The sequence below is a fragment of the Rhinoderma darwinii genome, chromosome 1 (genome assembly GCF_050947455.1).
Source record: "Rhinoderma darwinii isolate aRhiDar2 chromosome 1, aRhiDar2.hap1, whole genome shotgun sequence".
NCBI classification, from domain to species: Eukaryota; Metazoa; Chordata; class Amphibia; order Anura; family Rhinodermatidae; genus Rhinoderma; species Rhinoderma darwinii.
Window position 1 is genome coordinate 422,022,783 of NC_134687.1, and position 143,870 is coordinate 422,166,652.

Sequence of the window (143,870 nt, forward strand, 5' to 3'; positions counted from 1 at the left end):
AAGCAACCTGGGCTTCCATAACACCTCAGCAGTGCCACGGGCTAATCGCGTCCATGCCACGCCGCACTGATAATACCTCAGCAGTGCCACAGGCTGATCGCCTCCATGCCACGCCGCACTGATGCTGTAACTCATGCAAAAGGAGCCCCGACCAATTATTGAGTGCATATACTGGACATACTTTTCAGTAGGCCTACATTTTAGTATTAAAAATCATTAATTTTTTTCAATTGGTCTTATATAATATTCACATTTTTCGAGACACTAAATTTTGGGTTTCATTAACTGTTACCATAATCATCAACAGTAAAAGCAAAAAATGCTGGAAATAGATCCCTCTGTGTGTATTGAATCGATATAATATATGAGGTTCACTTTTTGATGATACTCTAATTCATTGAGAAGGACTAGTGTATATATATATATACACACACACACACACACACACACACACACACACACACACATATATATATATATATATATATATACACACACACACATACATACAGTACTGTGCAAAAGTTTTAGGCAGTTGTAGAGAAATGCTGCAAAGTATGAATGCTTTCAAAAATAGAAGTATTAATACTTTTTTTTTTTTTATTAATTAACAAAATGCAAAGTGAATAAACAGATTCTTCTAGGTACACTTGCACCCAGTTTTTGATGGAACTCGGCAGGGAGGTTGTTCCAAACATCTTGGAGAATAACCACAGATCTTCTGTGGATGTAGGCTTCCTCAAATTCTTCTGTCTCTTCATGTAATAACAGACAGACTCAATGATGTTGAGATCAGGGCCCTGTGGGGGCCTATCATCACTTCCAGGGCTCCCTGTTCTTCTTTACGATGAAGATAGTTCTTAATGAGATTGGCTGTATGTTTGGGGTCATTGTCCAGCTGCAGAATAAATTTGGAGCCAGACGCCTCTATGATGTTATTACATGATGGATAAGTCTCTGCCTGTATTTCTCGGCATTGAGAACACCATTAATCGTGACCAAATCCCAGACTCCATTTGCAGAAATGCATCACCAAACTTGCAAGGAGCCTCCACCATGCTTCACTTTGCCTGCAGACACTCATTATTGTACCGCTCCCCAGCCCTTAAAGAGGCTCTGTCACCACATTATAAGTGCCCTATCTCCTACATAAGGAGATGGGCACTGCAATGTAGGTGACAGTAATGCTTTTTATTTTAAAAAATGATCTATTTTTACCACTTTATTAGCGATTTTGGTTTATGCTAATGAGTTTATTAAAGTGGACGTGTTTTTACTTTCGACCAAGTGGGCGTTGTACAGAGGAGTGTATGACGCTGACCAATCAGCATCATGCACTCCTCTCCATTCATTTACACAGCAGCATCACGTTCTTACTAGAATGCTATTTGCAGCCACATACGCAGACATTAACGTTCATCAAGTGTCCTGATAATGAATATACATTACCTCCAGCCTGGACGTCATGTGTATTCAGAATCCTGACACTTCTGAATCTTTTCTGTGAGATTCCAGCAAGCCACGCGTAATCTCGCGAGATCACGAGGTAAACGAGATTTCGCTGATAACTGGAAAACACTGGGAGACCATTTGCAAGACAAACTTTAGGTATGCAACAACACTCAGGCAAAGATCGAGAGGGCAGAGCCCATTTTATAGTCCAGCAGCATTCCTGACTGATTGCAGATTAGCTGCAATTGTGTGCCCACTGGCCCTTTAAGTTGCTGCCTGACAACCCCACTGATTAGTCTATTATTGCTGGACAGTGTAACCATAGTTACCACATTGTCAGACATAACTCAACAGTTCATCTCAAAGCTGGATTGCCATGCTATCACTTGGGACAGCGGAAAAAGCAGTTTGGCAGCATTACATGAATAATTTACGGAAATATGTAAGGAAGTTTTTTTAAATCCTATTTAATGCAATCAATTATTTATGTAGATGATTGCAAAGATTCTAAAAGTTAAATTTTTAGGTGAAAAGTGTAGCTTGTTTTTAATCAGATGTACATCTCCATGGCACTCAAGAAATACAATTAGAATCTCATATAGTAAACGCTACAATTAGGCTAAAATAATAAATATTTTTTGGGCTGTTTCTTGGTTAAAGTAAGCAGTTCAGAATAGCTCCAAAAGCACTCAGATGCGGCGCTCGCTATTGAGCGCCAAATCTGAAGGGTTAAACGAGCGAGATCGATAAGTATATCAATCTTGCCCATTAGAACAGGGATGCTCCGAGCCCTCAACTACCGAAGGTAGATGAGAGCATGGATATTTAACGGCTCCCTGCTCTGTTTATTTATTCTGATGCAGCGCCGTAAAAAGGCTACTGCATCGGAATAAAGCCCGTTAGTGGCCGCCGTAAAAACACTATGGGGCGGTCACTAACAGGTTAATACATCTCACCTTTGTGTTTCAATTCCTCACAATTTTCAAGATATTCTGTTGGCTGCCAGTGAATGAGAACACTCTAGTTTAGATTCAGGGGCTGCAAACCAGTAGATTTCTTTTAGCTGAGAATTGCAATACTCTCTGCAGATGCTGCTGATGTATTTATCTCATTCTCTGATAGGTCCTCTTAAAACTCTAGGAGCAAACTATCGCTTGAAACATCATTAGTCCCTTAAAAAATAAAAACATTTTTAAATACATGTCATTAGCAAAAATGTAACAAAAACACATTGTAGAAGTCCGAACTTGCTGGTTAGGTGAATCCCCATAGCAGCATCTGGGGTCAGAACGCAGATCTCGCTGCTTATCACGAGTCGACTGCGCTATTTATTCAGTCAAAAAACCGGATACCTGACGGAATGGTGACAAACGGAAACCATTAGCAGTGTTTCCGCCACCATTGATATTGATGGTGATGCAAACGGAAGCTAAGGTTTCTGCTTGCCTTTCCGTTGAGGAGTTCTCCCGACCGAAACCTCCAAAGGAACCCCTCAACAGAAAGACAACGCTGATGGGAACAGGCCCTAAACAAGCACTCTCTGCAGCATTAACACAGCAGGTACCGATCAGTAACTGCTGTGTCACATTCTGACTCCATATGCTGCAGTGCGGGGTTGTAGAAAAGCAGCTGCGCATACCGGGAATTATCTAACCAGGGAGTCGGGTTATTTGCAGGACATATACAAAGGTGTTTTTTTTTTTACATTTTTGTTAATGAAAAGTACAGTATTTAGAAAAATATAAATTTTTAGGGGACTAAAGCTAGCCATGCACTTTAGATAGCTGTTGTCCAAAAGATCGTTCGGCTGACAGCTATTCCTCCTGACTCCTCTATAAACATGCACACTCAGCTTGAACGAGCGTGCACGTGTTTTCAATGGGCAGCGGCTTATCTACTAACAAACAAAAAAATGGCACATGTTGGATACAACATGCACGTCCCTTCTCTCCCCCGACATCTGCCGTCAGGTGAGAGTCGGGACGCCACTATACACATTAGATGTTCGGCTGGTTATTTAAGGTGTTTGGCCAGATTAATTATTTTTTATGTAAAACACACATATGCTGTTCCTGGTGATAGGTCCAAACTCGATTTGGGCAATGGAGTAATCAGAAGCTTAATATGTTCTTAACCCCTTCAGGACTGAGCCTGTTTTAGCCATGAGGACACAGCCGATTTTTTCAAATCTGACGTTTTAATTTACGTGGTAATAACTTTGTAATGCTTTTACCTATCCAAGTGATTCTGAGACTGTTTTCTCATGACATATTGTACTTTATGTTAGTGGAAAAATTTGGCGGATAAATTCAGTATGTATTTGTGAAAAAACACCAACATTTTGAGAAAATTAGCAAAAAATTAGCATTTTTTCTAAATTTAAATGTATCTGCTCGAAAGACAGATAGTAATACCACACAAAATAGTTACTAGTTAACATTTCCCATATGTCTACTTTATGTTGGCATCGTTTACTGAACACCTCTTTACGTTACAAGATTTAGAATTTAAAGAGGCTCTGTCACCAGATTATAAGTGCCCTATCTCCTACATAATCTGATCGGCGCTTTAATGTAGATAACAGCAGTGGTTTTTATTTTGAAAAACAATAATTTTTGAGCAAGTTATGAGCAATTTTAGATTTATGCTAATTAGTTCTTAATGTTTTTAAGAACTAAGTGTTTTTACTTTTTACCAACTGGGTGTTGTGAAGAGAAGTGTATGACGCTAACCAATCAGTGACCAATCAGCCTCATACACTTCTCATTGTTCCAGCCCATTGTTACAGTGTGATTGTGCAGTGAAAGAAGCTGGGCTGGAACAATGAGAAGTGTATGACTGTGATTGGTCGCTGATTGGTCAGCCTCATACACTCCTCTGTACAACGCCCAGTTGGTACATAGTAAAAACACGCCCAGTTGGTCATTAAGAAACTAATTAGCATAAATCTAAAATGGCTCATAACTTGCTCAAAAATGACAGTTTTTCAAAATAAAAACCACAGCTGTTATCTACATTACAGCGCCAATCAGATTATGTAGGAGATAGGGCACTTATAGTCTGGTGACAGAGCCTCTTTAACCCCTTAAGGACGCAGCCTTGTTTTGGCCTTAAAGAGGCTCTGTCACCAGATTTTGCAACCCCTATCTGCTATTGCAGCAGATCGGCGCTGCAATGTAGATTACAGTAACGTTTTTATTTTTTAAAAACGAGCATTTTTGGCCAAGTTATGACCATTTTTGTATTTATGCAAATGAGGCTTGAAAAAGTCCAAGTGGGCGTGTTTAAAGTAAAAGTACAAGTGGGCGTGTATTATGTGCATACATCGGGGCGTTTTTACTACTTTTACTAGCTGGGCGTTCTGACGAGAAGTATCATCCACTTCTCTTCAGAACGCCCAGCTTCTGGCAGTGCAGACACAGCGTGTTCTCGAGAGATCACGCTGTGACGTCACTCACAGGTCCTGCATCGTGTCGGACGAGCGAGGACACATCGGCACCAGAGGCTACAGTTGATTCTGCAGCAGCATCAGCGTTTGCAGGTAAGTAGCTACATCGACTTACCTGCAAACGCTGATGCTGGTGCAGAATCAACTGTAGCCTCTGGTGCCGATGTGGCCGACACGATGCAGGACCTGGGGCAGGAAGTGAGTGACGTCACAGCGTGATCTCTCGAGAACACGCTGTGTGTCTGTGCACTGCCAGAAGCTGGGCGTTCTGAAGAGAAGTGGATGATACTTCTCGTCAGAACGCCCAGCTAGTAAAAGTAGTAAAAACGCCCCGATGTACGCACATAATACACGCCCACTTGGACTTTTGCAAGCCTCATTTGCATAAATACAAAAATGGTCATAACTTGGCCAAAAATGCTCGTTTTTTAAAAATAAAAACGTTACTGTAATCTACATTGCAGCGCCGATCTGCTGCAATAGCAGATAGGGGTTGCAAAATCTGGTGACAGAGCATCTTTAAGGCTCAGAGCCCATTATTCAAATCTGACATATTTCACTTTATGTGGTAATAACGTCGGAATGCTTAAACCTACCCAAGCGATTCTGAGATTGTTTTCTCGTGACACATTGGGCTTCATGTTCGTGGTAAAATTTGGTCGATATATTCAGTGTTTATTGGTGAAAAATTGCAAAATGTAGAGAACATTTTGAAAAAATATCATTTTTCAGAATTTAAATGCATCTGCTTGTAAAACAGACGGTTATACCACCCAAAATAGTTACTACTTCACATTTCCCATATGTCTACTTTAGATTGGCATCATTTTTTGAACATTCTTTTATTTTTCTTGGACGTTACAAGGCTTAGAACATAAACAGCAATTTCTCATATTTTTAAGAAAATTTCAAAAGCCTTTTTTTTAAGGTACCTCTTGAGTTCTGAAGTGGCTTTGAGGGGCCTATGTATTAGAAACCCTGATAAAACACCCCATTTCAAAAACTAGACCCCTCAAAGTATTCAAAACAGCATTTAGAAAGTTTTTTACCCTTCAGGCATTTCACAGGAATTACAGCAAAGTGGAGGTGAAATTTGCAAATTTCATTTTTCTTGCTGAATTTCAATTTTATTCATTTTTTTTCTGTAACACAGAAGGTTTTACCAGAGAAACACTACAAAATATGTATTGTCCAGATTCTGCAGTTTTTAGAAATGTCCAACATGTGGCTCTAGTGCGCTCGTGGACTGAAACAGAAGCCCTAGAAGCAAAGAAGCACCTAGTGCATTTTGAGTCCTCTGTTTTATTAGAATATATTTTAGGCAGCATGCCAGGTTTGAAGAGGTGTTGAGGTGCCAAAACAGTAGGAATCCCCCAATAGTGACCCTATTTTGGAAACTACACCCCTCAAGGAATTCATTTATGGTTGTTGTTACCATTTTGACCATACAGTTTTTTCACAGCACGTATTTGAAATGGGCTGTGAAATGAAAAAAATTTAATTTTTTCCAATAAAATGTCATTTGTGATCAAAATTTCTTATTTTCACAGGGAACAAAATACCCCATTTTGTTGCCCAATTTGTCCTTAGTGTGGCAATATCCCATTTGTGGTGATAAACTGCCGTTTGGGCCCATGGGAGGCCTCAGAAGGAAAGGAGCGCTATATGTTTGTTGGAGTCCAGATTTTGCTGGATTGGTTTTCGGGTGCCATGTCGCATTTGCAGAGCCTCAGAGGTATCAAAGCAATGGAAACCCACCAGAAGTGACCCCATTTTGGAAACTACACCCCTCAAGGAATTCATTTATGGTTGTTGTTAGCATTTTGACCGCACTGTTTTTTCACAGCACCTATTTCAATTGGGCTGTGACATTAAAAAAATTTCATTTTTTCCAATAAGATGTAATTTTTTATCAAAATTTCTTATTTTCACAGGGAACAAAATACTCCATTTTGTTGCCCAATTTGTCCTGAGTGCGGCAATACCCCATTTGTGGTGATAAACCGCTGTTTGGGCCCATGGGAGGGCTCAGAAGGAAAGGAGCGCTGTGTGTTCTTTGGAGTCCAGATTTTGCTGGATTGGTTTTCAGGTGCCATGTCGCATTTGCAGAGCCCCAGAGGTATCAAAGCAATAGAAACCAACCACAAATGACCCCATTTTGGAAACTACACCCCTCAAGGAATTCATTTATGGGAGTTGTGACCATTTTTACCCCATAGTTTATTCACAGAACTTATTTGAATTGGGCTGGGAATGGAAACAAAATTTTTTTTTTCCAATAATATGTAGTTTTGGCTGAAAATTTCTTATTTTCTCAAGAAACAAAATACCCCATTCTGTTGCGCAATTTGTTCGGAGTGCCGCAATACCCCATTTGTGGTGATAAACTGCCGTTTGGGCCCATGGGAGTGCTCAGAAGGAAAGGACCACCATTTGGCCTACTGGGGATTTTCTAGTGCGAAGTCATGTATGCAGAAGCCCCTGAGGTACCAGTACAGCTGAAACCCGCAAGAAGTGACCCCGTTTTAAAAACGACACCCTTAAGGCATTCATCTAGAGGTGTAGTGAGCATTTTGACCGGAGACATACAACCCATAAACTGTAATGTGGGTTCTCCCGGGTATGGCAATACCCTACATGTGGCTGTTATCAGCTGCCTGGGCACACAGCAGGGCCCAGAGGGGAAAGACGAGGGGGGATAAGCTGTGCGGAGTGCATCAGGGTAAGTAAAATTGGGGTAAATTATAAACCAAGGGATGTATGATAAATTTTAAAACACTCTTTCATACAGAGCCCTGGTTATTTGGGACACGTGTCACATTGATATATTGTGTCCTCCCTTATCGCCCTCTTATAGCAGACTTTGCACCTCTTTTGACTTTTTCCCTTCTTGGCAGTTTGGGGAACTTCTCCTGGAAAGTGTTGCCGCCCTGGTACGATGCGTGTGGCCTCGCTTCAAGAAGTACTGGGTGCCCCCCCTTCTTGGTCCCTAAAGATTAGGTTCTTGATAATCACCTCTTGAAATTCCAGGAAAGTTCCCGTCTGGCCTGCACATCGACATAGCACGTACGCATTGTACAAAGGCATCTGTATGATGTGCCCGGCCAGCTTCTTATACCACACCGCATGGCGCTGTAGGGCTTCAGGATTTGATCTGACAAGTCCATCCCTCCCATGTACCTATTGTAGTCCAGGATGCAGTCTGGTTTGGGGGTGGCCTTTCCGTCATAAAAAGATACAAATTTGCAATTAAGCAAAATGAGAAAAAGATGCCTTTATTTCCAGTCAAGCTATAGTAATATGTAATGTATATGTAAATAAAATATAACTTTTAATGGTTAGGATTAAATACAATTAGAACAGAGACAAAAAATCTAAAATTTAGCCAGAGTTCACTGACAGGTAGATTTGTATCGATCAGATACAGTCAGTATGTGGTGTAAACTGTCTGCCTTTGTGTCTCCTGCGGCATCTGCAGAACACCGGGCGACACAATCGAGTGGCGTATATGTCTCAGTCAGTGAAGACTCTGAAATTAAAAGTAGTGTGGAAGCCCCCCCGACATGTTTCGCTGCATACGCAGCGTCTTCAGGGGTTCAAATGGGCCTTTCCGTCATATATCCTAAACCTGTAGGTATACCCTGATGCACTCTCACAGCTTATACATCTTCACGCCATACCTTGCCCTCTTACCCGGCAGGTACTCGCAGAATTGAACCCTCCCTTTAAAATGTACCAGGGACTCATCAATAGAAATACACTTCTCGGAGGTGTATGCTTGGGAAAACTGGGCACTGAAACGGTCTAATAGGGGTTTCCGTTTATACAAACGGTCAAAACTGGGGTCATCTCGGGGTGGGCACGGCTCATTATCAGTATAATGTAAGAAGCGAAGTATTGCCTCATTTATTTATTTTTTTAGGTTCCAGTTCAGTTCTGAAGTTGCTTTGAGGGGCCCATATATTAGAAACCCCTATCAAACACCCCATTTTAGAAACTAGACCCCTCAAAGTATTCACAACAGCATTTAGAAAGTTTATGAACCCTTTAGGTGTTTCACAGGAATTTAGAGCAAAGTAGAGGTGACATTTACATGTTTTTTTTTCTGAAAATCCTCTTTATACCATTTTTTTTATAACACAAAAGGATTTATCAGAGAAACGCAACTTAATATTTATTGCCCAGATTCTGCAGAGAAATATCCCACATGTGGCCCTAGTGTGGTAATGGACTGAAGCACCGGCCTCCGAAGCAAAGGAGCACCTAGTGGATTTTGAGGCCTCTTTTTTATTAGGCACCATGTCCGGTTTGAAGAGATCTAGTGGTGCCAAAACATTGGAAACCCCCCAAAAGTGACCCCAATTTGGAAACTAGACCCCTTGAGGAATTCATTGTAGTTTTCTTGGGGTGCATGCGGCTTTTTGATCAGTTTTTATTCTATTTTTAGGTGGCGTGGTGACTAAAAAACAGCAATTCAACTATTATTTTTCAATTCTATTTTTTTTACAGCGTTCACCGTGCGCTATAAATGACATATTCACTTTATTCTGCGGGGCGATACGATTACGGCGATACCAGATGTTTATAGTTTTTTTTATGTCTTATGGCGTTTGCACAATAAAATACGTTTTGTAAACAATCATTCACTTTTTGTGTTACCTTATTCTAAGAGCCATAAAGTTTTTATTTTTCAATCAATAAAGCCGTGCGAGGACTTATTTTTTGCGTAACGAACTGTAGTTTTGATCAGTACCATTTTTTGGTACATGCGACTTTTTGATCTCTTTTTATTCAATTTTTTGGGAGGTGAAGTGACCAAAGAATTGTGATTGTGGTACGGTTTATTATTATTTTCTTTTACGGCGTTCACCGTGCGGGATAAATAACAAAATAATTTTGTAGTTCAGGCCGTTACGGACGCGGCGATACCAATTATGTATAGTTTATTTGTTTGTTTATATATTTTTATTAATAATAAATGACTGATAAGGTAAAAAGGGGGACTTTTACTTTTAATACTTTTAAAACTTTTATTTTCTTATTTTTACACATCTTTTTTTAACTTTTTTTTTACTGTATTACTTTGTCCCACTAGGGGACTTGAGGGCAGGAGGCCCTGATCGCTATTCTAATACACTGCACTACATGCGTAGTGCAGTGTATTAGAACTGTCAGCTACTCACTGACAGCAAGCATAGTGGGTCCGGACGTTGTCAGGACCCACTAGGCTTCAGTCTATGGCATAGCCGGACGCCATTGTTTGGTGTCCGGTTGCCATAGTCACCATCGCCGGCCGCTATCGTGTAGCAGGCCGGCGATGGCAGCTTAACCCCTAAAAAGCCGCGATCTCTATAGAACGCGGCTTTTAAGGGGTTAATCAGCGGGGACACAGCGATCGGTCCCCGCTGTAGGAGCTGTGACAGCTGCTGAACAAGACAGCAGCTGTCACAGCTCCTGTATGTGTCGGGAGGACGGCCGAAACGGCCGTTACTCCCGAGACGTACTATTAGGTCATGGAACGATGACGATATACGATATAGTTACCATGACCTAATAGTACGTCCAGGAGCGGGAAGGGGTTAAGCAGAAATGTCTCACATTTTCAAGAAAATTTCAGAAGGGACCAGTTCAGTTCTGAAGTTGCTTTCAGGGCCTTATATATTAGAAAGTTCCCATAAATCACCCCATCTTAAAAACTGCACCCCTCAAAGTATTCAAAACAGGATTAAGAAATATTCTCAACCCTTTAGGCGTTTCACAGGAGTTAAAGCAAAGTAGAGGTGAAATTTACAAATTTAATTTGTTTTGCCGATATTAATTTGTAATACATTTTTTCCTTAGTACCACAGAACGTTTTACCCGAGAAATGCAGCTCAATATTTATTGCCCAAATTCTGCAGTTTTTAGAAATATCCGACATGTGGCCCTAGTGTGCTAATGGACTGAAGCACCGGCCTCCGAAGCAAAGGAGCACCTGGTAGATTTTGGGGCCTCCTTTTTTTTTGAATATATGTTCGGCACCATGCCTTGAAAAGAGACACCTAAGGGGGGACATGATTAACTTATATAAATAAATGAATGGCCCATACAAGAAATTTAATGAAATCCTGTTCCATGTAAAACCCCCTCAAAAAACAAGGGGGCACTCCCTGCGTCTGGAGAAAAAAAGATTCAACCTGCAGAGGCGACAAGCCTTCCTTACTGTAAGAACTGTGAATCTATGGAATAGTCTACCGCAGGAGCTGGTCACAGCAGGAACAGTAGATGGCTTTAAAAAAAGGTTTCGATAATTTCCTAGAACGAAAAAACATCAACTCCTTTGTAAATGTGTGGAATTTTTGTTTCATCCCTTCCCTTTTCCCGTCCCTTGGTTGAACTTGATGGACATGTGTCTTTTTTCAACCGTACTAACTATGAAACTGTCAGGTTTGAAGAGGTCTTGTGCCAAAACAGTGGAAACCCCCAAAAAGTTACCCCATTCTGGAAACTACACCCCTCAAGGAATTTATCTAAGGGTATAGTTAGCATTTTGACCCCACAATTTTTTTGATACATTTATTAGAATTAGTCTGTGAAAATGAAAATCAATTTTTTTTTCCTGAAAAAATGTAGAAATGTTAACATTTTACAAGTAATAATAGTCTTCCTGATCTACTTCTGCTCACAGCTGAGAAGAGTGCACTTGTATCTAGTCTAGACAATGCTCCATGAGCTAAAAAACAGCTTAATAACTTTATAGTGGGGGTCGTTACGGACACGGCGATACCAAATACGTGTAACTTTTTTTTAAAATAATAATAAAGCAATTTGTAGGTTTTTAATTTTTTTTTCACTTTTTTATTTATAAATTTTATTAACCTTTTTTTTTTTACTTTTTTTTACCAGTCCCACTAGCGGACTTCACAATGCGATCGTCCGATCGCTATTATAATACACTGCAATACTTCTGTCTAGACTATATACAAGTGTGCCCTCTTCTCAGCTGTGAGCAGAAGTAGATCAGGAAGACTTTTTAGCCTCTGAATGTACACAATAATCTTCTGATTTACTGACAGCAAGCAGGGATCTTAAAAATTATGTTGAATTAGAACACAAAGTATATTATAAAAGTTATACATTTTAATTTTTACAGTTATTACACTTTATCAAAATAAAACCAGAAAACCCATTTAAAGCACAAATGCACATAATACACTTGTGTAAATGATGCAATAAATGATATAGACAATAGGGGACGGATATCTCTTGAACATGTAAAGCTGGTCACACATGGTATAAAGGCTGACATCAATGGTTGACAAGACACCTCTCATACATAGACCCTTTCTATGGTGGTAAATTCTTCTTGTTTGAGATGCCTACTTGCTGCTAGATTTGTCCCATCCCTGCATGTGAATATTAAGGCATAGCTGTCTCTTTACAGACGCAAACTTGGAACAGTACCACATGGGCACCATTCTTCAGTAGAGTGGGAACACTACCACACAGCTCCGCATCAGAACATGAAAATGGCACTACAACAATTTCCATATATTTTCCCCCTCCACACAAGCAAGATAGAGTGTGTTCCAGCATGTAGCAATGATGTGCCTCAGCCGTCACATTAGTACTGGAAGATTGTAATTCAAACATACATGTGATTCCGGTTTATATAAAACTAACTCAAAACATCCAATAAACCCACTTGATACAATAAAACTCTTTCTTTATCTCTTTGTGTACATTTTCGAAGTCATTTTGGCGCTCATCATTAATGTTTAACAGCAGCCACCGACGTCAGAGTATGGTTATTTCAGCTTGGTTATAGTCACATGGACCCTTTTGGGGGATTGTATTTTTTTATTTATTTGCGATCTGAACTAGGGGTTCGGTTTCTCCCTTTCACTTGTTTGACACGTGCGTAAGCCGCTATGGGCGAGTTCTCGGGTGGGAAAGTAACAAGGTTTAGAGAATGGTGTGATCCTTTTCTTTCTGGTTGACTGATAGTTGGAGATTTCATTGTGTCTTTTGGGAGTGCCACTGCATTTAATTTAGGACTAGGAGGCCTACGGACAGAAAAACAAACAAAAAACAAACAAACAAGAAACAGTTGCAAAAGTGAAAACATTAAGGCTGGGTTCACACGAGCACGTTACGTCTGTAATGGACGGACGTATTTCGGCCGGAAGTCCCGGACCGAACTCAGTGCAGGGAGCCGGGCTCCTAGCATCATACTTATGTACGATGCTAGGAGTCCCTGCGTCTCCGTGGAACTACTGTCCCATACTGAAAACATGATTACAGTACGGGACAGTTGTCCTGCAGCGAGGCAGGGACTCCTAGCGTCGTACATAACTATGATTATAGGAGCCCGGCTCCCTGCAGTGTGTTTGGTCCGGGACTTGCGGCCGAAATATGTTCCGTCCATTACGGACGTAACATGGTCGTGTGAACCCAGCCTAAAACATACAACAAAATGACAATTCTGTAAAAATGTCACCTAACTCAGAACAGCCCAAACAGGTCTACCTAGGTCAAGCCTGAAACTATGTAAGATATTCTAAAAAGCACGGACATTACATCATTTTGGGTTTCTGTTTTTTGCGACACCCTAGGCAAACACTGAAACAATCGACATAGTAAACCATAGCAAAGAGATGGACAGGGCTTAGCATGCTGTGAGATCACAAAAAATGCTATGTATAGAAGTAGGTAAAAAGTGAAAGGTTAACATCTGATATGGCCAGCCCTTTTACACTGGGCGATTATCGGGCAGACATGTGTTCATAGAACGCTCGTTCCCGATAATGGCGCTGTGTAAACACGGCAGTGATCAGCAGATGAATGAGCAAACGAGCTCGATCATCTGCTGGTCGTATCGTTTTAAAAAAAGTAAAATATGATATCGTTGTCGGCAGCACATCTCCCTGTGTAAATGGAGAGACGCGCTGCCGACATGATGATAACGTATGGGGACAAGCGATCCGAGTAACGACCGGTCGTCCCCATCCATAGCTCCGTGTGACAGGAGCAAGCGAGCGCCAATCAACGATGTCTCATTGATCGGCGCTTGCTGCAGTGGCCAAATATCGTCAGGTGTATACTAAACATGATATTTATTCTATGAAAGAGATCAAGAATTGACTAATGTGCTGTTTAACCCCTTAATGACAAAGCAATTTTTTAAGTTTATCCATCTTCACATTCAAAGAGCTATAACTTTTTTGTTTTCCGTCGACATAGCTGTATAAGGACTTGTTTTTTTGTAGGACAAGTTGTATTTTTTAATAGCACCATTTTGGGGTGCTTAACTTTGATTAACTTTTATTAACTTTTTTGGTGGGGTAATAGGGAAATTTTTTTAAATTTGACCACTTTTATGTGTGTTAAATTTACGCCGTTTACCTTGTGGTATAAATAACATAATAACTGTATTCAGCGGGTGGTTACGATTGCGGTGATACCAAATTTTTATCGGTTTTTTTCATGTTTTACTACTTTTACACAGTAAAAACACTTTTTTCTAAATTATTTGTTTTTGTGTCGCCATATTTAAAGAGCCATAACTTTTTTATTTTTCTGCTGGCAGTTGTATGAGGACTTGTTTTTTGCGGGACGAGTTTTATTTTTTATTGGTACCATTTTGGAGTACATGCGACTTTTTGATCACTTTTTATCAAATTTTTTGGAGGGCAGGATGAACAGAAAACAGCAATTCTGGCATTGTTTTTATTTTTTACGGCGTTCATCGTGCGGGTTGGGGTCGTTACGGACGCAGCGATACGAAATAATTTTTTTTTACTTGGGATTTTAATTTATTACAAACTTTATTAAACTTTATTTTAAATTTTTTTAGTCTCTCTAGGGGACTTTACTGTGCGATCTTTTTATCGCTTTTATAATACACTGCAATACTTCTGCATTGCAGTATATTACTGCCTGTCAGTGTAAAACTGACAGGCATCTGTTAGGCCATTCTTCTGGCATGGCCTAACAGGCATTTACTAAAGGCAGACCTGGGGGCCTTTATTAGGCCCCCAGGCTGCCATAGAAACAATCCGCAGCCCGCGATTTCATGGCGGGATGCCCCCGGAGCACCCTCCCTCTAAAACCACTCAGATGCGGCGCTCGCGATTGAGCGTCGCATCTGAGGGGTTAAGGGCATGTTCACACGTGACAGAGTTTTTCCGCTGCAAATGTTGGTGCAGATTTGGGGCAATCAGGCAACGAATCTGCACCAACATTTGCATATTTTGACAGGTAATTCAAACGTTGCAGAAAAGACAGCGGACTTGCCATAGATTTCAGTTTTTGCATTGCAAAGGCTGAAATCCGCAGTGAAATTCCGCTTCTTCTCCGCAACAGACAGTGCATGCTGCGGAGGGAAAATTCTGCACCGCAGCCTATGGTCCGCAGCGGAGTTTTCCGCAATGTCTGAACTAACTTGCCTAAAAATGTATTGAAAACGGCCGCTGGAGAATTCCACTGCAGACTGTCCGCAGCAGAATTCCACAGCAATTCCGCCACGTGTGAACATGCCCTAAACATGATCAGAGACCACGGCTAGTGGTCTCCGATCGATTCCCTGAAGCCCGAGGCTGTTAGCAACAGCCCGGGCTTCAGGAGCAGCCCGCCCGATGTGGGAAAACTTCTTCTGAAGTGCCGAAGTGAAAAGGTGGCGCTTCAGAACTCCCCCGAACGGCCCACAGAAAAATACTATACGCTGGCCGTTAAGGGGTTAAAGCCTTACACGTAGTAATTATCTTTAAGATATAAACTATTCTGCTATTTCGGAATGATAATCGCCAAGTGTAATTGCAGAAAATAATCAATATGAATGATAAAATTATTGTTAATCATTGGTAAAAATGTATTCTCCATCCATGAAAACTATTGTCATCATTTATTAAATTGTAACATTTAAATAGTCATCCTCCAACTTGTCCTACCGTATGGTATTAATGGTAATACTAGTTTGATCAACATGCAAAAAAAAACAATCCTAGTACAATTTTGGGCGTTGGGAAAAAAAATCACAACATGTAAACGGGCACTATGCTCTCCCTCTCTTCCCTTACAAACTGCGGCATTGTAATAATATCAGATCAGCTCCCTTAGGGTATGTTCACACGGCCTATTTACGGACATATATCGGGCGTTTTTGCCCCGAATTACGCCCGAAAATAGCGCCTCAATAGCGCTGACAAACATCTGCCCATTGAAAGCAATGGGCAGACGTTTGTCTGTTCACACGAGGCGTATATTTACGCGCCGCTGTCAAATGACGGCGCGTAAATAGACGCCCGCATCAAAGAAGTGACCTGTCACTTCTTTGGCCGTAATTGGAGCCGTTATTCATTCCCTCCAATGAATAGCAGCGCCAATTACGGCCGTAATTGACGCGGCGTTCAAGCGCCTGCACATGCCGTTACGGCTGAAATTGCGGGGATGTTTTCAGGCTGAAACATCCCCGTAATTTCAGCCGTAACGGACGCCCTCGTGTGAACATACCCTCAGGTAGTGTGTATTCTGACGCCCATTGTAGAAATATTTATAATCACATGGACAAAGCTGAGTGACTGACTACACCCTCTCTTCACGCTTGAGTCAGGTATAGTATGACTAATCCTGCAAAAACATGAAAGTGAGTGTTTATGCTGTCAAAACATTCTTACGTGTTACCTTTTCTTTTCGTTTTTTTTTTTTGACAGGGCTAAATATATAGTTTTTTTCCCTCATAAAATAGCTCTATATTTTTTTACACATATATCTATCTATCTATCTATCTATCTATCTGTCTGTCTATCTATCTATCTATCTATCTATCTATCTATCCGCTTCGATTATATTACATGTATACCTTGCCTTAGGACCTTTTCAGTTAGAATCCTCAAAGGGCTTGAAAAACGAGATGACTAAATGAATCAGCAGTGTAATGTTGCAGGATGAAAGACACTACATGACATAATACTCACTTTGATGTGCTACTGCTGCCGCTGCTTTGTGATTGGGGTTCTGGAAACAAAGGCTCTACTGTGGTAGGAAGAGTCCAGAGCTGAGTTTGAGGAATTACCTATGATAAAACAACGGGTTGATAACATTTGTTTCATAATATGTTCGAAGCACTTATATCGTGATTAGAGCTAAGGGTGGCTAACAAATGTCAACTTGTATGATACAACTGTAAATGACTGTTATAGTGCGCCTGTACGGTACGACGGATTAGAACAGAGTGAAAAATATGAACTCATGCTTTAAAACACAGGTTGGTTTGTTTAGCAGTTACATGAATGAGTGATCATTAGTGAGTCACAAACAAGAAATGTGTATATACCGTACGAAATTTCTAAGGCTAAGTTCACACGTGCGTTGTTTAATCCATCACTCTGATCCGTTTTTTGGTTTAAAATAAGGATAAAAATGGATCCAGTAATAATCCTATTGAAATCAGTAGGATTTTTAATTGCATTCGTTAGCATTTGTTATGTTAGGCTTCATTCACATCTGCGTCAGGGCTCCGTTCCGACATTCCGTCTGAGCTTTCCGTCGACTACGCTATTGATTCCGTAAAACGACAGAACCCCTGCACAACTGAGACAAACGGAAACCATTGGCACCGGATCCGTCACCATTGAAATCAACCTCTGGTTTCCCTTTGTGTCAGTCAGGGCTCCATTCCGACGGAAAGCTCAGACGGAACATCGGAACGGAGCCCTGACGCAGATGTGAACGAAGGATTAGTCATCCGTTAAACATCCCGAAAAACGGCTGAAAAATCGGAAGCATTTTTTTTACCCCTCATTTTCAAAAAACGGCACGTAAAAAGACGCCCGCGAAAAAGAAGTGCCTGTTTTGGAGCCGTTTTTCACTGACTCTATAGAACAACAGCTCCAAAAACAGCCATAAAAAAAGCCGCAAAAAACGTGATTTTGATTAAAAAACGGCTGAAAATCAGGAGCTGTTTTCTCTTTAAAACAGCTCCGTATTTTCAGACATTTTTAGTAAGCGTGTGTGAACATACCCTTAGCCATTTGGTGTGTCCCAGAGCTTCTACCAGCTGCGATTTGTACAATCACTCCCAAAATGAGAGCCAGATACTGCTTAGCAATTTGAAGACACCTTTTCCTGGCTTGTAGCCAAAAATAGGGAGGGGGTGAGATTCCCTCCAACATTTACAGCAGCTGTGAGTAAGGTTGCTTTCCCTTATTCACCTTGCTGTAATTCTGGGAAGTGCTCCCTCTGGTGGCCAACATAGGAGAACGTCAAATTATTATTAAATTTTTAATACATCCCACCATGTGGAAAAAAAAAAAAATACAGCAAAACACGTAAAAAACATAATAAAAATAAGTAACTTACTTAAAAAAATAATAATTTTTATTCGCGACACATTCCCTTTAAAGGTAATGTGCAGTACATTTCATCCACATTTGTCAACACTGGCACACAACATTTTCATAAATAAAGTTGACCAGTTTTGAATAGACAAATGAATAAAAGTAGTAGTTAGTTGAACCGTAATGAGATTCACTATGCATATTGTTAAAGAGCCTCTGTCACCACAATATAAGTGTCCTATCTCCTACATAAGGAGATCGGCGCTATAATGTAGGTGACAGCAGTGCTTTTTATTTAAAAAAACAATCTATTTTTACCACTTTCTGAGCGATTTTTAGCTTTATGCTAATGAGTTTCTTAATGCCCAAGTGGGCGTGTTTTTACTTTAGACCAAGTGGGCGTTGTACAGAGGAGTGTATGATGTTGGGGCGGAATGGGAAAAAAAAAGTGATTCCTTCATTGTTTTTTGGGTTTCGTTTTTACGGCGATAAACATGCGGTAAAAAAACAAAATATTCACTTTATAATGTGGGTCAATACAATTACGGCGATACCAAATTGATATATTTCTATACGTTTATATTTTATTACTTTTACAAAGAAAAAACGAATTGTTAAAAATTTTTGGGGGGTGAGCTATAACTTGTTTATTTTTCCATTGATTAGGCAGTGTGAGGGCTTGTTTTTTGTGGGGTGAGCTATCGTTTTTATTAGTACCATTTTGGGATACATAAGAGTTTTTGATAACTTTTTCTTCCATTTTAGGCTGGATTCACACGAACGTGGCGTTTTTGCGGACGCAAAAACGCGGCGTTTTGCGCGCGCAAAAACCACTTGACAGCTCCGTGTGTCATCAGTGTATGATGCGCGGCTGCGTGATTTTCGCGCAGCCGCCATCATAGAGATGAGGCTAGTCGACGTCAGTCACTGTCCAGGGTGCTGAAAGAGTTAACTGATCGGCAGTAACTCTTTCAGCACACTCGACAGTGAATTCCAATCACAATATCGAGCAACCTGTTAAAAAAAAAAAAAAAAGACGATCGTACTTACCGAGAACTTCCCTCCCGGCCGTTGCCTTGGGGACGCGTCCTTGGTGGTGCGCCTCTCTTGACATCTGGCCCCACCTCCCTGGATGATGCGGCAGTCCATGTGACCGCTGCAGCCTGTGCTTGGCCTGTGATTGGCTGGAGCTGTCACTTGGACTGAATTGTCATCCCGGGAGGTCAGACTGGAGGAAGAAGCAGGCAGTTATATACGTTCATGTATATTGTGATCGTAAGTCACTGTCCATGGTGCTGAAACAGTTTAACTCTTTCAGCACCCTGGACAGTGACTATCTCCTTGCCGGGTTCGGTCAAAACGAGTTCGGCCGAACGTGGTGAAGTTCGGATCGGTTGTCCGGGGTCGCTCATCTCAAAGACACTCCGTTTGGATGTTTGTAAACAGAAAAGCACGTGGTGCTTTTCTGTTTTCATTCCTTTTGACAGCTCTTGCGCGAATCACGCAGTTCGCACGGAAGTGCTTCCGTGCAGCATGCGTGGTTTTCACGCACCCATTGACTTCAATGGGTGTGCGTGATGCGCGAAAAACGCCGAAAGAACGGACATGTCATGACATTTTTCAGCGGACTCACGCTGAGTAAAAATCACGCACATGTCCGCACGGCCCCATAGACTAATATAGGTCCGTGCAACGCGCGTGCAAATCACGCGCGTTGCACGGACGTTTTTCCCGTTCGTCTGAATAAAGCCTTATTGTGACGAAAAAACAGCAATTCTGGCAATTTTTGTTTTCTTACAGTGTTTACCGTGAGGGTTAAATAATCATTTTTTTATATTTCTGACTTTTATGGACGCGGCGCTACCAATTTTGTTTACTTATTTACTTTTACATTGCTTTTGGAAGAAAATGGTAATGAGTTTTTTTTTTCAACATTTAATATTTTTTTTGTATATTATTTAAAAAAAAAAAAAAAACTTTATGAAACATTTTTTTAACTTTTTTTATTAGGACTTTTTTTGCAGTCCCCTAGGAGACTTGAACTAGCGATCGTTGGATCACTTGCATAATGTATTGCAATACTGATGTATTGCATTATATTGTGATTTTTACATGCTCATATAAAGCCCTGCCTCTGCCAGGGCGTAATAGGAGCAGAAAGATGGCATACCTGTGGGCCTTCATTAGGCCCACAGGCTGCCTTGACAGTTGTTATCGTCACCCTACGATCGCCGTGCATGTGGGCCGGTGAGCAGTCGGAGGGGGCCGTCCCCATCCCTCTAATGGTTTAGATGCTGCGGTCGCTATTGATTGTGGCATCTAAGGGGTCAAACGAATGGGATCGGAGCTATCTCCGATTCCACCCGTTGCTTTGAAGCTTAGATTGTTTCATACAGCCAAAACCCACTTAGTGTGGAGCGGACTTAGCCCGTGAACCCGATGCATTACTTCTCCTTGCCAGCTAAGACGTAACTCTACGTGTCAGCAAGGGGTTAAGAAGTAGTGTGCTATTCACTATAAACAATCCAGTCTATGGTTAGGTAAAGCGTAGCTAATTTTTTAGATGACTTTTTAGAATAAACTGTCATGAGTGTGTACATGAGGAATAACACTATTTCTGGCCATTATATGACTTGTATTCTGCATTATTCAGCAGTTTTCTCCTCTGCAGACTATCTCTATATCTCAGTTTTCTCTGAGCTAGTGGGCGGAGCCTAACTGCTATCATGTCTTCTATACACAGCAACATCCTGCTCTCCTATCTCTATCAAATAGAACAGTAAGTAAATTACGAAGTTGATCTATATCAGATATACTATTAGATTAGCATACATTGTCTGAAATGATAGTGTCCATTTAAAGGATATGTATATTTTTGTAACTATTTTTTATTGCTCCAATACATCTAAAATAATAAATGAAGCATCCGGTCAGAAAAAACATAATAAACATACAGTTTCATGTATACTGTAAAGGATCTGCCAGGCACAGCTTCTGTATCCACGCCCATAGGTAATCAGTCTGCACCTGCTTCTATGTCTGTGAGACTGACTCCATCTTCCACCACTCAGGATGGCAGGCTTAGGAGTGGGAGAGCCTATCACAGCCTGGCCAGACGGAGCTAGCTCCCGCCCTCTGTCTATTTATACCTGCCTTTCCTGTTCCTCCTTGCTTGTGATTCTTCTCGTTTTGTTTCCTGGCCCTGCTGCAGCTTCTTGAACCATTTGACCCTGCTTCATATTGACCCTGGCTTACTGACTACTCTCCTGCTCTGCGTTTGGTACCTCGTACACTCCTGGTTTGACTCGGCTTGTTCACTTCTCTTCTGCTCTGCGTTTGGTACCTCGTACACTCCTGGTTTGACTCGGCTCGTTCACCACTCTTGTTGCTCACGGTGTTGCCGTGGGCAACTGCCCCTTTTCCCTTGCTTCTGTGTACCCTTGTCTGTTTGTCTGTCGTGCACTTATTGAGCGCAGGGACCGTCGCCCAGTTGTACCCCGCCGCCTAGGGCGGGTCGTTGCAAGTAGGCAGGGACTGAGTGGCGGGTAGATTAGGGCTCACTTGTCTGTTTTCTTATCCCCTCCATTACATATACAGCTCCTGTGCAGAATACTGTTACCCCATGGTTACAGACTACAAACCCAGTGTGCAGTGTTACACCACTCCCTCTGCCCCCACATTTACCTTCAGTGGCCCTTGTTTGCTTCTCTCTCCCAGTTTATGCAGGCTTACTCGTAGTTTTGAATTCTCCTCCTGGAGAATATTTATACGGATACTGTTAGCTTGTAGCTGTTGTTCCATATCTTCTGTAATATCCCCAGAGCCTATGATGTGGGACAACAGAGTTTGTATTTATTGTATAATGGAAGCTGAAAATAGCCATCAAATAATGCTTGTGTTTCCCTCATTTTCCAAATATATGGTGAACTATTACCTCGGGAAAAACCGTACTGTGGGCAGATTTATTTATGTGTCGCAAATGAAAAACTGGCGTAAGAGGGTCCTGCAAAATAACTGTGACATGCACCATACTGCGTCAAAACCGGTCCCTACGACAAGATTAATTCATCATCTCCACTGGAAATCAAAACACGGGTCGGATACAGCCTAGAACCCACAGCCCATCACGTCCGGAAAACTGCACCATTGTGGTGGAGTTCTTCGGGTGGAATTGTCCGCTACGGAAAGCAGTGCTAGAAAAAAAAAAAAAGTGTGCAACTTTATTAGGATTGGTGTACACACACCCTATAATAAAATAAACATCTGACTGGTTGGGCAATGTACCATATCATAGTATCACAACCCCAATTATCTTTTCACTTCTTTAACCCCTTACCGCACCTTGCCGTTAAAGCACGTCGAGATGAGCAGTAACTTCGCACACCTCGACGTGCAGTTACGTCAGTGCTTTGACAGTTAACCGCCGCGCGGCGCTACACCGCAGCGGCGGTTAACTGTGCAGTGTGTCTGCCCTGCATTCCCTGCTGCCGATCAGCGGCCCATTGCCGCTGATTCCGGCAGTTAACCCCTTGGATGCGGAGGTCGATTCCGATTGCCACATTTAAGGAGTTTAGCAGAGATCGGCAACCCCCACATGAAATCACGGGGGCTGGCGATGGTGCCCATGGCAACCGGATGCCAGACAAGGGCTTCCGGGCTGCCATGTACCGAAGCCTATGAGGACCAGCCGGAGGTTGGTCGTCGTAGGCTTCCTGTCAGTGTGACTGTCACGTCACACTGACAGTTGGAATACATTACACTACTTTTTGACTGAAAAATAAAAAAGTTATGGCTCTCAGAATATGGGGACACAAAAAATAGTTTATTTTATAAATAAGTTCTTTTATTGCGCAAACGCTGCAAAATGTAAAAATAACGATATGCATATGGTATCGCCGTAATCGACCCGCAGAATAAAATATAATGGTCATTTATAGCCCAGGATGAACGCCGTAAAAAATAAATAAAAAACATTGTCAGAATTGATGGTTTTTGATCACCTCGCTTGCCGAAAAATGGAATAAAAAGTGATCAAAAAAAAAAAAATCGCATGTACCCCAAAATGGTACCAATGAAAACTACAGATTTTACCGCAAAGAATAAGCCCTCACACGGCTCCGGTGGTGAGAAAATAAAAAAGTTCCGGCTCCGAGAATATGGCGATGCAAAATGTGCAGAGTGTTCCAAAAGCGGATAAGATCAGGCGCCATTTATCAGTGCGACACTGGCCACATATCTGCAGATTATTTATTTACTCCATTATTATACCCTCTTATTATGCCCCTGATGTACTCTGCCCAGCCTACATGTACCCCCACATTATAAACTGAAATACCAGCAAAACGCCAGAGCTACTACCAAGCTTAATCTGTGCTCCAAAAGCCAAATGGTGCTCCCTCCCTTCTGAGCCCTACAGCGTGCCCAAACAGCAGTTTACGTCCACCGATATGGCATCGCCATACCCGGGAGAACCCAGTTAATATTTAATTTGTGGTATTTGTGGCACAAACTGGGCACAACATATAGTGCACTAAAATGGCACATCAGTCGAAAATTTACATTTTCACTCTGCACCATCCGCTGCGCATGAAACCTTTTGCGCACCATGACTTAATAGCATGTCGTGGAGTGGGGGAGAATGTACGGCGCGTCTCAAGCACTGAGCCCGCGCCATGCGCTGCGGGTGTCAGCGGTGTATTGCAGCTGATACCCGGGACTAACCGATAGAAACAGCAATCGCGCTGTTACAGGAGCATGTAAAAATGACAATATACTGCAATACATTAGTATAACGATCGCTGGTTCAAGTCTCATATGGGGACTAATAAAATGTGTAAAAACAAAAGTAAATAGTTATTATTAGTGGAAAAAATGAAATAAATATTTAAAGTCCAATAACAAAACCCTTTCACATTTTTTCTCTAAAGTAATGTAAAAAAATAAAAAAACACACAAAATTGGTATCGCTGCGTCCGTAAAAGTCCAAACTATTACAATATACCATTATTTAACTCGCACGGTGAACGCCGTGAAAAATAAAGAGTTTAAAACTGCAAAATCGCTGTTTTTTGGTCACCTTGTCTCTACCAAAAAATGTAATAAAAAGTGCTAAAAAAGTTGTATGTACCAAACCATGGTACCAATAAAAACTATAGCTCGTCCCGCAAAAAATAAGCCCTCACACCGCTCTATTGACGGAAAAATAAAAAAGTTATGGCTCTCGGAAAGCGGGGAGGAAAAATTAAAAAGAAAAAGCAAAACATAGATCTGTAAAGGATCTGCTAGACACAGCTTCTGTGTCGACGCCCGTGGTCTGTCAGTCTGCACCTGCTCCTAAGTCTGATAGAGTGACTCCTTCTTCTACCACTCAGGCTGGGAGGCTGAGGAGTGGGAGAGCCTATCACAGCCTGGCCAGACGGAGCTAGCTCCCGCCCTCTGTCTATTTATACCTTCATTTCCTGCTCCTCCTTTGCCTGTGATTCTGCCTGTTTCCTGGCTCTGCTGCTGCTGCTTGTACTATTTGTCCTCTGCTTCATATTGACCCTGGCTTTACTGTCTACTCTCTTGCTCTGCGTTTGGTACCTCGTACACTCCTGGTTTGACTCGGCTCATTCACTACTCTTGTAGCTCACAGTGTTGCCGTGGGCATCTGCCCCTTTTCCCTTTGCTTCTTTGTTCCCTTGTCTGTCTGTCTGTCGTGCAAATAGTGAGAGTAGGGACAGTCGCCCAGTTGTACGCCGTCACCTAGGACGGGCCGTTGCAAGTAGGCAGGGACTGAGTGTCGGGTAGATTAGGGCCCACCTGTCTGTCTCCCCACCCCGGCATTACATAATCACAAGCCCATATACCTTTTCTACCCTGGTCCCTGACACACTATGGACCCCCTTGAGACCCTGGCTCAGCAAATGCAGGGCCTCTCCCTACAGGTCCAAGCCCTGACTCAGAGGGGCAACCTGCATGATGCTACCCTGGTAGTGCCCCCCACCTCACCTCTTGAACCCCACCTCAAGTTGCCTGACCGGTTCTCAGGGGACCGGAAGACTTTTTTCTCCTTTCGGAGAGTTGTAGGCTCTATTTCCGTCTAAAGCCCCACTCCTCAGGTTCTGAGAGCCAGCGAGTGGGTATAATTATGTCCCGGCTCCAGGACGGGCCCCAAGAATGGGCCTTCTCCTTGGCTCCCGACGCCCCTGAGCTTTCCTCTGTTGACCTTTTTTTTTCTGCTCTCGGGCTCATATATGACGAGACTGACAAGACTGCCTTTGCCGAGAGTCAGCTGGTGACCTTACGTCAGGGTAAGAGACCCGTTGAGGAGTACTGTTCGGACTTTAGGAAGTGGTGTGTAGCTTCTCGGTGGAATGACCCTGCCTTGAGGTGCCAGTTTAGATTGGGTCTGTCGAACGCCCTTAAGGACCTGCTAGTTAGCTATCCCTCTTCTGACTCTCTAGATCAGGTAATGGCTTTAGCGGTACGTCTTGACCGACGTCTCAGGGAACGACGACTTGAACGATTTTGTGCCTTCGCCTCTGGCTCCCCCATGATGGCTTCCGAGGTGCCGTTGCTTCATTCTTCCATGGAAAACTCGGATTAACCTATGCAACTCGGGGCCTCCGTGTCTCCCCAACAACGTAGAGAGTTCCGCAGGAAGAATGGTCTCTGCTTCTACTGTGGGGATGACAAGCATCAAGTGAACAACTGTCCTAGTCGTAAGAATAAGCAGCCGGAAAACTTCCGCGCCTAAGTGACCATCGGGGAGGTCGCTTGGGCGCACAGGTATTTCCCGTATACATGAAATCTAATAAGATCTTGCTTCCCTTTCAGGTCTCTTTTGGTGGTAGGTCTGCTACCAGCAATGGCTTCGTGGATTCAGGGTCTTCTGCTAATATTATGTCTGTGGAATTTGCTATGTCTTTAGCTATGCCATTGATTGAATTGCCTAAACCTGTCCCGGTAGTGGGTATCGACTCCACTCCTCTTGCTAATGGTTATTTTACGCAGCATACCCCTGTTTTTAAACTCCTTGTTGGCTCCATGCATTTGGAGCAGGGCTCTGTACTGGTGATGCAGGGATTATCGTCCGATTTGGTTTTAGGCCTACCCTGGTTGCAGATGCATAATCCCACGTTTAACTGGAACACTGGGGATCTTACCAAATGGGGTAATGAATGCATGACGTCATGTTTTTCTGTTAATTTTATTTCTCTCCCTGAGGAGGTGAACACTCTACCTGAGTTTATTCAGGACTTCGCTGATGTTTTTTCTAAAAAGGCCTCCGAAGTGTTACCTCCTCATAGAGAATACGATTACGCAATCGATTTGGTACCAGGGTCTAAGCTCCCTAAGGGTAGGATATTTAATCTCTCTTGTCCCGAACGTGAAGCCATGAGAGAGTATATCCAGGAATGCCTGGCCAAGGCTTACATTCGCCCCTCTACTTCTCCAGTAGGTGCTGGCTTCTTCTTCGTAGGGAAGAAGGATGGTGGTCTTAGGCCGTGCATTGATTACCGAAACTTGAATAAGGTCACTGTAAGGAACCAGTATCCCCTTCCGTTGATTCCTGATCTCTTCAATCAGGTTCAGGGGGCCCAATGGTTCTCTAAGTTTGATCTACGGGGGGCTTATAACCTTATCCGCATCAAAGAGGGGGATGAGTGGAAGACTGCATTTAACACGCCCGAAGGTCATTTCGAATACCTCGTCATGCCCTTTGGGTTGTGTAATGCTCCCGCGGTCTTCCAGAATTTCATAAATGAGATTTTAAGAGACTACCTGGGGGTATTTCTTGTAGTGTACCTTGATGACATACTGGTGTTTTCCAAGGACTGGTCCTCCTACATTGAGCATGTCAGGAAGGTGCTCCAGGCCCTTCGGGAAAACAAACTGTTTGCTAAAACCGAAAAATGTGTGTTTGGGGTGCAAGAGATACCATTTTTGGGTCAAATCCTCACTCCTCATGAATTCCGCATGGACCCTGCCAAGGTTCAGGCTGTGGCTGAATGGGTCCAACCTGCCTCCCTGAAGGCGTTACAGTGCTTCCTGAGGTTTGCTAATTATTACAGGAGATTTATTGCTAACTTCTCGGTCATCGCTAAGCCTCTTACGGATCTCACTCGCAAAGGTGCTGATCTCCTCCACTGGCCTCCTGAGGCGGTCCAGGCTTTTGAGGTCCTTAAGAAGTGCTTTATCTCGGCCCCAGTGCTGATTCAGCCTAACCAAATGGAGCCGTTCATCGTGGAGGTTGACGCCTCCGAGGTGGGAGTGGGTGCTGTCTTGTCCCAGGGTACCAGGTCCCTCACCCATCTCCGTCCCTACTTCTCCAGGAAGTTCTCACCCACTGAGAGTAACTATGACATTGGCAACCGCGAACTCTTAGCCATTAAATGGGCATTTGAAGAGTGGCGCCACTTCCTGGAGGGGGCTAGGCACCAGGTAACGGTCCTTACCGACCACAAGAATCTGGTTTTCCTAGAATCTGCCCGGAGGCTAAACCCGAGACAAGCTCGATAGGCGTTTTATTTTTTACTAGATTCAACTTTTTGGTCACCTATAGGGGCTGGGTCTAAAAATATTAAAGCTGATGCACTGTCGCGTAGCTTCATGGCCAGCCCACCTTCGGAGAAAGATCCTGCTTGTGTTTTGCCCCCAGGTATAATCATTTCCTCTGTTGATTCTGACCTAGTCTCCGAAAATGCGGCTGATCAAGGTTCAGCTCCCGGGAACAAGCTGTTTGTTCCCCTGCAATTCCGGCTAAGGGTACTCAGGTAGAATCATGAATCTGTACTACCTGGCCATCCAGGCATCCTGGGTACCAAGCACCTCATTGCCAGAAACTATTGGTGGCCTGGGTTGCTTAAAGATGTTAAGGCCTACGTCGCCACTTGTGAAATTTGTGCTAGGTCCAAGACTCCCAGGTCCCGACCAGCGAGCTTACTATGTTCTTTGCCCATTCCCCAGAGACCTTGGACCCATATCTCCATGGATTTTATCACCGATCTGCCTCCATCTCAAGGCAAGTCAGTGGTGTGGGTTGTAGTAGACCGCTTCAGTAAAATGTGCCACTTTGTGCCCCTCAAGAAACTACACAATGCTAAGACGTTAGCTACCTTGTTTGTCAAAACACATCCTGCGTCTCCATGGGGTTCCTGTCAATATTGTTTCTGACAGAGGGGTACAATTTGTTTCATTGTTTTGGAGAGCCTTCTGTAAGAAGTTGGAGATTGATCTGTCCTTCTCCTCGGCCTTCCATCCTGAAACTAATGGCCAGACTGAGAGGACTAATCAGTCTCTAGAACAATATTTAAGGTGTTTCATCTCTGACTGTCAATATGATTGGGTCTCCTTCATTTCCCTCGCTGAACTTTCCCTTAATAACCGGGTCAGTAACTCGTCAGGGGTCTCCCCCTTTTTCTGTAATTTTGGGTTTAATCTACGATTCTCTTCCGTTTCACCTGGTGGTTCCAACAATCCCAAGGTAGATGTCGTTCATTGGGAACTGTGCAGTCTGGGCCCAGGTTCAGAAGAACCTAGAGGCGTCCCAGAGCATACAAAAGACTCAGGCAGATAGAAGACGTTCTGCTAACCCCTTGTTTGTGGTCGGGGATCTGGTGTGGCTGTCTCCTAAAAATTTGCGCCTTAAAGTCCCGTCCAAAAAATTTGCTCCCCGGTATATAGGGCCGTACAAGGTCATTGAAGTCCTTAACCCTGTCTCCTTTCGACTGGAGTTACCCCCGTCTTTTCGAATACACGACGTGTTTCATGCCTCCCTCCTGAAACGCTGCTCCCCGTCCTTGGCTCCCTCGACGAAACCTCCTGTCCCTGTTCTCACCCCTGTAGGGGTAGAATTCGAGGTGGCCAAGATTGTGGACAGCAGGATGGTCCAAGGCTCCCTCCAGTACCTGGTCCATTGGAGAGGATACGGGCCTGAGGAGAAGACTTGGGTACCCGCCCGGGATGTTCACGCTGGGGTATTGCTCAGGAGGTTCCATCTTTGTTTCCCCAACAAGCCAGGTCCACCTAGAAAGGGTCCAGTGGCCCCTCATAAAAGGGGGGGTACTGTAAAGGATCTGCCAGACACAGCTTCTGTGTCGACGCCCGTGGTTAGTCAGTCTGCACCTGCTCCTAAGTCTGATATAGTGACTCCTTCTTCTACCACTCAGGCTGGGAGGCTGAGGAGTGGGAGAGCCTATCACAGCCTGGCCAGACGGAGCTAGCACCCGCCCTCTGTCTATTTATACCTTCATTTCCTGCTTCTCCTTTGCCTGTGATTCTGCTTGTTTCCTGGCTCTGCTGCTGCTTGTACTATTTGTCCTCTGCTTCATATTGACCCTGGCTTTACTGACTACTCTCTTGCTCTGCGTTTGGTCCCTCGTACACTCCTGGTTTGACTCGGCTCGTTCACTACTCTTGTAGCTCACGGTGTTGCCGTGGGCATCTGCCCCTTTTCCCTTTGCTTCTTTGTTCCCTTGTCTGTCTGTCTGTCGTGCACATAGCGAGAGTAGGGACCGTCGCCCAGTTGTACGCCGTCGCCTAGGACAGGCCGTTGCAAGTAGGCAGGGACTGAGTGGCGGGTAGATTAGGGCTCACCTGTCTGTCTCCCCACCCCGGCATTACAGGATCAGTCCGGAAAGGGTTAATTACTTTCTAATGAAAAGAAAAGAGCAAAAAACACGGCGCCACCTTGTGCGGGTCAATAGGTTAGGCAGGTGAGGAGGAATACATTGCCATGCTCACCTAATCCAAATGAATAAATCGCAAAAAAATGAGTCCACAAGTGCTGCTGCCAGATTCGAACCGGTTCCCAAAGAGAACCGCTTAGCAAAATGAAGGGAAGAAGGAAAGGAAATGGATCATCTAAAGGCGCTGCTGCGTGGTGAAATCAACGGAATATTAGAGAGGTGTAGTCCAGGTATAAAATATATTTTATTAGAACAAGACGTGGCTACGCGTTTCGACGCTGAACAAGTGTCTTCCTCAGGCCATGTACATTTTATACCTGGACTACACCTCTCTACTATTCCGTTGATTTCACCACGCAGCAGCGCCTTTAGATGATCCATTTATTTTCCTTCTTCCCTTCATTTTTCTAATGAAAAAGAATTTATGACCACATGTGGGGTATTGCCGTACTCGAGAGAAGTTGCTTTACAAATGTTGGGGTGCTTTTTCGCCTTTATGAAATTGAAAAAAAATTCAACATTTTAGTGGAAATAATGTTGATATTAATTTTCACGGCCTAATTCTAATAAATCCTGCAAAAGACTTGTGGGGTCTAAATGCCCACAATACCCCTAGATAGATTCCTTAAGTGGTGCAGTTTTCCAAATGGGGTTACTTTCGGGGGCTTCCACTGTTTTGGTCCCTCGCGGGCATTGCAAATGCGACATGACACCCAAAAACTATTCCAGCTAAATTTGAGCTCCAAAAGCCAAATAGCGCTCCTTCCCTTCTAAGCCCCGCTGTGGGTCCAAACAGCACTTTATTACCACATGTGGCGTATTTACGTAAGCGGGAGAAATTGTTTTACAAATGTTGGGGTGCTTTTTCTCCTTTATTCCTTGTAAAAATTAAAAATGTCTACGTTTTTTCAGCAAAAAAGTAGATTTTTACCTTTACAGACTAATTCCAATAAATTCAGCATAACAACTGTGGGGTCAAAATGCTAACTTTACCCCTAACAAAATTCCTTAACGGGTGTAGTTTCCAAAATGGGATCACTTTTGGAGGGTTTCCACTGTTTTCATCCCTCCAGTGCATTGCAAACGCGACACGGCACTGAAAACTATTCCAGCAAAATCAGAAATCCAAAATCCAAATGGTGCTCCTTCTCTTCTGAGCCCTGCTTTGGGTCCAAACAGCAGTTTATTACCACATCTGGGGTATTGCTATAATCGGAAGAAATTGCTTTGCATATGTTGGGGTGTTTTTTCTACTTTATTCCTTGTAAAAATTAAACATTTCTATGTTTTTTCAGAAAAAAAGTAGATTTTCATCTTCACATACTAATTCAAATAAATTTAGCAAAAAAAACTGTGGGTTCAAAATGCTGACTATACCCCTAGATAAATTCCTTGAGGTGTGTTGTAATGACGGGGTAGGGAGACAGACAGGTGAGCCCTAATCTACCCGCCAATTAGTCCCTGCCTACTTGCAACGACCCGTCCTAGGCGACGGGGTACAACTGGGCGACGGTCCCTACGCTCAGTAAGTGCACGACAGACAAACAGACAAGGGTACACAGAAGCTAGGGAAACGGGGCAGCTGCCCACGGAGACACAGTGAGCAACGAGAGTAGTGAACGAGCCGAGTCAAACCAGGAGTGCACGAGGTACAAAATGCTGAGCAGGAGAGTAGTGAACGAGCCGAGTCAAACCAGGAGAGTACGAGGTACCAAACGCAGAGCAGGAGAGTGGTCAGTAAGCCAAGGTCAATAACAAGCAGAGGATCAGTAGTTCAAGCAGCAGCAGCAGCAGAGCCAGGAAACAAGCAGAACAGAATCACAGGCAAAGGAGGAACAGGAAAGGCAGGTATAAATAGACAGACAGTGGGCGGGAGCAGCTCCGTCTGGCCAGGCTATGATAGGCTCTCCCACTCCTAAGCCTGCCATCCTGAGTGGTGGAAGATGGAGTCAGTCTCACAGACATAGGATCAGGTGCAGACTGATTACCCACGGGCGTCGACACAGAAGCTGTGTCTGGCAGATCCTTTACATGTGTCGTTTCCAAAATGGGGTCATTTTTGGGGGGTCTTTACTATTTTGGCACCACAAGACCTATTCAAACCTGACATGGTGCCTAAAATATATTCTAAAAAAATTGAGGCCCCAAAATCCACTAGGTGCTCCTTTGCTTCTGAGGCCTGTGTTTCAGTCCATTAGCACGCTAGGGCCACATGTGGGATATTTCTATAAACTTCAGAATCTGGGCAATAAGTATTGAGTTGCGTTTCTTGGGTAAAACCTTCTGTGGTACAGAATTTTTTTTATTACATTTGAATTTTGGCCAAAAAAAATGAAATTTGTACATTTCAACTGTACATTGCTTTAATTCCTGTGAAACGCCTAAAGGGTTAAAACACTTTCTGAATGCTGTTTTGAATACTTTGAGGGGTGCAGTTTTCAAAATGGGGTGATTGAAGGGGACTTTCTAATATATAAGGCCCTCAAAGCCACTTCAGAACTGAACTGGTCCCTGAAAAAATAGTCTTTAGAAATTTTCTTGAAAATATGAGAGATTGCTGCTAAAGTTCTAAGCCTTGTAACGTCCTAGAAAAATAAAAGGATGTTCATAAAAATGTTGCAAACATAAAGTAGACATATGGGAAATGTAAACTAGTAACTATTTTGTGTGGTATTACTATCTGTTTTACAAGTAGATACATTTAAATTTAGAAAAATGCTAATTTTTACAAATTTTCTCTAAATCTTGGTGTTTTTTTACAAATAAATCTTGAATTTATCGATCAAATTTTTTCACTAACATAAAAGTACAATATTTCACAAGAAAACAATCTCAGGATCACTTGGATAGGTAAAAGCATTCCAGAGTTATTACCACATAAAGTGACATGTCAGATATGAAAAATCGGCTTCGTCCTGAAGGCCAAAACAGGTTCAGTCCTGAATGGGTTAAAGTACTGTATATTGTATTCAAGATATCTTGTACTTGCTTGGGCAACACACTAAAATGCACACCCCCAGACGAAGGCTCTAGGGCCGAAACGCGTGTCGGGGTTGATGCCAGACAGTGCTGACTTTGACATGGGTAAGGTGCTCTATTTTAGAGCCATTTATATGTAGGCTCCATTTGCCTCTTCTGCTGTCATTTCTATGTACACACCTAATGGTGTATATCTGTGCGTGTAATTGGTTGCTGTGTTTAAACTCCTGCATCTAGTCTTGATTAATATGTGCCACTTATTTGTGGTCTTTACCTGTTGATTTGGATGCAGGACATTATATATCACGGCTCCACCTTACACTTATAATCTTTATTTATACAGTGTCATCCTGTTTCTCATTCTACTACAACTTAAATATTGCATGTATCATTGTCTGGTATCCTTTTCATACTGTGGTAATCATCTTTAACTTTTAATGTTTTTTTTTGTTATTTGTCTCAATAAAATTTTCAACTTTTAATTAATTTTCGGTGTGTCGGACTCCGTTCTTTAGGTTTATAAGATATCTTGTACTTGCTTGGGCAACACACTAAAATGCACAACGATTATTCTCAATTAAATGGACTCATTACTTGATAGCCTAGTTGTATAGTATACCACACTCTTATAGAAGTCAGAGGACAAAATACATTAGGTTGTCTGACACTATACAGATTATAAGCGGATAATGAATGAGCACGTATGAAATAGTACTAATATATGCATTCATCTAATATGTATGTTCTAATTGATGAAGATGAATTAGATGGATCTGTACTTAGTGTGTATTAACAGAGTAGCTTGCCCAATCTCTCACTCATATCTGTAGAGACTAATGCAATGTCACTATAGCAGTTATACTGGGCAGACACGTTACACTGGTTTAACCCTTTAATGACCAGCCTATTTTAGACCTTAATGACCAAGCTATTTTTTACGTTTTTCCATCGTCTCATTCCAAGAGCTATAACTTTTTTATTTTTGCGTCGACATAAGTGTATAAGGTCTTGTTTTTTGCGGGACAAGTTGTAATTTTTAATAGCACTATTTTGGGGTACATAGAATTTATTGATTTACTTTTATTAACTTTTTTTGGGGGGGAATAGAAAAATAACTGCAATTTTGGCACATGATTTTTGCGTGCTAAATTTGCGCCGTTTACCGTGTGGTATAAATAACACAATAACTTTATTCAGCGGGTTGTTGCGATTGCAACAATACCAAATTTATATAGATTTTGTATGGTGTACTACTTTTACACAGTAAAAAACACTTTTTTTCAAATGTATTTGTTTTTGTGTGTCCATATTTGAAGAGCCATAACTTTTTTATTTTTGTGTCGATGTAATTGTAGGAGGGCTTTTTTTTAAACTTATATCGATCTCACCCGTTTGAGCAGGGATGCCCCCAGCCCTCAGCTACCTCTGGTAGCTGAGAGCAGGGACATTTAACGGCTCCCTGCTCTGTTTATTTATTCCAATGCAGCGCCGTAAAAAGGCCTATGCATTGGAATAAAGCCTGTTAGTGTCCGCCGTAAAAACATTATGGGGCAGTCACTAACGGGTTAAGGTGGTGTTATTCGTTTATATGAACTTAGAATAGTGGAAAATTTAGTACAGAATTGATAAACATGAAAGGGGCTCTCTCATCATAGGCAACCTAATAGGGCATATGTACAGGGGTTGTCTTGATTTTGCAATAAGTGTGTGAATGTTAGAATTTCTAAAATACTTATTTTACAAAGTCAGCAGTTGATGACTAGGATCTTCCATAATGTTATGTAGACTTGCTATAAATTTACAGTCTACAGTATTAACAATAATGTATTGGCAATTATGGGTCTTTTGTATTAAAGGAGTTGTCTGATTTAGAAAACCATTTACTAAATACCCAATGTGGGAATTTTGAATTAATAGAGGCGAGTGCCTCCTTCACAACCTCCATCAATTAACCAGAGCAGAGAGTGTCTACAAAAAGCGTCTCTCACTCCCACAGGAGGACTAGACCATGTAATGCTTAATTTCCCCTGAGGGGGCGCTGCAAAAATAATTGAACAGTTGCTGCTGGTTTACAGGTTGCAGGTTACTTTTGATCCCTGGGGTCTTAGCAGCAGGAGAACCTATGATTAGACTTTTTTTGGTGGCACTCTTCTTATTAAAAAGAATTGTAAAAGCAGAAAAACTTCTATCCCCTTCCAATCCCCAATCTTCCTCTTTTTCAAGGTTTTTTTGTTAAATATTGAAAAATAATGACTACATTTTCTAGCCACATCCATTGCAAACAACTACATAAAATCAAGCACATAGTAATGCAGTATCCATAGACAAACATTAGTAGTGGTAGGAGTCTTACTAAAGAGCTCAGGAAGGTTAAAGGGGTTGTTCCCGACCAGACAACTGATGACCTATCCACATGATAGGTCATCAATATATGATCGTGGGGGTCCGACCCCCAGACCGATCAGCTGCTCCGGCTGCCTCATGGCACCGGACGTCTATGCCGGAAGCAGATGGCTCTGCTCACGGAATAGCGGCCATGCTGAGTTACTGCAGCTATGCTTCTATTCAAGCGAATAGAAGGAGAGCTGCAGTTCTGCAGAACGGCCGCTATGCAGTGGTCGGAGCCATCTGCTTCCAGCTCCAACTACTGCATACCCTTCAAAACATCCGGCACCCGGAGGCAGCAAAAGCAGCTGTTCGGTGTGGGGTCCGGGTGTCGGACCCCCACCGATGATATACTGATGACATAATCTGTGGATAGGTCATCAGTTGTCCAGTCGTGTACAACCCCTTTAAACATGGCACTTACCACCTTTGCTAAAAGTAAATTTATGCCCGGGTCAACTGTAAGCGCTATTATTATTAATAACACTGCTATTGGGTTTACATTGTTGAGCAGCTGCACATAAGCCTAAGATCAGCATGCACAATGCCAAGTGTCGGCTGTAATGATCTAAAGCACGCCGCCACTGGACACTGGAGCAGTGATAACGTGTTCTTTAAAGTGATGAATGATGTTTCACTATCTGGCAGTCTGATGGAATAATCTGGGATTGGCGAATGACAGAAGGATGCTACCTACCAGAATATATATGTTCTGGGGCTGTTTCACAGATATTGGGCTAGGTCCCTTATTTCCAGTGTAAGGTAATGTTAATGCTACAGTATACAAAGACATTTTAGACAATTGTATGCTTCCAACATTGTGGCAACAGTTTAAGGAAGTCCCTTTCCTTTTCCAACATGAGGCGAGGTTCATAAAGACATGGTTTGAGGAGTTCGGTGTGGAGGAACTTGAGTGACCTGCACAGAGCCCTGACCTCAACCTCATGGAATACCTTTTGGATATACTCTTTTGACAGAATGTGCACAAATTCCCACAGACACACTCCAATATCTGTGGAAAGCTTTCCCAGAAAAAGTACCCAACTCCATATTAACGCACATGGTTTTTGAATGAGATGTCCAACAAGCTCATATAGATGTGAAGGTCAGGCGTCCACATACCTTTGGCATATAGTGTAGATCGGTTTCAGGAAAAGCCAATATTTATTCTCTGTACTTACTCTCAAATTCTGGGATTGGGTGTAAGTCCGGGTAACACACCAGTAATTTCTCTCTTTCCTGCTGATCCTGGAGGCATCCTTGTAGTTCTGTAAACTGGTTGGTCACATCTGCAACAGACTTCTCCAGTCTTACCTTCTCCTGCTGAAGTGTCTTTATAGTGTTCTACATGTGGTAAAGTGGAAGAACAGAGAATAAGGGTATGTTCACAGGGCTTATTTACGGACGTAATTCGGGCGTTTTACGCCTCGAATTACGTCTGAAAATGCGCCTTGATAGCGTCGGAAACATCTGCCCATTGAAAGCAATGGGCTGACGTTTGTCTGTTCACACGAGGCGTATATTTACGCGTCGCTGTCAAAAGACGGCGCGTAAATAGACGCCCGCGCCAAAGAAGTGTCATGTCACTTTTTCAGACGTAAATGGAGCCGTTTTCCATGGACTCCATGGAAAACCAGCTCCAGTTACGTCCGTAAGGGACGCGGCGTTCAAGCGCCTGAACATGCCGTTACGGCTGAAATGACGGGGCTGTTTTCTCCTGGAAACAGCCCCGTAATTTCGGCCATTACGGACGCTGCCGTGTGAACATACCCTAAGAGCAAAAGATCATGCAGTTTTGGCCTTTTACTAAGATTTAATCAGTAAAATTGTAATGCACCAAGTGAAGCGGGGATTATTTTCCCATTCGGACCTCTGTATAGTGGTTTATTTTTGGTAACAGTCATATTAAAATGTAGCAGTACCTGTTGTTCCTTCATTTGGCTCCTTAGACTTTCTTCCTCTCTTTTCGTTTGCTGTATCTGCTGTTCTAATTTGGCTCTTTCTTCATCTGCATCCCCCAGAACACCACGCAAGTTCTCATACTCTTGTGATAATCTGTCTAACTGCTGTAATAGGGATTTCTGCTTTGCCTGTAGGGACTGGGTTCAGCAGGAGAAATTAGTTGATTATAGTTATATACAAATTCTGCCAATGAATGGAATATCAACATAAAAAAACCCACACAATAAAACAGAGGTAATTGTGTCAAGAGGTAATCTGCACTTAACAGAGTTCTTCTCTAGGGAATTATACTTTGCTTGTGGCAGTAGGCATATTGACTGCATAATTTAAATAAACTATCCATGCCTTTATAATAACATGACTGCAGTTAAGGAACCTTATCAATGGTGAACTTTGTGAACAGAAATTAAGATTATAATTGTTTAGGCACAATGTAAGAGGAACAGTCCTAGTAAAATTGATGCACTGTGGTATACATAGTGCAGGTCCTGAGGGGGCGGTGCATGACACAAGGATTTAACTCGTTAACACATCATGACGTAACTATATGTCATCATAGACGAGGAGAAAGTTGAGCCAGCTCACGGCCTGAGTCCGCTCCGTATGCTGTCGGTGTCAGTTATATTCAACAGCTGACACCCTGCTCAAAGGGCCAGGATCGGAGAGAACTCCAATCTTGGCCATTTAACCACTTAGATGCCAATAGCAACTGTGGGATCTAAGCTGTAAGTAAGGGGGGGGACACCCTCTGTTATTCCTTCACCCCCCCCCCCAATGACCACAAGGTGGCAAAGGGTTGTCATGGCAGCCAGGAGACTAGTGAAGGCCCCCAGGTCTGCTAGGTTTCTCCTCCTATTAATCCCTGTCCTACACCTGTAAAGGTCTGAACCATCTGACCTATAAAAATATATAACGTTATTAAAATATAAAATAGACGCCTCACCTCCCCCAAAAAATGGAATAAAAAGTGATAAAAAAAAGTCGTCGCATGTACCCCAAAATGGTATCAATAAAAATTGCAGCTTGTGTTCAGGGGCGTAGCCAAGATGGACGGACGCTTCTGAGCTGAGCCCCCCGGGGACCGTACATCATCCTGCCTTAATCCTGACACTGCCTGGTATTGCACCTATACCTCCTTGACCAGACGGCTTCTGTTCCTCCCTGCTTCCCCTGACCGGGATCTGCCGTATGCCGCGACCGGGAAGGTCTCAACTCCGCTTGATGCGCGGACCGGGTGGCAGGCTGCGGCCTAGTGTGGTGTTGCTGTGCAGCTCCGGTGTGCTTCCTTTGTGGGTGTCGGGGTGAGCTGCTCCTGAATCATCTCCACTTGCCTTCGGCAATTTCTGGTTTTCTTCACCTGTGCTCCGAGGTTTGGGAGATAGGCTGCTGGTCTGACACTCTGAATGGCTTTTTATAGGTATTTGAGCCCACGGTGGTTACATCCTTGTAACCTGTAGCGCCCCAGACTATTACTCACCTTGCAGTGCTGAGGTCCTGTCTGCATAAACCCACATATATACCACCACTGTGCCTCGGATTGGAATAATATGCCTGAATATTGTGCCTGACATACTTCAACATATACTGCTTAACTGGGCCTATGGGGCTGACCACACTTCATTATAGTTGATCTGCTTATATCCTTATTTGGAATACAGAGATTTTCTATATTTTACCTTATACCATGCATAGATCTAAACCACAGTCGGCAGTAGTCAAACTAAGAGATTTTGTTTGTATTGACCAGGAGGAGAACAATTCATCTCCACGCAAAACGAGATCCACTCACTCCAAACATAGGGAGGGAGACTCTCACTTATAAAGTGGAATGGATTCCGAGCTAGAACCCACGCTGCATCAAGTCTCTATGCAGCTTCTGTCGGCCATTGACGCATGTAAAACCTCTTTGACAAGTAAGATTGACAAGATAAAAATGATGTTAGTCTGCTTCGTCAAGACATGGAGAATATGAGGGGTCGAGGAGGAGAGCTGGAAGATAGACTCTCTCTTGCGGAGGACAGAATTGGTCCACTTGCCACTACCTTCGCTACTACCACGCGAAAAGCAGACGCTTGTCAGTCAAAAACTGATGACCTGGAAACTCGGCTGTGCCGTAATAATTTACGTATAATTGGCCTGCCGGAAAAGGCTCAGGGACAAACCCCTGAAACATTTATTGAACACTGGCTCAAGACTAACTTGGGGGAGGCGTCCTTCTCCGCTTGCTTTGTGGTTGAGAGAGCACACCGGGTTTCCGGCTAAGCCGCCGTTGCCGGGCGCTGCCCCGAGACACTTCTTGGCCAGGATACTGAACTACAGGGATTGTGATATGATACTGCCTTACGTCAAGCCAGACTAAAGGCTCCCTTAAAGCTAAATAATTCCAATATATCTATATTTCCTGACTTTTCGGTGGACCTGCAGAAGAAACGTACCACCTTTACTGAGGTTAAAAGGAAGTTTAGAGATCGACATATCTCCTACTCTATGGCTTACCCAGCTCGCCTTCGGATCATGGATAACGGCAAGGTGATTTTTCTGCATAGTCCGGATGAGGCAAATGAATGGCTTCGGATGCATCCTCCAACAGCCTGATTGACCATGTGACTGCTACCTCTTGAACTCTCCTTTTGATTCCTCATTCCCGTTTGCTGATGCTGACACAAGCCTTGAATACGACTGATGATTTGTGGTGATATATTATCTTTGTTGTTGATATGTCGTATGTCTTGTTGGTGGTTACTATCTCCTGAACCTTATGATATTGTAGAATGAACTTCATATTATATCTTATGTCTTTACCTCCATTTATTGATGTCCGCAGACAGTGTGAGGAATTTCCTTATATATATGTATGGCTATGGTCTGGCAAAATATGATAGTTCTGTTACTGAAATAGCAATACCAAGTTGTATACCTAACCATGTTAGTCGGGTATTCCCCATGCTTTTCTCTCTACCCTGAATGTTAGCCCTGTCCTTACCTTTTGGCAGGGTCACCTTCAGGTTTTTTTTTTATCAGGTTACTCTGTTGAGTTTTCTGGTTGTGACTAAACCTGTCTATTCCGCAAGTTTTAAAGGATATGTCTGCACATTTTATCACTTACTTATACTTAGGTATTACATTGCATATTACTGGTGACTGCTCCTCTGTGATATATTTCTGTTTTTGTTTGTATGGCGATGTCTCTGAATTGTGTTTCGAGGAATGTGCAGGGTTTGGGAACTGTGTCTAAGCGGGCCTTGGTGTTCTCTCATCTTAGACGATCCGGCACCCACCTAATAAGCTTACAAGAAACCCATCATATCGCTGACAAATCAGATTGCTTGAAAAAATCCTGGATCTAATGGGGGTGTCACTCCTTTCATACCTCATATTCTAGAGGAGTCTCTTTATTTGTGCATAGATCTGTACGTTGGAACCCTATACACGTACGTAGAGACCCTGTATTTGTATATGCTGAAGTTGATACTAAGCCGTATGTTATTCTCTGCATTTATAATTCGCCACATGCGAACAATTCTGTTCTTAAGGCTGCAATTGCCTTTGCTCATCAATTCCCTACTTCCTATATTCTATGCATGGGTGACTTTAACCAGGTAATGCACACATCTGTGGATCGCCTCTCGCGGGGTTCTGATCCCACTCAGGTGCCCTCTACTTCTCTATGTCAGCTGATTGAAGGTGTGGGTTGGATCGGTCTATGGAGATACCGTCATCCCCAGACTTTGGAATATAATTGTCACTCTTCTGGGAGAAATGCTTTGTCCAGAATTGATTACATTTTTCGTTCTCCCAATTTATCTATGTATGTGTCTTCAGTTTCCCATGACCGTAGAGGAATTTCAGACCATACTGTACTTGTTAGGCTGGAGTTTCCGGGTCAGTGGCTATTACCGAACTGGAAATTCCATCCTTTCTGGTTAAAAGTGATTGGCCCCTCTGATCGTATCCCAGATCAAACTGTGCAATTCTTGCAAGTTCATGATCTCCCTATTTCTCATACTCTAAAATGGGATACCTTCAAAGCTTATCTCTGGGGGTGTTTACGGTCCACAATATCATATATAAAAAAAAAACAACAGTCCACTCGGGAGGGGAGATGGAGAGCCCTGTGGCGGATGCCGAATCGTTGTATATTTCTGATCCTACTGAGGCCCATAAATCGGACTGGTTGGACTTGACTCGTTTGTATAAGCATCAGCTTCACCTAAAAATGAAGCGCAAACTTTTCTTTACGTGTCAGTACTATTTTGAAATGGGCAATCAGTCCAGCCAACTTCTGGCCCATTTAATTAGACAGGAAAACACTTCTAGCTCGGTTTTAAAGATCCAAGACTCCAATGGCCACTTATTAATGGCAGGGGATGCCATTGCCACCAGATTTAGAGACTATTATGCCACGCTATATAGCTCTTCTTCTACACTGTTTTGAATTATTTGGCTGACCTGGTTTTCCCCAGCTTGTCATCTGAACAGGTTGCTTTACTTGACGCCCCCATTTCTATGGAGGAACTTAAGGATACTTAAGAAAAAAAAATTGCAGCTTGCTTCACTAAAAATAAGGCATCACACAGCTCTAGTGACAAAAAAAGAAAAAAAAAAAAAGTTATGGGTCTCAGAATATGGAGACAGAAAACAAAGTAAAAGCAATAAAAACATTAAAAAAAATTCTGCGCAATAAAGTTAACACCACAGTAAATGCCATAAAAACTAAAACCAAAAAACAATGAAGGAATTGCTGTATTTTTTCCATTTCATCCCAGAAAATAATTTGTCAAGTTTCTCGGTACAGATTCCCAGTGTCATTGACTAGGTATACCACTGTGTATCAGATTTAGCCAGAGTTTCCCTTTACATTGTGCCTAAACAATTCTAATCTTTGCATTTCTGTTCCCAAAGTTCACCACTGCCAAGGTTCCTTGAATGAAGTCGTGCCCTTCTAAAGGCATAATCAGTCCGGAGCAGAGAGGTTTTCCAACGCTATTATGTATATAAAAACGTGGCAATCAGGATCAGCAGCGTTAATTTGACTTCTGTCATAGGGTTGTGTGACCAGGTTGTCGCCGATCACAATCTCAACACTGTCAGGACCACAAGTACAGTTTGGGGGTAACAGCTACATTTGTAAAATTAATAAAAAGGAAATGAGAGTGATCTTTTATATGATCTGGTTGAAAAATTAGAATTAGTTCTTACTAGTAATTCAGTTTCACGAAAATCCTCCACGACAGCACCATTACATCCCCCTCCATTGCGGTCTTTGCTTGCAATATGTAATAGTGGAAATAAGAAATGTGGTTGCAGTATAATTTGGTGGAGTTATTTGGGAGTCACTGGAGGTTGGCAGTGAGGAGGGGTCTTTTAACCCCTTAACGACGAGCGACGGATATATCCGTCACAAGCAGGTGCTATTTCCTGCAAAGCGACAGATATATCCGTCGCTTTGATCTGGTGGGTACTGCCAGTGTACCCACGAGATCAGCAGCAGGAGAACGACTGTTATACACAGCCAGGCTCCTGCCCCAACTGCCGGAATCTAAGCGCTCTCCGATTCCGGCAGTTTAACCCATTAGATGCCGCTGTCAATAAGTCTCACCAGACCTCAATTGGAGAAAGTAAAGAGGGAAAGATGAGGTTGTTATGAGAATGCGAAAAGGCAATTTGTATAAAATCAAGGATTTGACATTTTCAGGGCTCACCTCTTTGTGGTTCTGAAGGCTCTCTCCACGAGCTATCTCTTTAGACACAGCCTCCTCAGATTCCTGAAGTCTTTGTAATGTATTTTCTAGGTGGACTGTCAAATCACTAACTTTTTTCTCCAGTATGGACACTTGTTCCTTGTGTACCATGCTCTGCACCTCTCCTAAAAGTTTCTGTCTTGCCAGTTCTAAAACCAATAAAAATGCCCTCATTAATGCAGATGTCATTATTTATGTATTGTTCATAGATAGCTATACAGATTTATACAATTAATTTAATACATATAATTTCATAATGCAAGCTGGTGTAGTATACTCTGAAGGAAAGAGCACATTCTGTGAATCGGTAGCAAAGCACCATCTAGATGTAATAACAAGTACTGCACCACCTCTTGGCCGGAGGCTGAATGTACAGAACTGTTTTCAATGTTTAAAAGTCTGTTCATTTAATTACGTTTTCCTTCAACAATAATAGTAGCACTGCAACATCAAGGAAGTTACCAATAACATGTACCCTATATGGACAAAAGTATTGGGACACTTACCTTATTCTGAATCCATAGGCATTAATATATCCCTCCTTTGCAGCTAAAACAGCTTCCTCACTTCTGGGAAGATTTTGGAGAGTATCCATGGGATTTTTTTCCCATTCATCCAGAAGAATATTTGTGAGGTCAGACACTGATGTTGGACGAGAGGGCCTGGCTTGCAATCTCCATTCAAGTGCATCCCAATGCACTATGTCCCACAGCACTGTGAGACCCCACTCTGTAACTTTACGTGGTCTACCTGATTTTAATGATTAAGAGGTGTGTCCCAATACTTTTATCCATATAGTGTATATAAAGAGACTTTGGGGCAGATTTACTAATACTGTATAAGTTTTAGACAGTGTAAACCAGGCAGACAGAAAATGAACCAAAAAAAGTGGTAAATGCGGTACGTTAAATTTTGCGCATATAGCTAGACATGCTAGACACTTTTCTCTTTCTTATACCACCTATGAGTTGGCTTAGTTAACGCCAGTTTTTTGCGTCCAAAATTTGCCGCATTTTTGGGGCACGGTCTCGCATTTTAGGCCATGCCCTCTTTCCACTGGACCACGCCTCCTTTCCCACTAAGCCAAAGAATGTGTCTAAAACAGTTCATAAATGTGGTGAACAGCATATACACCATAAATTTGGCTCAATTTGCGCCAGAATTCTAGTACATTTTGAATAGTAGATCTGCCCCATTATGCCAATTTTTCCATATCTTTTAACTGGACCTTACCTAGATCTCGTATGGTGCAGTGCTGAAGTTTTAACTCTTCTTTCAGGATGGAAACTCTTTCTTCTAGTACTGCAGACCCTAAACAAGGCATGAACATATATTAATGCATACAAATAGCACGGATGTCTACATATGTATTAAAAAAAAACGTTGCGAGGTATTATTTACCTTTCCTCAGCTCATCTTTGTCCCTCTCCAGCCTGTCTACCACATCCTGGTTCTGTTGTCCTTTCTCTTGTAGCTTCTTCTCATGGTCATTGACATGTCGCTGCAGCTCTTCTTTCTGTAGCTTTAGCTGGTTCTTGTAGTCTTCTATGTTTTGTTGTAGCCTTTGATTCTCTACTTTAGCAGCCTCACACTGATTTCTCAGCGGCTCAATGAGCTGCGTAAGCTCGGTCAGGTGTTTGCCGATACGAACCAGATCCTTGCTTTCTTCACTGGCCCAGTAACGCATTTCTGAAGGAGACAGGATTCCCTCAGGTGGCAAAACTTCTTGAATTTTTATAAGAGAGGATGGCAAATTCTGACTTTTGCATACACTAACCATGGCATCACTAACCTCTTTTAAACTACTCTGAGCAATGGCACATGCATCGCAGGGAATAAGAGCAGACTCTAACGTTTGTGAGCCAATGGTGCGCGTGTCCTCTGCTATGGAAAGCTTTGTTTCATGTGGGGTATAGGGAGGATAACGGCTTTCTGTGTGTGATAGGACCGATTGAGCCCTGCGTGAAGACAAACAAGAACGTTCCTTTGGGGTCTTGGATTCTTTTGTCTGAATTTCATTTTTAAGTGAAGAAGATTTCTGGAAATAGAAGGTAACTATGAATTGGCAAAAGAATTGGCAAAAGAATACAAATCTATGCATAGTCATCCATATCTTCCTGAAAATGGCCAATTGATTACAAAGTGCAAACTAAAGGTCCTTTTACACTGGCAGATATTTTTCTTTTTAAACGAGCGCCGATTGACAATATAGAATGACGATCATCTTCTGTTTGCTCCTTTAAAACAGAGCAGTATTGGGATAAACAATCGTTAATATGGTTGCTACTATGGTCATTTATCCCCATACATTTTGCATCTTGTCAGTAGCACATCCTGTTTACATGGGGAGATGTGCTGCCAACTAGCGACCATTTTTCTGGACGCATAAACGATGCAATCATCCGATTAAAAAGCGCTTGCTCGTTCAACGGCTGATCGCTGCACTGTTTACGCGGGCCAATGATCAGGAACGAGCTCCTTCACCTGATCATTGGCCCGTGTAAAAGAGCCTGAACACACAGTCATATTTTATACTGAAAAGTACATATACTATTAACTGGACATGGATTTGATTACATACAGACTGATCTGTAACCCATATGCAAATTAAAAAAATGATGTATAATAATCTTTGAACTCACTGCTTTTTGGTAAACTGCTCCCAACTTCATCATGTTGCTCCAATACTTCCGGACTGTCAGTCCAATTGACATTGGGGGTCCAGGGTCTCGAGGTGGTATGAAGTTGCCATCATTGCTTAGTAATTCTGTGTACACTTCGAAACTCTGAAGAAGCAGCAACAACCTGAACATAGAAACACAAGGGGAGATTTATTAAGACTGGCGTTTCATATGACAATCATAATCTGAAGTGCATTGGAATAAAATGCGCTATATTATATAAGAGGCGCATACCTCCTAATAAATTTGGGGTATCTTGGACTATCCTAAAGCCAGCTGCTTTTGCACCATTTTCTGTCTTTAAACTTAAAAAGGTTGTCCAGTTTCATCAAATTAATGTTATTTATTTTATAATAAAAAGTTCTACAATTTTAGAATATACTTTTTGTATTGATTCCTCACGGTTTTCAAGATCTCTGCTTGTTGTTATTTAGTAGAAACACTTATTGTTTACTTCCACTGTCCATGGTCATGTGATGGACACACAGGTGAACGGCTCGTTACAGTATAAGTATCAGAGCTGTGTCTTCTAACAATCCCAGCACCTGTGTGTCCATCACATGACCATGCACAGAATTTTATACACTGGAAGTAAAGAATGAATGTTCCTACTGAATTACAACAAGCGGAGATCTTGAAAACTGTAAGGAATTAATACATATAATATATTGAAAAATTATATAACTTTTAATTATAAAAAAATAACATTAAGTTAATAAAAATGTCAGACCGCTATTAGACACGCCCCCTCCCACTCTTAACTCAGCCCACTTTCTCGCCACTTTTCAAACAGGCCGAGAAGAAAGAGCAAACATGGCCCGTGGACATAATTTGCCACTTTTCTACGCTAAAATACTGGCGCAAATCATTTGATAAATTCCCCTTAATGTGTTAATCATGAAACGCTACAATCTACAAGTTGTGCTATAGAGTTACACACATAGTAAAACTAAATGACACTGCTTAATAACATAGATTGTTTCAGTAAGAAATTCAACATTGTTGTTTTTTTATGTTTTCAATTTACTATAATAACCCAGTGTCTTAGGGCCTGTTCACATCAGCGTTGGCGTTCCGTTGAGGGGTTCCGTCGGAGGTTTCCGTCGGGAGAACCGGAGGTTTCCGTTTGTCACCATTCTGTCAGGTTTCCGTTTTTTTGACTGTGCTATTGATTCCGTCAAAAAAACCGGAAACCTGACGGAATGGTGACAAACGGAAACCATTAGCAGTGTTTCCGCCACCATTGATATCAATGGTGATACAAACGGAAGCTAAGGTTTCCGTTTGCCTTTACGTTGAGGGGTTCTCCCAACAGAAACCTCCGACGGAACCCCTCAACAGAAAGACAACGCTGATGTGAACAGGCCCTTACATTAAACGGCTTGAAATATTCTTTCATGTGATTAGCAGCTCGATATTACAAAACATGATTAGCATGTGTGTTGTTAAATAGCTTTTGTTAAATAAATCGTTCTTAAATTATCAGTTTCCATGGCTAATGTAAACAATACCTATGTAAGTCCCTGTTCACACAGAGTTTTTTTACATGTTTTTTGACGCGGAAACCGCGTCAGAAAACACGCCAAAAAAGCCTCCCATTGATTTCAATGGGAGGCAGAGGCGGGTTTTTCCCACGAGCGGTAAAACCAGCTCGCGGGAAAAAGAAGCGACATGCCCTATCTTCGGGTGTTTACGTCTCTGACCTCCCAGTGACATCAATGGGAGGCAGAGAAAGCGTTTTTTGCGCCGTTTTTGCCCGCGGCTTTCAGTGGCAAACGGCGTGCAGGCAGATCAAAATCTGCCTGAAAATTCCTGATGGAGTTTTGAGGCAGAATTTTGTGCCTGCAAAAAACTCTGTGTGAACAGGTCCTAACTATAGCTAGGCACATCGAGTATGCAAATAACTAGTCAATAAGATAATAAAAACACTCAAAATTCAAGTCATTCTCTAAAGCATAATGGGGGGTTTGCCATACCTGTCAATTACTATCTCCAATAAAACCATGTGTGAAACCTGAGTGTAGTCTGTATCATCCTCTACATAATCATATCTATCCAACAACAGCACCAAGTCTAGATCACAGGATGTCTTATCAGGGAATTTCCAGGATGGAACCCGTACAGCACCAACTCTGGAAAACACATCGATCAGAGTACCCTGAAGATCAGTAATGTCCTTTCTTAGACTTTCCATACACGTACGATCTCCCAAAAGGCACGCCATGTTTCTAGAATTAGAGTAGAGACGTAAGATACATGGTAAAGAGACACAAACTGCTAACATTTTATTTTTATATTGTCAGACTGCAAAGAACACTTAAAGGGGTATTCCCTAGATGCGGGTCCCACCTCTGCGACTCACACCTATCTCTAGAACGGGGCCCCCTGTCTTACCTTCTCAAGCTGTCACTGGGTTCCGGCCACTGAATTACAAGGTGGCCGGGAATATGGAAACTGGCAGAGCTTGCTGAGCTATGCGGTTTCCGTAGCAGTAATGGAAGTTACAGAAACAGCGTAGTACAGCGAGGTATGCTGTTTCCAGAACTTGGGAGCCTGTGCTACGCCGTTTCTGTAACTCCCGTTCACTTCTATGGGAGTTCTGGAAACAGCGTAGCAAAACATAGTCCGCTGTACCCTGAAACCCGGCCACCTCGAAAATCTGTGGCCGGAGCCCAGCGACAGAAGGTAGGACGGGGGCTTTGCTGTTTCTTTCAGTCCCACCGACATGAAAGGAGTGGTGGGTGCATGCGATCAGGTAATTATCACCTATCTTGTGGATTCTGGTACAACCCTTTTAATGCATGCTATTGTACTTAATAATTAGAAGAAATGTGAGGGTATGTTCAGAATCCGTGGCAAGATCCGAATGTGTTACATTGAAAAGGATGAAATCCCCAGTGAACATCCATGGCAAATCCGCAGCATGTTCTCAAATTGTGGAAATAATCGCAACATATTTGTGAATAGGATTTTGTAAAGCTTTGTGCCAGCATTGTACTGTAAAGCTATTGTGGATTTTCGGTGAGCACCAAAAATATTTACACCGTTCAGCCATGACATTAAAACTACCTGCCTAATATTGTGTAGGTCCCTCTCATGCTGCCAAAACAGCTCTGAAGGTTTTCTGTGGAATCTGGTACCAAGGTGTTAGCACCAAGACATTTTCTGGTACCAAGACGTTAGACGTTAAGTCCTATAAGTTGCCAGGTGGGGCCTCCAAGGTTCTGACTTTTTCCAGTAGGTGCCACAAACGTTAGATCGGATTGATATCTGGAGAATTTGGAGGTTAAGTCAACAACTAGACCGATATCAGCCATGACTAAGAATACTGTGTGTATTCGAAACGCGTAGGCTTTCAATATCTGCCTTTGGATGACCACCTACATTGCGTTCTTCCTCCCGTGTGGTATCTGTCATAGACTGCCTAAATAAAGTGGAAACCAGGATTTCCTTTTACCTACTGTACGTCGCTGGACTTTTCTTCTGTTTCTTCTATGTTGTTTGCCGTGTGCCGTCACGGAGATCCGGGCGAGTTCTGAGGACGGAACGCTGAGCTGGTGGATCCCTCCTTCCCCTATTTTCCTATGTGCTTTTTTTTTTTTTGAAAAACAATTTTTTTATTTTTTCAAACATAGCAAATTACAACAGATCAACACCAAATACATTTATCAAAAACAGACATTTTACATTGGATAGCATTAAGTAGAAACAAAAGCAAGGTCTTTTTTAATACAACTCATAGCAATGATCTACTGTGCAGTTTCCCTTCTGTCCAAACTCCATTTTGCCGTTGTGAATCCTCCCCTCTCTGATACCATAGTCTTTTGACTTGTTATCCTTAGTTTACCTTATTTAAGTGCCAAGACCTATCTTCGTTAAGCCCTTTTTAATTTGCCCAAAGTCCCTTTTAGATCTTCCGTGAGATACCACTTTGTGTACTTAAAGCTATTTACTACCTCCCCAATCTCCGCATCTGGTAATTGTTCAAGAAAGGGCTTCCATTTCCTAAAAAAAGCCTGCTGTCCTTTCCCCTTTGTGCTTTACTGCTTCTATCTTGTCTGAAAACAGACAAATTCTCATTTGTTGTGTTATTTGTGTTAGAGTCGGTATGTCTGATTCCAGCCATTGTCTCAACAAACACATCTTAGCTATGATAAGTATGATATGTACCAGGGGGGGATGTCCCTCTCCCACCTTGTCAGTTGAGTTCGCTTGGTGAAAGAGAATTTTCATAGGATCCATTGGGAGTGCGGTCCCCCATAGCGTTTGTATGTAGTCTAATACTATTTTCCAGTATCGCTGGGTCTCCGGGCATGACCATATGCTATGATATAGATCTGTGCGTGGTTGGTTACATTTCGGACATGCTTGCAGTCTGTCGAGATTGTCTACATTGGGTGGTATATTAAAAGCGTAAATGGCCGCATACATTAGTTTGAATTGTGATTCCCTCCACACCTCATTTACTACATGTTTTCGGACCAATTCCCACCCTTTCAAGATGGAAGTATTTATGTCTGGTATGTTCAGTATGCGTCTCCAGTAAGGGAAATGGTTCCCCGGGCTTATTTTTGTGTATAAATCTTTAATTGTTTTATAAAGTTCTGACAACGACTTCCTATGTGTTCCTTCTCCTATGATCACATCAAAGGAATTATCTACAATTTCTGGTTCCAGGTTTCTTACTAATTTAGTACAGAAGGACTTCACTTGCAGATACTGTAAGAAATGGCACGGTGATATCCCAAACTCTCCCACCAACTCAGGCAAAGTTTTTAATCTAGGTTCTGTGGCATGCAAAACGTGACCTACTGTCTGTATCCCCTGTTGTTTCCACGTGGTGAAAAGGGAGCTGGAACTTCCGGCCGCAAAATCTATATGAGACCACAGTGACAGATGCTTGGAGAGCTGGAATGATAACCCCAACTTTTTCCTCACTTCCTTCCAACACATAATAGTGTCCCTCAATAGTAAAGAGCCCTTCACATGACTCGGGAGAGATGCTAGCTTGGTGTGTAGTAATGCGGTGAGATCATATTTTCCTGCTAGCGCACTTTCCAGTGCCCAATTTGAATAATGCTCGGTGTGGTGCATCCAATCTAAGACATGCCGGAAGAGACTGGCCACATTATATCCCCTCAGATGCGGGATATTTAAACCCCCCTGCCAATGATAGCCATGTAGTTTAGCTAAGGAGATGCGAGGACGTTTATTCCGCCATATAAATTTTGAGATAGCAGTATTAAAATTTTTAACATCTGTATGTTTCAAGAGAACAGGTATAGTTTGTAGTGGGTATAATAATCTTGCAAAAGATATAATTTTAACCAAATGGCATCTCCCAAACATTGAAAGCGGTAATGTCACCCATCTCTCCAGTTCTCCTTTTATTTTACAAAACAACGGTTCAAAATTTAATTTATAAAGGGATCCTGGTGATTTCCCTATCTGAATCCCTAAGTATGTGATGTGAGTCTTTGCAACCTTAATGCCTATTTCCTGGATTTCTCGATCCCTAGAGAGATTATACGCTGACAAGCTCAGTATTTCACATTTATTTGGGTTTATCTTGAATCCCGTAAAGGATCTGTAATGTTGAAACAATTCAAAGATTCCCTGTAGATGCTGTGCTGGATGCGAGAGAAAGAGTAGTATGTCATCCGCGAAAACTGCGGTTTTCACTTCTTTTCTCCCTATTGCTATACCAGTAAACAGATCCTCCCGTTCTAACTCACGTATTAATGGTTCTAACGCCAGGTCAAAAAGTAGGGGTGACAGAGGGCATCCCTGACGCGTTCCCTTGTGTAGTGTGAAAGTTTGGGATCGAAATCCCGGCGTGCACACCGCTGCCGTGGGAGTATTATACAGTGCTTTTAAGTACATTCGGAAACTACCTTTTAGATTAAATTTATCTAGCACCTTGTTCAGCCATCGCCACTCAACATTATCAAATGCCTTTTCAGCGTCTAGCAGCACGAACGCTGGATGGCTGGATGGCGATGGCCAAGCCTTGATCTCATCCATGACACCCAAAACCTTCCTAATGTTAGTCACCGCAGCTCTTCCCTTAATAAATCCCACCTGGGATGACCCCACCAGCTGGGGCATCAGAGCTGCAAGTCGATCCGCCATGATCTTGGATATCAGTTTCAGATCTTGGTTTATTAGTGAAATTGGTCTATACGATCCTGGTTGTGTGAGGTCCTTTCCTGCCTTGGGTATGACTTTTATGTATGCAGTATTTGCCGCTGCTGGTATGTCGACACCCTGTAATAATGAATTGAAGTAGGCCAATAAAGTTGGGGTTAATTGTTCTAACAATATTTTATAAAATTCAGCCGGGTATCCATCAGGCCCCGGGGCCTTCCCATTTGATAAGCCTTTTATAGTTTTTTGCAGCTCTTCTAACGTTATCAGAGCATTCAGATTTTCTAGTTGCTCCGATGTAACATTAGGTAGATCTAAATTTGAAAGGAACTGGCTCCCCCTTGTGTCTTCTACTGACAGATCTGTTTCGTATAATTTCTGATAAAAAGATCTTAAAGTGTCATTTATTTTCCTAGGGTCAGTGTGTAAATGCCCTGTGTGATCTGCCAACTTTGTTATATGTGTCCTTGGGCGATATCCTCTTGAAAGCCCTGCCAGCAGCTTCCCTGCTTTATTTCCAAAGCGAAACAATTCGGCTTCGTAAATTGATCTACCAAATCTTTCTTTCTTGTCTAACCATTCTTCGAAGTTTCGTTTGGCTGTTACCCACTTGTGTTTATTATCTGATGACGGGTCTGTCAGGAAGAGAGAGTAAGCTTTTCTAAGCCCATCGCCATATTCCCTGTATTTCTGATATGTCTGTTTTTTTTTGTATGAGACATAACCGATGAGCCTCCCCCGCAGGACTGCTTTAGCTGTTTCCCAAAACAAGACCTGATCTGCTTTGTGGGCTGCATTCTCGTTTTCATATTCCAGCCACCAACCTTTCAGTATGTCCTTAAATCCGTCATCCGTTGTTAGAAAGGTTGGAAATCTCCACATAAAATCTCCTCCTTTTGGATAAGTATCAGCCAAAAGTAAACACACAGGGGCATGATCAGATATGATCAAGTCCGTAATGTCAGCCAGCTCTAGATTTTGCAATAAATGCGAGCTTAGAAAAATGTAATCCAGTCTGGACCAAGAATTGTGGCATGCTGAATAATAAGTATATTCCCTGCCATCAGGATGTGTATGTCTCCAGCTATCTCGCAGTTGCGTGATCCGTAACAGGTCAGGCAATATCCCATCTGTGGCCAGTGGTTGTGCTGGTGCACTGCGCAGTCTGTCCTCATCTATTTGCACTACCGAGTTAAAATCTCTCCCCACTATTTTCTTCGCATTTGTGTCCGCCAAAATAAAACATTGAAGCGTTTGGAAAAACTGACGATTATTACAATTTGGTGCGTATATATTATAGATACTCAGTTCCCCCATCTGTGTGTCCAATAAAATCTGTATAAGGCGTCCATCTGAGTCCACCTGTTTAGAGCGTAACATGGATGTCAAATTTTTATGTATCAGAATCATTACCCCGTTTTTTTTGTGGCTAGCTGATGATCCGTAAATCTCTCCCACCCAATATTTCCTCATTCGAAAAAAATCTGTCCCTTAACATTCCAAGACACTATTTTCATAAAAGACACGCGCGTATGAGGGTATGATAGTTTGCTTTGTTTCTATTCTTGTACCTTGTTAATATCACGATATATGTCTGTTGCCTCAATGATTCAATGTTAGATTTCTCTAAATGGCTGTTATTTAACATTAAACCAAAACTAATAACACCAACATAAACGTCCCTTATGTCCTCCAGGGACCCTGCTTCACTATATTCTTGTACTTCACTTTCTTCTGACATGTGACTTTCACCAGTCTACCTTGAGATATAAAACGTCAAACACACATGACCTCACACCAATCAATATATTGTTTCAGTATCTTTCCGTGCCTGCCTCCTCAACAAAAAGCGCATATTCCGGACATATTTTCCCGTAAAGTCACAGAAAGTCTCGCGTATCAAACATGTATAAAGATGGTACATTTTCTATTCTTCCCCCCCCCCCCTTTTTCTTACCCGTTACCCTTGCGTATGAAAGAATATAAATTTCCAGTTCGCTACAGTCCCACTGTTTCTTGTTCTTTTCACACTCGTTGCGTTGTTGACCGCGGAGTTTGCAGATGTCTTTTTTCCTTTGGCGTTTGGTCTCTGTTTCTTCCTTTATCGAGTTGGGTATTTTCCCGGAGCAGGTCCCGAAACACCTCTTCTGCTTCTTGATGGTCACTATAGGTCTGCAGGGTTCCACCCGGAGTAGTGACTCGCAAAATCGCCGGATATTGTAACTGAAATTTCAGTCCCTTTTTATGGAATGCAGTGCATATTTTACTGAACATCTTGCGCTTTCTAGAGACTTCCGCCGAGTAATCACCAAATAACATTACTGATATTCCGTTTAACTTTGTCGGTCCCTGTTGCGTTTTGTACGCACGTAATATTCCTATGTGCTTTCAACAACTTGAACTCTTTGTCGTGTTTCTCAAACCATTCATGAACAATTTTTGCGGAGTGGCAGGGGCATTATCCTACTAAAAGAGGCCACTGCCATTAGGGAATACCGTTGCCATGAAGGGGTGTACAGTACTTGATTAGCAATAAAGTTTATTTAGGTGGTACGTGTCAAAAAAATATCAACCTGAATGCCAGGACCCAAGGTTTCCCAGCAGAACATTGCCCAGATCACACTGCCTCCACCGGCTTGTCTTCTTCCTATAGTGCATACTGGTGCCATCTCTTCTCCAGGTAAGCGACACACACGCACCATGCCATCCACAAAAAAAACGTGATTCACCAGACAGAGCACCTTCTTCCATTACTCCATGGACCAGTTCTTCTGCTCACGTACCTATTAAAGTTGCTTTCAGTGGTGGACACTACTATGGGAGTTACAGAAACAGCGTAGCTCAGCGAGTTACACTGTTTTCATCTAACCTGGTCGGAAATCACCCGCTTCAGCGGGAACACAGAGCGGTAGAACGGGGTTTAAGGGCCTTGTTCTAGAGATAGGGGCAGGTCCCAGAGGTGGGACCCGCATTTATCTGACATTTATGAAATATCCTTTGGATAAATGTCCCGATAGTAAAACCCCTTTAAGTCCCCCGACGAGACAAAAAAAAAAAGTTAATAAAAGTTTAAAAAGGTGATAGAAAAATACAAAACAAAATTCCAAGTAAACATTTTTGAAAATCGGCTTTTGCACTTATCAAGTCTTCTTGTGTAAAAAAAAATGGAATAAAAAGAACTATACATAATTGGTTTTACTGCGACCGTAACGACCCAAACTATACAATTGTCATGTTATTTATATTGAAAAGTAAACGGCATAAAAAAAAGCTAAAAAACAATGCCCGAATTGCTGTTTTTTGGTCACCTTAGCTCCCCAGAAAAACAGAATAAAAAGTGATCGAAAAGTTGTATGTACCTAAAAATGGTACCAATAATAAATACAACTCACCCAGCAAAAAACAACCTCACACATCTCTGTCGACGAAAACCTATGGGTCTCAGAATATGGCGACATAAAGACAAAGAGTTATTTTTGTGCAAAAGTAATAAAACATAAAAACGATATAAATTTCATATCACCGTAATCGTACTGACCCGCAGAATAAAGTTAAAATGTAACACCTTAAAAACTAAATCCCAAAAATAAAAATTGGGGAATTGTTTTTTTCCCATTCCCCCTCCCAAAATGTATAAAAGATTTCAATACATTATAAGTGGAATTTCGCAACCTTTCTACGTCAGTTTTTTTTAAAAGTGCCTAAAATTGCGAATCTTGGCCTTTTTTGGCCGCACTTGCCACTTTTGTGCCGAAAAGGGCGAGGCAGAAAGACTCTGGGACGCAGCAAGGTAGAGGTGCTCGGCGTCAGGTTGCATGAGCCGCACGGCAGTCTGAGGTGTCTTGGAGTGGAGAAGAGCGGGGAGGGGAGTATTTTTTTTTATGGCCTATGGGGCCATTATATACCTAAAAATTGTGCCATTACAAAAACACAATTCTTTATGGGGTGGAATTGAAAAAAAAACAAACAGCGATTCCTTCATTGTTTTTGGGGTTTTGTTTTTACAGCATTTAACGTGCGGTAAAAACGAAATGTTAACTCTATTCTGCGGGTCAATACGATTACGGCGATACTAAATTGATAGTTTTATTTTATGATTTACAAAGAAAAAACTATTTGTTAAAAGAAAAATTTGTCTTGTGTCAGCATATTCTGAGAGCCATAACTTTTTTACTTTTTAATGAATGGATTAGTGTGCTTGTATTTTTGCCGGGTGAGTTGTCGTTTTTATCGCTACAATTTTTTGGGAACATACAACGTTATATACCATTTTTTGGGGTAGGTGCTGAAAAACAGAAATTCTGGCATATTCTATTTTTTTTCCTACGGCTTTCACCCAACGGGTTAAATAAAGTTATATTATAATAGTTCGGACATTTATGGACACCAATTATTGATTTTTTTTTACATTATTTTTGGAGAAAATGGGAAAAAGGACTTCTTAGGCTGCCATAACAACCATCGTCACGGAAGTTCTGATGGCTTAGATGTTGCAGTCGCTATTGATGGCGGCATCTAAGCAGCCAGACAGCCGGGATTGGAGTTATCGCTAATGCTGGCCGTAATACACAGCTGACACCCGCAGCTTATGGAGCGGGTTTAGCCTGTAAATCCGCTCCATATTACCACTCTCCCCGTGGTATGATGTACTGTTATGCCATGGCGCGGAAAGGGGTGGTTTGCTTTACCAAGACAACCTCATCTCTAAAAAAGAACAACTCTGGCAGTAAGCTGATCACCTCGGTTCTGACTCCTGAAACCCGTGGAAAAGCGTGTCTAGCCGAGTTCCTCCTCCCGTTCTTCCAGGGCTGTGACTGCAAGTCCTACATGACAGGGAAGGACATCAACGCCCGGCCAAAAAACAGTAATTGTCCCCTGTAGATAGTGCCCATGTAGTGCCACAGTCCCCATATATGGACAGGGACGTCAGGGGCTCCTCCAGGAGCGGAATCCCCGGCCAGAGCGTCAGCTTGGGCGTGCTTCTTTAAGATCTCAATTTATTTCAATAGATGGAGCAGTCAGGCAGACATTTATGAGGGTATGCCCACATTCTGCACTTCAGCAGCCACAATCCAAAAAATGGGACAACCTGCCACCTATCAAGTCCCGTTGATGTTGGATTACAGGACTCTCACAGTACAATGACCATCATTAGAGGCTCCACTGACATTACAAGTTCAAAATGCATTTCATAAACTGGAAAAAAAAACACTATTTTCTGCCACCAAATTACATTATATGCCACAAAATAGTATGACAATACCAACACGTGTAACAAAAATATAAAGGTTAGGCATGGCCACACATCAATGGCGATATTTCAACAATCCAAACTTACATTTAACCTGAATATGATTGAATGGTACAGTATAAAGACACGAGCCTCGGCCAGTCAGTGACAAGTGGCTTCCATGTCGCAGTAGTTGAGAATTGTCGCCGCTAGATAGATTTTTAAATGCAATGATGCGACATATGGCTGCACGACAGTTGGTGTTGGTGGCGAAGTCCTCAATTCTATCCGTAAACCACATTCATTGCTATGACAACAACGCTAAGTACGTTTGACGACAGACGTCGTGCGTGCTTACATTTGGCAGTATGCAAATTGCGTTTTGGAATGTACCATTTGCAAAGAGGGTTGCGTTCTATTTTATTATTATCTTTTTATTTATAATCATGTAAATTGGTTTACTAGACATAGGAACATATTTCGCTAAAGGTAATCTACCGGTGTATTTAGGTGTCAATCTAGGGTCTTTTTCACTTCATAGCTCCGTAGTGGTACGTTCCCCCCTGCTTCCGCCCATCACTTGCCGTTACTATCGCGTCTGCGCTGCCGCCATTTTGGTGTCCTGCTACTGTGGTTTCCGTTTGCACACCGGGAAAGGCGGACGACATGCCGGCGGGACCCGTACAGCTGCTGGCGCCTCAGGCGCCCGATGGAGGACAGGTACATATGTTCTGTAATGCGGTGACGGTCATTGTCGAGTCTACTGGCTCCATGAATAGTTGCCACGCGTTTGTCCTCTACGTGTACGTTGTTTTTTCGCGGTTGCTGTACATTGTTTTGCTCGCGCCCGTGAAACCACTAATATGTTAAAGCGGTATTCCGGTGATCACTGTTAAATCGGTGAGGGTTCTACCGTTGGGACCGCTACTGATTGCCAGATGAGAGCTGGAATCTAGTTGCTATGGGCAACTGCTCCACTTCTCCCTTGAGCTAGTTATAATAGAAGTCCCGCATTATGTATACGATTTCCCGCATTGAAAGGGTTTGGCACGCAGATGAGATCTCGGCTCCCTAGTGATAGACTGTGCATATGCTTTTGGACACTGTTCACATCATGGTTTTTATTCATGTTTAGTGTTTATGGCAGTACGTGCTGAATGTGTCCATAGGAATTCTTTGTTAGACATAAAGATTGTCCTTTTGGCCTCCGGCCGGTATACGTTATAATACCGCAGGGAAAAAAATATGGAATAGTGCAGTAGACGCGGTTTCTGACTTATTTTATTTTTTTCAATAGATGCAAATGAGCTCCATATATACGGATATATCCGTCCTGTGATGGCGCGGGTACTGCCAGTGTACACACGCGATCAGCGGCAGGAGCATGGCTGTTATACACAGCCTGGTTCCTGCCGGAATCGAAGCGCGCTCCGATTCCGGCAGTTTACCCCATTAAATGCAGCTGCATGACCTAATCGATTGCCTGTCCGTTTTACACTGACAGGCAATAATGCTTTGGTATACTAAGTATACTGAAGCATTATATATGCGATCGGCACATCGCATAGTGAAGTCCCCTGGTGGGACAAAAAAAAAAAATGGCAATCAGTTAAATAAAGTTTGTGAAGGAAAAAAAAAATAATTTACAGTCAAAATCAAAAAGTGGTTTTAATTAGTAAGTGTCAAAACACATATATGGTATCCCCGCGATCGTAACAACTTGACAAAATAAAATGAACACGTTAATTAAACCGCCGGATGAACGGCGTCCAAAAAAACAACGGCAAAATTCCATCTTTTCTCCCATTCCCCCCATAAAAAATAAAATAAAAGTTAATCTATAAGTCCTATGTACCCCAAAATAGTACTAATGAAAACGACACATTGTCCCGCAAAAATCAAGCCCACATACGGCCACATCGACGGAAAAATAAAAACGTTACGGCTCTTGGAATGCGGCGATGCAAAAACAAGTAATTTTTTTCTAAAAGGCTTTTTATTGTGCAAACGTAGGAAAACATATAAAAACTTTACATATTTGGTATCCTCGTAATAGTGCCGACCCATAGAATAAAGTTAACATGTTATTTACGCTGCATAGTAAACGGCGTAAATTTATAACGTGAAAATCAATGCTGGAATAGCGGCTTATTTTCAATTCTCTCCTAAAATAAAGTTAATATATTATAAGCATCTAATAATGGTACAATTACAAAATACAACTCGTCCCGCAAAAAACAAGCCCTTATACGGCTATGTCGACGGAATAAAAAATAAGTTACGACTCTTGGAATGCGACCGTGGAAAAACAAAAAATAATCCTTGGTCATTAACGTGCAAAATGGCCCGGTCATTAAGGGGTTAAGAAGCTGTACTTGCCTATCCTTTTCACTGTGATTATTTACTCTGCAGCCAATCATGGTTCAGCGCTGACTAATTGTATTTCTGACATAATGCCAAAAATACAACACATGACCGCTGAGCCCTCTGGCTGCAGCATTCACATGCCCCGTGCAACAACCACCGTGAGTGCCGCCAGTGCGTCAGATCATAGGTGAAAGGATAGGTAAGTATTGCTTCTTTCTTTAAAGGGATTTTCCCATAATTAATATTTATCTCATGATTGGGGTCGGACCGCTGGGACACCGACCGATCACGAGAACAGCCTGTTCACATCTGAGTTGGGCTTCAGTTTGGCTTTCCGTTCATCTGTTCCGTTAGAGGAACAGACAAACGCAAACTATCGTTTGCATTTACCATTGATTTCAATAGTATTTTTTTTGTTTGTTTGGCTACGCTCCAGAAGGTTTGTTTTTTGATGGACAGAATAGCATCGAGTGCTACGCTATTCTTTCCATCAAAAAAACAGAAACCTAACGGAAGGGAGCCAAACTGAAAAAAAAAAAAAAAATGCTATTGAAAGCAATGGTAAATGCAAACCGAAAGCCCAGCGCAGATGTGAACAGAGCCTTACCTTGCCGTACCTGAGAGCACCATAGGAATGGAGCAATAGTGTGCATTCTCGCGAACTGCTCCATTCATATTAATGGGGCTGCAGCCATTGGGAAAAAAATGCTTACAACTCTGATAACCCCTTTAGACGTTTAACCCGTCGGGAAAGGGTTTTTAAAAATGGCGCCCGCTCAGAGTCATTAGCCGCCGGGTCTCTGCTGTGTTGCACAGCAGGGAATCAGCGGCAATGCTTGCGATCAGGAAAATTTATCATTTTCCCCCACATTGTATTAATAGAAACTACATCTTTCCACGTGTAAAAAGACACCTTACACAGCTCTGTACACAGGAATATAAAAAAGTTACGGGGGTCAGAATATGGCGATGCAAAAACAACATAAATTTGGTATCGCCGTGATCGTACTGACCCGCAGAATAAAGAGAACGTGTCATTTCACTGTACGTTGAACACCGTAAAAAAAGAAACCCTTAAAGGCATGGTGTCGCCCCAAAAACATGTTTTTTTTTTAAAATTTAAACATTTAGTGTGTGGGTGATAAAACATTGTTCAAATTTTTTTTATTTTTTTCGCGAGTCAGGAAATATTATAAATTTTTTCAAATTTATAATACTACCCATTTTTGGTCACTAGATGGAGCTGTTTGGAGCTAGTTCCCAAAATTGCAGCATTGCAACATTGGGTTAAAAGCTATCGCTCTAGTGAGCGCTCAGCATCCCCCCCTCCTTTATCCTGGCTAGTGCCGGGATAAACGAGGGGTTTGAAAGGTTTAACCTGCTACACTGTGCGTCGCCATTTTTTGAGGTAACCCACAGTGTAGTAGGTTTACATGCAGTAGTAAACACACACAAACACTAACATACATTGAAATCGCTTACCTGCTCCTGCCGCCGCGGCCCGTCCGCTCCCTTTGCTGCCGCTGTTCCATGTGCACTTGTCCGGAAGCCGCGACCGGAAGTAGTAATATTACTGTCCGGCCGCGACTTCCGGTCCACAGGAAAATGGCGCCGGACGGCGCCAATTTCGAATAGGACTGTGTGGGAGCGGCGCATGCGCAGTTCCCACACAGACGCCGTACACGGCAGTCAATGGGACGGGAGCCGTTCGCAGTCCCTATGGGACTGTGGCTGCCGTATTCCATGTCTGTGTGTGTCGTTAATCGACACACACAGAAATGGAACAAAAAATGGCAGCCCCCATAGGGAAAAAAAAGTGTGAAAAAAAGAAACAGTAAAACACAAACACACAAATGAAAATAAACGTTTATATTAAGGCACTAACATCTTTAACATATTAATAAAATATTTGTGATGACACTGTTCCTTTAAGAAAATTGAGGAACTACTGTTTTTTTCCCCCAATTCCACCTCATTCTGATTTTTTTCCCAGCTTATGAGTACAACACACACAATATTAAATAGTACCATTAAAAAGTACAACTTGTCCCGTAAAAATTAAGCCCTCATATGGCTGCCACCGAAAAAAATAAGAGTTATGACCGAAAAAACGAATGAGTCTGGTCCTGAAAGGGTTAAAGGTGATATGTGGGGACTGAAGAGTCTTAGCAGTGTAGTCACTGCAGTATGTGAGTACACTCGCTAATATACATTCCAGTCCCCCATAGCGCTGGTTCTGAGATTTTAATAGATTTTAATAACGGTGCCGGGGGACCGGAAGTCTAGTTGTACTGTCTTTTTTTGATGACGATACGACTTTGTCATGTGACTGGCCCCGCTGTACTTTATGTACCAGCAGTAGTACAGCGATTACATGGTGTACAGCGGGGCCGGTCACATGACAAAGAGTCATATAGTCATCCAGCAAAGACTGTGCAACTAGACTAGCTCTATAAAAATCTATTAAAATCTCATAATCAGCGTGACGGGGGACCTTAAAGGGGTTGTCCACTACCGGACAACTCATGACCTATCCACCGAATAGGTCATCAGTACATGATATGTGGGGGTCCGACACCTGGACCCCGCACCATTAAACCGCTGCCTCTGAGCACCGGATGTACATGCTGGAAGCAGTTGGCTCCGGCCACTGAATAGCTGCGGTTCTGCAGCACGGCCGCTATGCAATGTACGGAGCCAACTGCTTCCTGTTCCGTACATCACATAATGGGCCATAACATCCGGAGGCAGCCGACGCGGCTTAAGGCTATGTTCACACGGAGTATTTTGGGGGAGGAATATCTGCCTCAAAATTCCGTTTGGAACTTTGAGGCAGATTTTCCTCTCCCTGCACGCCGATTTTCGCGCCGTTTTTCGCCTGCGGCCATTGAGCGCCGCGGGCATAAAACAGCGCGAAATACGCTTTCTCTGCCTCCCATTGAAGTCAATGGGAGGTCAGAGGCGGAAGCGCCCGAAGATAGGGCATGTCGCTTCTTTTTCCCGCGAGGCAGTTTTACTGCTCGCGAGAAAAAGACGCCGACGCCTCCCATTGAAATCAATGGGAGGCGTTCTCGGGCCGTTTTTGCCGAGTTTTGTGACGCGGTTTCCGTGTCAAAAAACTCGGCAAAATACTCAGTGTGAACATCCCCTATCAGTGCGCGGTCCGGCTGTCAGACCCGCACCGATGATGACCTATTCGGTGGATAGGTCATAAGTTGTTCAGTAGTGGATAACCCCTTTAATGTATATTAGCACGTGTGCTCACATACTGCAGTGATATTTTTTTCTTCTTGACAAAGAATGCCATGTGAGCTACCCATTATATGCATTTACAGTTAAATTAGTATTAACGGCAATACCAAATTTATGCAGCTTTTATTTTTGTTGCTGTACTACTTTTACAAGAAAACAAAACGAATTGTTAAAAATAAATATTTGTGTCGCCATGTTCTGAGAGCCATAAAAAAAGAATTTCGTCGATTGAGCGGTGTGAGGGCTTGTCTTTTGCGTGATGAGCTGTAGTTTTTATTGGTACAATTTTGGGATACATGCGACTTTTTGATCACCACTTATTTTTTTTTTGTGGGAGATGAAGTGATTGATTCTGTGTTTTTGGTTTTTAACATCATTCCTCGTGCAGGTTAAATAATCTTGTAATAGTTTATGGGCTTTTACGGATGTTGTGGTACCAGTTATGTCAATAATTTTTTTAATTGTTTGGTTGTTGTTTTTTTGCTTATGGGGTAAATTTGAAAGAGGTGTCTTTGTTTTGTTTTTTTGTTGCTTTTTTACTGTTAATATTTGTATTTTTTAGCTGCATTTAAACTTTTTTATTAGTCCCCCTAAGGACTCGCTTGCTCAATACACTGCAATACTAATGTACTGCAGTATATTGTGATTTTTACAGGCTCCTATTAAGGCATCATGCGCACGGCCCGTGATTACGTGCACGACGGCCGTGGAGTGTCATCCGCGGGCTGTCCGCAATCATGAGCCGTGCACATACAAGATGTGCGTTGACTTTTAGTAGCCCGCACCGTAAAATGACTATTTTTTTTGCTGTCTGGGCTCCCGCCCAAAATGTTCGTGTGCGTGGATCCACAGAAATGAATGGGTCCGCAATTCAGCTGTATTTTTGCGGTAGAATTGTGGACACAAAAACACGTTCATGTGCATGAGGCCTAAGTCCTACCTCTGGCACTCCTGCCGATCAGCTGATTGAAGGGGCCCTGGTGTTTATCGCTGCGGTTTTTGTCGCCACGGCCTCTTCAATGTTTTTCAGCCGCAGTTTCATACACTTCCGTAGTGGCTTTGCCTGGGATTGCACCTCCGTTCCATTCACTTGAATGGGAATGGAACTGAAATCCAAGGCGCAGCCGCTACAGAAGTGTACAGCCCTGTGCCTGTAAACTGGGACAAGGCGGTGGCAAAGAGCACCGCGACCCCATCAATCAACTGATTAGCAGGGTTTCCAAGAGTCTGTTCCCCCCCGATCTGATATTGATGGCCTGTCCTAAGGATAGGCCATCAATAGAAAAATGTCCGGAGAACCCCTTTAATAGGAGCACAAAGATGGCAGACCTGGGAACCTTCATTAGACAGACCCCCCAGGCTCCCATAACAACGATCGGCACCCGCGATCAAGTCGTCCAGGGTCGATGGGCTGTTAGAGGGGGTCGCCCCCCTTTTTCTAATTATTTAAATTCTGCGGTTGCTATTGACCGCTGCATTTAATGTGTTAAACAAGCGTTCTAGCGATCCCACTTGTTAGTGACGTATCGGCTGTAACATACAGCCAACGCCTGCTTTGTATGGAGCCCCCTCCATACTCCCCCCCCCCCCCCCCCCCTAACCGGCTATGACGTAACTATGTCATATGTTAGAAAGGGGTTAAGAAACTAGGTAAGGCAGGATAAAAACACTATACTCTATATTCACATCTTGTTGTACTATCTATATAGGAAGAGTTTTTGCCTCCAATAGGCCACCCCAGTAAGATTTTACAAATAAAAAATATTTCTACATCTTGTCCATTTCTGTGAATTTTTACTAAAGACTGATTTGAGTAATACTATAGCTATAAATTGCTGTTATGCAATTTCCTAATCTAAGATTTCCCATATGGTAATTCCTGCAGGGAGCTAGCTATGTACTGCCACCATATACAATGAGAACAATGCTGAATATAATGAAGACAGTAGGTACCCAGATTCTGGCTGTCATGTTTTTCTAGAACTATAACATATGCCCTTTAATCGATAGTGAATCCTTCATATATTATTATTGTTCTGTTTTTAGACCATATGTAATGGAATAAGTGGTAGAACTACTTTTGGTGACGTGCACTTATGTTTTCTACGCTTTCCATAGCAGCAGATGGAGGAGGAAAAGAAAGAAGATATTGTTCCGTCCAAACCCATTGTGGGCATTATCTACCCACCACCAGAAGTCCGAAATATTGTTGACAAGACCGCAAGCTTTGTGGCGAGGTAAATTATGTGAGGGTACTTGTATGGCCCCCATGGCTACTTGATTTATTTCCATTTTACAATCGTTACATAAAGGTAGTTGTGATTTTGAGAACTATTTGAAATGAACAGGATTGTGTTTAGTAGGTTTCTATATATCAACTATTTTATGAATTCACAAGATCTTTATCTTTTTTTTCCTAGAAATGGTCCAGAGTTTGAAGCCAGAATCCGCCAGAATGAAATTAACAATCCAAAATTTAATTTCTTGAACCCAAATGATCCTTACCATGCCTATTACCGTCACAAGGTCAATGAATTCAAAGAGGGAAAAGCACAGGAACCGTCCGCTGCCATTCCAAAGGTCATGCAGCAACAACAGTCAGTGCAGCAACTTCCCCAAAAGGTGAGCTATCCCAGCTGGGGAGAAATGTTCTTGTTCCTGAGTCCCCTCGCCTAACAGGAAAAGACTGGGTGAACTCGCCATCCATAGTGTGTGCGGCGCATTCCATTGAAGTCTATGGAAGTTGCAGAAGTAGTTGAGGAAGTGCTGCATTAGGCTGCAAAACGAGTGTAATGAGACCCCCTTTTTTCCTGATAAGTGTTGGTCCAACCTTTTGGTGATTCCACCTATATGACATTTATGGCACATCCTCTGGGTATGCCTTTCATGGTTTTAGGCAGAATATGCCTTAAAGAGGATTTGTCACTAGATTAGAAATGCCCTATCTCCTAGCTAATCTAATAGACACTGTCACAGTGAAAAATGTGTCCCAAACGTTTATTATTTTAAAAGTAATAAGCTTTTTTCTAAATATGTAAATGAGCCTATACTGGACAAGTGAATGTCAACAGCAGCGATTCTCCTGAGGTGGAGCTACCTCACAGCCTCTGACCTGTCCTATCAGCATGAAGCTGCTTCACACAGTGTGAGAGACTGAGGCTGGAGGGAAGGGCGATCACTTCAAATAGCCATATCTCCAGCTGTGGACCACCTAGAACAGTGGTTCTGGTGGCATATGAAAGATGAGATTCTAATTTTTCATATGACACCAGGATCGCAGTTCTATCTGTGAAACAACTGGAAATATCAGCAGTTGAAAACAGTCGGGAATGGAAGCTGTATACTATATGATCACACTCTGTTGCTGGGCAGGGAAGAGGACAACTGCATGACGCTGATTTGACAGCGTCATACAAAAAACATTACACCGCCCAGAGGGAAAAGAGTCACCTCCTCTTTGGCTATTAGAGCCACATTAGAATGTTTAGAAAAATGCTCATAACTTTGCAAATAACTTTTTTGAAAGCAAATTACACTGTGTTATCAGCATCACAGCGCCTATCAGATTAGTTAGGAGATAAGGAATTAATAAACTGGTGACAGATCCTCTTTAATAATAAAAGATTGTCCCGTGTAAATTTTCTCAACCTGTTGCAGGAAAATTTTATGGACCAGTTTGTGGAAGACCCGACTAGAGGTGAAGCTCTGTTGTATCTGGTCATTTCTAATAATGCAGATCTTGTTGGGAACGTCAATGTTCGTGAAATTCTTGGTAACAGTGATCATAATATAGTTACATTTTACCTATACTGTAAAAAACAAATCCAGGCTGGGAGGGCAAAAACACAAATTTAAGAAAGCCAATTTCCCCAGGATGAGGGCTGCAATTCAAGATATAGACTGGCAAGAACTAATGTCAAATAATGGGACAAATGATAAATGGGAGATTTTCAAATCCACTTTGGGTAATTATAGTGCAAAATTTATTCCTATAGGTAACAAGTATAAACGACTCAAATTAAACCCCACATGGCTTACACCTTCTGTAAAAAGGGCAATATATGAAGAAAAAAAGGGCATTTGCAAAATACAAATCTGAGGGTACAACTCTAGCCTTTTTAAATTATAAACGGCTTAATAAAATCTGTAAAAAGGTAATAAAATCAGCAAAAATACAAAATGAAAGGCAGAAAATTCTTCAAGTATATAAATACAAAAAAGCTAAGGTCTGAACATGTAGGACCCCTAAATAGTGGTAATGGGGAGTTGGTCACAGGGGATTAAGAGAAGGCAGAGTTACTAGATGGGTTCTTTAGCTCTGTATATACAACAGAAGAAAGAGCAGCTGATGTAGCCGCTGCCAGTGCTGTTAATATATCAGTTGATATACTGAATTGGATGAATGTAGAGATGGTCCAAGCTAAATTAAATAAAATAAATGTGCACAAGGCTCCGGGACCTGATGGGTTACACCCTAGAGTTCTTAAGGAGCTTAGTTCAGTTATTTCTGTCCCCCTCTTCATAATATTTAGAGATTCTCTAATGACTGGTAGTGCCAAGGGACTGGCGCAGGGCAAATGTGGTGCCTATTTTCAAAAAGGGCTCTAGGTCTTCCCCGGGTAATTATAGAACAGTAAGCTTAACATCCATCGTGGGGAAAATGTTTGAGGGACTATATACAGAATTATGTGACAAAAAACAGGTGACAGCCAGCACGGTTTTACTAAGGACAGAATTTGTCAAACCAACCGGATTTGTTTTTATGAAGAGGTGAGCAGAAGCCTAGACAGAGGGGCCGCTGTGGATATAGTGTTTTTGGACTTTGCAAAGGCATTTGGCACTGTCCCTCATAGACATCTAATGGGTAAATTAAGGACTATAGGTTTAGAAAGTATCGTTTGTAAGTGGATTGAGAAATGGCTCAAGGACCGTATCCAGAGAGTTGTGGTCAATGATTCCTACTCTGAATGGTCCCCGGTTATAAGTGGTGTACCCCAGGGTTCAGTGCTGGGACCACTATTATTCAACTTATTTATTAATGATATAGAGGATGGGATTAATAGCACTATTTCTATTTTTGCAAATGACACCAAGCTATTTATTAATGTTCAGTCTATGGAAGATGTTCGTTCGTTAATTGCAAGCTGATTTGGACACACTAAGTATTTGGGCGTCCACTTGGCAAATGAGGTTTAAAGAGGCTCTGTCACCACATTATAAGTGCCCTATCTTCTACATAATGTGATCGGCGCTGTAATGTAGATTACATGTATTCAGCACATAGTGTTTTTGCTAGATCATGATGTTCTGTCACTTACTCACACATTAAAGGGAATGTGTTGCCAGCAAAACATGTTTTTTTTTTTTTTAATTAAACATTTAGTGTGTAGGTGATTAAACATTGTTCAAATTTTTTTAATTTTTTTCACGAGTCAGGAAATATTATAAATTAGATTCTAATTTATAATATTTCCCATTGCTGGTCACTAGATGGAGCTATTCCCAAAATTGCAGCATTGCATGTGGTAAAGCAACCACATTGCTTTTTGCTGCAAAATTGGGAAAAAAGCACTCGCTCTAGTGAGCTCTGAGAATCCCCCCCTCCTTTATCCTGGCTAGTGCCGGGATAAACGAGGGGTTTGAACGGTGTAACCTCCTACACTGTGTGTCGCCATTTTTTGAGCTAACACACAGTGTAGTAGGTTTACATACAGTAGTAAACACACACAAACACGAACATACATAGAAATCTCTTACCTGCTCCTGCCGCCGTGGCTCCCTCCGGCCCGTCCGCTCCGTCTGCTGCCGCTGGTCCAAGTGCACAAGTCCGGAAGCCGCGACCAGAAGTAGTAATCTTACTGTCCGGCCGCGACTTCCGGTCCACAGGAAAATGGCGCCGGACGGCGCGCATTTCAAATTGGACTGTGTGGGAGCGGCGCATGCGCAGTTCCCACACAGACGGCGTACACAGAAGTGGATGGGACGGGACCCGTTCGCAGTCCCTATGGGACTGTGGCTGCCGTATCCCATATCTGTATGTGTCGTTAATCGACACATACAGAAATGGAAAAAAAAATGGCAGCCCCCATAGGGAAGAAAAAGTGTAAAAATAAGAAAAAGTAAAACACAAACACACAAATAAATATAAACGTTTTTAATAAAGCACTAACATCTTTAACATATTAAAAAAAAAATTGTGATGACACTGTTCCTTTAACGTTACTGAAGTGTCTTGAGAGTGAATAGACACCTCCAGCCAGGACGCGATGTCTATTCATAATCCCGACACTTCGGTAACGTTTGTGTGGGATTTAATGACCGCAAGCGTGATCACGCTGTAAATGACAGCTTACAGTGTGATCTCGAGAGATCACGCTTGCTGTCATTAAGTCCCACACAAACGTTACCGAAGTGTCGGGATTATGAATAGACATCGCGTCCTGGCTGGATGTAGAAGATAGGGCACTTAAAATGTGGTGACAGATCCTCTTTAATGTAGATGGAAAGTTATGCATCTACCAAAAATCTGCATGCATCATATGTCCTAGGGGGGAGTTATACTGGGGGAGTCCCTTGTTGGGAAGGATCTGGGTGTACTTGTAGATCGTAAACTAAATAACCGCATGCAACGTCAATCAGCTGCTTCAAAGGCCAGCAAGATATTGTCGTGTATTAAGAGGCATGGACAGGGATGTAATATTACCACTTTACAAAGCATTAGTGAGGCCTCATCTAGAATATACAGTTCAGCTCTGGGCTCCAGTTCATAGAAAGGATGCCCTGGAGTTGAAAAAAAATACAAAGAAGAGCAATGAAGCTAATAAGGGGCATGGAGAATCTAAGTTATGAGGAAAGATTAAAAGAATTAAAGAGGCTCTGTCACCACATTATAAGTGGCCTATCTTGTACATGATGTGATCGGCGCTGTAATGTAGATTACAGCAGTGTTTTTTATTTAGAAAAACGATCGTTTTTGACGGAGTTATGACCTATATTAGCTTTATGCTAATGAATTTCTTAATGGACAACTGGGCGTCTTTTACTTTTTGACCAAGTGGGCGCGTTGTGGAGAGAAGTGTATGACGCTGACCAATCAGTGACCAATCGGCGTCATACACTTCTCTCCATTCATTTACACAGCACATAGTAATCTTACTAGATCACTATGTGCAGCCACAAACACACACATTAACATTACTCAAGTGTCCTGACAGCGACTATACATCACCACCAGCCAGGACGTGATGTCTATTCACAATCCTGACACGTCGCTAACGTTTGTGTGAGATTTACAGCAAGGCAAGCGTAATCTCGCGAGATTACGCTGTAAACTGTCATTTAAAACGAGATCACACTTGCCTTGCTGTAAATCTCACACAAACGTTAGCGAAGTGTCAGGATTGTGAATAGACATCACGTCCTGGCTGGTGGTGATGTATAGTCGCTGTCAGGACACTTGAATAACGTTAATGTGTGTTTATGTGGCTGCACATAGTGATGTAATAAGATGTGCTGTGTAAATGAATGGAGAGAAGTGTATGACGCTGATTGGTCACTGATTGGTCAGCGTCATACACTTCTCTCCACAACGCCCACTTGGTCATATAGTAAAACACGCCCAGTTGTCCATTAAGAAAGTCATTAGCATAAAGCTAAAATAGGTCATAATTCCGTCAAAATTGATCGTTTTTCCAACAAAAAAACTGCTGTAATCTACATTACAGCGCTGATCACATCATGTACAAGATAGGGCACTTATAATGTGGAGACAGAGCCTCTTTAAACCTATTTAGTCTTGAAAAAAATACGACTAAGGGGGGGGGGGGTAATGATTAAGTTCTATAAATATATTAGTGGCAGATACAAAAAATATGGTGAAATCCTGTTACATGTACAGCCCCCTCAAAAAACAAGGGGGCACTCCCTCCGTCTGGAGAAAAAAAGGTTCAACCTGCAGAGAACTGTGAATCTATGGAATAGCCTACCGCAGGATCTGGTCACAGCACGGACAGTAGATGGCTTTAAAAAAGGTTTAGATAATTTCCTAGAATGAAAAAAAACATCCGCTCCTATAATGTGTAGAAATGTTTCCCTTGGTTGAACTTGATGTAAATGTCTATAGTACTAACTATGTACTATAAATAAAACGATGAAAGATTTTAAACATGCTTGATAATTTGCTAAGAACCAACTTATATGTTCGTTTGGCCTCCCAGTGAAATATTTTTAATGACATTAAATGCAGGAAGATCGCTGTTCCTCAATTAATGTGTTCACCTTTAGTCAAAAGGGAAGAAAAAAAAATCTCCAATTTCATATAAGCAGAAATAAAGCTTTTAATGTGTGTTTATTTTCTGACCAATTTCTTGCCAGGTCCATGCTCAAGTTGTCCAAGAGACCATTATTCCAAAGGAACCTCCTCCAGAGTACGAGTTTGTGGCTGATCCGCCTTCTATCTCCGCCTTTGACCTGGATGTGGTGAAACTGACCGCTCAATTTGTGGCTCGTAATGGTCGTCAATTTCTCACGCAACTGATGCAAAAGGAACAGAGAAATTACCAGTTTGATTTCCTGAGGCCACAACACAGTCTCTTCAACTACTTCACCAAGCTTGTAGAACAGTACACCAAGGTATGTTAAGCAAGCAGGGCGTTATTGCCGATTCGTCTTTAAAGGTTTGTCCCATTCGGAAAACCACTCTTTTTTTTTTTTTTTTTTTAAAGGAGCCGCTGATGGTAACAAATTTTGTATTACGTGGATCAGCAACTATGTAATACATGATTGTGCAGAGTCATCCAGAGTGTCTTCGGCCTGGCTAATAGAACTGGTGCCCCCCCCCCCCCCACTATGACATCTACAGATGTGTCCATCCTTAACTTTTCTTGATTTGCATTGTTATAAAATTTCTCATAATACCAATTCAACACAATGTTGCACCATCCAGTAAAAAAAGAAAATTACAACAAATTCGGAGTCTGGAGGCAACGAATGGCAACCGTCACAGCCATCCAGTAAAAAATTCTATACATTAGACATATACTACTTTTAACATGGGAGTTTATGGGCAACTGATGGTATCCGTTCAAGACATCCGTCGAAGGTATATTCTGGTCGTTTGGTTTTTGTTTTTTTTCTTAACATCTCGTGCCACACATCTCTGGATATGTTGGGTTTAGAGGGTTTGGCTGGATGACAGGGCATCTCCAAAACAGAAGGTCTTGTGGGGGGTGTTGCTGGTATGCAGTGGTTAGTGCCGGCGACCGGGTCATGGGAGTCCAAGGCTCACTGATTCAAGTGGTGAGTGGAGGCTAGACCGTCTGGTCCTATCCTACAGAAGTGCTATTGTAGCACAAATTGCTGAAAAATGCTGAACACCCAGTTTATCATGTCTTGCTGCGTAGCCACAGACTGGTCCAAATGCCCATGCTGACCCATTCATTCCATAAAGCACATACAAGGGGCACCGGAGCATCAGAACTGGACCATAGAGCAATGGAAGGTGGCCTAGTTTGATGAATCACGTTTTCTTTTACGTCGTGTACAATTGGGTACGACTTGCATCACTTACCTGGTAAAGACATTGCACTAAGGGAAGAAGGCAAGCTGGAGGATGCAGGGATATACTCTGGGCAATGTTCTTCTGGGAAACGTTGGGTCCTGGCATTCATCTGCATGTTACTTTGACATGAACTGCCTACCTAAACATTGTTTCAGACCAAGTACTGTACACCCCTTCATGGCAACGGTATTCCCTAATGGCCGTGTCCTCTTTTAGTAGGATAATGTGCCTTTCCAGGTTGCAAAAATCGTTGAGGAGTGGTTTGAAGAACATGAGCGTTAACTTGCCTCCAAATTTCCCAGATTTCAGTTTGATCAAGCTGTGAGATGTGCTAGAAACGCAAGTGCGATCCATAAAGACCCCACCTCGCAACTTACAGGACTTAAAGGGGTTTTCCCATAATATTTTTTTATTTAAACTAGGGCTGAGGAGGGAGGTCAATGTAGAAAAAAAAGGGGTAGCCAGGTTAGAGAGGGGTCAGACTATATTGGTGGGGGGAGAAACAGAATGTGGGGAGAGGACTAGACAACAGGATAAGGAGATCCTTTTGTTACAGAACAGCAGTGTAAGTAAAAATGCCCAAATAATGTCAAATCACATTTCTGATAATAAAAGTGAAAAACTGACAGGCAAGTTAAAGTGTATGTTCACAAATGGCAGAAGTCTAGCAAGCAAAATGGGGGAGCTGGAGGCCTTGATACTGGAAGAAAATATAGATATAGTTGGTTTTGCTGAAACATGGCTGGACTCTTCACATGGCTGGGCTGTAAATCTACAGGGTTTTACACTTTTTCGGAAAGACAGGACAAATAGGAAAGGCGGTGGTGTATGTCTGTATGTGAGAAATTATATGAAGGCGAGTGTGAAAGAGACAATAGTGGGTGAAGATTGTGAGGAGGTTGAAACCTTGTGGGTGGAATTACAAAGGGAGGTAAACACTGAAAAAATTACTTTTGGTGTAATCTATAGACCCCCCAATATAACTGAGGAGATGGATGTTCAGCTATATAAACAGATGGAGCGGGCTGCACAGGAGGGTGCTGTAGTGATAATGGGAGATTTTAATTTCCGGGATATTAATTGGTGTCATGGTTCGGCTTCAACTGCAAAGGGGAGACATTTCCTCAACCTGTTGCAGGAAAATTTTATGGGCCAGTTTGTGGAAGACCCGACTAGAGGTGAAGCTCTGTTGGATCTGGTCATTTCTAATAATGCAGAGCTTGTTGGGAATGTCAATGTTTGTGAAAACCTCGGTAACCGTGATCACAATAGTTAAATTTTACCTATATAGTAAAAAACAAACACAGGCTGGGAGGCAAAAACATTTAATTTTAAGAAAGCCAATTTCCCCAGGATGAGGGCTGCAATTCAGGATATAGACTGGGAAGAACTAATGTCAAATAATGGAACAAATGATAAATGGGAGATTTTCAAATCTACTTTGAGTTATTATAGTGCAAAATTTATTCCTATAGGTAACAAGTATAAACAACTCAAATTAAACCCAACATGGCTTACACCTTCTGTGAAAGGGGCAATACATGACAAAAAAAGGGCATTTAAAAAATACAAATCTGAGGGTACAGCTGTAGCCTTTGTAAAATATAAAGAGCTTAATAAAATCTGTAAAAATGTAATAAAATTAGCAAAAATACAAAATGAAAGGCAGGTGGCCAAGGATAGTAAAACAAATCCCCAAAAATTCTTCAAGTATATAAATGCTAAAAAGCCCAGGTCTTAACACGTAGGACCCCTAGATAATGGTAATGGGGAGTTGGTCACAGGGGATCAAGAGAAGGCAGAGTTACTAAATGGGTTCTTTAGCTCTGTATATACAACTGAAGAAAGAGCAGCTGATGTAGCCGGTGCCAGTGCTGTTAATATATCAGTTGATATACTGAATTGGATGAATGTAGAGATGGTCCAAGCTAAATTAAATAAAATAAATGTGCACAAGGCCCCGGGACCGGGTGGGTTACACCCTAGAGTTCTTAAAGAGCTTAGTTCAGTTATTTCTGTCCCCCTTTTCATAATATTCAGAGAATCTCTAGTGACTGGTATTGTGCCAAGGGACTGGCGCAGGGCAACTGTGGTGCCTATTTTCAAAAAGGGCTCTAGGTCTTCCCCGGGTAATTATAGACCAGTAAGCTTAACATCCATCGTGGGGAAAATGTTTGAGGGGCTATTGAGGGACTATATACAGGATTATGTGACAATAAATAGCATTATAAGTGACAGCCAGCACGGTTTTACTAAGGACAGAAGTTGTCAAACTAACCTAATCTGTTTTTATGAAGAGGTGAGCAGAAGCCTAGACAGAGGGGCCGCTGTGGATTTAGTGTTTTTGGACTTTGCAAAGGCATTTGACACTGTCCACCATAGACGCCTAATGGGTAAATTAAGGACTATAGGTGGTTTAGAAAATATAGTTTGTAATTGGATTGAGAATTGGCTCATGGACCGTATCCAGAGTTGTGGTCAATGATTCTTACTCTGAATGGTCCCCGGTTATAAGTGGTGTACCCCAGGGTTCAGTGCTAGGACCACTATTATTCAACTTATTTATTAATGATATAGAGGATGTGATTAATAGCACTATTTCTATTTTTGAAGATGACACCAAGCTATGTAGTAATGTTCAGTCTATGGAAGATGTTCGTGAATTGCAAGTGGATTTAAACAAACTAAGTGTTTGGGCATCCACTGTGCAAATTAAGTTTAATGTAGATAAATGTAAAGTTATGCATCCGAGTACCGACAACCTGCATGCATCATATGTCCTAGGGGGAGCCACACTGGCGGATTCACTTGTTGAGAAGGATCTGGGTGTACTTGTAAATCATAAACTCAATAACAGCATGCAGTGTCAATCAGCTGCTTCAAAGGCCAGCAGAATATTGTCGTGTATTAAAAGAGGCATGGACTCGCGGGACAGGGATGTAATATTACCACTTTACAAAGCATTAGTGAGGCCTCATCTAGAATATGCAGTTCAGTTCTGGGCTCCAGTTCATAGAAAGGATGCCCTGGAGTTGGAAAAAATACAAAGAAGAGTGAAGCTAATAAGGGGCATGGAGAATTTAAGTTATGAGGAAAGATTAAAAGAATTAAACCTATTTAGCCTTGAAAACACACGACTAAGGGGGGACATGATTAACTTATATAAATATATTAATGGCACATACAATAAATATGGTGAAATCCTGTTCCTTGTAAAACCCCCTCAAAAAACAAGGGGGCACTCCCTCCGTCTGGAAAAAAAAAGGTTCAACCTGCAGAGGCGACAAGGCTTCTTTACTGTGAGAACTGTGAATCTATGGAATAGTCACCGCAGGAGCTGGTCACAGCAGGGACAGTAGATGGCTTTAAAAAAGGCTTAGATAATTTCCTAGAACAAAAAAATATTAGCTCCTATGTGTAGAAATTTTTCCTTCCCTTTTCCCTTCCCTTGGTTGAACTTGATGGACATGTGCCTTTTTTCAGCCGTACTAACTATGTAACTATTCACAGCCGTTCCTGGGAGCCCCATAGGAATGGAGCGGTTGTGCGCATGCTCAGCCACCACTTCATTCATTTTATATGGGCCTCCGAGTTCTATCATCGGCAGCCCCATATAAATGAATGGAGCGGTGGCCAAGCTTGCGCACTACCGCTCCATTTCTTTGGGGCTCCTAGCAACGGCTAGGTAAGCCCATTCTTGTGATTGGTAGGGTTCTGACCACTGGCACCCCCACCAATCAGATATTTATCACGTGGATAGGTGATAAATGATTATGGAAAACCCTTTAATGGCACGAAGGGGACCTGCACAATATTAGGCAGGTGGTTTTAATGTTATGGCAAATTGGGGGGTATATATTATATTTATTTTATAGAGAAGTCCAAAATATTTTATGTATTGCTTTTTGTGATACTGTTAGGCCCTGTTCACACAGAGTTTTTTGCAGGCAGGAAAATCTGCCTCAAAATTCAGTTTGGAATTTTTATGGCAGATTTTGACCTGCCTGCACGCTGTTTGCCGCGTTTTCAGCAAAGGGCAAAAAAAAACGCGGCGAAAAACTCTCTGCCTCCCATTTATGTCAATGGGAGGTCAGAGACAGAATCGCCCGAATAATGGGCATGTGGCGTCTTTTTCGAAACACCTCTGCCTCCCATTGAAATCAATGGGAGGCGGTTTCAACATTTTTTTTTTTTTTTTCGCAGCGGCAAAAAAACCCAGTGTGAACAGGGCCTTAAACTTTTGTTACATGAAAGAGGCTGCTGATCTTATAGCATTATTGCTAGTGTATAAATATTTTCAGTATAACATTTTTTCTGTAAGGTTATGTTCACACAGAGTTTTTCTGCAGGCAGAAAGTTCTGCCTGGAAAACTCAGCTCCGTTTTTTTTTGTTTTTTTTAAGTGAATTTGCACCACATGGAGTTTTTTTTTTGTTTTTTTTTAAACCTATTTCTTCAAAAGACAAGGGGAATAACTGCGAGCGTTTTTTGGCGGAAACACCTCCAAAATCGCGACAAACGAGTTTATCTCAGTCTCCCATTGATTTCAATGGGCTTTTTGAGGCGGAAAACGCCCCAAGATAGAGCATGTTGCTTCTTCCCGCGAGCATTTTTTTTTTTTTGCTCGCGGGAGAATAACACCTCCACCTCCTCCTCCTCCTCCAATTGGAATCAATAGGAGGTAATTTCGGCCGGTTTTTGCCGCGGTTTCCACGGCAAAATACTCTGTGTGAACAGGGCCTTAGTATTCTTCCAGAGGCAGCAAGCTACACTAGCATGAGTCACTTGTTAGCTGTTCTGCAAATGACTGGCTTTATTACAAAGTTATTAATAAAGATGACTGTGAGCTCTCCTGCTCTGACACCGGATAGCACTTTGTAAGTGATCCTATTCGTCTGTTGCAGATCCTGATTCCTCCAAAAGGATTACTCACCAAACTGAAGAAAGAAGCTGAAAACCCCACCGAGGTTTTAGATCAGGTAAATGTAAAACCCTATTTATTATATGGACCCCTCCCATTCTTTTTGATTTGGTTTCAACTAAGTGTCAATGCGCTGTATTAAGCACATGACATTTGCAATCTGCTCTTGTAAAGACAATAGATCATGGTAAAAGACTGTAATGTTCAAGGATTTTTATTTTTTTTCTTTAAAACAAACTAATTTTGCAACTCTGTTATTTCCAGGTCCGTTACCGTGTAGAGTGGGCAAAGTTTCAGGAGCGGGAGAGGAAAAAAGAAGAGGAGGAGAAGGAAAGAGAGCGCGTGGCTTATGCACAAATAGATTGGCACGATTTTGTTGTAGTTGAGATTGTTGACTTTCAACCAAATGAACAAGGTAAGAGGTAAACTAAATACGGCAGGTGAGCTTAAAGAGGCTCTGTCACCACATTATAAGTGCCCTATCTTCTACATAATGTGATCGGCGCTGTAATGTAGATTACAGCAGTGTTTTTTTAATTTCGAAAAACGATCATTTTTGACGGAGTTATGACCTATTTTAGCTTTATGCTAATGAGTGTCTTAATGCCCAACTGGGTGTGTTTTTACTTTTTGGCCAAGTGGGCGTTATACAGAGGAGTGTATGACACTGACCAATCAGCGTCATACACTTCTCTCCATTCATTTACACAGCACATAGTGATCTAGCGAGATCACTATGTGCAGTCACTTACTCACATATTAACGTTACTGAAGTGTCCTGACAGGGAATAGACATCACTACCAGCCAGGACGTGGTGTCTATTCAGAATCCTGACACTTCGGTAACGTTTGTGTGAGATTTACAGCATGGTAAGCTTAATCTCGTTTTAAATGACCGTTTACAGCGTAATCTCGCGAGATTACGCTTGCCTTGCTGTAAATCTCACACACACGTTAGCGAAATGTCAGGGTTCTGAATAGAAAACACGTCCTGGCTGGAGGTAATGTATATTCACTGTCAGGATACTTCAGTAACGTTAATGTGTATGTGGCTGCACATAGTGTCCATTAAATGCATTAGCATTTAGTCAGCGCGTAGTGACACTGCGTTGTTTTATACTGACATATTTACGTTACTGAAGCGTTTAGACAGTGAATAGACATTCATTCCAGCCAGGACGGGATGTATAGTCACAATCCCGCTACTTCGTTAACGTTTCTGTGGTACTTACAGCAGAGCAAGAGTAATCTCGCGAGATCACGTTGTAAATGACCGGTTACAGCGAGATTACGATTTGCTCTGCTGTAAGTCCCACACAAACGTTAACGAAGTGCCGGGATTGTGAATAGACATCCTGTCCTGGCTGGAAGGAAGGTCTAGTCACGGTCTAAATACGTCAGTAACGTTAATATGTCAGTATAAGACAGCACATCGTGAATAACGCAGTGTCACTATGCGCTGACTAAATGGAGAGGAGTGCATGATGCTGATTGGTCAGCGTTACACACTCCTCTGTACAACGCCCACTTGGTCGAAAGTAAAAGTACGCCCACTTGGGCATTAAGAAAGCTCATTAGCATAAACCAAAATCGCTCCTAACATTGTGAAAAAAGATTGTTTTTTTAAATAAAAAACACTGCTGTCACCTACATTACAGCGTCGATCTCCTTATATAGGAGACAGGGCACTTATAATGTGGTGACAGAGCCTCTTTAAGCTAGAGTTTCAGAGCGTTGTTAAATAAGTTTTCCTAATAGTAAGATGTATGAAAATTGTTAATAACTTGACAATGTGATTTAAAGGTAACTTTCCTCCTCCCACAACACCTGAGGAACTGGGTGCTCGTATTTTAATCCAAGAACGATACGAGAAGTTTGGTGAAAGTGAGGAAGTGGAAATGGAGGTTGAATCTGATGATGAGGAAGAAGTGAAGAATGGCAAGACTGAAGAATCTTCTCAAATGGATCAGGATACTCAAGTGCAAGATATGGATGAAGTAAGATTTTATTTTGTTTGTTTTGATGTATAGTTCCTTTTTATAGACGTTTTCCTGTTAATCAACGTTTAACCCGTTAGTGACCGGCCCATCGTGTTTCTACGTCGGTCACTAACGGGCCTTATTCCGATGCCATAGACTTTTTACGTTGCGTCATCGGAATAAGTTTACAGAGCAGGGAGCTGTCAAATCTCCCTGCTCTCAGCTGCCAGAGGCAGCTGAGGGCTGGGAGCGTCCCTGCTCTGCCGTGTGAGATCGATATTAGTATCGCGTGCACCGCATCTGAGTGGTTTTGGAGAGAGGGAGGGAGCTCCCTCTCTCCCCCACCGACACCCGGTGATACGATCGCTGAGTGTCTGTGTCTCTAATGGCAGCCGGGGGTCTAATAAAGGCCCCCAGGTCTGCCTGGAGTGAATGCCTGCTAGATCATGCCGCAGGCATGACCTAGCAGATGCCTGTCCGTTTTAAACGGCCAGGCAGTAATACACTGCAATACAAAAGTATTGCAGTGTATTATAAATGCGATCGCAGAATCGCATATTATAGTCCCCTATTGGGACTAGTAAAAAAGTGAAATTTTTTTTTAATAAAGTTAATTTTAAAAAAAATGTGGAAAAAAAATGAAAAACCCAGCTTTTCCCCTTACAAACTGCTTTACTATTAAAAAAAACAGAATAAAGTTAAACGTTACACATATTTGGTATCCCCGCGTCCGTAACGACCCCGACTATAAATCTATTACATTATTTAACCCGCACGGTGAACGCCGTAAAAAAATTAATAAACTATGGAAAAATTTCTGTTTTCTGTGAATACTGACTTTAAAAAAATGTTATAAAAAGTGATCAAAAAGTCGCATCTACTCCAAAATGGTACCAATAAAAACTACAAGTCGTCCCGCAAAAAAAAGCCCTCCTACAACCGCATCGGCGAAAAAATAAAAACGTTACGGCTCTTCAAATATGGAGACACAAAAACAAATAATTTTGAAAAAAAAGCGTTTTTACTGTGTCAGTAGTAAAACATACAAAAACTATACAAATTTGGTATCGTTGCAATCGTAACAACCCGCTGAATAAAGTTATTGTGTTATTTATACCACACGGTAAACGGCGTAGATTTAGGACGCAAAAAAGAGTGGCGCAATTTATGCTTTTTTTTCTATTCCCCCCCCCCCCAAAAAAAGTTAATAAAAGTTAATCAATAAATAATATGTACCTAAAAATGGTGCTATTAAAAAATACAACTTGTCCCGCAAAAAACAAGACCTTACACAACTATGTTGACGCAAAAATATGAAGGTTATAGCTCTTGGAATGCGACGATTGAAAAACGTAAAAAATAGATTGGTCATTAAGGTCCAAAATAGGCTGGTCATTAAGGGGTTAATTAGGATCCAAGTGAAATAATTCCAAACAAGCACCAGGCATAGGCTCTGTTCACGACACGTTCGATCCCTTGGGGGGGGGGGGGGGGGTTTATATTTTGGGAGAATCTACCTCTGTATACCTCTGACAGTAGCTTGCACCGTATCCATAGGAATGCAGTGGTATATTTCACTAATGGGCTCCCATTGTAAAAAGAAACAAAAAGGACTCTGCATGTATATTTGTGTTTTAGATTCTTAGCACTTTCCTCAACAGTTTTGAAAGGTGTTGAGAAAAAGGGGAGTTGTAAAATTTACTATGGGCGTGCCCCATTTTTTGGCGCGAAAAAAACAGGAGAAAACTTCACCGGCCAAAACGTGGCATAGGGGGGTAAAAAGCATCCAACTTGTCTAGCCAGTAACTTCAAATGTATCATGTAGCATGCGCCATTGTGAAATATATGGTGCGGTTACTGCCCGTCTGGTCTAGTTTTATCCCGTCTAAGTTTAGGACAGTAATAATAAATCTCCCCCAGTGTGAGAATTTATATATATATATATATATATATATATTTTTTTATTACACCGCTGGGAAATTTACAGCATACTGTTAAATTCCCCTGCGCTGCTTCTAATTGTTGAAAGCATCCGTTACTGACCCCATACGTGGCCCAATTATTATTCATGTCAGGCAGAAATAACGGCTGTGTATGGCCCGCTTTACGGTACGGCAACGTTTTGCTGCCGAGGTTCAAGCAAGTTGCTATAGAAAAACCGTACTGGAATTTTGTTTTAAAATTTAATTCTGTTGATTTTTTTTTCGGAAGCTACATGTGTCCTAAACGTGTTTTTTATTTATTTATTTTTTAATTCTTCTTTCAGGGTTCTGATGATGAGGACTATGCTCAAAAGGCTCCTCTTCCTCCTGAGTCACCAATGCCACCACCTTTACCTCCAACTCCAGACCAAGTTATTGTTCGTAAAGACTACGATCCCAAAGGTTGGTATCGCTGCTCATTAGCTTATGAATGACAAATGGTTTTCAAACCTCTTTACCTAATTTGTGTTCCACGTTTTTTTTTCCGTTTTCTTTCAGCTTCTAAGCCACAGCCACCAGCTCCTGCATCAGATGAATATCTGGTTTCGCCTATCACTGGTGAGAAGATTCCAGCCAGCAAGATGCAGGAGCACATGCGTATTGGCCTTTTGGATCCACGTTGGCTGGAGCAGAGAGATCGCTCCATTCGTGAAAAACAAGGGGATGATGAAGTATATGCGCCAGGTAGGGAGGTGTTTACCTTGGCTGTTTACATAAAACACTGTGCCTTTCCCATGAATTATTATTTCTAGTTCTTGGGTCTATGAAGACTTAAGGGGTTATACCCATCTCACAAAGTAATGTTCTATTTCTAGCATAAGCCATCGCTTGTGATAGGTGAGGTTCTGACCGCTGGGGCCCTCACCAATGCTAAGATTGAAGAGGCCGCATCGCTGGTCAAGCACTGCATTTTACTTAATTTTTTTCTCCTGCACAGCAGTTCCCCAGCCTACTTGGCCGGATCGGGAACTGCAGCATGGTCCCATTTATTATATACTATAAAGTTGGAGGCAGATAACTCCGGATCCACCATTGACAATAGGTGGTGGACACTGTCCCCCTCCTCGCTGCACAGGTCACAGAGAATGCCCACAAACTCTACCATACCAGTCAATGGGTAATTTCCAGAATGTTTCCTATGGTCGATGTGGCTGCTGTAAAGCAGATCTCTGAATGTTGTTAGGGCAGAGCTGCTGTTCAGGCAAGATGGCCGTCCCCATAATCATGTGATGCAAATAGAATTTAAAAAAAAACTACCGTCAGAAAATAAAAAAAACAATTAGAGAATTTTTTATTATTTGGTTTTAATTTGTAAAAAAACACAGGTGATATATTCCCTTTAAATATACTGATTACTTTGTGATTTAAAGACCGTTCAACTGTCACGGCAGGCTTATTTTGTGGGCTAGTCTTATGTATTGGAAGGACTTTAAAGGCTATCGTATACTTTTTTTATTTTTTATTTAATTTTTTTACTAAAACATTGTATCATAGTGTTCAGTGCAACTTTGTAATTTAGTCTTTATTTTAAAAAATGATTGTTACTTTTTGAGACCGGCTGTATCTAGCGCTGAACTCCGAATCAGTCGTGATTGATAACCGGTGGATCCTGCGTGTCTGACACAGCTGACCTGACGGATTCAGGTTTCCGCGCAAGATACAGCTTTTATCTCAAAATGTAATTTTATTTTTATTTAAAAAATGTTTTCTTCAAAGTTGCACTGGAGTCCCCGAGCAGAGCATCAGCTGAAGTTCTGCTTGGGGACGCCACAACTTCTGCCCACGTCATTGTCCGTGACATCGGCAACAGTACTGGAGTCCCGGAGCAGAGCGTCAGCTGATACTCTGCTCGGGGACTCCAGCGATAGGAAACTCCTGAGTTGACCAAATATGAACGTTGGGAGCAGTGCTGGAGTCCCGAGCAAAGCGCTAGCTGATGCTCTGCTCAGGACTCAAGCAATAGGCAATGTGACAGCCCCTTGTGGTCATGTTCATGAACAGCACATGAAGAAAGAGCTCAGTCACGTGGGGCCGTGTCGGAGCGTCATCATTATTAGAAAAGCTCCAGCACTTCCTGAATAATTCATGAGGTTTGAACTGTACCATTTAGTACAGAATTTGAAATTAAAGTACATTAGTGAGTTACTTCGTTTCACATAAATATATTATTGCAATGCAATTTTTGGTCCCCGGACAGCCCCTTTTAAGGTTTTCAGTAAAAGGATTAGTCTCCGTGTTTATTTTTTGGTTTGTTCATCCTGTAAGGAAATGGCGTTCTGTGTTTTGCTATCCTCAATATCTTTGTTCCTTTATTCAGGATTGGATATCGAAAGTAGCTTGAAGCAACTGGCTGAACGCCGTACTGATATTTTCGGTGTTGAGGAAACTGCTATTGGTAAAAAGATTGGAGAGGAAGAGATCCAGAAACCAGAGGAGAAGGTATGTTTTTTGTTTTTTTTCTCCCAAGCTAGGTACGGTTATGACTGCTTACTACTGACATTACTTAAACACGCAGAATTTTTTTTTTTCTGTTAGGTCACATGGGATGGACATTCTGGCAGTATGGCTCGTACCCAACAGGCAGCACAGGCAAATATAACCCTACAGGAGCAAATTGAAGCTATCCATAAGGCTAAGGGCTTGGTACCAGAGGAAGATGGCAAAGACAAGATTGGACCTAGCAAGCCTAATGAAATTAATCAACCACCTTCTTCTGCCATTCCTAATTCTGGACCACCAATGAATTCTGCCCCAAGGCCTCTCCCACCTGTGTCACTTCACCAGATCAATCTTCCGGTGTCCCGGCCACAATCTGTAAGTACTATACGGTTCTGTCATTTAGAAATGTGACGTTTTAATGGATTTTGTGTGTTTAAGGATTTAATAATGTGTATGCATCGGTCTTTGTCGGCTTTTAAAACTGCTGTAACCTTTAATGGAAAATTAGAGAATGTAATACAAGTTGTTTTGTGAGGGTTAAACAGAAAACCGTGGTTACAGATGACTGGATATGTTTCTACCTTTCAGATGCCACCCCCTATACGTACTACTATGGTGTCGGCTGTCCCTATAATGCAGAGACCCCCAATGACCTCTGTGGTCCGTCTTCCTCCTGGTTCTGTTTTGGCTTCACCAATGCCACCAATTTTGCACGCACCTAGGATTAATGTGGTGCAAATGCCACCAAACCCACCCCCAATGATGCCACAAAGAGCACCACATATGATTGTTCCAACCGGTGAGTGAAATGTCTTAGTTTGTGTAATGAGCCGCCCTTTTTTTTTCCTTTAAGTATTTACCTTTTTTTTCTTCTTACGTGTTAAAGTTCTAAAGAATAACGAATATTGATGGAAACTTTGCTTGGTAACAGGATTAGGCTTCACATCCGGCAGGAACTACCGTAGACATTTGCGCAGCATTCTGCGCTATCGTGTCCGGTAAAATCACGAACACCACGACGGAAAGCCGACGGGAATCCATTGACGTCAATGGGTTCCATCGGCGGTGTCCGTTGTGCAACGGAACCGTTGCTTCTGTTATTCCCTTGTTCTGCTCCTTTGACGGAGCAGAACAGAATGTCACAACACAGGTGTGAACCCAGCCTTAAATGCGTATTTTCAACTTGTAACTAAATTTCTCTGATTTCAGCATTTGTTCCTGCCCCACCTGCTCCTCTACCCACACCAGCGCCACTACCCCCGAATCATCATCCTCCGCCACCAATGGAAGATGAACCATCTGCCAAGAAAATGAAGAGTGAAGATTCACTTATTCCAGAAGATGAGTTCTTACGCAGGAACAAGGTATGTCCTTTATTTATTTATTTATTTATTTATCAAAAGACTGGAGAACTATTACATATGTAAAAAAAATAAAAATGTTTGGTTTACAGGGTCCTGTCACCGTCAAAGTACAGGTTCCCAACATGCAAGATAAGACTGAATGGAAGCTGGGTGGTCAAGTGCTGGCGTTTACTCTGCCGCTTCCTGATCAGGTAAATCAGGACACCGGTTGTAACTTTGCTGCCACGTGGTATACATTACCAATATTTGGAAAATAATGTATTTTTGTGTTCTAGGTCTCCGTAATAAAGGTTAAAATTCATGAGGCAACTGGCATGCCAGCTGGAAAACAGAAACTTCAGTATGATGTAAGTACATTTTTCGAGCAGATTTAAATGGACAATAACTTTTGCTAATCTAATACTATACCTGATATATATCAACTTTGAAATTGACTTGCTGTTAAGATTTAGTAGTTTTTTCCATGTAAATTCTGTGTTAAGTTACTGCCACTAGGTGTCTCCCTTCCTCTAATCTGCTGTCCATCCGCTGTTAAAGGGAATGTGTTGCCAGAAAAACATGTTTTTTTTTTAAAAATTAAACATTTAGTGTGTGGGTGGTTAAACATTGTTCAAATTTTTTTTATTTTTTTGCACGAGTCCAGGAAATATTATAAATTATTTCTAATTTATAATACTACCCATTTTTGGTCACTAGATGGCGCTGTTCCCAAAATTGCAGCATTGGGTTAACAGCCCTCGCTCTAGTGAGCTCTCAGCATCCCCCCCTCCTTTATCCTGGCTAGTGCCGGGATAAACGAGGGGTTTGAACGGTGTAACCTCCTACACTGTGTGTCGCCATTTTTTGAGCTAACCCAGTGTAGTAGGTTTACATACAGTAGTAAACACACACAAACACGAACATACATTGAAATCTCTTACCTGCTCCTGCCGCCGCGGCTCCCTCCGGCCCGTCCGCTCCGTTTGCTGCCGCTGGTCCAAGTGCACAAATCCGGAAGCCGCGACCGGAAGTAGTAATATTACTGTCCGGCCGCGACTTCCGGTCCACAGGAAAATGGCGCCGGACGGCGCCAATTTCGAATTGGACTGTGTGGGAGCGGCGCATGCGCAGTTCCCACACAGACGCCGTACACTGCAGTCAATGGGACGGGAGCCGTTCGCAGTCCCTATGGGACTGTGGCTGCCGTATTCCATGTCTGTATGTGTCGTTAATCGACACACACAGAAATGGAACAAAAAATGGCAGCCCCCATAGGGAAGAAAAAGTGTAAAAATAAGAAAAAGTAAAACACAAACACACAAATAAATATAAAAGTTTTTAATAAAGCACTAACATCTTTAACATATAAAAAAATTATTTCTGATGACACTGTTCCTTTAAGCAAAATCAATCCCTAGTGACAAAGCAGAGGAAAAGGATTGCAGGAAATGGGGGGGAGGGGGGGTGGTCTCTTCACAGCCTGCCCATAGACTATAGAGAGGTGAGGGGCAGCAGAATGAGACACAATGCCCATTAAACTTTTTATAGAGGGGAGGAGGGAGCGGAGTGAGAAACACAGGCACACACAGACCTGCTGCAGCCTCCTTGTAAATTATTTCTCACCCCGTTGCTGAATTCTCAGCTACACTTCTCATTACTGCTGTATAATCTCCATGCTCCTATATGATGGAGAATTCTGCTTTCCTATCGCTGTGTGTGGTGTATAGAAGACATGATGGCAGTTAGGCTGCTCACTAACTTACAGACAACTGAGAATTAGAGCGAGTGCCTTCCCCAGGGTAGAAAAGTGCTAAAAAAAAGGTCCTATAATGGCCAGAGAGTGTTATTCCTCATATAAACACATATAATGGCCAGAGAGTGTTGTTCCTCATATAAACACATATAATGGCCAGAGAGTGTTATTCCTCATATAAACACATATAATGGCCAGAGAGTGTTATTCCTCATATAAACACATATAATGGCCAGAGAGTGTTATTCCTCATATAAACACATATAATGGCCAGAGAGTGTTATTCCTCATATAAACACATATAATGCCAGAGAGTGTTATTCCTCATATAAACACATATAATGGCCAGAGAGTGTTGTTCCTCATATAAACACATATAATGGCCAGAGAGTGTTATTCCTCATATAAACACATATAATGGCCAGAGAGTGTTATTCCTCATATAAACACATATGATGGCCAGAGTGTTATTCCTCATATAAACACATATAATGGCAGAGAGTGTTATTCCTCATATAAACACATATAATGGCCAGAGAGTGTTATTCCTCATATAAACACATATAATGGCAGAGAGTGTTATTCCTCATATAAACACATATAATGGCCACAGTGTTATTCCTCATATAAACACATATAATGGCCAGAGAGTGTTATTCCTCATATAAACACATATAATGGCCAGAGAGTGTTATTCCTCATATAAACACATATGATGGCCAGAGTGTTATTCCTCATATAAACACATATAATGGCAGAGAGTGTTATTCCTCATATAAACACATATAATGGCCAGAGAGTGTTATTCCTCATATAAACACATATAATGGCCAGAGAGTGTTATTCCTCATATAAACACATATAATGGCCAGAGTGTTATTCCTCATATAAACACATATAATGGGCAGAGTGTTATTCCTCATATAAACACATATAATGGGCAGAGAGTGTTATTCCTCATATAATGGCCAGAGAGTGTTATTCCTCATATAAACACATATAATGGCCAGAGAGTGTTATTCCTCATATAAACACATATATAATGGGCAGAGAGTGTTATTCCTCATATAAACACATATAATGCCAGAGAGTGTTATTCCTCATATAAACACATATAATGGCCAGAGAGTGTTATTCCTCATATAATGGCCAGAGTGTTATTCCTCATATAAACACATATAATGGCCAGAGTGTTATTCCTCATATAAACACATATAATGGCCAGAGAGTGTTATTCCTCATATAATGGCCAGAGAGTGTTATTCCTCGTATAAACACATATAATGGGCAGAGAGTGTTATTCCTCATATAAACACATATAATGGCCAGAGTGTTATTCCTCATATAAACACATATAATGGGCAGAGTGTTATTCCTCGTATAAACACATATAATGGCCAGAGAGTGTTATTCCTCGTATAAACACATATAATGGCCAGAGAGTGTTATTCCTCATATAATGGCCAGAGAGTGTTATTCCTCATATAAACACATATAATGGCCAGAGAGTGTTATTCCTCATATAAACACATATAATGGGCAGAGAGTTATTCCTCATATAAACACATATAATGGCCAGAGTGTTATTCCTCATATAAACACATATAATGGCCAGAGAGTGTTATTCCTCATATAATGGCCAGAGAGTGTTATTCCTCATATAAACACATATAATGGGCAGAGAGTGTTATTCCTCGTATAAACACATATAATGGCCAGAGAGTGTTATTCCTCATATAAACACATATAATGGGCAGAGAGTGTTATTCCTCGTATAAACACATATAATGGCCAGAGAGTGTTATTCCTCATATAAACACATATAATGGCCAGAGAGTGTTATTCCTCGTATAAACACATATAATGGCCAGAGAGTGTTATTCCTCGTATAAACACATATAATGGCCAGAGAGTTATTCCTCATATAAACACATATAATGGCCAGAGAGTGTTATTCCTCATATAAACACATATAATGGCCAGAGAGTGTTATTCCTCATATAAACACATATAATGGCCAGAGAGTGTTATTCCTCATATAAACACATATAATGGCCAGAGAGTGTTATTCCTCATATAAACACATATAATGGCCAGAGTGTTATTCCTCATATAAACACATATAATGGCCAGAGAGTGTTATTCCTCATATAAACACATATAATGGCCAGAGAGTGTTATTCCTCATATAAACACATATAATGGCCAGAGAGTGTTATTCCTCATATAATGGCCAGAGAGTGTTATTCCTCGTATAAACACATATAATGGCCAGAGAGTGTTATTCCTCATATAAACACATATAATGGCCAGAGAGTGTTATTCCTCATATAAACACATATAATGGCCAGAGAGTGTTATTCCTCATATAAACACATATAATGGCCAGAGAGTGTTATTCCTCATATAAACACATATAATGGCCAGAGAGTGTTATTCCTCATATAAACACATATAATGGCCAGAGAGTGTTATTCCTCATATAAACACATATAATGGCCAGAGAGTGTTATTCCTCATATAAACACATATAATGGCCAGAGTGTTTTTCCTCGTATAAACACATATAATGGCCAGAGAGTGTTGTTCCTCGTATAAACACATATAATGGCCAGAGAGTGTTATTCCTCGTATAAACACATATAATGGCCAGAGAGTGTTATTCCTCATATAAACACATATAATGGCCAGAGTGTTATTCCTCATATAAACACATATAATGGCCAGAGAATGTTATTCCTCATATAATGGCCAGAGAGTGTTATTCCTCGTATAAACACATATAATGGCCAGAGAGTGTTATTCCTCATATAAACACATATAATGGGCAGAGAGTGTTATTCCTCATATAATGGCCAGAGAGTGTTATTCCTCGTATAAACACATATAATGGCCAGAGAGTGTTATTCCTCGTATAAACACATATAATGGCCAGAGAGTGTTTTTCCTCGTATAAACACATATAATGGCCAGAGAGTGTTGTTCCTCGTATAAACACATATAATGGCCAGAGAGTGTTATTCCTCGTATAAACACATATAATGGCCAGAGAGTGTTATTCCTCATATAAACACATATAATGGCCAGAGTGTTATTCCTCATATAAACACATATAATGGCCAGAGAATGTTATTCCTCATATAATGGCCAGAGAGTGTTATTCCTCATATAAACACATATAATGGCCAGAGAGTGTTATTCCTCATATAAACACATATAATGGGCAGAGAGTGTTATTCCTCATATAATGGCCAGAGAGTGTTATTCCTCGTATAAACACATATAATGGCCAGAGAGTGTTATTCCTCGTATAAACACATATAATGGCCAGAGTGTTATTCCTCATATAAACACATATAATGGCCAGAGTGTTATTCCTCGTATAAACACATATAATGGCCAGAGTGTTATTCCTCATATAAACACATATAATGGCCAGAGAGTGTTATTCCTCATATAAACACATATAATGGCCAGAGAGTGTTATTCCTCATATAAACACATATAATGGCCAGAGAGTGTTATTCCTCATATAAACACATATAATGGCCAGAGAGTGTTATTCCTCATATAATGGCCAGAGAGTGTTATTCCTCATATAAACACATATAATGGGCAGAGTGTTATTCCTCATATAAACACATATAATGGCCAGAGAGTGTTATTCCTCATATAAACACATATAATGGCCAGAGAGTGTTATTCCTCGTATAAACACATATAATGGCCAGAGAGTGTTATTCCTCATATAAACACATATAATGGCCAGAGAGTGTTATTCCTCATATAAACACATATAATGGCCAGAGAGTGTTATTCCTCATATAAACACATATAATGGCCAGAGAGTGTTATTCCTCATATAAACACATATAATGGGCAGAGAGTGTTATTCCTCATATAATGGCCAGAGAGTGTTATTCCTCGTATAAACACATATAATGGCCAGAGAGTGTTATTCCTCGTATAAACACATATAATGGCCAGAGAGTGTTATTCCTCGTATAAACACATATAATGGCCAGAGTGTTATTCCTCATATAAACACATATAATGGCCAGAGTGTTATTCCTCGTATAAACACATATAATGGCCAGAGTGTTATTCCTCATATAAACACATATAATGGCCAGAGAGTGTTATTCCTCATATAAACACATATAATGGCCAGAGAGTGTTATTCCTCATATAAACACATATAATGGCCAGAGAGTGTTATTCCTCATATAAACACATATAATGGCCAGAGAGTGTTATTCCTCATATAATGGCCAGAGAGTGTTATTCCTCATATAAACACATATAATGGGCAGAGAGTTATTCCTCATATAAACACATATAATGGCCAGAGAGTGTTATTCCTCATATAAACACATATAATGGCCAGAGAGTGTTATTCCTCATATAAACACATATAATGGCCAGAGAGTGTTATTCCTCGTATAAACACATATAATGGCCAGAGAGTGTTATTCCTCATATAAACACATATAATGGCCAGAGAGTGTTATTCCTCATATAAACACATATAATGGGCAGAGAGTGTTGTTCCTCATATAAACACATATAATGGCCAGAGAGTGTTATTCCTCATATAAACACATATAATGGCCAGAGAGTGTTATTCCTCATATAAACACATATAATGGCCAGAGAGTGTTATTCCTCATATAAACACATATAATGGCCAGAGTGTTATTCCTCATATAAACACATATAATGGCCAGAGAGTGTTATTCCTCATATAAACACATATAATGGCCAGAGAGTGTTATTCCTCATATAAACACATATAATGGCCAGAGAGTGTTATTCCTCATATAAACACATATAATGGCCAGAGAGTGTTATTCCTCATATAAACACATATAATGGCCAGAGAGTGTTATTCCTCATATAAACACATATAATGGCCAGAGAGTGTTGTTCCTCATATAAACACATATAATGGCCAGAGAGTGTTATTCCTCATATAAACACATATAATGGCCAGAGAGTGTTGTTCCTCATATAAACACATATAATGGCCAGAGAGTGTTATTCCTCGTATAAACACATATAATGGCCAGAGAGTGTTATTCCTCATATAAACACATATAATGGCCAGAGTGTTATTCCTCATATAATGGCCAGAGAGTGTTATTCCTCATATAAACACATATAATGGCCAGAGAGTGTTATTCCTCATATAAACACATATAATGGGCAGAGAGTGTTATTCCTCATATAATGGCCAGAGAGTGTTATTCCTCGTATAAACACATATAATGGCCAGAGAGTGTTATTCCTCATATAATGGCCAGAGAGTGTTATTCCTCGTATAAACACATATAATGGCCAGAGAGTGTTATTCCTCGTATAAACACATATAATGGCCAGAGAGTGTTATTCCTCGTATAAACACATATAATGGCCAGAGTGTTATTCCTCATATAAACACATATAATGGCCAGAGAGTGTTATTCCTCATATAACACATATAATGGCCAGAGAGTGTTATTCCTCATATAAACACATATAATGGCCAGAGAGTGTTATTCCTCATATAAACACATATAATGGCCAGAGAGTGTTATTCCTCGTATAAACACATATAATGGCCAGAGAGTGTTATTCCTCATATAAACACATATAATGGCCAGAGAGTGTTGTTCCTCATATAAACACATATAATGGCCAGAGAGTGTTATTCCTCATATAAACACATATAATGGCCAGAGAGTGTTGTTCCTCATATAAACACATATAATGGCCAGAGAGTGTTATTCCTCATATAAACACATATAATGGCCAGAGAGTGTTATTCCTCATATAATGGCCAGAGTGTTATTCCTCATATAAACACATATAATGGCCAGAGAGTGTTGTTCCTCATATAAACACATATAATGGCCAGAGAGTGTTATTCCTCATATAAACACATATAATGGCCAGAGAGTGTTATTCCTCATATAATGGCCAGAGAGTGTTATTCCTCGTATAAACACATATAATGGCCAGAGAGTGTTATTCCTCATATAAACACATATAATGGCCAGAGAGTGTTGTTCCTCATATAAACACATATAATGGCCAGAGAGTGTTATTCCTCATATAAACACATATAATGGCCAGAGAGTGTTATTCCTCATATAAACACATATAATGGCCAGAGTGTTATTCCTCATATAATGGCCAGAGAGTGTTATTCCTCATATAAACACATATAATGGCCAGAGAGTGTTGTTCCTCATATAAACACATATAATGGCCAGAGAGTGTTATTCCTCATATAAACACATATAATGGCCAGAGAGTGTTATTCCTCATATAAACACATATAATGGCCAGAGTGTTATTCCTCATATAAACACATATAATGGCCAGAGAGTTATTCCTCATATAAACACATATAATGGCCAGAGAGTGTTATTCCTCATATAAACACATATAATGGCCAGAGAGTGTTATTCCTCATATAAACACATATAATGGCCAGAGAGTGTTATTCCTCATATAAACACATATAATGGCCAGAGTGTTATTCCTCATATAAACACATATAATGGCCAGAGAGTGTTATTCCTCATATAAACACATATAATGGCCAGAGAGTGTTGTTCCTCATATAAACACATATAATGGCCAGAGAGTGTTATTCCTCGTATAAACACATATAATGGCCAGAGTGTTATTCCTCATATAAACACATATAATGGCCAGAGAATGTTATTCCTCATATAATGGCCAGAGAGTTATTCCTCATATAAACACATATAATGGCCAGAGAGTGTTATTCCTCATATAAACACATATAATGCCAGAGAGTGTTATTCCTCATATAAACACATATAATGGGCAGAGAGTGTTATTCCTCATATAAACAAACACATATAATGGCCAGAGAGTGTTATTCCTCATATAAACACATATAATGGCCAGAGAGTGTTATTCCTCGTATAAACACATATAATGGCCAGTGTTATTCCTCATATAAACACATATAATGGCCAGAGAGTGTTATTCCTCATATAAACACATATAATGGCCAGAGAGTGTTATTCCTCGTATAAACACATATAATGGCCAGAGTGTTATTCCTCATATAAACACATATAATGGCCAGAGAGTGTTATTCCTCATATAAACACATATAATGGCCAGAGAGTGTTATTCCTCATATAAACACATATAATGGCCAGAGTGTTATTCCTCATATAAACACATATAATGGCCAGAGTGTGTTATTCCTCATATAAACACATATAATGGCCAGAGAGTGTTATTCCTCATATAAACACATATAATGGCCAGAGAGTGTTGTTCCTCATATAAACACATATAATGGCCAGAGAGTGTTATTCCTCATATAAACACATATAATGGGCAGAGTGTTGTTCCTCATATAAACACATATAATGGGCAGAGTGTTATTCCTCATATAAACACATATAATGGCCAGAGAGTGTTGTTCCTCATATAAACACATATAATGGCCAGAGAGTGTTATTCCTCATATAAACACATATAATGGCCAGAGAGTGTTATTCCTCATATAAACACATATAATGGGCAGAGTGTTATTCCTCATATAAACACATATAATGGGCAGAGAGTGTTATTCCTCATATAATGGCCAGAGAGTGTTATTCCTCATATAAACACATATAATGGCCAGAGAGTGTTAGGGTATGTTCACACGGCCAAATTTCAGACGTATATGAGGCGTATTATGCCTCGTTTTACGTCTGAAAATATGGCTACAATACGTCGGCAAACATCTGCCCATTCATTTGAATGGGTTTGCCGACGTACTGTGCAGACGACCTGTTATTTACGAGTCGTCGTTTGACAGCTGTCAAACGACGACCCGTAAATTTACTGCCTCGGCAAAGAAGTGCAGGGCACTTCTTTGCCACGTAATTTGAGCCGTTCTTCATTGAAATCAATGAAGCACGGCTCAAGGTTTACGAGCGTCTCAGATGCCTCGTAAATTACGAGGAGGAGCTTTTACGTGTGAAACGAGGCAGCTGTTAACAGTCTGTCTTTTCACACGTAACTGCCTCTCAGCGTGTGAACATACCCTTATTCCTCGTATAAACACATATAATGGCCAGAGAGTGTTATTCCTCATATAATGACCAGAGAGTTATTCCTCGTATAAACACATATAATGGCCAGAGAGTGTTATTCCTCATATAAACACATATAATGGGCAGAGAGTGTTATTCCTCATATAAACACATATAATGGCCAGAGAGTGTTGTTCCTCATATAAACACATATAATGGCCAGAGTGTGTTATTCCTCATATAAACACATATAATGGCCAGAGTGTTATTCCTCATATAAACACATATAATGGCCAGAGAGTGTTATTCCTCATATAAACACATATAATGGCCAGAGAGTGTTATTCCTCATATAATGGCCAGAGAGTGTTATTCCTCATATAAACACATATAATGGCCAGAGAGTGTTATTCCTCATATAAACACATATAATGGCCAGAGAGTGTTATTCCTCATATAAACACATATAATGGCCAGAGAGTTATTCCTCATATAAACACATATAATGGCCAGAGTGTTATTCCTCATATAAACACATATAATGGCCAGAGAGTGTTATTCCTCATATAAACACATATAATGGCCAGAGAGTGTTATTCCTCATATAAACACATATAATGGCCAGAGAGTGTTATTCCTCATATAAACACATATAATGGCCAGAGAGTGTTATTCCTCATATAAACACATATAATGGCCAGAGTGTTGTTCCTCATATAAACACATATAATGGCCAGAGAGTGTTATTCCTCATATAAACACATATAATGGCCAGAGAGTGTTATTCCTCATATAAACACATATAATGGCCAGAGAGTGTTATTCCTCGTATAAACACATATAATGGCCAGAGAGTGTTATTCCTCATATAAACACATATAATGGCCAGAGAGTGTTATTCCTCGTATAAACACATATAATGGGCAGAGAGTGTTATTCCTCATATAAACACATATAATGGGCAGAGAGTGTTATTCCTCATATAATGGCCAGAGAGTGTTATTCCTCGTATAAACACATATAATGGCCAGAGAGTGTTATTCCTCGTATAAACACATATAATGGCCAGAGAGTGTTATTCCTCATATAATGGCCAGAGAGTGTTATTCCTCGTATAAACACATATAATGGCCAGAGAGTGTTATTCCTCGTATAAACACATATAATGGCCAGAGAGTGTTATTCCTCGTATAAACACATATAATGGCCAGAGAGTGTTATTCCTCATATAAACACATATAATGGCCAGAGAGTGTTATTCCTCGTATAAACACATATAATGGCCAGAGAGTGTTATTCCTCATATAAACACATATAATGGCCAGAGAGTGTTGTTCCTCATATAAACACATATAATGGCCAGAGAGTGTTATTCCTCATATAAACACATATAATGGCCAGAGAGTGTTGTTCCTCATATAAACACATATAATGGCCAGAGAGTGTTATTCCTCATATAAACACATATAATGGCCAGAGAGTGTTATTCCTCATATAATGGCCAGAGTGTTATTCCTCATATAAACACATATAATGGCCAGAGAGTGTTGTTCCTCATATAAACACATATAATGGCCAGAGAGTGTTATTCCTCATATAAACACATATAATGGCCAGAGAGTGTTGTTCCTCATATAAACACATATAATGGCCAGAGAGTGTTATTCCTCATATAATGGCCAGAGAGTGTTATTCCTCGTATAAACACACATAATGGCCAGAGAGTGTTATTCCTCATATAAACACATATAATGGCCAGAGAGTGTTGTTCCTCATATAAACACATATAATGGCCAGAGAGTGTTATTCCTCATATAAACACATATAATGGCCAGAGAGTGTTATTCCTCATATAAACACATATAATGGCCAGAGTGTTATTCCTCATATAATGGCCAGAGAGTGTTATTCCTCATATAAACACATATAATGGCCAGAGAGTGTTGTTCCTCGTATAAACACATATAATGCCAGAGAGTGTTATTCCTCATATAAACACATATAATGGCCAGAGAGTGTTATTCCTCATATAAACACATATAATGGCCAGAGAGTGTTATTCCTCATATAAACACATATAATGGCCAGAGTGTTATTCCTCATATAAACACATATAATGGCCAGAGAGTTATTCCTCATATAAACACATATAATGGCCAGAGAGTGTTATTCCTCATATAAACACATATAATGGCCAGAGAGTGTTATTCCTCATATAAACACATATAATGGCCAGAGAGTGTTATTCCTCATATAAACACATATAATGGCCAGAGAGTGTTATTCCTCATATAAACACATATAATGGCCAGAGAGTGTTGTTCCTCATATAAACACATATAATGGCCAGAGAGTGTTATTCCTCGTATAAACACATATAATGGCCAGAGTGTTATTCCTCATATAAACACATATAATGGCCAGAGAATGTTATTCCTCATATAATGGCCAGAGAGTTATTCCTCATATAAACACATATAATGGCCAGAGAGTGTTATTCCTCATATAAACACATATAATGGCCAGAGAGTGTTATTCCTCGTATAAACACATATAATGGCCAGTGTTATTCCTCATATAAACACATATAATGGCCAGAGAGTGTTATTCCTCATATAAACACATATAATGGCCAGAGAGTGTTATTCCTCGTATAAACACATATAATGGCCAGAGTGTTATTCCTCATATAAACACATATAATGGCCAGAGAGTGTTATTCCTCATATAAACACATATAATGGCCAGAGTGTTATTCCTCATATAAACACATATAATGGCCAGAGTGTTATTCCTCATATAAACACATATAATGGCCAGAGAGTGTTGTTCCTCATATAAACACATATAATGGCCAGAGAGTGTTATTCCTCATATAAACAAACACATATAATGGCCAGAGAGTGTTATTCCTCATATAAACACATATAATGGCCAGAGAGTGTTATTCCTCGTATAAACACATATAATGGCCAGTGTTATTCCTCATATAAACACATATAATGGCCAGAGAGTGTTATTCCTCATATAAACACATATAATGGCCAGAGAGTGTTATTCCTCGTATAAACACATATAATGGCCAGAGTGTTATTCCTCATATAAACACATATAATGGCCAGAGAGTGTTATTCCTCATATAAACACATATAATGGCCAGAGTGTTATTCCTCATATAAACACATATAATGGCCAGAGTGTTATTCCTCATATAAACACATATAATGGCCAGAGAGTGTTGTTCCTCATATAAACACATATAATGGCCAGAGAGTGTTATTCCTCATATAAACACATATAATGGGCAGAGTGTTGTTCCTCATATAAACACATATAATGGGCAGAGTGTTATTCCTCATATAAACACATATAATGGGCAGAGAGTGTTATTCCTCATATAATGGCCAGAGAGTGTTATTCCTCATATAAACACATATAATGGCCAGAGAGTGTTAGGGTATGTTCACACGGCCAAATTTCAGACGTATACGAGGCGTATTATGCCTCGTTTTACGTCTGAAAATATGGCTACAATACGTCGGCAAACATCTGCCCATTCATTTGAATGGGTTTGCCGACGTACTGTGCAGACGACCTGTTATTTACGAGTCGTCGTTTGACAGCTGTCAAACGACGACCCGTAAATTTACTGCCTCGGCAAAGAAGTGCAGGGCACTTCTTTGCCACGTAATTTGAGCCGTTCTTCATTGAAATCAATGAAGCACGGCTCAAGGTTTACGAGCGTCTCAGATGCCTCGTAAATTACGAGGAGGAGCTTTTACGTGTGAAACGAGGCAGCTGTTAACAGTCTGTCTTTTCACACGTAACTGCCTCTCAGCGTGTGAACATACCCTTATTCCTCGTATAAACACATATAATGGCCAGAGAGTGTTATTCCTCATATAATGACCAGAGAGTTATTCCTCGTATAAACACATATAATGGCCAGAGAGTGTTATTCCTCATATAAACACATATAATGGGCAGAGAGTGTTATTCCTCATATAAACACATATAATGGCCAGAGAGTGTTGTTCCTCATATAAACACATATAATGGCCAGAGTGTGTTATTCCTCATATAAACACATATAATGGCCAGAGTGTTATTCCTCATATAAACACATATAATGGCCAGAGAGTGTTATTCCTCATATAAACACATATAATGGCCAGAGTGTTATTCCTCATATAAACACATATAATGGCCAGAGAGTGTTATTCCTCATATAAACACATATAATGGCCAGAGAGTGTTATTCCTCATATAATGGCCAGAGAGTGTTATTCCTCATATAAACACATATAATGGCCAGAGAGTGTTATTCCTCATATAAACACATATAATGGCCAGAGAGTGTTATTCCTCATATAAACACATATAATGGCCAGAGTGTTATTCCTCATATAAACACATATAATGGGCAGAGAGTGTTATTCCTCATATAAACACATATAATGGCCAGAGAGTGTTATTCCTCATATAAACACATATAATGGCCAGAGAGTGTTATTCCTCATATAAACACATATAATGGCCAGAGAGTGTTATTCCTCGTATAAACACATATAATGGCCAGAGAGTGTTATTCCTCATATAAACACATATAATGGCCAGAGAGTGTTATTCCTCGTATAAACACATATAATGGGCAGAGAGTGTTATTCCTCATATAAACACATATAATGGGCAGAGAGTGTTATTCCTCATATAATGGCCAGAGAGTGTTATTCCTCATATAAACACATATAATGGCCAGAGAGTGTTGTTCCTCATATAAACACATATAATGGCCAGAGAGTGTTATTCCTCATATAAACACATATAATGGCCAGAGTGTTACTCCTCATATAAACACATATAATGGCCAGAGAGTGTTATTCCTCATATAATGGCCAGAGAGTTATTCCTCATATAAACACATATAATGGCCAGAGAGTGTTGTTCCTCATATAAACACATATAATGGCCAGAGAGTGTTATTCCTCATATAAACACATATAATGGCCAGAGAGTGTTATTCCTCATATAAACACATATAATGGCCAGAGAGTGTTATTCCTCATATAAACACATATAATGGCCAGAGAGTGTTGTTCCTCATATAAACACATATAATGGCCAGAGAGTGTTATTCCTCATATAAACACATATAATGGCAGAGAGTGTTATTCCTCATATAAACACATATAATGGCCAGAGAGTGTTATTCCTCGTATAAACACATATAATGGCCAGAGTGTTATTCCTCGTATAAACACATATAATGGCCAGAGAATGTTATTCCTCATATAATGGCCAGAGAGTTATTCCTCATATAAACACATATAATGGCCAGAGAGTGTTATTCCTCATATAAACACATATAATGCCAGAGAGTGTTATTCCTCATATAAACACATATAATGGGCAGAGAGTGTTATTCCTCATATAAACACATATAATGGCCAGAGAGTGTTATTCCTCATATAAACACATATAATGGGCAGAGAGAGTTATTCCTCATATAAACACATATAATGGCCAGAGAGTGTTATTCCTCATATAAACACATATAATGCCAGAGAGTGTTATTCCTCATATAAACACATATAATGGCCAGAGAGTGTTATTCCTCATATAAACACATATAATGGCCAGAGAGTGTTATTCCTCATATAAACACATATAATGGCCAGAGAGTGTTATTCCTCGTATAAACACATATAATGGCCAGAGTGTTATTCCTCATATAAACACATATAATGGCCAGAGAGTGTTATTCCTCATATAAACACATATAATGGCCAGAGAGTGTTATTCCTCATATAAACACATATAATGGCCAGAGAGTGTTATTCCTCATATAAACACATATAATGGCCAGAGAGTGTTATTCCTCATATAAACACATATAATGGCCAGAGAGTGTTATTCCTCATATAAACACATATAATGGCCAGAGAGTGTTATTCCTCATATAAACACATATAATGGCCAGAGAGTGTTATTCCTCATATAATGGCCAGAGAGTGTTATTCCTCATATAAACACATATAATGGCCAGAGAGTGTTATTCCTCGTATAAACACATATAATGGCCAGAGAGTGTTATTCCTCATATAATGACCAGAGAGTGTTATTCCTCATATAAACACATATAATGGCCAGAGAGTGTTATTCCTCATATAAACACATATAATGGCCAGAGAGTGTTATTCCTCATATAATGGCCAGAGAGTGTTATTCCTCATATAAACACATATAATGGCCAGAGAGTGTTATTCCTCATATAAACACATATAATGGCAGAGAGTGTTATTCCTCATATAAACACATATAATGGGCAGAGAGTGTTATTCCTCGTATAAACACATATAATGGCCAGAGAGTGTTATTCCTCATATAAACACATATATAATGGGCAGAGAGTGTTATTCCTCATATAAACACATATAATGGCCAGAGAGTGTTGTTCCTCATATAAACACATATAATGGCCAGAGAGTGTTATTCCTCATATAAACACATATAATGGCCAGAGAGTGTTATTCCTCGTATAAACACATATAATGGCCAGAGAGTGTTATTCCTCATATAATGGCCAGAGAGTGTTATTCCTCATATAAACACATATAATGGCCAGAGAGTGTTATTCCTCATATAAACACATATAATGGCCAGAGTGTTATTCCTCATATAAACACATATAATGGCCAGAGAGTGTTATTCCTCATATAAACACATATAATGGCCAGAGAGTGTTATTCCTCATATAAACACATATAATGGCCAGAGAGTGTTATTCCTCATATAAACACATATAATGGGCAGAGTGTTATTCCTCATATAAACACATATAATGGCCAGAGAGTGTTATTCCTCATATAAACACATATAATGGCCAGAGAGTGTTATTCCTCATATAAACACATATAATGGCCAGAGAGTGTTATTCCTCATATAAACACATATAATGGCCAGAGAGTGTTATTCCTCATATAAACACATATAATGGGCAGAGTGTTATTCCTCATATAAACACATATAATGGCCAGAGAGTGTTATTCCTCATATAATGGCCAGAGAGTGTTATTCCTCATATAAACACATATAATGGCCAGAGAGTGTTATTCCTCGTATAAACACATATAATGGCCAGAGAGTGTTATTCCTCATATAATGACCAGAGAGTTATTCCTCGTATAAACACATATAATGGCCAGAGAGTGTTATTCCTCATATAAACACATATAATGGGCAGAGAGTGTTATTCCTCATATAAACACATATAATGGCCAGAGAGTGTTGTTCCTCATATAAACACATATAATGGCCAGAGTGTGTTATTCCTCATATAAACACATATAATGGCCAGAGTGTTATTCCTCATATAAACACATATAATGGCCAGAGAGTGTTATTCCTCATATAAACACATATAATGGCCAGAGTGTTATTCCTCATATAAACACATATAATGGCCAGAGAGTGTTATTCCTCATATAAACACATATAATGGCCAGAGAGTGTTATTCCTCATATAATGGCCAGAGAGTGTTATTCCTCATATAAACACATATAATGGCCAGAGAGTGTTATTCCTCATATAAACACATATAATGGCCAGAGAGTGTTATTCCTCATATAAACACATATAATGGCCAGAGTGTTATTCCTCATATAAACACATATAATGGGCAGAGAGTGTTATTCCTCATATAAACACATATAATGGCCAGAGAGTGTTATTCCTCATATAAACACATATAATGGCCAGAGAGTGTTATTCCTCATATAAACACATATAATGGCCAGAGAGTGTTATTCCTCGTATAAACACATATAATGGCCAGAGAGTGTTATTCCTCATATAAACACATATAATGGCCAGAGAGTGTTATTCCTCGTATAAACACATATAATGGGCAGAGAGTGTTATTCCTCATATAAACACATATAATGGGCAGAGAGTGTTATTCCTCATATAATGGCCAGAGAGTGTTATTCCTCATATAAACACATATAATGGCCAGAGAGTGTTGTTCCTCATATAAACACATATAATGGCCAGAGAGTGTTATTCCTCATATAAACACATATAATGGCCAGAGTGTTACTCCTCATATAAACACATATAATGGCCAGAGAGTGTTATTCCTCATATAATGGCCAGAGAGTTATTCCTCATATAAACACATATAATGGCCAGAGAGTGTTGTTCCTCATATAAACACATATAATGGCCAGAGAGTGTTATTCCTCATATAAACACATATAATGGCCAGAGAGTGTTATTCCTCATATAAACACATATAATGGCCAGAGAGTGTTATTCCTCATATAAACACATATAATGGCCAGAGAGTGTTGTTCCTCATATAAACACATATAATGGCCAGAGAGTGTTATTCCTCATATAAACACATATAATGGCAGAGAGTGTTATTCCTCATATAAACACATATAATGGCCAGAGAGTGTTATTCCTCGTATAAACACATATAATGGCCAGAGTGTTATTCCTCGTATAAACACATATAATGGCCAGAGAATGTTATTCCTCATATAATGGCCAGAGAGTTATTCCTCATATAAACACATATAATGGCCAGAGAGTGTTATTCCTCATATAAACACATATAATGCCAGAGAGTGTTATTCCTCATATAAACACATATAATGGGCAGAGAGTGTTATTCCTCATATAAACACATATAATGGCCAGAGAGTGTTATTCCTCATATAAACACATATAATGGGCAGAGAGAGTTATTCCTCATATAAACACATATAATGGCCAGAGAGTGTTATTCCTCATATAAACACATATAATGCCAGAGAGTGTTATTCCTCATATAAACACATATAATGGCCAGAGAGTGTTATTCCTCATATAAACACATATAATGGCCAGAGAGTGTTATTCCTCATATAAACACATATAATGGCCAGAGAGTGTTATTCCTCGTATAAACACATATAATGGCCAGAGTGTTATTCCTCATATAAACACATATAATGGCCAGAGAGTGTTATTCCTCATATAAACACATATAATGGCCAGAGAGTGTTATTCCTCATATAAACACATATAATGGCCAGAGAGTGTTATTCCTCATATAAACACATATAATGGCCAGAGAGTGTTATTCCTCATATAAACACATATAATGGCCAGAGAGTGTTATTCCTCATATAAACACATATAATGGCCAGAGAGTGTTATTCCTCATATAAACACATATAATGGCCAGAGAGTGTTATTCCTCATATAATGGCCAGAGAGTGTTATTCCTCATATAAACACATATAATGGCCAGAGAGTGTTATTCCTCGTATAAACACATATAATGGCCAGAGAGTGTTATTCCTCATATAATGACCAGAGAGTGTTATTCCTCATATAAACACATATAATGGCAGAGAGTGTTATTCCTCATATAAACACATATAATGGGCAGAGAGTGTTATTCCTCGTATAAACACATATAATGGCCAGAGAGTGTTATTCCTCATATAAACACATATATAATGGGCAGAGAGTGTTATTCCTCATATAAACACATATAATGGCCAGAGAGTGTTGTTCCTCATATAAACACATATAATGGCCAGAGAGTGTTATTCCTCATATAAACACATATAATGGCCAGAGAGTGTTATTCCTCGTATAAACACATATAATGGCCAGAGAGTGTTATTCCTCATATAATGGCCAGAGAGTGTTATTCCTCATATAAACACATATAATGGCCAGAGAGTGTTATTCCTCATATAAACACATATAATGGCCAGAGTGTTATTCCTCATATAAACACATATAATGGCCAGAGAGTGTTATTCCTCATATAAACACATATAATGGCCAGAGAGTGTTATTCCTCATATAAACACATATAATGGCCAGAGAGTGTTATTCCTCATATAAACACATATAATGGGCAGAGTGTTATTCCTCATATAAACACATATAATGGCCAGAGAGTGTTATTCCTCATATAAACACATATAATGGCCAGAGAGTGTTATTCCTCATATAAACACATATAATGGCCAGAGAGTGTTATTCCTCATATAAACACATATAATGGCCAGAGAGTGTTATTCCTCATATAAACACATATAATGGGCAGAGTGTTATTCCTCATATAAACACATATAATGGCCAGAGAGTGTTATTCCTCATATAATGGCCAGAGAGTGTTATTCCTCATATAAACACATATAATGGCCAGAGAGTGTTATTCCTCGTATAAACACATATAATGGCCAGAGAGTGTTATTCCTCATATAATGACCAGAGAGTGTTATTCCTCATATAAACACATATAATGGCAGAGAGTGTTATTCCTCATATAATGACCAGAGAGTGTTATTCCTCATATAAACACATATAATGGCCAGAGAGTGTTATTCCTCATATAAACACATATAATGGGCAGAGAGTGTTATTCCTCGTATAAACACATATAATGGCCAGAGAGTGTTATTCCTCATATAAACACATATATAATGGGCAGAGAGTGTTATTCCTCATATAATGACCAGAGAGTGTTATTCCTCATATAAACACATATAATGGCCAGAGAGTGTTATTCCTCATATAAACACATATAATGGGCAGAGAGTGTTATTCCTCATATAAACACATATAATGGGCAGAGAGTGTTATTCCTCGTATAAACACATATAATGGCCAGAGAGTGTTATTCCTCATATAAACACATATATAATGGGCAGAGAGTGTTATTCCTCATATAAACACATATAATGGCCAGAGAGTGTTGTTCCTCATATAAACACATATAATGGCCAGAGAGTGTTATTCCTCATATAAACACATATAATGGCCAGAGAGTGTTATTCCTCGTATAAACACATATAATGGCCAGAGAGTGTTATTCCTCATATAAACACATATAATGGCCAGAGAGTGTTATTCCTCATATAAACACATATAATGGCCAGAGAGTGTTATTCCTCATATAAACACATATAATGGGCAGAGAGTGTTATTCCTCGTATAAACACATATAATGGGCAGAGAGTGTTATTCCTCATATAAACACATATAATGGCCAGAGAGTGTTATTCCTCATATAAACACATATAATGGCCAGAGAGTGTTATTCCTCATATAAACACATATAATGGCCAGAGAGTTATTCCGCATATAAACACATATAATGGCCAGAGTGTTATTCCTCATATAAAGACATATAATGGCCAGAGTGTTATTCCTCATATAAACACATATAATGGCCAGAGAGTGTTATTCCTCATATAAACACATATAATGGCCAGAGAGTGTTATTCCTCATATAAACACATATAATGGCCAGAGAGTGTTATTCCTCATATAAACACATATAATGGCCAGAGAGTGTTATTCCTCATATAAACACATATAATGGGCAGAGAGTGTTATTCCTCATATAAACACATATAATGGCCAGAGAGTGTTATTCCTCATATAATGGGCAGAGAGTGTTATTCCTCATATAAACACATATAATGGGCAGAGTGTTATTCCTCATATAAACACATATAATGGCCAGAGTGTTATTCCTCATATAAACACATATAATGGCCAGAGAGTGTTATTCCTCATATAAACACATATAATGCCAGAGAGTGTTATTCCTCATATAAACACATATAATGGCCAGAGTGTTATTCCTCATATAAACACATATAATGGCCAGAGAGTTATTCCTCATATAAACACATATATAATGGGCAGAGAGTGTTATTCCTCATATAAACACATATAATGGCCAGAGAGTGTTATTCCTCATATAAACACATATAATGGCCAGAGAGTGTTATTCCTCATATAAACACATATAATGGCCAGAGAGTGTTATTCCTCATATAAACACATATAATGCCAGAGAGTGTTATTCCTCATATAAACACATATAATGGCCAGAGAGTTATTCCTCATATAAACACATATATAATGGGCAGAGAGTGTTATTCCTCATATAAACACATATAATGGCCAGAGAGTGTTATTCCTCATATAAACACATATAATGGCAGAGTGTTGTTCCTCATATAAACACATATAATGGCCAGAGAGTGTTATTCCTCATATAAACACATATAATGGCCAGAGTGTTATTCCTCATATAAACACATATAATGGCCAGAGAGTGTTGTTCCTCATATAAACACATATAATGGCCAGAGTGTTATTCCTCATATAAACACATATAATGGCCAGAGAGTGTTATTCCTCATATAAACACATATAATGGCCAGAGAGTGTTATTCCTCGTATAAACACATATAATGGCCAGAGAGTGTTATTCCTCATATAAACACATATAATGGCCAGAGAGTGTTATTCCTCATATAAACACATATAATGGCCAGAGAGTGTTATTCCTCATATAAACACATATAATGGCCAGAGAGTGTTATTCCTCATATAAACACATATAATGGCCAGAGAGTGTTATTCCTCATATAAACACATATAATGGCCAGAGAGTTATTCCTCATATAATGGCCAGAGAGTGTTATTCCTCATATAAACACATATAATGGCCAGAGTGTTATTCCTCATATAAACACATATAATGGCAGAGAGTGTTATTCCTCATATAAACACATATAATGGCCAGAGAGTGTTATTCCTCATATAAACACATATAATGCCAGAGAGTGTTATTCCTCATATAAACACATATAATGGCCAGAGAGTGTTATTCCTCATATAAACACATATAATGGCCAGAGAGTGTTATTCCTCGTATAAACACATATAATGGCCAGAGAGTGTTATTCCTCATATAAACACATATAATGGGCAGAGAGTGTTATTCCTCATATAAACACATATAATGGGCAGAGAGTGTTATTCCTCATATAAACACATATAATGGCCAGAGAGTGTTATTCCTCATATAAACAAACACATATAATGGGCAGAGAGTGTTATTCCTCATATAAACACATATAATGGCCAGAGAGTGTTATTCCTCGTATAAACACATATAATGGCCAGAGAGTGTTATTCCTCGTATAATGGCCAGAGAGTGTTATTCCTCATATAAACACATATAATGGCCAGAGAGTGTTATTCCTCATATAAACACATATAATGGGCAGAGAGTGTTATTCCTCATATAAACACATATAATGGCAGAGAGTGTTATTCCTCATATAAACACATATAATGGCAGAGAGTGTTATTCCTCATATAAACACATATAATGGCCAGAGAGTGTTATTCCTCATATAAACACATATAATGGCCAGAGAGTGTTATTCCTCATATAAACACATATAATGGCCAGAGAGTGTTATTCCTCATATAAACACATATAATGGCCAGAGAGTGTTATTCCTCATATAAACACATATAATGGGCAGAGAGTTATTCCTCATATAAACACATATAATGGCCAGAGAATGTTATTCCTCATATAAACACATATAATGCCAGAGAGTGTTATTCCTCATATAAACACATATAATGGCCAGAGAGTGTTATTCCTCATATAAACACATATAATGGCCAGAGAGTGTTATTCCTCATATAAACACATATAATGGCCAGAGAGTGTTATTCCTCATATAAACACATATAATGGGCAGAGAGTGTTATTCCTCATATAAACACATATAATGGCCAGAGAGTGTTATTCCTCGTATAAACACATATAATGGCCAGAGTGTTATTCCTCATATAAACACATATAATGGCCAGAGAGTGTTATTCCTCATATAAACACATATAATGGCCAGAGAGTGTTATTCCTCATATAAACACATATAATGGCCAGAGAGTGTTATTCCTCATATAAACACATATAATGGGCAGAGAGTTATTCCTCATATAAACACATATAATGGCCAGAGAATGTTATTCCTCATATAAACACATATAATGCCAGAGAGTGTTATTCCTCATATAAACACATATAATGGCCAGAGAGTGTTATTCCTCATATAAACACATATAATGGCCAGAGAGTGTTATTCCTCATATAAACACATATAATGGCCAGAGAGTGTTATTCCTCATATAAACACATATAATGGGCAGAGAGTGTTATTCCTCATATAAACACATATAATGGCCAGAGAGTGTTATTCCTCATATAAACACATATAATGGCCAGAGTGTTATTCCTCATATAAACACATATAATGGCCAGAGAGTGTTATTCCTCATATAAACACATATAATGGCCAGAGAGTGTTATTCCTCATATAAACACATATAATGGCCAGAGTGTTATTCCTCATATAAACACATATGATGGCTTATTGGGAAAAGTTAAGTATGCTTTAACTAAATTGTTACTTACAAAGTACAGCCTTTTATTTGTGAGATGCTGTTTAAGATACGTGTCCTTTCTATATATATATTTTTTTTTATTCATGCAAACTTTATTTGTTTGACTGGTTTTAAAGAGAACCTTCCACCTGCCCATACATGTGCAGCTGAGTGCAGCATGTAATGGACAGAGCTGCACAAACCCTGTGGCGCTTTACTCCTCCGTTATTTAGATATCGGTGCCGTTTTATATTTGGGGCCCGATATTTAAATAACCCCCTGAACTGTCAATGTGGCGTGTACTGGCAAGGGGGCGTGTTACTATGGCTGTGACACTGTCCAATCAGATATGGACAGTGCCACAGCAAGAGCTGGAGAGAGAAGAGTTCACAGTCTTGTCCTTGTCTGCTCTTGCTGTGGCACTATCCATATCTGATTGGACAGTGTCACAGCCATAGTAACACGCCCCCTTGCCATTACACGCCCCATTGACAGTTCAGGGGGTTATTTAGATATTGGTGCCGTTCTACTTGGCACCCGATATTTAAATAACGGAGGAGGGTAGGAAAAAAAATGTAAAGTGCCCCAGGGTTTGTGCAGCCCTGACTATTACATGCTGGACATGTATGGGGAGGTGAAAGGTTCTCTTGAATATGTACACAAGATTCAAAAGTTGGAATAGTTGTCATTTGATCTGCTTGAAATGGAATAGGTTATGTCCGATTTACTAATAGTTTCCTTTTGCTCTTCTGCAGGGTATCTTTATTAAGGACTCTAACTCGCTTGCTTACTACAACATGCAGAATGGAGCGACAATCCACTTGGCTTTGAAAGAGAGAGGAGGCAGAAAGAAATAAGATCTAATATCTACTTTGATTTGGTTATATTTCGGCCATTGTCTGTTCTCTACAACACAAAATACACAGGTTGTGCTATTAAGTTCATGTTAGTAGTATGCACACTTAGGCTAGGGCGATATGGGTGGCAACACTGGTCGTGCAGCCAAAGATTGCTGTGAGCACAGCACACAAAGTAAATGCGGTCGTGCTGTGACCACAACCTGACAGTCGCAGCAACCGACTGGTCGCAACGTGGCCACATTCACTTTAGTTACGTGAGATGCACGCAGGGGCATACAGAGATCTTTGGCTGCACGACACGTGTTGCGGCCAAAGTCGCCCCAACCTTCGTCTACATAAAGTAGTTTTAATGTATTGTATGAGCGAATAGCTCATTATGGCCATTACTGAGCATGACGTTACCCTAACCCTACGGCTGGCCTTTGTAAGCGGAGAATGTGTGGTTGATGTGAAAGTCACTGATCAGCATTTGTATTAATAAAGATTTTAGGAAATTGTAAAAGTCTCTGTCTCATATTTTATATTGCAAATTCAAAATACCAAAAACACTGCTTTTGAACAATATTTAAATCTACTGTACATAAAAAGTTGATAAATAGAAATGCATTCCTTATCTTGTACTGATTTTGAGCAATGTAATTTTCTTTGCCTTTAACTCCTTCCCGCCGCAGCCCTTTTTCAAATTTTCATTTATAGTCCTATACTATACGACGAGTTGTAGTTTTTCGTAGCACTATTGATTGTGCCATATAATGTACTAGGAAACGGGAAAAAAATTATTCGTGGTGTTTAATGAAAAAAACAGCGATTCCTCCATTTGTTTTTTGTGTGCCGTTTTTACGGAATTCACTGTGCAATTAAAACAACATGTTAACTTTATTCTGTGGGTCAATACGATTACCGCGATACCAAATATATATAGTTTTTTCTAAATTTTACTACTTTTACAAGTAACCTAAAGTGTGTAAAAAAAGAGCATTTATTTTGTCGCCAAATTCTGAGCCATAACTTTTTTTATTTTTCCGTCGATTAAGTGGTATGAAGGCTTATTTTTTGCGCGATAAGCTGTAGTTTTTAATGATACCATTTGTGTAGATGCGACGGTTTGGTCACTTTTTATTACATTTTTTTGTGGGAGATGAGGTGACCAAAAAATAGAGATTCTGGCGTTTACAAATTATTTTTTTTACGGCGTTCACCGTGCAGGTTAAATAATGATATATTGTAATAGTTCAGACTTTTACGGACACGACGATACCAATTATGTTTATATATTTTTTTTTACTATGCTCTAGGGGGGAAATGGGAAAAGGGGGGTTTTTTGAACTTTTTAATTTTTATTTTTTTACATAAAAAAAAAACGAACTCATTTTTACTTTTTTTTATTCGTCCCCCTAGGGGACTTCAACTAGCGAACGTATTGCAGTATATCGTGTTTCTGACAGGCATCTATTAAGCCCTGCCAGAGGCAGGGCTTAATATGTGCACAAAGATGGCGGACCAGGGGGCCTTCATTAGGCCCCCAGGCAGCCATAGCAACCATCGCCCCCCCCCGCGATTGCGGGCGGCGCGGTGAGCTGTTAGAGGGGGTCGCCCCCCTCTTTCTAACGATTTAAATGCTGCGGTCGGTATTAACTGCAGCATTTAACGGGTTAAACGAGCGGTGTTGGCTGTAACATACAGCCGACATAGTTCCCCTACACGACTTTGGTGTATGGATACGTCAAATGTCGGGAAGGTTTTAACACCCAGTGAAGGTAATATTTCTGGTTCCTTGTAATGTGTACAGTATGGTGTTTATCAGCGTTCACATGATCTAATGGCTCAGCCCCGACTATATGTGGCTCCCACAAGTCACTGCTCTATGTTAACCCCTTCCCGCGATTGGGCGTAACTGTACGTCCAAATTCCAAGTGATTTCCCGCACTCGGGCGTGCAGTTACGCCCGGCAGATAACGCGAGCACAGGAGCTGTGCGCGCTTTATCTGCAGCGGCTGTCAGCTGTTATACACAGCTGACATGCCGCTGCGATGGCCGTTACCGCCGATCGCAGCCATTTAACCCCTTCAATGCGGCTGTCCATGACGTCCGCCACATTGAAGTGGTTTACACTTACTAGGCTTCCTGGTAGCCCAGGTACGGTAGCCTATTAGGTCCTGCCCGAGGCAGGACCTAATCGGCTAACTGTCAAATGAAAAATGACAGTTACGATGCACTACACTACATAAGTAGTGCAGTGCATCGTAGCGGGATCAGAAGACCAGATCTTCAAGTCCCCAGGTCAGTGTAAAAGAAAAAGTGAAAAATGTAAAAAAAAAAATGTGAAAGAAAAATAAATTAATAAATAAATAATAAAAACAACACTTGCCCTGTTTCCCTGATCAACTTTTTTATTAGAAAAAACATGAAAATATGAAAAAAAACTATACATAATAGGTATCGCCGCGTTCAGCACGGCCTGATCTATAAAAATATCACATTATTTTTACCGCACGGTGAACACCGTAAATTTTTTTAATAAACAATTACAGTATTTTATTTTTTGGTCATCTGGTCTCAAATTTTTTTTAATAAAAAGTGATCAAAAAGTTGCAAGTAACGCAAAATGGTACCAATGTAAACTACAGTTCGTCACGCATAAAACAAGCCGTCCCGCAGCGATATCAACTAAAAAATAAAAGTTATGGCTGTCAGAAAATGGCGACACTAAAACATGATTTTTTTTAGAAAAGAGTATTATTGTGGGAACGCAGTGAAACGTAAAAAAACAAATAAATTTGGTGTCGCTGTAATCGTATCGCCCCGCAGAATAAAGTTAACATGTTGCTTATACTGCACGGTGAACACTGTAAAAAAACAAAAAAGAAACGTGCTGGAATGGCTGTTTTTTGGTTTCCTCATCTCCCAAAAAATGGAATAAATAGTGATAAAAAAATCTCATGTCCCCCAAAATGGAACCAATAAAAATTACAGCTCGTTCCACAAAAAACGCTCCCTCACACAGCTCCGTCACCGGAAAAATAACACGTTATGACTCTCAAAACACAATGATGCAAAATGATTCTAAATGACGGCCCAGACTAATATTTATGTCCAGTAGAATTTCACTAAACACCTCACAATATCATTTGCTGGACCCTCCAGCTGGACCCCATGGACGCAGCGGTGATGAGGAAACTTTAGGGCCTTGTGCGGCTTATAGGGCTAGTGAAGAAGTCAAATATAAGGCAACGCTGGAGTGCAGATATTTTGTATAATGCCCAATAAACCCGGCCTGTGCATAAAGGATTGGTTCAAAGCGCAACACACCAATCCATGGATTATTCATTCTCCCCATTATTACATCATCCTATTATGACCTGATACACTCCGCCCAGCTATATATACCCTGATGTACTCCGCCGAGTTTACATATGCCCTGATGTACTCCGCCGAGTTTACATATGCCCTGATGTACTCCGCCGTTTTTACATATGCCCTGATGTACCCGCACATATTACATATACCCTGATGTACTCCGCCCAGTTTACATATACCCTGATGTACTCCGCCCAGTTTACATAAACCCTGATGTACTCCGCCCAGTTTACATATACCCTGATGTACTCCGCCCAGTTTACATATACCCTGATGTACTCCGCACAGCTTACATATACCCTGATGTACTCCGCACAGCTTACATATACCCTGATGTACTCCGCACAGCTTACATATACCCTGATGTACTCTGCCCAGCTTACATATACCCTGATGTACTCCGCCCAGTTTACATATACCCTGATGTACTCCGCACAGCTTACATATACCCTGATGTACTCCGCACAGCTTACATATACCCTGATGTACTCTGCCCAGCTTACATATACCCTGATGTACTCCGCCCAGTTTACATAAACCCTGATGTACACCGCCCAGTTTACATATACCCTGATGTACTCCGCACAGCTTACATATACCCTGATGTACTCCGCCCAGTTTACATATACCCTGATGTACTCCACACAGCTTACATATACCCTGATGTTCTCCGCACAAATTACACATATCCTGATGTACTCCGCACAGATTACATATACCCTGATGTACTCCGCCCAGCTTACATATACCCTGATGTACTCCGCCCAGCTTACGTATACCCTGATGTACTCTTCCCAGCTTACATATTCCCCCACATTATAAGATAAAATACCACTAAAACACCAGGCAAAATCTGCGCTTCAAAAGCCAAATGGTGGTCCAACTGAGCCTGGCCGTGTACACAAACGGCAATTTATGACCACATATGGGGTATTACTGTATTCTGGAGAACCCGCTTAACAATTTATGGGATGTGTGTCTACGGTGGTACAAGCTGGGCACAACACATTGGGCACTGAAATAGCATATCTGTGGAAAACAGCAATTTTCAATCTGCAACATCTATTGTTTTGTCATTTTTGCAAAACACTTGTGCGGTCAAAATGCTCACTACACCCCTAGATAAATTCTTTGAGGGATCTAGTTTCCAAAACGGGGTAATTTATCGGGGGTACCACTGTACTGATACTATAGCTCAATGCAACATGGGGTCAAAAAACGAATCTTGTAAAATCTCCACTCCAAATACTAAATGGCGCTCCTTCCCTTTAGAGCCTTGTTGTGTGTCCAAATAGCAGTTTATGACCACGTGTGGGGTATTTCCCTACTCTGAAGAAGTTGCTTTACAAATGTTACGGTGCTTTTTCTCCTTTATTTGATGAGAAAATGAAAGATTTTGAACCAATGCTGCGTCTTATTGGAAAATAATGTAATTTTTCATTTTCACTGCCCATTTCTAATAAAATATATGAGACACCTGTGGGGTCAAAATGCTCACTACACCCCTAGATGAATTCCTCAATGGGTGTAGTTTGCCAAATGGAGTCACTTTTTTTGCACTGTACTGGTACCTTAGGAGCTTTACAAATGCGACATGGTGCCGAGAAATCAAACCAGCAAAATCTGTACTCCAAAAGCTAAATGGCGTGCCTTCCCTTCTGAGTCCTGCTGCTTGCCCAAACAGCAGTTTATGACCACATGTTGTGTATTTCCGTACTCTGGAGAAGTTGCTTTACAAATGTTATGGTGCTTTTCATCATTTATTTGTTGAAAAAAATAAAAATTTTGAGGTAAAGCTACATCTTATTGGAAAATAATGTGATTTTTCATTTTCACTGCCCAATTCTAATGAAATCTATGAAACACCTGTGGGGTCAAAATGCTCACTACACCCCTAGATGAATTCCTCAATGGGTGTAGTTTGCCAAATGGAGTCACTTTTGGGTAGTTTCCACTGTACGGCTACCTAAGGGGCTTTGCAAAAGCGACATGGCGCAGAAAAACCAATCCAGCAAAATCTGCTCTCCAAAAGCCAAATGTCGCTCCTTCCCTTCTGAGCCGTGTTGTGTATTTATACAGTACTTTATTACCACATATGGGGTATTTCCGTACTCTGGAGAAGTTGCTTTACAAATTTTACAGTGATTTTTCTCCTTTATTTGATGAGAAAATGAAATTTTTTTACCTAAAGCTACGTCTTAGTGGAAAAAAATGAAATTTTTCATGTTTACTGCCCAATTCTAAGGAAATCTATGAAACACCTGGGGGGGTCAAAATGCTCACTACACCCCTAGTTGAATTCCTTTAGGAGTGTAGTTTCCCAAATGGATTCACTTTTGGGGGGTTAACACTGTACTGGTACCTTAGGAGCTTTACAAATGCGACATGGTGCAAAGAAATCAAACCAGCAAAATCTGTACTCCAAAAGCTAAATGGCGTGCCTTCCCTTCTGAGACCTGCCGCTTCCCCAAACAGCAGTTTATGACCACATGTTTGGTATTTCCGTACTCTGGAGAAGTTGCTTTACAAATGTTGGGGTGCTTTTCATCATTTATTTGTTGAAAAAAATAAAAATTTTGAGGTAAAGCTACATCTTATTGGAAAATAATGTAATTTTTAATTTTCAATGCCCAATTCTAATGAAATCTATGAAACACCTGTGGGGTCAAAATGCTCACTGCACCACTAGATTAATTCCTCAAGGGGTGTAGTTTCCTAAATGGAGTCACTTTTGGGGGGTTTCCACTGTACTGGTACCTTAGGAGCTTTACAAATGTGACATGGTGCAGAGAAACCAATCCAGCAAAATCAGCGCTCCAAAAGCTAAATGGCGTGCCTTCCCTTCCAAGTCCTGCCGCTTGCCCAAACAGCAGTTTATGACCATATGTTTGGTATATCTGTACTCTGGAGAAGTTGCTTTACAAATGTTGGGGTGCTTTTCCTCATTTATTTGTTGAAAAAATGAAAAATTTTGCGTTAAAGCTACATCTTATTGGAAAATAATGTCATTTTTCATTTTCATTGCCCAATTCTAATGAAATCTATGAAACACCTGTGGGGTCAAAATGCTCACTACACCCCTAGATGAATTCCTCAAGCGGTGTAGTTTCCAAAATGGGGTCTTTTTTGGGGTGTTTCCGTTATTTTTGCACCACAAGACCTCTTCTAACCTGACATGGTGCCTGAAATATAATTTAAGAAAAGGAAGGCCCAAAAATCCTCTAGGTGCTCCTTTATTCTGGGGCTTTTGTTTCAGGCCCGTAGCACACTAGGGCCACATGTGGGATATTTCTAAAAACTTCAGAATCAGGGCAATAAATATTCAGTTGTGTTTCTCTTGTAAAAACCTTCAGTATTACAGGAAAAATTGATTAAAATGGAATTTCTGCAAAAAAAAATGAAATTTGCAAATTTCCCTCCACTTTGTTTAAATTCCTGTGAAACGCATAAAGGGTTAAGAAACTTTCTAAATGCTGTTTTGAATACTTTAAGGGGTGCAGTTTTTAAAATGGGGTGATTTGTGGGGTTCCTAATATATAAGGCCCTCAAAGCCACTTCAGAACTGAACTAATCCCTAAAAAAATTGGCTTTTGATATTTTCTTGAAAATGTGAGAAATTGCTGCTAAACTTATAAGCCTTGTAACGTCCTAGAAAAATAAAAGTATGTTAAAAAAATGATGCCAATCTAAAGTAGACATATGGGAAATGTTAGCTAGTAACTATTTTGTGTGGTATAACCATCTGTCTTACAAGCAGATACATTTGAATTTAGAAAATGCAAATTTTCTTTAAATTTTGGTGTTTTTCACACAAAAATATTGAATATATCGACCACATTTTTTCACTAACTTAAAGTACAATATGTCACGAGAAAACATTGTCAGAATCGCTTGGATAGGTAAAAGCATTCCCAAGTTATTACCATATATAGTAACACACGTCAGATTTAAAAAATTAGGCTGTGTCATTTGGTCCAAAAGTGGCTGGGTCCTGAAGGGGTTAAAGATGACTTGTCATCTCTCCTGACATGTCTGTTTTAGTCCCCATGAAATAACAATTCTGGAGCCTCTTTTCTTGGTTGCGGTGTTGCTTTGTTCCTCAGCTGAGTGTTACCATGTGTGAAGTGTGTACCAACACAGACTGAAAATGTTATTTAGCGCTGACAGAGTGTGAGGGTATGTTCACACGATGAGAGGCATTTACGTGTGAAAAGACAGACTGTTAACAGCTGCCTCGTTTCACACGTAAATGCTCCTCGTAATTTACGAGGCGTCTGAGACGCTCTGAGACGCTCGTAAATCTTGAGCTGTGCTTCATTGAGTTCAATGAAGAACAGCTCAAATTACGTGGCAAAGAAGTGCCCTGCACTTCTTTGCCGAGGCTGTCCATTTACGCGTCGTCGTTTGACAGCTGTCAAACGACGACGCGTAAATTACAGGTCGTCTGCACAGTACGTCGGCAAACCCATTCAAATGAATGGGCAGATGTTTGCCGACGTATTGTAGCCCTATTTTCAGACGTAAAACGAGGCATAATACGCCTCGTTTACGTCTGAAAATAGGTCGTGTGAACCCAGCCTAAAGGGATACATGCTTTTGACCAGGGGAATGGTTACACCCAGTTGTCAATCTATTCATACATTTCTAGGAGGAGTAACAAAGGAACGGCACAACAGCGTTCTAAGAAAAGATGCTCCAGAATTTTTTATTTCATGGTGAATACAAGTATTTACTAATCTAGACCTACAGTCCTCTAACAGGAAACTAGCAGAAATTTCAATTTAACGTCTTGAGTGGAATTTAAAAGCAGTCCGAGACTAAACAAAGTAAGTGCAAAGATACTCAATTTTTTATGTGGATTTACATTTTTTTTATGTTATAAATGTTCTGCAAAGTGGAGTTTTTCATCAGCATATTATTATTATTATTTTATTTTTTTTAATTTCCCCACTGTATGCCGTGTGGTATGTTTTTTTTCTTTGGCAACAATCTGAGTCAATGGCCGACGAATTGTAAGTCAATGTAGCCAATCTGCAGCAACCGCGAACATGCTGCAAGCCATACGGATATTTTTTTCTAGTGTGTGAATGAGGTATAGAAATATGCGGTGTCTGTAGAATCTGAACGGGTTCTGTTGGGATTTAGGCATGATTCAGACTAACGTGTCCGTTATGAGACGGCAAAAAACTGCGTGCATTTCAGTTCTGTGTGGTACATATCGGTGTGCTTTCCGTGTGGCATCACTGTTCCTGGGCTTTTTTTTTTGTTTTTCCTCATCCATTAGCAACTAGTGCGTGAAAAACACGGACCGCACATAGATGTCGTCCGTGTGCTGTCTGTTTTTCACGAACCCAGTCACTTCAATGGGCGACATGGTCCGCAAAAACGGACCAAAATAGGACACGCTGCGTGAAAAATCACACGTGTGTGACTTGCCCCATTGATTTGCATGGGTCCGTGTGCTGTCCGATATTTAAACAGAATGCACACGGCCGCAAATTACGTTCGTCTGAATAAGGCCTCAGGAGTGGAATATGGGTGTGGTTTATCGGGGTGTGGCTTATTGTAGGGCAAGGTTTGTCAGAGTATACAATTTATTTTTATTTTTTTTAGTAATTTTTTATTTTATTTTTTTTAAATAATGAATGTTCCCAGTATATTGTCATCACTATAAGGATCTTACAGTGAGGAAGGGGATTGCCCGCAACAGTAATCTCAGAAGCCATTTGCTTTTAGTTAGTTTTTTTTTTATAAAGCCCGGATAACCCATTTATTCCAGACCCCAATATTCAGACCTCAAACCATACCCTAGACCAGACCACATAATTCCAGACCCCAATATTCAGACCTCAGTCTTTAAATGGGGACAGTCCCAGAAAATTCGGGATTGTTGACCGCTATGCAGATGTCTGATTGCCGGTGACACTTCGTCCGCCTCATTACCTGTCCTGCACCAACAGATCCTTTTCTTTTTCTTTTTTTCTCAGAGATTTACGACATACAATAATCTTAAAAGCTAGTAAGCATTTCTCACTGTCAGCAGCACTTATGAGCGGCTCCCTACATGGTGTAAATGTTGGCCGAGTTGTTGTATCATGCAGATAAATTGGACCATAAATGGTCAACTTTTAGTATCTTTTTTTCCATCGGAGATTCTGCTGTTCTACCCAGACAGGTTTTTTCTGGAGAATAAAAAAAAAATGCAGATCGTGTTTCTGATCTAGTTACATTAGCAACATCCCCCCTAGTGTACAGCGATTACAGGCTCCCCTTTCATGTATGTAAGTGTCCCACCAAGTGCTAAAGACTTCCTTTCTAAAGGATATTGTTTATCTACTGGCTAACATGGTACAAATCTATGGTTTTCTTTAATGCATTAAAGAGGCTCTGTCACCAGATTTTGCAACCCCTATCTGCTATTGCAGCAGATCGGCGCTGCAATGTAGATTACAGTAACGTTTTTATTTTTAAAAAAACGAGCATTTTTGGCCAAGTTATGACCATTTTCGTATTTATGCAAATGAGGCTTGCAAAAGTACAACTGGGCGTGTTGAAAAGTAAAAGTACAACTGGGCGTGTATTATGTGCGTACATCGGGGCGTGTTTACTACTTTTACTAGCTGGGCGCTCTGATGAGAAGTATCATCCACTTCTCTTCACAACGCCCAGCTTCTGGCAGTGCAGATCTGTGACGTCACTCACAGGTCCTGCATCGTGTCGGCACCAGAGGCTACAGTTGATTCTGCAGCAGCATCAGCATTTGCAGGTAAGTAGCTACATCGACTTACCTGCAAACGCCGATGCTGCTGCAGAATCAACTGAAGCCTCTGGTGTCGATGTGTCCTCGCTCGTCTGACACAGCGTGATCTCTTGAGAACACGCTGTGTCTGCACTGCCAGAAGCTGGGCGTTCTGAAGAGAAGTGGATGATACTTCTCATCAGAACGGCCAGCTAGTAAAAGTATTAAACACGCCCCGATGTACGCACATAATACACGCCCAGTTGTACTTTTACTTTTCAACACGCCCAGTTGTACTTTTGCAAGCCTCATTTGCATAAATACGAAAATGGTCATAACTTGGCCAAAAATGCTCGTTTTTTAAAAATAAAAACGTTACTGTAATCTACATTGCAGCGCCTATCTGCTGCAATAGCAGATAGGAGTTGCAAAATCTGGTGACAGAGCCTCTTTAACCCCTTAATGACCAGCCTATTTTAAACCTTCATGGCCAAGGTATTTTTTACGTTTTTCCATCGTCTCATTCCAAGAGCTATAACTTTTTTATTTTTGTGACGTCATTCCTGTATAAGGTCTTGTTTTTTGCGGGTTAAGTTGTGTTTTTTTTATAGCACCGTTTTGGGGGTACATATTTATTAACGTTTACGTTTTGGGGGGGGATAGAAAAAAAACCAATTTTCGCCACTTTATTGCGTCCTAAATCTACGCCGTTTACCGGGTGGTATAAATAACACTAATTTTATTCAGCGGGTTGTTACGATTGCAAAGATACCAAATTTGTATAGATTTTGTATGTTTTACTACTTACACAGTAAAAACTATTTATTTTTTTTCAGAATTTGCTTGTGTCTCCAGATTTTTTTTGGCGGGACGCTTTGTAGTTTTTATTGGTACCATTTTGGAGTAGATGCGACTTTTTGATCACTTTTTATCACATTTTTTTTTTAAGGCAGGATTCACAGAAAACAGCAATTTTTCCATTGTTTTATTTTTGTATGGCATTAAATAATGTAATAGCTTTATAGTCTTGGTCGTTAGACGCGGCGATACCAAATATGTGTAACTTTTTTGCTTTTATTTTGTTTTTTTAATAATAAAGCATTTTGTAAGGGCTTTACATTTTTTTTTAACTTTTTTTAAAAATTAACTTTAGTAAACTTTTTTTAAAAACTTTACTAGTCCCACTAGGGGACTTTAATATGCGATTCTCCGATCGCATTTACAATACACTGCAATACTTTTGTATTGCAGTGTATTACTGCCTGTCCGTTTAAAATGGACAGGCATCTGCTAGACTAGGGGTCTCAAACTCGGCCAGGTAAGTGGGCCGCATATAGAAAAAATGGGAAGTGGACGGGCCGCATTACTTTCAAATTTGATACACTACAAAATTATTGTTAATCAATTTAGTTATTTGATCTACTATAACACTATATAACTATAATAATACTACATTACTATAATACCGCTAGGTTTAAAATTTGAGATATTTGTCCACGTGCTTATTTCAACAATCCAGTTTAAGTGCCCTCCGTGGGCGCTGCCGCGGTGCCCTCCGTGGGCGCTGCCGCGGTGCCCTCCGTGGGCGCTGCCGCGGTGCCCTCTGCAGATGCTGCCACGGTGATGTCAGGGGCTTGCCCAGAGCTGGAGTCTTGGAGCAGAGCCGCTTCTAGCACTCTGCCTGGGATTCCAGCTCTGCTCCTGACATCACTGTCCATATATGGACAGAGATTTCAGGGGCAACCCCATAGCTGGAATCCCGGGCAGAGCGCTAGTAGGCTCTTCCTGGGACTCCAGCTGTGCTCCTGACATCACTGGGACTCCTGCTCTGGGGAAGCCCCTGACATCATTGTCGATGTATGGACAGCGATGTCAGAGGCTTCCCCAGAATTCCCAGAGCAGAGCCTATACTAGCGCTCTTCCCGGGACTCCGGCTCTGGGGAAGCCCCAGACATCATGTTTCCAAACACTGGAGCAGGGCCAATACTAGCGCTCTGCCCGGGTCTCCGCTCTGGGAAAGACCCTGACACACTGTCCATATATGCACAGTGATGTCAGGGAATTCCACAGAGTCCCGGAGCAAAGCCTGTACTAGCGCTCTGCATGGGACTCCGGCTCTGGGGAAGCCCCAGACATCGTGTGTTCAAACATGGACACCGATGTCAGGGAATTCCACAGAGTCCCGGAGAAGAGCCGATACTAGCGCTCTGCCCGGGACTCCGCTCTGGGAAAGACCCTGACACACTGTGGAATTCCCTGACATTGCTGTCCATATATGGACAGTGTGTCAGGGTCTTCCCCAGAGCGGAGTCCCGGGCAGAGCGCTAGTATCGGCTCTTCTCCGGGACTCTGTGGAATTCCCTGACATCGCTGTCCATATATGGACAGAGTCCCGGAGCAGAGCCTATACTAGCACTCTGCACGGGACTCCGGCTCTGGGGAAGCCCCAGACATCACTGTTCATATGTGGACAGCGATTTCAGGGGATTCCACAGTCTTGGAGCAGAGCCTATACTAGCGGCTGTGTCCCGCGGGCCGCAGATGACAGCCCCAGGGGCCGCGTGCTTGAGACCCCTGTGCTAGACCATGCCTCTGGCATGACCTAGCAGGCATTCACTACAGGAAGACCTGGGGACCTTTATTAGGCCCCCGGCTGCCGTCGGAGACACAGACACTCCGCTATCTTATCGCCGGGTGTCAGTGGGATGAGAAGGAGCACCCTCCCTCTCTCCAAAACCACTCCGATGCGGCGCTCGCTATTGAGCACCACATCTGAGGGGTTAAACGGGTAAGATCGATCCTTATATCGATCCCACCCATTCGAGCAGGGATGCCCCCAGCCCTCTGGTAGCTGAGAGCAGGGAGATTTAACGGCTCCCTGCTCTGTTTATTCTGATGCAGCGCCGTGAAAAGGCATATGCATCAGAATAAAGCCTGTTAGTGGCTGCAGTGAAAAGGCGTATTGTTGGTCACTAACGGGTTAAAACTACTAATTTTAACGAGCCATTACTAGCGTTACTTGCAGCTGCCAGCAGATGGCAGCATCACTCCTGCACAGTACAACAGTTTTGGCCACATGGAACAAAGGTGGAGATTTTGACTATTTGAATGGGGCCTCCATGGGCATTATATAGCACTGTGAACACTGGCTGTATTTGGGCAGTGTATGGCTCTCTTGGCACTGTTTTGACTCCAAGCCGAGCTGATCAGAAACTTCTGCTTTGTTTTAGCTATCAGAGGGGGTCTCAATGCTCGGACCCCCACCGATCAAAACTTCTGACATGTTAAGTTTTATGAAAGTACACGTGCGCTTTAAGATAGGTCTGACTCCCGGCACTACAATAAACTGATTTATGCGTTTGTCGCTGCGGCCTTTTCAAACTTTACGGGCAAAGCACCGTACAGTTCAGTAGTGGCTGTACCTGGGATTGCAGTTCCAGTCCCATTCAAGCGAAAAGGACTGAGCTGCAATCCCAAGTACAGCCGCTATGGAAGTGCACGGCGTTGTGCCTGTTCAACGTTAAATAGGCTGCAGTGTTTGTTGCTGTGGCCCCTAAGGATAGGCCATCAATATAAAAGTCCTGGAAAACCCCTTTATTGCTCTGACGTACATGTACATCATGGATTTCCTTAACTAAAGACATGACATACGTTATGGCGATTGTGCGGGCACAGGGGCTACTGCTGTTGATCACACAGGCACAGCTCAACTGTAATTGCCGGGATACGGTCCATAGCAACCGCGGCATCTAAGGGGCTTGACGGAGCATCCCCACGACCCAAACACAGGGTGCCGATGGGTTGCAATGGCAGCCGGCCTATACGCCTAAAAGGTTGCCTGTCAGTATATCATTGACAAGGCAATAATGCTTTGGAATATTTTAGTGGAAAGAAAAAAATGGGACACCCCACTCCCAAAAATAAATAACACCCCTTTTTTTTTTTTTTTTTAATCAAAATATTTCTTATGTTAAAAATGGTAAGGTAAAAAAAAAATACATATAAGGCACCACCGTAATTGTAACTAATTGTAGAAACGGTGTACCAAAAGGCGTAAAAAATAAAAAATGGACCCGCTCCAAAAAAAAAATATTTTTTATGGCAGAAAAAAAACTGGCTCAAACATTTCTTCTGGATTTTTTTAGGTCGATTTTTGAAATGCATGCAGTTTTGAGCACCTTTTTTTTTTCTCTTTTTTTTATTTTGCAAACCCACTCCAAACAAACGGTGCCGTTTTTAACGCCTCCCATTAATTTCAATGGAGGAGCACCATCCACTTCAAGATAGGTCATGATGCTTTTTATTTTCAAAAGCGGTGCTAAAAAAACTCTGTGTGCACAGGGCCCAAAAGTTATTCAATAAATTCTATGTACCCCAAAATAATAACAATAAAAGCTAGAATTTGTCCCGCAAAAATCAAGCCCTGATGCAACTATGTTGACAGAAAATAAAAAATAAAGTTGCCATATACATTGACATATACAAGTTAAAGAGGCTCTGTCACCACATTATAAGTGTCCTATCTCCTACATAAGGAGATGGGCGCTGTAATGTAGGTGACAGTAATGCTTTTTATTTAAAAAAACGATCTTTTTTCACAAAGTTAGGAGCGATTTTGGTTTATGCTAATGAGCTTTCTTAATGCCCAAGTGGGCGTATTTTTACTTTCGACCAAGTGGGCGTTGTACAGAGGAGTGCATGACGCTGACCAATCGGCATCATGCACTCCTCTCCATTCATTTAAAGTGCACTAGCGATATAGATATATCACTATGTGCAGCCTCATACACAAGCCCTAACATTACTACAGTGTCCTGATAATGAATACACATGAAATCCAGCCTGGATGTCATGTGTACTCAGAATCCTGACACTTCTGAATCTTTTTTTGTGAGATTCCGGCAAGTGACACCAAATCTCGTTTAGCTCCGTAATCTCGCGAGATTTCGTTTCACTTGCCGGAATCTCACAAAAAAGATTCAGAAGTGTCAGGATTCTGAGTACACATGACGTCCAGGCTGGTAGTGATGTATATTCATTATCAGGACACTGTAGTAATGTTAGGGTTTGTGTATGTAGCTGCACATAGTGATATAACTGTATCGCTAGTTCATTTTGAGAGCTCTTTTCAATACAAAAACGATGCTGCAAACTATTTTGAGAGATGAGGTTTTTTTTCGCTGAGATATTTAACGTTAAATTTATCTTCATTGTCAGCTACCGCCGGTGTTAGCTTTACCCAAAATGTACCGCATGGGTAAACTCCTAAATGTGTGTGTGTGTGTGTGTGTGTGAGAGAGAGAGCTTGGGAATGTCACATCAAGGTGACTTTTTAAATTATGGATTATTACAATCGGACCTTGTGTACGATTGTAACATGATTTCATGTGTACACATTTCGGTAGTCACTTGTTGTGCTCCACTCGAGACAGATGTATGAGGATTATCATGTACAGTGAGCAGAACACCTAAAGCTTTATTAGCATGTTTGGGTCTTCCGGATCTTGGTGTGTCTTTAATTGAACCGGTTATTTAGAAACTAACAGTTCTTTTAACAGTTAGGCTGGGTTCACACGACCTATTTTCAGACGTAAACGAGGCGTATTATGCCTCGTTTTACGTCTGAAAATAGGGCTACAATACGTCGGCAAACATCTGCCCATTCATTTGAATGGTTTTGCCGACGTACTGTGCAGACGACCTGTAATTTAGGCGTCGTCATTTGACAGCTGTCAAACGACGACGCGTAAATTGCCTGCCTCGGCAAAGAAGTGCAGGACACTTCTTTGCTACGTAATTTGAGCCGTTCTTCATTGAAGTCAATGAAGAGCAGCTCAAGATTTACGAGCGTCAAAGACGCCTCGCATAATGCGAGGAGCTTTTACGTCTGAAACGAGGCAGCTGTTTTCTCCTGAAAACAGTCTGTCTTTTCAGACGTAAAAGACAGTTCACGTGTGCACATACCCTTAAGAATGAAATTGGATCACGGATAGGATAAGTGGCATTGAATAAAGCTGCTACTTCTCGATAGGATCTTATTTTTTATTCACCATACCCTCTCATCATCAATAAAGTGATCCTTTCCGTTTGGTCATGCATTTTGTGATATGACAATAGAAATGTACAAAAGTGAAAATTACTCTCCGAATTAGCGCTCTCTGAAATTCACAAGCGAAATATGTACACATGAAATCATGTTACAATCATAGACTAGGTCCATTTTGTATCGCAAAGGCCGATTGTAATAATACGTAATTTAAAGTCACCTTGATGTGACATTCCCAAGCTCACACACATTTAGGATTTTACCCATGCGGTACATTTTGGGTAATGCCAACACCGGCGGTAGCTGATAATGAAGATGATAACTTTAAATATCTCAGCAAAAAAAAAATCCTATCTTAAAATCATTTGCAGCATAGTTTTTGCATGGAGAATAGCTTTCAAACGAGCACTCACTCGACCCCCCCCCCCCCCCCGTGGCATTTAAGATTTTGCCAGCGCCTGCCCACCCCACCGCCCCCAAGGGGGTGGGGTGTTTTTTTTGCCGTTAACGGGTAGATTTTATGACCTCATTAAATGCCACTAAATTTCAACCCTCTACTTCGAGCCGTTCAAAAGTTATGAGGGTGTTCCGGAACTTTTGGTGGGCACTGTGTATGTATGCGTGTATATGTGTATATATATATATATGTGTGTGTGTGTTGAGATAAGCAGCACTTTGCGACAGATTCCAACACGGCACTGGGTGCAAGCAGGTAATCCAGATCCGTGGATCATAAGACACAAACAAAAGAAATCCCACAGCACTACGATGGTTCAAAAAAGTATGTGATCTATTCAGTCAACAGCTGACATAGCGCGACATTAGGAAAGTGTTCTTGTGGTGGTGCGGGCTCAGAATCTGAGCCTGTGACGTTACCAGGATGTCAGCTGTACACTACGGCTGACGGTCTACAGTAACGGCTGGGATTAGAGCTAGCGCCCAGCTGTTAGACCCCTTAGATGCAGCAGCCCATAGCGACCGTGGCATCTAAGTGTTTAGATCCCCATCGGCCCCGGTAAAGTGATTACGAGGTGCACTGTAGTACCCCGTAATAAAATTATTGGCAACACCAGTCACCTTGCCTGCCAAAAGACAAAATAAAAAGTGATCAAAAAGTTCCATGTGCACAAAAAATGCAACCAATAAAAACTAAATCTCGTCTTGCAAAAAAAACAAGCACTCCTACATCTTCATCGATATAATAAAAAAAAGTTATGGCTCTCGTAAGACTGGGAGGAAAAAACATCCCTGTGTGTAGGCCAAAGGGGAACTTTCTTCAGTTTCGAAACCCTAGTATTGGAAAACCAGGAAGGGAAGGGGGCCAAGCACATCTGCTTACATATGCCCCAACATCATAAATTGAAATACAAGTAAAACCCCAAAAAACTACTACTAGGCAAAATACACGGTCTAAAAGCCAAATGGTGATCCATCCATTCTGAGCCCTACAGTGTGCCCAAACAGCAGTTTAAGTCCACAAATATGGCATTGCCATACCCAGGAGAACTTGCTTAATTTATGGAATGTGTTTCTCCAGTGGCACAAGCTGGGCAAAACAAGCTGGCATATCAGTGGAAACATTGCAATTATCACTTTGCACCATCTGCTGCTAATTAATTTATGGAAACACCTGTAGGGTCAACACGCTCACTACACCCCTTGATAAATGCCTTTAGGGTGTCGTTTACAAAATGGGCTTTATTCTTGGAGGTTTTCACTGTACCGGTACCTCATAGGTCTTCAAATGCGACCTGCTGTGTGCCCAAACAGTAGTTTACGCAGTCAGAATAAATTGTGGGGTGTATTTTCTCCTATTACCTATTTCTCCAATTACACAGAGGAAGAGAAGGCAAAGTAGTGAGCAGGGAGATTACAGGGTTGCTAGAGCGTCCCTTGCAACTACCATAGGGTTGCGGGAACTGGAGAAAAAAAAAACACGGAACCTTGTGTAATATTCAAGAAGCCATGATGACGATGCCCTAACACTCGTGCTGGAGGAAGACAACGGGGTGAGAAGCCCACTCTTTGGGGTCAAGACATACCCGACTGAGACTGTCGGCGACCCAAATGTCAGCCCCGAGGATGTGGATGGCAGATGTTGCCGAGACAAGGTGTTCTGTTCAAGAGAGGATCTGAGCTGCATCCTTTATAAACGGCTTGCTGTGCATGCCCGCCTAGATGGTTCGCGACTTTGCTTGCAGAACAACACATTCTAAAGATGCACACACCCATCCATCATGGTAATAATGTATATTTTATTAGGTACAACAATGTTAAAAACAGACCTAGAAACTAGGTCTATACACCATAATATTGGGCCTGCTGAAGAATTCACCTGTAAGGGTATGCTCACACGCTTAACCAAAAACGTCTGAAAATACGGAGCTGTTTTCAAGGGAAAACAGCTGATTTTCAGACGTTTTTCAAGCCACCCGCATTTTTCACGGCCGTTTTTGGAGCAGTTTTCAATAGTCGGAAAACAGCTGCGCAAAAAAATGGCCCGTCGGAACAGAACACCGGTTTTCCCATTGAAATCAATGGGCAGATGTTTGGAGGCGTTCTGCTTCTGATTTTTCGGGCATTTACGGGCCCGGAAAATGTCAGAAAATAGGATGTGTGAACATACCCTTATAGGGTGTAAAAAAACAAATGCAAGGGTCAGAAGTAACATTAAACTTAAATAAATACAGCAGTATCAAAAATACCTAAAAAGTAGTAAAAAGATTGTATAAATTTGTGCCAAATTCATAGAATTAGCAAAATATACCAAAGCTGAACAATTACAGAAATTACAGTACTTATGCTTGTGTAAAGCATTTCTATCTCGAAATATATAAAGCATCTAGTGCATAATAGAAAATGTATAATGACTCAAACCAATCATGCATGTTAGCGGTGTGATATCAGGTAGAACACAAGAATTCCCAATCAAGAGAAAATAAAAAAAATCTTATAAACTAAAATTTTCTTAACAAAATTGTCATTTCCTGTTGTCCAAAGGCAGCACACCAATGGGTTAAACTCACTAGGATACAGCTAGAAGAGACAGGTTAATAAGCAGTAATTAAATGAATAGCAATTAGCTACAGCCCGCCTATAAAGGCAGAGGAAGGCCTTACCAACTTGTATTTGTGTGAAGCAATAAATCCTTTAATAATAATTCCTGTGCTGCCTTCGGACTACAAGAAATGAAAATTTTGGTAAGCAAATTTGAATCTTTCCTGGTCATCCTCAGGCAGCACACCAATGGGACTTGGAAAGCAATAATTTAAATAGGGTGGGTAGAAGTTGCCTTTTTTTTTAGCACCGTATGTCCGAATGCCGAACCTTCCGATGCTAGTATGTCAAGTCTGTAATGCTCGACATACGTTGATGGAGAAGCCCACGTTGCTGCCCTGCATATTTGGTCCAAGGGGACATAGCCTAGTTCGGCCCATGAAGTAGAGGTTGACCCTGTGGAATGTGCTCTGAGATGTATGGGTCCTGACCTTGAAGAGATTAACATTTTCTAATGGTATCTCTCACCAACTTGGCAAGAGTAGCCTTGCTTGCTTTATTCCCTTTTGATGCACCATAGAACTGCACGAACAAGGACTCGGGGTTTCTGAATGGAGCTGTGCTTTGTAAGTATTGAAGCACAGACCTTTTGACATCCAAGGTGTGCAGGGATGCTTGGTTTTCATCTTCTGGATTAGGAAGGAAAGCTGGAAGAACAATTTCTTGATTTAGGTTGATAGATGATGCCACTTTGGGGGTAAACCCAGGAAGTGTGCGAAGTACAATACAATTTTGAAGCAAACAGAGGTATGGCTTTTTACAAGATAGAGCTTGTAGTTCTCAGAATCTTCAAGCCAAGGTGATGGCCACTAAAAATAAGGTTTTTAAAAGCAGATGTCCAAGACTCGCTTGAGATAGGGGCTCAAAAGGGAGGACCTGTTAAAGATTGTAGTACCAAAGGGAAGTTCCAAGATGGTATGGAATATTGTAAGGTTGGCTTCAAATTCCTTATGGCTTTAAAAAAAGCGTCTTGTCAGAGGCTGTCTAGAGAACTTAGAGTCCAACTGGGCATTAAGAGCTGTAAAATGGACTTTGAGTGTGTTGAATCTGTGTCCTTTGTCAAAACCCTCTTGAAGGAACAGCGGGAGAACATCTGGAGCAACTTTTTTAGATGAACACCAGTCATTGGAAATTCTCTAGATTCTTTTATAGACTGTGTTAGTAGCTGCCTTCCTAGACGCAAGCAAGATCTTAATTAGTTTTTCAGAAAGACCGGAATGAATCATAGTCTCCCGCTCAACCTCCAAGCCGTGAGATGGAGATTGTTGACTTGTGGATGAAACAGGCCTCTCTGGGACAGAAGATCCTGTTTTGTTGGAAGCCTCCAGTATCTGCTTTTTGATAGAGATAATACGAGTGTGAACCAGGCTCTGCGGGGCCAAAAGGGTATTATTGCTATGGCCTCTGCCTGTTCATCCACGATTTTCCTCTGTACTCTGTGGATTAATGGAAATGGGGGAAATACATAAATCATTCTGGTCCTCCAAATGATGGAGAGACCGTCTATAGCAACTGGGTGGTCCAGTTAAGATAGGGAGAAAAAGTTCTATAACTCCGTGTTGTCCCTTGTCGCCATGACATCTAGGTCGGGCAATCCCATCTTGTCCAAGATCTTCTGAAAAAATCAAGGGATTTAGGCTCCATTTGGACAGGCAAAGAAGTTTGCAGTTGAGACTGTCCGCTTTTAGATTGTGAATTCCTCAGATATGCACTGCTGTTATATTGAACAGATTGACTTCCGTCCATGTCATCAACATCTTGGATTCTCTAGCTAAGGCACGGCACCTGGTTCCTCCCTGCTTGTTTATGTGCTAAACAGAAGGTAAGTTGTCCGTCCACACCAGAACATTGCAGTTGTGAAGAAGTTGGTGGAAGCGAATGCTTGCTCTTCTGATCACCCTTAATTCCCTTATATTTGAGGAAAGTTGACTTTCCGGAGGAGACCAGATCCGCTGACACCACTGATCTAACAAATGAGCCTCCCATCCCCAGGAGGAGGATTCTGTTGTGAGTATTATCTGGGGGTGATGAGTCAGGGATTTGCCAAAGAACAACTTGGCAGGGTCTATCCATCGTGTCAAATCCAGCCTAGTACTTTGGGAGATGGTCAAATTGTCCAGAGATGCAGAAGTCTGTTCTACAAAGATAGAATGTCTACCTGTAAGGAGCGAATGTGGGCATATGCCTACGAAACCGTATATATACGGCTGACGTGAGTAGCCCCAAAATCCTCATTGCTGTGCGTATTGATATTGTCAAAACTGATATAAGGTGAGACAATCCTTGAATGATCTTCAAGCATCTTTATGGAGATAGTTTCAGATTCATCTGCTTAGAGTTGATAATAAACCCCAGATCTTGTATCTCCTGCACTGGAAGAAGTTTTCACTTTTTCTTGTTGACTGCATGAGCTTTTATATAATTTAAGATGAAGAGATAGAGTTTCCCTTGTCGGAGCTATAATCAAACAATCATCCAAGTAGGGAGAGATGGTGATACCTTGAATACGCAAGGCTGCCGTGATAACCACCACAATCTTTGTGAAAACTCAGGGAGCAGAAGTGATGCCAAAGGGGGGCACTTGAACTAATAATGAAGAATTTGAGATTTGTAACGGACTTTGCGTGAGAACAAATAGGCACATGACGATATGCATCGGTCAGATCTATTGATGCCATGAAGCTGTTTCCCTAAAGGACTGTCGAATATACCCCTTTGGCATGTTGGTGATAAGGCACTGGTTCTAGGGCTCCCTTCTGCAGAAACTCTTTCACTAGCTGCAGAAACACAGCATTTCCTGAACTGCCAAAAAAAAACTTGTTGGGGGGAAACTATTGAAATTCTAAAGCGTATCCTCTATGGATAGTAGAGGACACCAACTCGTCTGAGGAAATTCAAGGGTCTGAAAAAAGTACTCAGTCTTCCCCCTACGATGGGAGGACTGGTGTCATTGTTCTCCAAATTTTTGGGTACACTTTTTCTTGAAAGCAGAAAGCGTTGTCTTGACGCTGTCTGTACCTCCTTTGATTACATTGAAAACGTATTCTCGTTTTGGGTGAGCGTTTACACTGGAATCTAAAAGACTTGTTGGGTTTTATACTGGGTTGTGGGAACACATGACCTTTACCCTTGGATAAAGAGACAAATATCTTCTCCAACTGGGACCCAAACAAGCTTTCAGGCTGGAAAGGAATGTTACAAATATTAATTTTTTGATTGTACATCTTCTTTCCATAACTTTATCCACAGTGCTCTCCTGACAACTGTAGCAGACGACATGGATCTAGAAGAAAATCTAATAGCATCTACAGAGCAGTCACACAAGAATACTTCAATAGGGGTAAACTTTAAAGAATCTCTTCCCTAGGAACCCCTTCTAAGTCATGACTTAAAGGGAAGGTGTCATGATTATTTTTTTTTTATCATATTGCTTTTAATATGATATTAACATAAATTTTATTTATTTGTGTTCTCATTGTAAAGGATTTGCCAGACACAACTTCTGTATCCACGCCCATAGGTAATCAGTCTGCACCTGCTTCTATGCCTGTGAGACTGACTCCATCTTCCACCACTCAGGATGGCAGGCTTAGGAGTGGGAGAGCCTATCACAGCCTGGCCAGACGGAGCTAGCTCCCGCCCTCTGTCTATTTATACCTGCCTTTCCTGTTCCTCCTTTGCTTGTGATTCTTCTCTGCTGGTTTCCTGGCCCTGCTGCAGCTTCTTGAACTACTGATCCTCTGCTTGTGATTGACCTTGGCTTTACTGACCACTCTTCTGCTCTGCATTTTTGTACCTCGCTCATCTCCTGGTTTGACTCGGCTCGTTCACTTCGCTTGTTGCTCACGGTGTCCCGGTGGGCAGCTTCCTTATTTCCCTGGCTTCTTTGTACCCTTGTCTGTTTGTCTGTCATGCACCTATTGAGTGTAGGGACCGTCGCCCAGTTGTACCCCGTCGCCTAGGGCGGGTCGTTGCAAGTAGGCAGGGACTGAGTGGCGGGTAGATTAGGGCTCACCTGTCTGTCTCCCTACCCCGACATTACACTCATGTTCTACTTTTTACTTTGTTCTTACTTTTACTTCTCAATGGGGGCTGCCATTTTTTTTTCATCTCTGTATGTGTTGATTAACGACACATACAGAGATGGAATACGGCACATACATCCCCATAGAAAATGCGAACGGGAACCGTTCCATTCTCTGAAGCGCACGCCGTCTGTGTGGGAGCGACGCATGCGCCGCTCCCACACAGACCAAAACTAAGCTCGTTCGCAGAGCGAAATCCGGCACCATTTTCATGTGGACTGGAAGCCACTGCCAGACAGTAAGATGACGACTTCCGGCCGCGACTTCCGGCCATATGTTCAAGGAAGCGAAGGCACAAGGAATAGGAGCGGAGGCGGCGGCAGGAGAAGGTAATTTATGTTTATGTATGTGATGTGTGTATTATGTTCGTGTTATTCTGTCTGCTGAGCACTGTATCTAATCCTCCTACACTGTGCAGTTGCTCAGAAAATGGCGGCACACAGTGTAGGAGGTTTGAAGATTCAAACCCTTCCTTCTCCTGGCACTAGCCAGAAGAAGGAAGGGAGGGGGGATTGTGTGAGGACACTAGAGCGAGTGTGTCCACCCCAAATTTGCAGCATAAATCAATGAGGTTGCTTTACCACATTGACCAATGCTGCAATTTTGGTAACTGCTCCCTCTAGTGGCCAGCGCATGGAAATGTTATAAATTAGAATCTAATTTATATTTCCTGACTTGTGAAAAAATGTAAAAAAATTAAAACAATGTGTAATCACTTAAATAATAATTGTTTAACTAAAAAAATATATATATATATATTTTCCAGCGAAACATTCTCTTTAAATGGCTGAGCCAAACTTGTAGTGCTCTGGCAACTGAGGCATCTACGAAGGCTGTTTTGCATGATGCTGAAGCATATGTTTTTTTTTTAGTTTTTTTTTTAAACCCTATTTAAATGGACAACAGCAGCACAGATTCCCAGCCGGTCTCCCGTGCTGGTACTTGCCGGCTGTGTAGTTTCTGCAATCTGATGAGGGCAGGTACAATAAGCTTTCAATGGCCATTGGCTGCTTTTCTGTCCATAGGATCAGGAAGAAGTGTAGATTCCTCAGAAGGAAATACAGACTTTTTTTGACAGTTTAGCTACAGGCAGTCAATCTTAGGAATTTCTTCCACTGAAAGGTAAATCGCGGGTCCACTTTATAAAGGGATTTAGATCTTGTGCCTACATCAAAACGCTTGTCTGGCTAGAAGAAGGATCTGGCTTCCTCCTGCAGAGGATTATCATGTTGTGGAGAAGGTTCAGGCGCCTGACATGCAGATCACACATCAGTGGTGCAATCCTCAGCAGAGGACACATCAGCGGTGCAATCATCAGCAGAGGACACATCAGCGGTGCAATCATCAGCAGAGGACACATCAGCGGTGCAATCATCAGCAGCATACACATCAGTGGTGCAATCATCTGTAGAGCACATAACAGCAGTGCAATCATCTGCAAAGACCACATCAGTGGTGCAATCATCTGCAGAGCATACATCAGCGGTGCAATCATCTGCAGAGCACATATCAGTGGTGCAAGCATCAGGAAGGCTCATTCCTGACAAAGCCGGTGTCTGGACTTTCTCTTCCTACTCTTATGGTTTGCAGTGGACACCTGAAACAACAGACACAAATCATTATCAAGGATCACAACATTAGAGAATCCTATTTTTATAAAGGACCTGACCCCTCAGCTACATGGGGAACATAGTAGTGGGGGAAAATCAAGATTACAGTTCATAAGATACAGAGCATGAGGTGCAGTTTACCTTACAAGTTGAAGGATTTTGCTGCCCGGCAGTGGCGCCAAAACTGATTTAACCTCTTTCATTTTCGTTTCTTCCTCCCCACCTTCCAAAAGCCATAATGTCTTTATTTTTCCGTCGATACAGTACTATGAGGGCTTGATTTTTGCGATACCAATTATGTTTATTTAATTTTTTACTATGCTCTAGGGGGAAAATGGGAAAATGGGGGTTTTTTGAATATTTTTTTACCCAAAAAAAACCTTTATTTAACTAATTTTTACTTTTTTTTATTAGTCCCCCCAGGGGACTTCAACCAGCGATCATTAGATCGCTTGCACGATATACTGCAATACTAATGTATGATTTTGACAAGTAACTATTAAGCCCTGCCAGAGGCCCCCAGGCAGCCATAGCAACCATCTCCCCCCGCGATTGCGTTGCGGGGGGCGTGATGAGCTGTTAGAGGGGGTCGTCCGGAGGCAGGGCTTAATAGGTGTACAAAGATGGCGGACCTGGGGGTCTTCATTAGGCCCCCAGGCAGCCATAGCAACCATCTCCCCCCGCGATTGCGTTGCGGGGGGCGTGATGAGCTGTTAAAGGGGGTCGTCCCCTCTTTCTAACGATTTAAATGCTGCGCTCGCTATTGACCGTGGCATTTAACAAGTTAAACGAGCGGCATCGCGCTCAAGCGAGATGCCGCTCGTTACTCTGAAGTGTCGGCTGTAACAAACAGCCGACACCGGCATCATATGGAGCGGGTTCACTCCGTAAGCCCGCTTCATACTTCCCCTACCCGACTGGCGTATGGATACGTCAAATGTTGGGAAGGGGTTAAATATGGTGTTTGCGCATTCACGTCTCATACCTATTTGGTGAGGGAGAGCGGTCATCTCCAAGCTCCGGCACACAGCCAATGGGAACTTCTGATACAGGATGCAGTTCACCTAATCCCGATCCATAGAACCGCCTCCTAACCAGCCAATAGACGGAGGAACAACTCGCATCCGCAGAGGCTACACGAAGTAGCTGCTGGCTCCCCATGATAATTATGTTGTCGAACTCTCGCAGGGTAAGGTTATACAGGCAGTGAGTGCTAGCGGCCATCTTGGTATGGGCATAGTGCAACTCACAGCATCTACATGGGGGAAAAGAAACACCGTCCTTCCTCACAGATGCTTAAGACCCTGTTCACACTGAGTTTTTTGCAGGAGGAAAATTCTGCCTAAAAATTCCATTTGGGATTTTGAGGCAGATTTGGACTTGCCTGCACGTCGATTGCCGTGATTTTCGCAGCGTTTTTCGCTCGCGCCCATTGAGTGCTACGGGCAAAAAACGCTGCCAAATACGCTTTCTCTGCCTCCCTTTGATGTCAAAGGGAGGTCAGAGGCGTAAACGCCCGAAGATAGGGCATGACGCTTCTTTTTACCGCGAGACGGTTTTTCCGATCGCTGTAAAAAAATGCCTCCACCTCCCATTGAAATCAATGGGAGGCATTTTTGGCCGTGTTTTGGCGCGGCTTCCGCGTCAAAAAAACCTCAGTGTGAACAGGGCCTAACAGACATGTGGGGCAAACATGAATGTTCTTCAGGACGAGGGACCCGATACCAGGGTACAGGGCCGGCCTTAGGTTGGATGGCGCCCTGTGCGGGACTCTCTATTGCCGCCCCCTACGCAAACCAAAAATTAACCCCTTAATGACCAAGCTTGTTTGGACCTTAATGACCAAGCCAGATTTGTCAAATCTGGTATATCTGACTTTATCAGAGAATAACTCTACGAAAGTTTTGACTATCCAAGTAATTCTGACATTGTTTTTTCGTCACATGTTGTACTTTATTTTAGTGGTAAAAGTAGACTGATACGATTTGCGTAAATTAATAGAAAAATTGAAGGAATTTTTAAAAAATTAAAATTTTTCCTTATTTTTAACTGCAATATGTCACATATGTACATACATACTGTACAATTTTTTTTATTAAATATATGTTTCCATCTTTTTACTCTATTTTTTTTTTAGCAATTTAACAATAATTTTATACATTTTGAAGTACATTTTGTTTTCCTGCACCAAGTTTTCAGAGGCTCACTGGTGTCAGAATGATGGAAACCCCCACATATGACCCTATTTTGAAAACTACACCTCTTAAGGTATTTATTAAGGGGTGTTGTAAGTATTTTGACCCCACAGTTTTTTTGTAAGAATTCATGCAATGCAGGCGTAAAGAAATGTGTCATTTTAAAGACAGATTTCTTTGTAAAGCGAACATGAGAATGAAGAAACACACCTCAAAATCTATCACCCTGCTTCTCCTGTGTTCAGAAATACCCCTATTGTGGCCCTTATGCGTTGCCTGGACACACGGCAGGGCCCAAAAGGAAGGGAGCAACCGGAGGCTTTCAGGATATTTTGCTTGAAAATGTTTTAGGCCCCACTGTACATTTGGAGAGGCTTTGAGCGGCCAGAACAATAGAAACTCCCCATAAACTTCCCCATTTAGAAAACTAGACCCCTTAAGGTATTTATCTAGGGGTGTAGTAAGTATTTTGACCCCACAGTTTTTTGCTAAATTTAATGCATAGCAGGTGAAAAAAAAATTCACTTTTTTCATAAAAGTATCAGTTTGAAGACCGATTTCTTTGTAAAGCGAACATGAGAAGGAATAAACACACCCCAAAATCTATCACCCTGTTTCTCCTGTTTTCAAAAATACTCTCATTGTGGCCCTAATACATTGCCCGGACACACGGCAGGGCCCAAAAGGAAGGGAGCAACTGGAGGCTTACAGGACTCATATTTTGCTTGGATGTGTTTTAGGCCCCACTGCACATTTGGAGAGGCTTTGAGCTGCCAGAACAATAGAAACCCCCAAGAAATGACCCATTCTTAAAACTAGACCCCTTAAGCTATTCAGGAGTGTAGGGAGCATGCTGACCACTATGTTCTCATAAAGGAGGCATGTTCTGAAAAATGCATTTGCCTGTTTATATGACTATGTCTTGCTAACAAAGCAATTGTCCCACATTTGTGTCTTTCTGATGCCGTTGTGAACAGCATTCTAGTCTGATATATAATAAATTATAGTGGGAAAAATCAACTGTTCTGCAGTGAAAGGCAATATATAAAAAAAATGGAGGAAAATGTATCCAACTCTTGTTCACAAGATAAAAAACACCTGTAGGGCCATGATGACATCTTATTTTTTATAGTGACTGGTCATACGTCTCTTTAGCCTCATCAATCCCTATATAAGGGACGAATGTGCCAAGCGACGCGGTACACCATAACAGACCCCTGCCTGAAAAGGTAGGAACCGCTATGCGCACTAAACGACCAATCACCTACAGAATATATAAAGGGACAGTGTCCAAAACCATCTATAGCAGGGTCCTTAAACTCGGACGGATAAGTGGGCCACATATAGAAAAAATGGGAAGGTGACGGGCCGCATTACTTTCAAATTTGATACAATACAAAATTATTGTTAATCAATTTGTAACGGCTGCTGCGCCGTTCCCCGCCTTCCCCACGGCCTCTGCTCCGGTTCCTGCGCCCTCCATTCTCTCATGCTCATCCCGAGCTCCACTTACCAGATCCGGACGCTCTGCTGGCCCTGGGCGGCGTGAGGTAAGTGCATACCTTGCCTCCCTCTGCGGCCGTCATCCTCGATGCGCGGCTGCAGCCACTAGAGGGCGCGCGCGCTGACTCGTCCTTTCTTAAAGGGCCAGCGCGTCCCTTAATTCCAAGACTTCCTATTTAAGGATCCTCCTTCCTCTGATCCATGCTTGTTCAACCAAGTTTCCCGTGAGCTTCCCTGTACCCTGGTTCTCTGTTTCCTTGCCTTCTGCCTTTGTCTGGATTTCCCGTTGTGACCTCAGCCTGAACTTGACTATCCTTGCCTGCCGCCTGCCTTAACCTATTGCTATCCATAACCCTATCGACGTCTGCTGCCTGTCCTGACCTAATCATCCGACCACCTTTAAACCCGCTGTGCCAAGCGTTGCCCTGGGTTCCAAGCACCACTTCCCGGATGACACAGAGGATCCACAAACAAACCGGTGAGAACGGTTATACAATTGGTTATTTGAACTACTATAACACTATATTACTATAATAATAATAATAATAATAATAATAATACTACATTACTATAATAATACCGCTAGGTTTAAAATTTGAGAGAATTCTCCACGTGCTTATTTCAATAATCCAGTTTTCCAGTTTAAGTGTCGCTAAATTCCAGTCTGGCAGCTCAGTTGGCAGCGTTTTGCAGACACACATGTCAAGATTGGGCAGCCCCTTTTTAGATAGTGCCACAGAGTCCTCTGTAGATAATGCCACAGTGCCCTCTGTAGATAATGCCACAGTGCCCTCTGTAGATAATGCAACACACCCCTAGATAATGCCACAGTGTCCTCTGTAGATACTGCCACACACCCACTTGTAGATAATGTCACAGTGCCCTCTGTAGATGCTACCACAGTGCCCTCTGTAGATGCTACCACAGTGCCCTCTGTAGATGCTGCCACAGTGCCCTCTGTAGGTGCTTCCACAGTGCCCTCTGTAGGTGCTTCCACAGTGCCCTCCGTAGATGCTACCACAGTGCCCTCCGTAGATGCAGCCACAGTGCCCTCCGTAGATGCTGCCACAGTGCTCTCCGTAGATGCTGCCACATTGCCCTCCGTAGATGCTGCCACATTTCCCTCCGCAGATGCTGCCACAGTGCTCTCTGCAGATGCTGCCACAGTGCCCTCTGCAGCTGCTGCCACAGTGCCCTCTGCAGCTGCTGCCACAGTGCCCTCTGCAGCTGCTGCCACAGTGCCCTCTGCAGCTGCTGCCACAGTGCCTTCTGTAGATGCTGCCACAGTGCCCTCTGCAGATAATACCACACACACCCCAAGTAGATAGATCCATTAGGGCTCCCTCTAGGAGTGGAATCCCCAGCCAGAGCGTTGCCGACACTTTGGCTGGGAGTTCCTCTGCTGTTTGAGTCCCTGACGTCACTATACATACACAGTGACGTCAGGGGATCCTCCTGGACCAGAATGTGAAATCAGGGGCAACCCCAGAGCCGGTGTCCCAGAGCAGAACACTAGTATAGGCTCTGCGCCGGAACTCTGGGGAAGCCACTGACATCAGTGTCCATATATGGACGGTGATGTCAGGAGCTTGCCCAGAGCTGGGGTCCCAGAACAGAGCCACTTCTAGCACTCTGCCTGGGATTCCAGCTCTGTAACTGACATCACTGTCTATATATGGACATGGATGTCAGGGGCAACCCCAGAGCTGGAGTCCCGGGCAGAGCACTAGTAGGCTCTTCCTGGGACTCCAGCTGTGCTCCTGACATCACTGGGACTCCTGCTCTGGGGAAGCACCTGACATCACTGTTGATGTATGGACAGCGATGTCAGAGGCTTCCCCAGAGTCCCGAAGCAGAGCCTATACTAGCGCTCTGCCTGGGACTCCAGCTCTGGGGAAGCCCCAGACATCGCTGTCCATATGTGGACAGCGATGTCAGGGGATTCCACAGAGTCCCGGAGCAGAGCCTGTACTAGCGGCTCTGTGTCCCGCGGGCCACAGATGACAGCCTCAGGGGCCGCATGTGGCGCGCGGGCCGCGTGCTTGAGACTCCTGTCGGGTGTAAGAGATCCAGTAAAAAACCAAATAAGGCTGTGTTCACACGACCTATTTTCAGACGTAAACGAGGTGTATTATGCCTCGATTTACGCCTGAAAATAGGGCTACAATACGTCGGCAAACATCTGCCCATTCATTTGAATAGGTTTGCCGACGTACTGTGCAGACGACCTGCAGGACACTTCTTGGGCCGTCTTGAAAACAGCACTGTATTTTGAGATGTTTTTGAGTCTGCGTGTGAACATACCCTTACGCTAAATTATTTTTAACTAGCCCTGACCCTACCTAACCTTACACTACGTACACTCTAACAAGCTAGTCCGATACTATCCCTAACTAATTTACTATCCCTCGCTAACAAACTTTTCTTATAGGTTTTTTTTTTTTTTTTTTACAAGAACAAAAAACACCGAAAAATACACCAATGGGGTTTCACACGTAGTCTGGCTGACTGAACTGTTTCAGTGATGTCTGTCACTAGGCAACAGAGGATACTGATGGGGTGATGTGGCACACTGGGGTGCTGATGTGGCACACTGGGGTGCTGATGTGGCACACTGGGGTGCTGATGGGGCACAGGGATGTGCTCATGGGGCACAGGAGGTGACTAACTAGCACAGGGGGTGACTGGTCAGCACAGGGGGTGACTGATCAGGCTGTGGGGGTATATTTCTTTCACAAAAGTAAATTAGAATCAGTCTCTGATCTCCTCTCAAAACCAACAGAGGAGATCAGAGCCGGAGACGATAGAAAAACAAGTCCTGCCTATGTCACTCCACTGTGATTGGTCTGTCTGCACTGACAGACCAATCACAGCGATCGCCGACACGGGACCACTGTGATTGGTCCCCTGTCGGCTAGCTCTGTTGCTAAGCTGTCTCGGACAGCTGTTTGCAGTGAACTGTCACCTCGTCCCGTGGCACTGTGACAGTTTAACTGCATCACGTACTGTACATGCACGTGGGAATGCGCTAACCAGCCATATTGAGGTTTCCCAGTCTCCAACTTCAGGAACAGCATGGACTTTGCTGAACTACTGAACGAGTAGGGGGGTTTAATACCCTGCAAATGCTATTGTCTGTCTGGGAGAAATACTGTCCTCATATTCTTCTACTTGGAGCACCATATGTACTTTACACACAACATCTATGAATATAGCCTGCTGAAAGTGGCATTAAACAAACTTCATAGACACTCTATCCCCTTGACAATAGGGACTATTTCTCTGTTTTGCACAAATTGTTCTAGTGTGCTTTTGTCTGCACACCGTTTAAAAAAAAAAAAAAAAAAGAGTAAAAGTTATATTTTATTAAACTCTAGTCCTACTCCAGTGATTCAACTGGGTATATATGGGTCTGTTTGTGAATGTGTCTTTGTGCTTGTATATTTGTGCCTTTTATGTATTTGTATATGTTCCTGTCTGTGTATTTATCTGCCGGTGTGTGTGTGTATATGTGTCTGTACGTCTATATATTTACCTGAATGTGTGTGTATGTATATTTGCCTGTATGTCTAAATATCTGTCTTTATGTATGTACAGCATATATGTTCCAGTATGTGCATGTCTATATATGTGTTAACCCCTTCCTGCATTTACACGTACATGCACGTCGATGAATACGGCTCGTTAGAGCATTCCCACGTGCATGTACGTGATGCAGTTAAACTGTCACAGTGCCGCGGGACGAGGTGACAGTTCACTGAAAACTGCTGCCCGAGACAGCTTAGCAACAGAGCTAGGCGACTCCAGTGATTCAATTGTTATCTAAAGTAGAGTTCAAAAACTACAACTCTACCTTTGGTGGAAGGTATTAAACATACCACCGGCATATACACATATATACCCAGTACAGATAATGTGGTAGATGTTACCTGCAGTCCTATGTAACACCACAAATAACACAGTGATAACTCTCTGAGAACAGATAATGTAGTAGCGTTAGCTGCAGTCCTATGTAACACAACAGATAACACAGTAATAACTCTCTGAGTACAGATAATTTCGTAGATGGATAACTATACCCACAGCCACATATAAACACATACACAGAGACATATATATAAGGGGCAGCAGGGTATATAAGAGGCAGCAGGGTATATAAGGGGCAGCAGGGTATATAGGGGCAGCAGGGTATATAGGGGGCAGCAGGGTATATAGGGGGCAGCAGGGTTGTAGATTATAACTATACTCACAGCCACATATAAACACACACACACAGAGGCATATATATAAGGGGCAGCAGAGTATATAAGGGGCAGCAGGGTCTATAAGGGGCGGCAGGGTATATAGGGGGCAGCAGGATATATAGGGGGCAGAAGGATATATAGGGGGCAGCAGGGTATATAGGGGCAGCAGCGTATATAGGGGGCAGCAGGGTAAATAGGAGGCAGCACAGATATCTTCGTTTTATCTGTTCTACTTTAATATTGAACACACGCACACTTTTACAAAGAGACATAAACACATGCAGAGACACACACACACTGTAACCTATACACATACAAACACAGAGACACATACTGTATAGACAGGGACGCATACTGTATACACACAGAGACACATACTGTATACACACAGAGACATATAGACACTCACCATCTCTCCATGCTGACAGGATCACAGGCTTCTTCTTGCAGGACAGGCTGTGGGTGGAGCTTCCTCCTCGGCTCTTATTCACTCCGTGTGTGTAACTAAGAACAGAACACAGAGTAGAGGCAGAGCCCAGTGGCGCCCCCTACATGCTGGGAGGGTGCAGCGCCCTGCGCGTTCGCACAACTCGCACACCCCTAAGGCCGGCCCTGCCAGGGTAAACAGCCTGGAGCCTGATTGTAGAAATAATAAAACCTAAAAAAAAAATAGCAGACTCACAGAGTCTGACCTGCTCGTCTTCAGTATCAAAGAGAAAGAAAAAATAGAAGTTGATGAGGTCTTCCTCTGCCTTTGTAGGCGGGCTGTAGCTAATTGCTATTCATTTAATTACTTCTTATTAACCTGTCTCTTCTGGCTGTATCCTAGGGAGTTTAACCCATTTGTGTGCTGCCTTTGGACAAACAGGAAATGGAAAATATACACTACATGAACCGTATTAAGACAGAAACGTCTGTGAAAACGATTGGTGGGCAGAAGAGCTTCCCGAGGGTTCCAACGGCCATGTTTCGTGTGATTGAGTTAAAACACTTGCCCCCAACCTAGAAGGCTGGCATTCGCGGATGGACTGAGCCAGTAAACCAGGAGGTAGTATTTGACCCTAAAGGATTAGTGGAAAGTGGAGCCACTATAGCAGTGATTGGAGAACTGGTTTGGGTAACAGGGTGGGTCGGTCCAGAAGGGACCTGATTTTATGGTAGCTACCCTGCTGTCCAGGATCATTATGCAGAGTTGGAGTGCCCAGACTCTGGACTGGAAAGACGTGTACAATAGAATCTGC

The 143,870-nt window shown here is 41.4% G+C and overlaps 2 protein-coding genes across 9 annotated transcripts; one reads left to right on the forward strand and one right to left on the reverse strand.

Annotated features, from left to right (window-relative positions):
• Nucleotides 1-11,999: 11,999 nt before the first annotated feature.
• CCDC157 (coiled-coil domain containing 157) lies at nucleotides 12,000-57,972 on the reverse strand. 7 transcript variants are annotated; one of them, XM_075829636.1, is made up of 12 exons: nucleotides 57,122-57,960; nucleotides 49,098-49,225; nucleotides 47,613-47,864; nucleotides 45,598-45,760; nucleotides 44,357-44,993; nucleotides 44,189-44,266; nucleotides 42,917-43,104; nucleotides 37,175-37,351; nucleotides 36,434-36,596; nucleotides 21,901-22,040; nucleotides 16,855-16,952; nucleotides 12,000-12,945 (listed from the first exon to the last, which is right to left on the reverse strand). In XM_075829636.1, exons 3-12 carry the CDS (start codon nucleotides 47,858-47,860, stop codon nucleotides 12,744-12,746), a joined length of 2,094 nt encoding a protein of 697 aa, XP_075685751.1. In that variant the 5' UTR covers nucleotides 47,861-47,864; nucleotides 49,098-49,225; nucleotides 57,122-57,960; the 3' UTR covers nucleotides 12,000-12,743. The 7 variants fall into 7 exon arrangements, with proteins under 7 accessions (XP_075685751.1, XP_075685745.1, XP_075685760.1 ...); XM_075829630.1 differs by having other exon boundaries at nucleotides 49,094-49,225; XM_075829645.1 differs by lacking the exon at nucleotides 49,098-49,225.
• On the forward strand, nucleotides 57,570-110,295 carry SF3A1 (splicing factor 3a subunit 1). Of its 2 annotated transcripts, none has more exons than XM_075829606.1 (16): nucleotides 57,570-57,733; nucleotides 64,751-64,869; nucleotides 65,053-65,254; nucleotides 71,006-71,263; nucleotides 77,095-77,169; nucleotides 77,376-77,526; nucleotides 78,915-79,108; nucleotides 81,357-81,474; nucleotides 81,571-81,756; nucleotides 83,390-83,511; nucleotides 83,608-83,886; nucleotides 84,100-84,310; nucleotides 84,721-84,875; nucleotides 84,965-85,066; nucleotides 85,151-85,222; nucleotides 109,689-110,295. In XM_075829606.1, the coding sequence occupies exons 1-16, from the start codon at nucleotides 57,680-57,682 to the stop codon at nucleotides 109,788-109,790; spliced, it is 2,400 nt and encodes a 799-aa protein (XP_075685721.1). In that variant the 5' UTR covers nucleotides 57,570-57,679; the 3' UTR covers nucleotides 109,791-110,295. The 2 variants fall into 2 exon arrangements, with proteins under 2 accessions (XP_075685721.1, XP_075685729.1); XM_075829614.1 differs by having other exon boundaries at nucleotides 64,754-64,869.
• Nucleotides 110,296-143,870: the final 33,575 nt, after the last annotated feature.

Bases quoted from the DNA above. Each gene is read 5' to 3' on its own strand.
- CCDC157 (XM_075829645.1), bottom strand. From the start codon at position 47,860: ATGGCGTGCCTTTTGGGAGATCGTACGTGTATGGAAAGTCTAAGAAAG. The intron at 22,041-36,433 runs GTAAGTACAGAG...CCCACATCATAG, and splicing joins CCCAATCCCAGAATTTGAGA to GCTCTGGGGATATTACAGAA. The intron at 16,953-21,900 runs GTAAATGTGGGG...GTTTTATCATAG, and splicing joins GCAAACAAGGGCCACTGAAG to GTAATTCCTCAAACTCAGCT.
- SF3A1 (XM_075829606.1), top strand. From the start codon at position 57,680: ATGCCGGCGGGACCCGTACAGCTGCTGGCGCCTCAGGCGCCCGATGGA. The intron at 65,255-71,005 runs GTGAGCTATCCC...ATTTCTTGCCAG, and splicing joins TGCAGCAACTTCCCCAAAAG to GTCCATGCTCAAGTTGTCCA. The intron at 84,311-84,720 runs GTGAGTGAAATG...CTCTGATTTCAG, and splicing joins ACATATGATTGTTCCAACCG to CATTTGTTCCTGCCCCACCT.